This window comes from Salvelinus fontinalis, chromosome 15 (genome assembly GCF_029448725.1).
Source record: "Salvelinus fontinalis isolate EN_2023a chromosome 15, ASM2944872v1, whole genome shotgun sequence".
Taxonomy (NCBI): Eukaryota; Metazoa; Chordata; class Actinopteri; order Salmoniformes; family Salmonidae; genus Salvelinus; species Salvelinus fontinalis.
Genome location: NC_074679.1, coordinates 24,738,695 through 24,882,873, shown reverse-complemented (window position 1 = coordinate 24,882,873; position 144,179 = coordinate 24,738,695). Strand labels below are relative to the sequence as shown.

Here is a 144,179-nt window from a genome sequence, read left to right as displayed (position 1 = left end):
TGTGTAGAGTTGTTTTGTGTTGGGTTTGTTTATACGCGCCAGTCTGGGTTTTCACCCTGGTATTGCCTGTACCCTATTTGAGGTTATTGTTTGGTTAAGCCCTGAATCGACCTAGAAGGTATATTTGTCATGTTGATCATAGGAAATCATAGGAAGTAAGAATTTGGTGCAATGAGAGAGAAGTGGAACTTAACCTGTCTAGGATCAGCGTGGCGCTAGCGGCACACCCCCCCCCCCCCCCCCCCCCACTGAAAAACCAGTGCCGCGAAATTCAAAAAAAATATTTTTTTAAAATATTTAACTTTCACACATTAAAGTCCAATACAGCTAATGAAAGACACAGATCTTGTGAATCCAGTCAACATTTCCGATTTTTAAAATGTTTTACAGGGAAGACACAATATGTAAAGATGTACATCTATTACCTAAAAACACATTAGCATAATCCACCATCTTTTATTTGTCCACCAACACCAGTAGCCATCACCAATTCGGCTAAACTAAGATATTTATAGCCCCTAACCAACAAAAAAACTCATTAGATGACAGTCTGATAACATATTTATGGTATGGGATAGGTTTTGTTAGAAAAAAGTGCATATTTCAGGTAGATGGCATAGTTTACAATTGCACCCACCATCACAAATGGACTAGAATAATTACAATGAGCAACGTGTTTACCTAACTACTAATCATCAAACATTTCGTAAAAATACACAGCATACACGAATCGAAAGACACAGATCCTGTGAATACAGACAATATTTCAGATTTTCTAAGTGTCTTACAGCGAAAACACAATAAATCGTTATATTAGCTTAGCACATAGCAATTAGCAGCCCAGCATTGATTCTAGCCAAAGTGAGCGATAAAAGTCAACATCGCCAAAAGATATTAATTTTTTCACTAACCTTCTCAGAATTCTTCCGATGACACTCCTGTAACATCACATTACAACATGCATATACAGTTTGATCGAAAATGTTTATATTTAGCCACCAAAATCATGGTTAGACAATGTGAAATGTAGACAAGCTGGTAAAGAAAAAGTCCTTGCGCCACTTAGACAGTGATCTACTCTTATACATAAATACTCATAAACGTGACTAAAAAATATAGGGTGGACAGGGATTGATAGACAATTTAATTCTTAATACAATTGCGTTATTACATTTTTTAATTTATCCTTACTTTTCAATACAGTTTGCGCCAAGCGAAGCTACGTCAAAAAACATGGCGTCCTAAGCCACTAAAATGTTTCGACAGAAGCACGATTTATCATAATAAAAATGTCCTACCTTGAGCTGTTCTTCCATCAGTATCTTGGGCAAAGGATCCTTTCTTGGGAGAAATCGTCTTTTGGTGGAAAGCTGTCCTCTTGCCATGTGGAAATGTCAACTGCGTTCGGGATGAACTGAAAAGCGTGCCCAACTTTTCACATCGTTGCAAAAATAAATGTCCCAAAATCGCACTAAACGGATATAAATTGCTATAAAACGCTTTAAATTAACTACCTTATGATGTTTTTAACTCCTATAACGAGTGAAAAGATGACCGGAGAAATATAACAGGCTAAACTAACGCTTGGAACAGGTGCGCGCCGGTGTCCTCTAGGCTCATGACGCAGCTCCCAAAGAATGACTAGCTTCAGGGTTTTTTCATTTGTAGGGCCTGTGAACGCGCAATCGACCCCGTTGGAATCGTCATCACGTAAAGGCATCCAGGGGAAGACGTAAGAAGTGTCCGTATAGTCATAGCAACGACAGTGCCCTTTTAACTGACTTCAGAAGAGTGGCCAACATTTCTCAAATCTGACTCCATGTCAGGGAAATTGCTGTAGAATGGGCTCTGTTCCACTTAGAGACAAAATTTCAACTCCTATAGAAACTATAGACTGTTTTCTATCCAATAATAATAATAATATGCATATTGTACGATCAAGGATTTTGTGGGAAGCCGTTTAAAAAATTAGCCAAATTAGCATAAATAGTCTAAACAGCGCCCCCATCCCCAACAGGTTAAAAGATTTTTTGAAAAACGTCCAAAATGACCAGGGCCACCCTCTATAGGTTGGGCATTGGTGTTTGGTGCTCCCTACCCGGCCATGGACCCCTTGTACCCCCCGGCATTAAAAAAAACATTTTTAAAATGTGCTACTAGTAAACCGATCAGGTAACCAGGTGCACGGCTGTCCATTTGCAATGTCTTACAATGGGCATTTACCATCACGAATTTGACGTGCTCTAATTTACTCAGAAATCCCCAATTGACTGGCCCTTTGAACTCGGGATGGCCGGTCAGTGATAGTGGTTCCTCTCCATCACTCATTGGTATTGATTTCAGCATGTCCATTTGGTGATGGTAAATCCCTCATTAAAAACATGGGAAATGTACTGTCCATTTGCAATGTCTTACAATAGGCATTTACCATTACGAATTTGACATGCTCTAATATACTGCAGAAATCCAATTTATAAAACGGAAACCACATGTCCAAGATACTTTATTTGATGACTTCCCGGAAGATCTGATCCTGGGGCACGACCTGAGTCCGTCGGCCTATTTTTAAAATACTTGCGGACGTCTAGTAATGGACTGTACATTTGCAATATGGAGATCCTCATCAACCATACGGGTAATGCCATGTAGGTCAGTGGCAACGTCCATCGAGAGGTGAGACCAGGGACATTGTGGAACCGGGAAGGAGCTTTCCGGTGGGAGGTGTCTGGGTGTCTTAGACTGGGCACAGATGGAGCAGGAAGAGACATAAACCGGGACATCCCTAGCCACGGTGGGTCACCAGTACTTCTCAGTCAGGCAGGCGATGGTACGACCTATCCCAGGATGACCCGACATAGGCGCCGTGTGCGCCCAGATAAGGCGGCAGTCCCGCACACCCGTGGGCACGGGGGTGCGGTTCTCCGGGCATTGTGCAGGTGTGGGTTCCGTACACAGGGCCTGCCGTATGTCGGCGTCCACGTCCCACAACACTGGCACGATGATACGGAATGGAGGGATGATGGGGTTTCCTCTTCCTGCCTCTCCTCTGCATCATATAGGCGAGACAGGGCATCCACCTTCACGTTCTTTGATCCTGGCCTATAGGAAAGCGTGAATTGGAACCTGGCTAAGAATAGAGCCCATCTGGCCTGTCTTGGGTTTAGCCTCTTCGCTGCCCTGATGTACTCCAGGTTGCGGTGGTCTGTCCACACCAGGAAAGGGTGTTTGGACCCCACCAACCAGTGCCTCCACACGTTCAGAGCCTTCTTGGCCGCCAAGAGTTCCCAGTCCCCTAAGTCGTAGTTCCTCTGGGCGGGGCTCAGGTGCTTAGAGTAGGGCCACAGCTTTGGAGGGGTTCTGGTGCGTTGGGACAGCACTGTCCTGACACCTACTTCGGAGGCATCCACCTTGACGATGAAGGGGAGGTAGTGGTTGGGATGTGCCAGCACGGGAGCAGTGGTGAAGTGTGCCATCAGCGTCTCGAACGCCCTCCTCGCCTTCACCGTCCAACAAAGTCGCTGGGGATCTCCTCTCAGCAGGGAGGTAGGAGGCGCGACCACGTGCTGAAGCTCCAGATGAACCTCCGGAAATAGTTGGCGAACCCCAGGAATCGCTGGACTGCTTTGGGGATGGGTCGTGACCTGACTGCGCTGACGCGTTGCTCCCCATTTCCGCTCCCCATTTCCGCTCCCTCCGTGGATATGAGGTAGCCCAAAAAGGAGACGGACTGCTAGAAAAACAAATATTTTTCTTGTTTAACATATAGATAATTCTCCAACAGTCTTCCCAGCACAGACCTGAGCAACGAGACATGCTGGGCGCAGTCAGCAGAATAGACCAAAATGATGTCTATATAAACCTCAACGCCCGGCCCCAGCATGTCCCAAAACACTTCATTAACTTCTTTGGGCTGCAAGCCCGAAGCCGGGCACAATATGACAACAGCCACTTCAAGTGCAGGGCGCGAAATTCAAAATATATTTTTTAGAAATATTTAACTTTCACACATTAACAAGTCCAATACAGCATATGAAAGATAAACATCTTGTGAATCCAGCCAACATGTCCGATTTTTAAAATGTTTTACAGCGAAAACACCACATATATTTATGTTAGCTCACCACCAAATACAAAAAAGAACAGACATTTTTCACAGCACAGGTAGCATGCACAAAGCCAACCTAACTAACCAAGAACCAACCAAACTAACCAAGAAACAACTTCATCAGATGACAGTCTTATAACATGTTATACAATAAATCTATGTTTTGTTCGAAAAATGTGCATATTTGAGGTATAAATCAGTTTTACATTGCAGCTACCATCACAGCTACCGTCACAAATAGGACCGAAGCAGCCAGAGTAATTACAGACACCAACATCAAATACCTAAATACTCATCATAAAACATTTCTGAAAAATACATGGTGTACAGCAAATGAAAGACAGGCATCTTGTGATTCCAGCCAATATTTCCGATTTCTTAAGTGTTTTACAGCGAAAACACTATATAGCATTATATTAGCTTACCACAATAGCCAGAAACACAAGCCATTCCCCAGCAGCAAAAGTTAGCGATCGTTAAAAAACCAGCAAAAGATATATTATTTTTCACTAACCTTGATAAGCTTCATCAGATGACAGTCCTATAACATCAGGTTATACATACACTTATGTTTTGTTCGAAAATGTGCATATTTAGAGCTGAAATCAGTGGTTATACATTGTGCTAACGTAGCATCTTTTTTCCACAACGTCCGCATATTTTTCTGACACCCACATATTCTGACCAAATAACTATTCATAAACATTACTAAAAAATACATGTTGTATAGGAAATGATAGATACACTAGCTCTTAATGCAATCGCCGTGTTAGAATTCTAAAAATAACTTCATTACGACATCCAGCTTAGTTATAGCGAGAGAGTGCCCAAACTCTGGGCGCAAAATACTAGTACAACATGTTCGACAGATATATGAAATAGCATCATAAAATGGGTCCTACTTTTGACGATCTTCCATCAGAATGTTGTACAAGGGGTCCTTTGTCCAGAACAATCGTTGGTTGGATTTAGAATGTCCTCTTCTCCAGTCAATTAGCACGGAAAGCTAGCAAAGTGGCGCGGAGCTCTCCTTCCTGAACATACGCAGACAAAGCAACACGCCTAACGTCCCGAAAAATTTCAATAATCTAATAAAACTATATTGAAAAAACATACTTTACGATGATATTGTCACATGTATCAAATAAAATCAAAGCCGGAGATATTTGTCGTCTATAACGACAGCTTATCAGAAGGCAATACCAGGTCACTTCACGCGCTCTCCAGAAAACAGGAAAATGGTGGCACGTCATACAAAGAGCTTTCATTCGACCCCAGTTATACACTCCATTTCTTCTCTCACTGCCTGTCGACATCTAGTGGAAGACGTATGAAGTGCATGTATTCTAATAAATATCAAGGACATTTATAGGCAGGCCCTAGAACAGAGCATCGATTTCAGATTTTCCACGTCCTGTCAGGAAGTTTGCTGCAAAATGAGTTCTGTTTTACTCACAGATATAATTCAACCGGTTTTAGAAACTAGAGAGTGTTTTCTATCCAATAGTAATAATAATATGCATATTGTACGAGCAAGAATTGAGTACGAGGCCATTTGAAATGGGCACCTTTTATCCAGGCTACTCAATACTGCCCCTGCTTCCCAAAGAGGTTAATAAAGATCTGGATGATTGAAGGAGCATTAGACAGGCCAAAGGTGGTCGTGGAAAAGGCCGTTTTCCATTCTTCGCCTGCACGAATGTGCACCAGATTGTCGGCGCTCCTCAAATCAAGTTTCGGGATGTACTGTGCCCTGTGCATTTGTTCGATGATGGTTGGGATGAGGGGTAAAGGATAGCTGAACTTAACGGTGGCTTTATTCAGTGTTCGATAATCAATGCAGGGACGCAGTCCCCAATCTTTTTTCTAACAAACAATAAGCTTGAGGAGGCTGGTGACGTAGAGGGGCGGATAAAACACTGCTGGAGGCTCTTCTGTATGTAGTTCTCCATGCCCTCAGTCTCCACATTGGAAAGGGGGTAGACATGTCCTCTTGGGAGGGCTGCGTCAGACAGCAGGTCAATGGCACAGTCCCAGGGGCGATGAGGAGGCAGGCATGTAGCCTGGGTCTTAGAGAAAACCTGGGGCAGATCCTGACATTCCTCCAGGAAATCCACGTGAGGGGCATGGTCCGGACTTTCTACCATAGTGGTGTTGACAGACACCGCGAGACACCACCCCGGACACTCCTGCGATCAACCCAGAAGTCTCCTACCGGACCAGGAAATAACAGGGTTATGCCAACTCAACCAGGGGAGACCTAAAACAACGGCAGCTCCGGAATCAATCAGAGCTAACGGAGTAAGGGGCTAGGATATTCAGGGAATTTAACCTCTCTGGGATATGTGGGACGCTAGGGTCCCGCATGGCCAACATCCAGTGAAAATGCAGAGCGCCAAATTCAAATAAATTACTATAAAAATTTAACTTTCATGAAATCACACATGCAGTACACCAAATTAAAGCTACACTTGTTGTGAATCCAGCCAACGTGTCAGATTTCAAAAAAGCTTTAAAACGAAAGCACACCAAATGATTATGTTATGTCAGTACATAGCCACAGATAAACCCAGCCATTTTTCCTGCCAAAGAGAGGAGTCACAAAAAGCAGAAAAAGAGATCAAATTAATCACTAACCTTTGATGATCTTCATCAGATGACACTCATAGGACTTCATGTTACACAATATATGTATGTTTTGTTCAATAAAGTTCATATTTATATCCAAAAATCTCAATTTACATTGGCACGTTACGTTCAGTAATGTTTTGCTTCCAAAACATCCGGTGATTTTGCAGAGAGCCACATCAATTTACAGAAATACTCATTATAAATGTTGATGAAAATACATGTGTTATGCATGGTACTTTAGATAAACTTCTCCTTAATGCAACCGCTGTGTCAGATTTCAAAAAAGCTTTACCGGAAAAGCACACCATGCAATAATCTAAGTACAGCGCTCAGAGCCCAAACAAGCCAAAGAGATATCCGCCATGTTGTGGAGTCAACAAAGGCAGAAATAGCATTATAAATATTCACTTACCTTTGATGATCTTCATCAGAATGCACTCCCAGGAATCCCAGTTCCACAATAAATGTTAGATTTGTTCGATAAAGTCCATAATTTATGTCCAAACACCTCCTTTTGTTTGCGCGTTTAGTACACAATACAAACTGACGACACGCTGGCAGGTCCAGGCGAAAGTTCAGACGAAAAGTCATATTACAGTTCATAGAAACATGTCAAACTAAGTATAGAATCAATCTTTAGGATGTTTTTATCATAAATCTTCAATAATGTTCCAACCGGTGAATTCCTTTGTCTTCAGAAATGCAATGGAACGCAAGCTACCTCATGTGAATGCGCATGACCAGCTCGTGGCACTCTGCCAGACCTCTGACTCAATCCCCTCTCATTCCCCCCTCCTTTATAGTAGAAGCATCAAACAAGGTTCTAAAGACTGTTGGCATCTAGTGGAAGCCTCAGGAAGTGCAATATGACCCAATTTCCACTGTATCTTGGATAGGCAAAGAGTTGAAACACTACAAACCTCAGATTTCCCACTTCCTGGTTGGATTTCTTCTCAGGTTTTTGCCTGCCATATGAGTTATGTTATACTCACAGACATCATTCAAACAGTTTTAGACACTTCAGAGTGTTTCCTATCCAAATCTCATGATTATATATATATATGGCCTGCTCGCCTCCCTACCACTGAGGAAGTACAGTTCCCGCTCAGCCCAGTCAAAACTGTTCGCTGCTCTGGCACCCCAATGGTGGAACAAACTCCCTCACGACGCCAGGACAGCGGAGTCAATCACCACCTTCCGGAGACACCTGAAACCCCACCTCTTCAAGGAATACCTAGGATAGGATAAAGCAATCCTTCTGCCCCCCCCCCCCCCCTTAAAAGATTTAGATGCACTATTGTAAAGTGGCTGTTCCACTGGATGTCATAAGGTGAATGCACCAATTTGTAAGTCGCTCTGGATAAGAGCGTCTGCTAAATGACTTAAATGTAAATGTAAATTATATGCATATTCTAGCTTTTAGAACAGAGTAGCAGGCAGTTTACTCTGGGCACCTTTTTATCAAAGCTACTCAATACTGCCCCCCTGTCCCAAAGAAGTTAATGGGAAAGCACAGTGGTTGAGTTGACAGAAAAGAAGAGGAGATATTGCATCCTCCCTGGGTTGAAGCAGGGGAATTCCCTGGCTTGTCACCTGCTTGCCTATTAGTGGATAGAGTTAAGGTTGGGGAGAAATGTCCCTTTTCTCCACAATAGGCCCAGAATCCTCCTTCTCCTGCACGCTGCCTCATGTAAACGTGCAGAGCCCACCTCCATTGGCTATGGCCACTGAGCAGATGGAGCCATGGGCTCCGGATTCGAGCAGGTCTTCGTCTCAACCACAGGAGGATGTCCAACCGGATCGCCATGCTGATGAGCTGTTCGAGTGACAGGTTGTCATCACGGCAGGCTAACTACATTTGTACCTCCTCCCGCAGTCAACTGTGGAAAATGGTGACCAAAGCCGACTCATTCCATCCGGTGGAGGCCACGATGGTCTGGAACTCCAGGGCGAACTCAGAGGTGGTCCTAGATCCCTAGCATATTCGGAGTAGGCGCTCACCGTCAAAGCGATCCGGGTGGAATATTCAGGAATATTCCACGGACCGGCTCAGATGGGACGGAGGCAGGTAGTGGTGGTGTGGAGGCTGGTGCCGGAACCGGTGCTGGAGACTGGAGGGACTGCACAATCCCCTCCAAAGGCAGGATGGTTGCCAATACACTGTCCATGGCGCTGCAAAGTCTGGAGAGACAGTCCTCGTGATGCAGGACTGTCTCTACGATGGTCGCCAGCTCGACCTTTCCCGCTATCTCCATTAGATGGGTTGAGTATTCTGTCAAGTTGTATAATGACAGGAGATAGGTGCAGGAATATGAAATAGGGAGTTTTCTTTCTCTACCCAAAATAGACTACGTCATGAACATGACAGGGACGAAGCCCAAAACAAACACATATATATACAGGGCTGTAACCCAAACAAAGAGAGTGGTGTAAACCTCTAATAAATACACGGGACGAGACCCATAATAACAATACACGGGACAAGACCGGTATAACAAGTGCACACTAACACAGTAACACGAAAGCCGATACAACAGACCACAGGTACTCACAAGACCAATGGACATGGAACAATAATCAACAAGGACAATGGGGAACAGAGGGCACATATATACACATACTAATCAGGGGGAATGGGAACCAGGTGTGCGTAATGAGACAAGACAGTCTGGGGTTAAAGACCAAGTCCATATTATGGCAAGTACAGCTCAAATAAGCAAAAAGAAACAACAGTCCATCATTACTTTAAGACATGAATGTCAATCAATGCGGGAAATTTCAAGAACTTCTAAAGTTTCTTCAAGTGCAGTTGAAAAAAACATTTGAGTGCTATGATGAAACTGGTGACTACCTCATGAAGCTGGTTGAGAGAATGTCAAGAGTGTGCAAAGCTGTCATCAAGGCAAAAAGTGGCTACTTTGAAGATTTGTTATTAAAACTTGTTTGTTTACTACATGATTCCATATGTGTTATTTCATAGTTTTGATGTCTTCACGATTATTCTATAATGTAGAAAATAGTACAAATAAAGAACGTGCTGGCGTGCGTGCGTGCGTGTGTGTGTGTGGGTGGGTTTGTGTGTGTGTCCAAAGCCTTTTTTTTAAAGGTAAGTAAGTAATAATTTGTATTGAATGAATATACTGAATGAGACAATTTGATCGAACACATCATTCTAAGTTGACTGAATTTTTGCCTACGTTTTCTCACGTTGGAGCTAATTTTGGGCCAGCTAAAAATGTTGTATTAACGTAACACTTTGACCGAAAAATTGTGTAAACTTAAGAAAGGCTGTGAAACCAGTTACTTATTAATATTTAGTTGAAACAACTAGATTTTTTTACAGTGTGTACTGGCAGGCCTCCCTTGTAAAAGAGGCCTTGGTCTCAATGGGATTTCCCTGTTAATTAAGCCCTCACGCCTGTGGAAATTGGATAATTGAAATGTTTCTAACAGAAGAAATATAAAAAACATATGCATGACCATTGTAGCAATAATGATAGAGAACAATTTGGAGATTATGGGGAAATGTATCAGGCCAATAGTGAGAACAAAATAATTCCCATTACACACGACTGAATCCAAAAATTACACTGTTGATTTGATGTGCATTTTACATTTACTGTACTTTTCACAGCATTTGTCAACAACAAAATCTGAAAATACTCTGGATATAATTAGTACCTAATAATAATATTCATTGACATTTTGGAATAGGTGCAAGATAAGAATAAACTATTACAAGAGGTTTGAGTGAGATGTCTAACTGGTCTCTTTAAGTGCCGACACACCTCTCCAAACTGTGCACAGTTCCTAAGTCATTTCAATGCACTTTTCTGACTCAAGGAAAGAGCCTTCAACTATTAAGTGCTCTTTTGAGCTCTCCTAACTTTGCCATTCATGAACTGAAGCAAGCACACTTGTGGGGTTTTCTTAGGAACACAGCCCTGCGTACCCACCATCACACAATATCTGCTCTTGTTTACGCAATCCATGTAAATCGTAATCTAGTTCAGGTGGGCATAATTTGAAAGCTTATTCTATTGCCAACATGGCTAGCTAAGTTATAAAATGCGATCTTACAGTTTTTGTCTGAAGTGCCTTTTGAAAGCCTAACAGATTGTAAAATGATGGTGTCATGAGATGGAGTCATGATGGAGTCAGAAGCTTGCATTCAAGTACGTGTTCCGTGAAAACATTTCTTCACAATACAATTAACATATTCTCACTCTATTCAGGACAACGCAGGGTATAACACCTGTCATCCTTGTAACTGAGGTTTAAACATAGCGATCATAAACGTTGATATTGTAAATGACACGAATTTCCAAATATGGAAATGTGAAGTGCACATTTGGACGGTGTGTGGTTTGTTTGTATGACATCAAGCACACACATACAGGGGTTTCTAGGTGAAGATGTGACTGTGGAAGCTGAGGTAACAGTCTAGTCTCTGATTTGACAAAGTCCAGACTTCTCCCATGTGCGTGTCTCAATTGTTTCCCCCAGAACCATTGGACCTTCAGTCCTGCAGTTTTTTGGTGCTTCTAATGCTTCCTCCAGACTATTGCAGACATTCTTTACATCATAGAGGTCTGTCAAAAGAAAAGGCAGAAGTTCTGTCAGGATTTACTACATAGACCCTCCCCAGTGCATTTCCCCAGTAGGCAGACGGTGACGTGTGGCGCGGGCGGCTGTGAAGGTTAGGCCAGCACACCATAGAGGGACCATTCACACGAGATCATCACTACCCAGATGGCCAACCACTGACTATTTTATATGAATGACCATGCTGTTGTCATGGTCTTGTGCAAATGAACTCTAATGACAAATAAATTGTAGTTTCAAAAAGTTGTACAGTAGGGATAAAACTCAATAAACTGGAGAAAGTAAAGAGACTATTGCCAAGTTCAGTACAGAGTATTTTAACTGTTGTTTTCTGGACTGTGTTGTGTCATGATGAATGTGTGTCCCCATGTAACTTCTCAGGAAGAGGGAGAGCTGGGTAATTCATGCTGTAAGTCAGGCGGCCCCAGGAGACTATAAAACTTGTGTAGTGTCAGATATAGAAGCGTCAAGCAGTCTCACAGGACGTAACTGCTCAGACAAAACAATCCGCTGGCACCATTCTTAAGCACCCCAAATGGAAGTGTCTTTGAGAAGCAGACAGATCTGTTAGGTTTTTTAATGGGGAAATAAATTGTATTATTGCTGTGTATATTTTTTCAAGTAACAAGGGAAGGTTGGAAGCACAAGAGAGTGTGCTATCCCACATATGGGTAAGATATCAGAGGGAAAAAACAATAGCTTCTCAGATATCAAACGCACAGATCTTCAAATTGAATTAAAGGATTGCCTTTTACTGCAAAAACACAACTAAAAGGAATACAGGAGCATATTGCTTAGTTTTTAGGCGCTATAGCTCAATCTGTCGATAGCTGATACTGCGTTGCCCTTGACAAGACAGTGACAGTCACAAATGGAGGAGGAGATTCATCATAAGCACAGCTGCTTGGGAATAATATAATGTAATGTGACATACTGTAGCGTAATGTACCGCATTTGTGTGGATTGAAAATAACTATCCTCAGCCTACTCCATAACATTGAACCCTCCCTAAACTTCCAGCCCGGCCCTTGGTGCTATGGGAAGAGAGAAAAACAGAAAAGGAGATGGCACATGCTGTGGCAGACCTTGCCCAGCCATGCGCTCTTGGCAAGAGACACACTATGTTTAGCGTGGATGCACGCATGGCAGCTATTCATATAATTAGGCCCATTGAGCAAACTAGCCTGTTACTATGGTGATGTAAAGCCTCTGCGTCTGGTAGAAGCATGGGCTTAACTCCTCGGCTTGCATGGAAAATCATAACAACAATATAAACACAGGCAGATTAAGGATGTTCCTGGAATTAAAGGGAAAACCATCATTAGCTTGTTAGCATTATGCACTTTCCCAACTGAGCATGTCCTAATAAACCAGGCCACAAAGCCCTGGTCCACAGTTCTGCTGATTGATTGTGGCCTACAACTGAGGGGCATTGAGAGGTGCTTCCCAGCTAACAACAAACGTTCCCAAAACTTTAGAGAACGTTCCCTTAAGAGTCTCATTAGGTCATTAACTAACATTTTCATAGGAATTCTCCTGTGATGTGCAAGGAATGTTTCCAAGAATCAATTCCCTTAATGTCAAATAGAATTTACCCAGAATGTGGTTACCGTGTTCTCAAAACTTAAGATATGAATGTCCTAGACACGTTTCATGGGAACATGCAAAAACATTCATGTGTCCAGTTTTCTATTGGGTAGGATAATAGTCCCCAATTGTCCCACCAAACTTACAAAGAACATGGTTGCAATGTTCTCAGAACGTAAGATATGAATGTACTAGACACGTTAAATGAGAATGTTGCAAGAACATTCATGTGTCCAGTTTTCTGTGGGTTAGGAGAATATCTCTAACTGTCCCACCAAACTTACAAAGAACATGTTTGCAATGTTCTCAGAACTTAAGATATGAATGTACTAGACACATTAAATGAGAAGGTTGCAAGAACATTCATGTGTCTAGTTTTCTGTATGTTAGGAGAATATTCCATCAATGTCCCACCAAACATACACAGAACATGGTTTCCGTGTTCTCAGAACATAAGATATTAATGTTCTTGACACATTTCATGGGAACATGGCAAAAACATTTGTGTCCAGTTTTCTGTTGGTTATGAGAATATTCCGTCAACGTTCCACCAAATCACAGGAAGTTGCTGAGGGGAGGACGGCTCATAATATGGCCAGAACAGAGCGAATGGAATAGCATCAAACACATGGAAACTGTGTTTGATACCACATCACCAATTGTTTTTAACCATTATTTTACCAGGTAGGTTGACTGAGAACACATTCTCATTTACAACAACAACCTGGGGAATAGTTACAGTTGAGAGGAGATGAATGAGCCAATTGTAAGCTGGGGATGATTAGGTGACTGTGATGGGAATTTAGCCAGGACACCGGGGTTAACACCACTAACCTTACAATAAATGTGATCTTTAGTGACAACAGAGAGTCAGGACACCCTTTTAACATCCCATCCAAAAGGTAGCAACCTACAAAGAGAAATGTCCCCAATCACTGCTCTGGGGTATTGGGATGTTTATTTTTTTTTGACCAGAGGAAAGGGTGCCTCCTACTGGCCCTCCAACACCACTTCCAGCAGCATCTGGTCTCCCATTTAGGGACCAACGAGGACCAACCTTGCTTAGCTTCAGAAGCAGGCCAGCAGTGTGATGCAGGGTGGTATGCTGCCCCAACCATTACCCTGAGCCCGTCCTCCCTAATTAAGGTGCCACCAACCTCCTGTGCACCAAACATACACAGAACATGGTTGCCATGTTTTCAGAATATACAATATTAACGCGCTAGACACGTTAAATGGGAACTTTACAAGAACATTCAAGTGTCCAGTTCTGTGGAGAATAGGAGAATATTCCTGCCAAACATACAAAGAACATGGTTGCCATGTTCTCGGAACATAAGATATTAATGTTCTAGATGCTTTTCATGTTTCATTTGGTGTTTCTGGGCAAAGAGAACAATACTGCCTTTGCAGAGTTTGCACTTTGAGAGCTTGGACTATAAGGTTCTCTCTGCAAAAAGATGATTCTGATATAATTTACTTTAAAGCTCCGAAACCTCATTGGTTTGAATTGTTTAATTGTATCTAGTATTCTTATGAACTTAACAACACAAATTGGGATATTAAAAGTACAGTATAGTTAGAGAACATTAAACAGAATAAGGCTATGTCAATAACAACATTTTGACAAAAATGCAAATAAAACCTTATAGTCCCAAGCTCTCGATTTGACTAAATTGTTCATCTCTTTCTCGTCAAATAACTCAAAATAATGGGAGCATTTCCACAAGGAAAAGGTTAAGCGGGGTAACAACACAGTCAGGGGCATCATGCACCCCAAAAATCTGAGGGGGCACAACGTACATAAGGATGGTTGGGGGGTGGTCTGGAAGTTGGAGATTTTAGAATTTTTTACAGTTTTTTACAATTGCTTACACACTAAAATTTAACTTATTCCCACAATTAGCAAAACCTTACACTCAAGGAGCAAAACACAAGGCTAGATTTGCACAACTGTAAGCACATTGTCAGCTTCACACTATTTGCAAAACATTACACACAGTGATTTGCAAAACACTAAACACACTTGTATACATCAGACACAGAAGTATATCATGATGTCACTTCCTTGCAATTCCAAAGCACTGACTGTCAAATTACCACACCTATGAGCCAATCTGTTAAACACAGCCATCAGGTGCACAAACACATGATTGCTAAATTGTAGACACACCAATCAGGTTTAAGCACTATAAAAATGCAGCAGGTAGGTTCCTCTGCCTTCAACCAAAATGGAAGGAGTCAGAAGAAGAGTGAGGGTGAGAGGAGGAGTACACGAAGGAGGTAGAGGAAGAGGCAGAGGTTCAGCCAGAGGACGAGGAAGACCTGAAGCAGGAGGAGAACGTGCACAAAGAAGAAGAGGACCAAACTTATCAAATGACATTCGTGCAACACCAGTGGACCATGTTGTGAACCACGGATTGACGCTGAGGGAGGCTGGACTGAGAGTTCAGCCAAATCTTAGCAGATATACAGTGGCATCTGTCATAAGGACTTTTCAACAGGAAAACAGGTAAAAGATCTGTCTACAGTTACAGTAATCAGCCGCTTATTGTATGCACCATATCAGCACTTGTGATACCCCTTCCTGTGACAATGTACAGTAAGTTACATGTATTATTCTCTACATAGGATTGAGGGTCGGGAACGACAAGGAGGAAGGGAGCCCATATTCACGCAAGAACAAGAGAGAGATAATAGACATGGTTTTGGCCAATAATGCTATCAGGCTCAGAACTACAAGCCAACATTATTGGTGACCATGCCATTTTCAATAATGTCCATCAGGTCTCTCAGTCAACACTGGCACGCATCCTGAAAAGACATCAGGTTCAAATGAAACAACTTTATCGAGTGCCTTTTGAGCGGAATTCAGAGAGGGTCAAACGGCTGCGGCATGAGTATGTGGAGGTTTGTATTGTTCACTTTAGCACTGCATACTGCACACATGACTTTTTACATTGACTGTATACTAGACCTATCCTGAACTACACAATCTTGTCTTTCACTTTATTTCAGGGAGTTTTGCAGATGGATGCTGAGGAAATCCTGCATGAATTCATATACTGTATACTGATGAGGTAGGGTTCAACCTCACAAAAGCAAGAAGGCGAGGCAGAAATATCATTGGCCACAGGGCTATAATCAATGTCCCAGGGCAACGTGGGGATAACATCACCCTTTGCGCTGCCATTTCACAGCATGGGGTTGTCCTCCATCATGCCAAAATGGGCCCTTACAACACACCTCACATTCTCGCATTTTTGGACCGATTGCACCACATCGCCACAGTAGGTAATGAAATGCACCAGATGCAATACACGGTCTTCTGGGACAATGTGTCATTCCACCGCTCTGCTTTGGTCCAGAACTGGTTTCAACACCATCCACAGTTGACAGTACTATACCTTCCACCATACTCTCCATTTCTAAACCCTATCGAAGAGTTTTTCTCTGCATGGCGGTGGAAGGTTTACGATCTCCAGCCCCAGGCTCAGGTACCCCTCATTCAGGCCATGGAGGACGCCTGTGACCAAGTCGACGGTGCAGCTGTGCAAGGATGGATTCGACATTCAAGACGGTTCTTCCCGCGTTGTCTTGCTAATGACGATATTGCTTGTGATGATGAAATTCTCTGGCCAGATCCAGCTAGGCGAAGAGATAATGTATAGTATGTTTACTGTAGTATTTTCTGTACAATATTGCCAGTTTTTTTCAGATTATTTTTTATGTTTGTTGCTGTTATTTACTGTAATTGTAACCTGTACTGGATACAGTATTTTAAGTTTGTCTGTTTGCTGAGCTAACAGTGTTATGCACACTACTGTAGTAGCATGAAAACTGGGACATGTTTTGTTGTGATTCTCCATGTTGACTGATTTGGGTATATGGAGAGAAATAAATTATATTTTCCTCAGTCTGCAGCATTGGTCTTGTGTAGTGTTTGTATAGTTGCACTTTCTCTGTGTACTTCATTTACACTACTCTAATCACTGACAATTAGACTTGCTAAAAGTGTTTTAGGTTAGCAACAGCAGTGTGTAACTGGTTCAAAAAGATTGAAGTCATATGAAATGTGTGTTTCGTATGGTAATAAAATATTATTTTTATGAAGTCATGTATAGTTTTGACAAAATTGTTCCATTTTGCAAATGATCTGAAGTGTTGTGCTACTTTGGTGTAGGGTTGTGCTAATTGTGTGTAGTGTTTTGACAAACCGGGCCCTGTTTTCAAAATTGTACTTAACCAATTGAAAAAAACTAAACACCTGAAACAGTTTTTTCATGGAATTTAGAGCCATTATCCTTATGCTTAATTCTATGTAAAAAAAAATATATTTTTCTGCATATCTAAGCAGAGGTAGCATAGTAAATGTAAATACGGGACACTCCAATTAGTATGTTATGTTTCGTATTGTGTGGATGTCCACCATCTGTTTTGTATGACATGTTACAAAATGACAATTTGTACAACTTGTTACGAATTGCAATTTTTACAACATGTTACGAATTTGCTAAACGTATATGTTACAAATTCCAACATTAGCTAGGTGACTAGGTGGCTAATGCGAACGTTAGCTAGGCTAGGGGCTAGTGGTTAAGGTTAGGAGTCATGTTAAAGGGTTTTAAGGTTAGGGTTAGCTTTTTGAACCGTCTGGTGTTCATGTTTTTGTTATTCACCCAATGTTTGCGGGTCTTTGCGGGTCTTATGGACCCATAACATTATTGGGTTTTTAAATACAGCCATAACAATTTACATAAAAATACTTAATATTTAAGACTTAGTTGTTGACTTTTATCAATTACAAGCAATCTGGACAGCATACATGGTTAATATTTGCTATTTACCTCTGCTAGATCAGTTTAGTTTATTAGTTTATTTTTTATAAAATGTAATTAAGACATGGGTGGGGAAAAAATCATATTTATCTTGAACAAATATAAATTAAACAAGGTTTTCCTCACTATTGATGTTTATTGCTTCGAACTGAACAAATTGGCCGGACATATTTAACAGAATTTTATGTAAATGATATATGAACCCCATTGAACAGAAATGAAGGCCGGTCTACACACCATATGAGGGACAGAGTTGTACTGTGTGTGTTGCAAATGTATTTCTTGCACTTGATGCACTTGATGCATGTGTGCATGTGTATCACTCGCATTAACATCGGCTAACCATGTGTATGTGACCAATAACATTTTATTTTATTTTATTCGATTACTGTGTCTTCCTGTCCTTCGAAGAGGATAATCCTGTAAATAATGTTGAAGTTTTCCAGAGACATTGTTGCACGGAAAAGATCTCTACCAGTTTCTGCATCCCACTGGGATTCTGTGAATTCCCCATTGGATCTGAAAACAACAGCAAGGATGAGAACCCCAAAGTATGTATGTAAATTGGTTTGGTCCATCTCCTTCCATCTCTCCCCAAAAACACTCCTTCTCTCCAAATTAGTGCAGTGCAGAAGGATTTTCTGGATGGTGTCTGGGAGGAACACATTACTTTAGGAAGACTTTATGTCTTGGACATGAGTAATCGCCATCTTCGTCGGCCCTGGTTGCCTCCTTATCACATTGGCAGCCATGTGGGGTGGCTCATTCCTTGGACAAGAAGACGATTAAATTGGACAATTTTTTGACATCCATATTTCTTCTCCTGCAGGCTGTTGATGAGCTGGTTGCTGACGGGCTGGTTCTGGGGCTGGCTGATGGTCAATCTCATCCTCTTCTTCCAACTCTTCCGACTCCGAATTGACAGAGACATGATCGTTATATTCGGGAAATTCTTAATCTTCCAAAGTAGAAGACTCTCCTTCCACACAAGCTTCTCTCTCTGCAAAAATGATTTCTTAGACCCTCTGAGTAGAAATGATTTTTGACATACTGATTGATTGTGGTAAGGAGCCACACATGCAAAGAAATGTATTTGTTGTGCCCCTCCCCCAATTTGCACCTGGCTGGTGTAGAGTGTGGGAAAATACAGTATTTTTTCAATGTATTGAAATAATGTATCGAAATAATGTATTCTAATAACAATCCAATCACTAATAACAATCCGTCACTGCACAGCTATTTTCAAGTCTCTCCAGAGATGTTAGAGTGGGTTCAAGTCCGGGCTCTGGCTGGGCCACTCAAAGAGACTTGTGCCAAAGCCACTCCTGCGTTGTCTTGGCTGTGTGCTTAGGGTCATTGTACTGTTGGAAGAGGAACCTTCTCCCCAGTCTAACGTCCTGAGCACTCTGGAGCAGGTTTTCATCAAGGATCTCTCAGTACTTTGATCCGTTCACCTTTCCCTCCATCCTGACTAGTCTCCCAGTCCCTGCCGCTGAAAAACATCCCCACAGCATGATGCCGCCACCATTATGCTTCACCGTAGGGATGGTGCCAGGGTTCTTACAGACATGACGCTTGGTATTCAGGCCAAATAGTTCAATCTTGGTTTCATCAGACCAGAGAATCTTGTTTCTCATAGTCAGAGTCCTATAGGTGCCTTTTGGCACTACAAGCGGGCTGTCATATGCCTTTTAATGAGGAGTGGCTTCCGTCTGGCCACTCTACCATAAAGGCCTGATTGGTGGCGTGCTGCAGAGATGCTTGTTCTTGTGGAAGGTTCTCCCATCTCCACAGAGGAACTCTGGAGCAACAGTTGAAGTCGGAAGTTTACATACATTTATAGGCTGACCACACCGCTCGCATCGCATGCGCAAGCGTTGCAAAATAAATTTAGAAATCTATGTTATTCAATTATTGCACCCACACTGTTTGCGCACGTCTGCGTTGCCAAGGGCTAAAATAGAACTCCTTTCTATTTCTGACGCAGATTGCGCTGCAAGTCCTGCCTCTCCCATCTCCTCATTGATTTATAGAAGCAGGTACCCATTGAAAGATTGAAAGATGAACTGTCTTGCCGATCGGTGTAGTAATACTATGAAAGTTTAGATACCAATCACCATATATTTTCAAAGATGAAAAAGCCTGGAAGGAGTAGAGATGACTAGAAATGATTCGGTTGACCGTTTTATGAGGGGATTAATTGTCAGAGTAGAGGACCTTGTTTATTTCAGGTAAAATAACAACTCAATGTTAATATCCCAGGACAAATTAGCTAGCAAAAGCAAGCTAGCTAATTAGAGCAAATTAGCTAGCAAGTGCAAGCTAACTAGCTAAATTGCCAGAAATATTTAATGCTTTTTGACCTGTTCCCAAATTAATGTCATTGGTTCAGAGTTTGTTTTGATATTTTAACCTGCGTGTCATGATCACGTTTGGTGTAGGGGGGCAAAATACAATTATGCACGATGGCGCACGCGCGCAGCCGGTTTGGATTCCATGTTAACAAACTATAGTTTTGGCAAGTCGGTTAGGACATCTACTTGGTGCATGACACAAGTCAGTTTTCCAACAATTGTTTGCAGACAGATTATTTCACTTATAATTCACTGTATCACAATTCCAGTAGGTCAGAAGTTTACATATACTAAGTTGACTGTGCCTTTAAACAGCTTGGAAAATTCAAGAAAATTATGTCATGGCTTTAGAAGCATCTGATAGGCTAATTGACATCATTTGAGTCAATTGGAGGTGTACCTGTGGATGGATTTCAAGGCCCACCTTCAAACTCAGTGCCTCTTAGCTTGACATCATGGGAAAATCAAAAGAAATCAGCCAAGACCTCAGAAATAAAACTGTAGACCTCCACAAGTCTGGTTCATCCTCGGGAGCAATTTCCAAACGCCTGAAGGTACCACGTTCATCTGTACAAACAATAGTGCGCAAGTACAAACACCATGGGACCACGCAGCCGTCATACCGCTCAGGAAGGAGACGCGTTCTGTCTCCTAGAGAAGAACGTACTTTGGTGCAAAAAGTTCAAATCAATCCCAGAACATCAGCAAAGGACCTTGTGAAGATGCTGGAGGAAACAGGTACAAAAGTATCTATATCCACAGTAAAACGGGTCCTATATCAACATAACCTGAAAGGCTGCTCAGCAAGGAAGAAGCCACTGCTCCAAAACAGCCATAAAAAAGCCAGACTACGGTTTCAACTGCACCTGGGGACAAAGATCATACTTTTTGGGGAAATGTGCTCTGGTCTGATGAAACAAAAATAGAACTGTTTGACCACATTGACCATCGTTATGTTTGGAGGAAAAAGGGGGAGGCTTGCAAGCCGAAGAACACCATCCCAACCGTGAAGCACAGCGGTGGCAGCATCATGTTGTGGGGGTGCTTTGCTGCAGGAGGGACTGGTGCTCTTCACAAAATAGATGGCATCATGAGGGAGGAAAATTATGTGGATATATTGAAGCAACATCTCAAGACATCAGTCAGGAAGTTAAAGCTTGGTCACAAATGGGTCTTCCAAATGGACAATGATCCCAAGCATACTTCCAAAGTTGTGGGGAAATGGCTTAAGGACAACAAAGTCATGGTATTAGAGTGGCCATCACAAAGCCCTGACCTCAATCCCATAGGAAATTTGTGGGCAGAACTGAGAAAGCGCATGCAAGCAAGGAGGCCTACAAACCTGACCCAGTTACACCAGCTCTGTCAGGAGAAATGTGCCAAAATTCCCCCAATTTATTGTGGGAAGCTTGTGGAAGGCTAACCGAAACGTTTGACCCAAGTTAAACAATTTGAAGGCAATGTTACCAAATACTAATTGAGTGAATGTAAACTTCTGACCCACTGGGATGTGATGAAAGAAATAAAAGCTGAAATAAATAATTCTCTCTTCTATTATTCTGACATTTCACATTCTTAAAATAAACTGGTGATCCTAACTGACCTAAGACAGGGAATTCTTACTCTGATTAAATGTCAGGAATTGTGAAAAACTGATTTTAAATGTATTTGGCTAAGCTGTATGTAAACTTCTGACTTCAACTGTATGTCAGAGTGACCATCCTGTTCTTGATCAACCCCCTGACCAAGGACCTTCCTCCCGATTGCTCATTTTGGCTGGGCGCCCAGCTCTTGGTGGTTTCAAACTTCTTTAACTTTTTAGGGATAGGGGGCAGCATTTTCACTTTGGATGAATAGCATGCCCAGAGTGAACTGCCTCCTACTCTGTCCCAGATGCTAATATATGCATTTTATTACTACTATTGGATATAAAAGACTCTGACGTTTCTAAAACTGTTTGAATGATGTCTGTGAGTATAACAGAACTCATATGGCAGGCAAAAACCTGAGAAACAATCTAAACAGGAAGTGAGAATTCTGAGGCTGGTCGATTTTCAACTCATCGCCTATTGAAATCCCAGTGGGATATGGATCTGTTTGCATTTCCTACGCCTTCCACTAGATGTCAACAGTCTGTAGAACGTTGAATGAAGCTTTTACTGTGATGTTGAGTCGGATGGGAGCTGTTTGAGTCAGTGGTCTGGCAGAGTGCCAGGTCCTGGTCATGCGCATTCCACATGATATCGACTTGCGTTCCATTACTTCTATGGACACAAAGGAATTCTCCGGTTGGAACGTTATTGAATGTTTATGATAACAACATCGTAAAGATTGATTCTATAGTTAGTTTGACAAGTTTATTCGACCTGTAATATAACTTTTTGAAGTTTTCGTCCGAAATTCGCCTGGACTTGCACGAGCGTTTTGGATATGCGTACTAAACGTGCTAACAAAAGTAACTACTTGGACATAAATAATGGACATTATCGAACAAAACAACAATTTATTGTGGAACTAGGATTCCTGGGAGTGCATTCTGATGAAGATCATCAAAGGTAAGGGAATATTTATCATGTAATTTCGTATTTCTGTTGACTCCAACATGGCGGAGAACTGTTGTTTCTATCTGAGCGCCGTCTCAGATTATTGCATGGTTTGCTTTTTCCGTAAAGTTTTTTTGAAATCTGACACAGCGGTTGCATTAAGACCAAGTGTATCTTTAATTCTATGTAAAACATGTATCTTTCATCAAAGTTTATGATGAGTATTTCTGTTATTTGATGTGGCTCTCTGCAATTTCTCCGGGTATTTTGGAGGCATTTCTGAACATGGCGCCAATGTAAACTGAGATTTTTGGATATAAATATGCACATTATCGAACAAAACATACATGTATTGTGTAACATGATGTCCTATGAGTGTCATCAGATGAAGATCATCAACGGTTAGTGATTAACATCCATATATTACAGGGAATTGAATAGGCGATGACTTTCACATCGACCCTTCTCAGAATTCTCACTTCCTGTTTGGAAGTTTGCCAGCCATATGAGTTCTGTTATACTCACAGACATAATTCAAACCGTTTTAGAAACTTCAGAGTGTTTTCTATCTAATAGTAATAATAATATGCATATATTATCATCTGGGACAGAGTAGGAGGCAGTTCACTATGGGCACCAATTCATCCAAAAGTGAAAATGCTGCCCCCTATCCCAAATAAGTTACATTGTTTTCTACCTACACACAATACCCCATAATGACAAAGCAAAAACAAGTTTTTAGAAATGTTGCTAATTTATTACAAATAAAAAACTGAAACATCACATTTCCATAAGTATTCAGACCCTTTACGCAGTACTTTGTTGAAGCACCTTCGGCAGAAATTACAGCATCGAGTCTTCTGGGGTATGACGCTACGCTACATCTGTATTTGGGGAGTTTCTACCATTCATCTCTGCAGATCCTCTCAAGCTCTGTCAGCTTGGATGGGGAGTGTTGCTGCACAGCTATGTTCAGGTCTCTCCAGAGATGTTTGTTCGGGTTCAAGTGCGGGCTCTGGCTGGGCCACTCAAGGACCTTCAGAGACTTGTTCCGAAGCCACTCCTGCTTTGTCTTAGCTGTGTGCTTAGAGTCGTTGTCCTGTTGGAAGGTGAACCTTTGCCCCCAGTCTGTGGTCCTGAATGCTCTGGAGCAGGTTTTTCATCAAGGATCTCTCTGTACTTTGTGCCGTTCATCTTTGTGTCGATCCTGACTAGTCTCCCAATCCCAGCCACTGCCTCCACCGTAGGGATGGTGCCATGTTTCCTCCAGACATGGCGCTTGGCATTCAGGACAAAGAGTTCAATCTTGTTTCACATGGTCTGAGAGTCTTTAGGTGCCTTTTGGCAAACTCCAAGAGGGCTGTCATGTGCCTTTTACTGAGGAGTGGCTTCCATCTGGCCACTCTACCATGAAGGACTGATTGGTGGAGGGCTGCAGAGATGGTTGTCCTCCACAGACGAACTCTAGAGCTCTGTCAGAGCGACCATCAGGTTCTTGGTAACCTTCCTGACCAAGACCCTTCTCCCCGATTGCTCAGCTTGGCCGAGCGGACAGTTCTAGGAAGAGTCTTGGTGGTTCCAAACTTCTTCCATTTATTTTTAATATATTTGCAAACATTCTAAAAACTTGTTTTCACTTTGTCATTATGGGGTATTGTGTGTAGATTGTTGAGGATTTATTTATTTTTAATCCATTTTAGAATAAGGCTGTAAGATAACAAAATGTGTAAAAAGTCAAGTGGTCTGAATACTTTCTGAAGGCACTGTACTGTCTGCCTACCTACATGGGTACATTTGTACGGTCTGGTCACTGTGCAAAGGTTGAGGGTTATGTCATATTTGTCTGTATTAGGTTAGATATTGTTGTAAATGTAATCTCTGTGCCTGTGCACATGTATGCATGTTCAACAAGTCTACCCGAATGTTGATGTCATGCTGGCACAGTTCAACTGTCGTACAAACTACAATAGAGTATAATTTATTACATTTGTTTGTCTTACAGACAATACCGTAGTGCTTGGGCTTCTTCCTGGAGTGGATTCTAGATACAGAAACAGAGTTAATTTGCCTGTGTGTGTCATTGTAGCAGAACTGTATCCCGTGAACTGTTTCTCTCTCTCGAGGGATTAGACATTATGTTGGATTTCAAGCAGATGACTCATGAGGAGCTGAATGGCAGTTCGATCATGACATCACTCCTCCCACAGGTTTACAAGTATGCCCCAAACTTAACTACACAGATCACAGTCTATTTTCTTACTGTATGTTTCTTTGTGAATGGCAATTTCATTACCACCAGTTCTCTTAGCTACAGATTGTTACACCAGATAATGTGATTTAACCAACGATTTTTGGTATCCATTACTGGGAGTAACAGGATAGGTACAGAATATTTTTGCCAACCTTAGCGATGCCGTCTTCATCCTCGATTCAGGAAAACAGGAGTCTCATAAAATGTCTAAGTCCAGTTGCAGGGGGTCAGTTGCAGGGGGTCAGTTGCAGGGGGTCAGTTGCAGGGGGTCAGTTGCAGGGGGTCAGTTGCAGGGGGTCAGTTGCAGGTGGTCAGTTGCAGGTGGTCAGTTGCAGGGGGTCAGTTGCAGGTGGTCAGTTGCAGGTGGTCAGTTGCAGGGGGTCAGTTGCAGGGGGTCAGTTGCAGGTGGTCAGTTGCAGGTGGTCAGTTGCAGGTGGTCAGTTGCAGGGGGTCAGTTGCAGGTGATCAGTTGCAGGGGGTCAGTTGCAGGTGGTCAGTTGCAGGTGGTCAGTTGCAGGTGGTCAGTTGCAGGGGGTCAGTTGCAGGTGATCAGTTGCAGGGGGTCAGTTGCAGGTGGTCAGTTGCAGGTGGTCAGTTGCAGGGGGTCAGTTGCAGGTGGTCAGTTGCAGGGGGTCAGTTGCAGGTGGTCAGTTGCAGGGGGTCAGTTGCAGGGGGTCAGTTGCAGGTGGTCAGTTGCAGGGGGTCAGTTGCAGGTGGTCAGTTGCAGGGGGTCAGTTGCAGGGGGTCAGTTGCAGGTGGTCAGTTGCAGCGGGTCAGTTGCAGGTGATCAGTTGCAGGTGGTCAGTTTCAGGTGGTCAGTTGCAGGGGGTCAGTTGCAGGGGGTCAGTTGCAGGTGGTCAGTTGCAGGGGGTCAGTTTGAATTCAGAAAATGCTACGTTATTAAAATAAACACTTTTTCGGTCAATGAAGTAATCCAACAATGTGTACGCTGCCATCTTGTCTAATTCAAGTCTTCTCTCTGTCATCATGATATGCAGCACTTTGGGGTGGACACCCACCTGTCTCATTCAATGAGTGAAGAATTGAAATAGACAAGAAGTCTGCAAAAATCTTTGGCTAAATCACATTATCTGGTGTAACAATCTGTTGCTACAGTTATAAGTACTTGTGTGTATCTACACCTGAACTGTCCTTCCATATAATATTATTGTTGAATACCCAGTTCTCTTGAGTTAGCTTTAAATAGCGTACACTCCCCTGTCTCTGCAAGCAACTCTGACCCTCAACACTGACCCTCAACACTGTTCATTCATATATTTATATGTACATATTCTCATTCACCCCTTTAGATTTGTGTGTATTAGGTAGCTGTTGGGAAATTGTTAGATTACTTGTTAGATATTACTGCACTGTCGGGAAACTAGAAGCACAAGCATTTCGCTACACTCGCATTAACATCTGCTAACCATGTGTATGTGACCAATAAAATTTGATTTGATTTGAGCTGTGGAAATGCGTTCTCTGGAGTGATATTAAAGTATGTGGACACCTGCTTGTCGAACATCTATTTCCAAAATCATGGGCATTAATCTGGAGTTGGTCCCCCCTTGCTGCTATAACAGCCTCCACTCTTCTGGGAAGGCTTTCCACTTGATGTTGGAACATTGCTGCGGGGACCTGCTTCCATTCAACCACAAGAGCATTAGTGAGGTCAGGCACTGATTTTGAGCCTACAGCATGAAATCCGTTAGCATAAGACAACCAACTGGGCACAGACATCAGTTCAACGTCTAGTTTTGATTTACATTTGGTTGAGTTTTCAACTAACGTGAAATCAACAAAAAATGTCATCATGTCATTGGATTTAGGTACATTTATTTTGGTGAAAAACATACGAAATGAGCTTAAGTTAATGACTTTTTGCAACACTACCACCTGGGCCATGTTTCAGCAATACATTAGGAATGTTCCAGATACAAATGCAATGATCAGAGCTGATGTGATTGCTTATCAGAGACGTTTGTTCGACATGGTATATGTGGTGTGGATAACAAAAAGACCATAGCGAGTTCTCTCTGAAATGCTCAGCTATCTAGAATTCTACTGATTCCCATCGTTCAATGAGAAACTCATTTTAATTAGATCAGATAGGTGTGTTGTAACTGTTGCCAAATCATTGCATTAATATATATTGCTAAGAATATGAGAGTAGGGTGACTTCCCCACCGGGTCTCAAACCCAGGCCACCAGGACCAATTACCCTAACCACTGTCCCAATAAGGGATATCCCTAGGGCATGTGCTTATTAAGGCCAGTATAGCTAGGCACTGTCCAGAACAAACCCTAACCCCTTCTTCCCTAGGCATTTGTGTAGATCTGAAACAACTTGATAGCTGTAAGCAAAAGGGTGAATACAATTTGAAGTAAATCTCAGCTCTGTTAAAAGTACACAAAAGAAAAAACTTTTATTGGCCATAGTGATTCAGGAGTATACTTAAAAGAGGTTAATATGCCCCACCAACATTAGACAACTATACAGAATGCCCTTAAATTGTTGAAATAAGTAAATAAAATCACTATTGAGAGAATAGTCAAAATAACTGGTAACTGACACAGACATGTTGGCATAGCAGGAAGATCTGAATGCCGTGTACTATGAGGTTGTGAGCTCAAATCCCCTGTGAAGACATGTTGAATAAAAAATACTGTATAAATGAACATGCACAATGTACAGTATGTGAAATATGCAAGTTGGAAACACTGCATGTGAAAAGCACGGTGTGTGTGATGACCCTGATAAAAAGCTAGAGCACACCCAGAGAAAATGATTTTGTGTGGAGGTGCTGACTAACTACGAATAAACTGTAAGCTATAAACATAAATAAAGAGAGTTGCACACTCTATATATATAAACTCCCAGTAATTTATTGGGTAAAACACCAATATTTTGGCATCACTGTGTCTTCTTCAGGGTGTGATTATCCTAAAGAGCTGTGAATGGATTAGTGGTTCACAAATTAGGGCCTTGATGGGCTTGGCAACAGTAACAAGGCGTTATGTGTAATTACTTTTTTTAGGGGGGGAGAGGCGGGGGGGACCAGCAGGCAACAGCCTGACAACTGATGCACATAAATGTTCTTGCAACGTTCCCATAAAACGTGTCTAAAGCATGAGCATCTTACATTCTGAGAACGTGGCACCATGTCTGTCCTCTGTATGTTTGACTGATGGAAAATTCTCCTAACCCCTCAGAAAACTGGACACATGAATGTTCTTGCAACATCCCATAAAACACATCTGGAACATTAATGTTGTATATTCTGAGAACATTGTAACCACGTTCTAGATAAGTTCTGCTTGACATTAAGGGAATGTTCTTCTAACTTTAACACCAAAACACGCAAAAAAGATTCTTAGAAGGTTTTTGTTAACATAGATAGACTGTTCCCCTGACTAACAGAAAACTGGACACTCAAACATTAGGGGAACATTACGGGTAACATTACAAAAACGTTCTCTCTCCCTAGAATTGTTAGCTGGGTTAGTACCAGCTAGTCCTTCTGTACACATCACATCCAGAGAGGAAAGAATGACTTACAATATGTCACACCTCACAGCCGTGGGGAACATTGGAGCATATCAATGGTACCATGTTAGAAAAGCAGCATCAACAGGTAAGAGGTTATATTTAGGCTCCTTTAAATGTCGCTGATCCGTCTCAGTGAGTTTGAAGATAACACCTAAATCAAAGGGAGGTACTGTACATTGCCTCATCACATGCATCCAGTCACCTAACAAATAACCTATTTTCAGACTAACATGGCAGAGTCGCTGCCAGCGGTCAGTCTCCTGGAGTGTCCGTGGTGTTAGACAGGGCAATCACCTTAATCATTGGGAAGTACGTCATAGGTGTATGGTCAATGGTGAAGCCAGAAGCCAAGGAACATGTCACTGTTGTGAGAGAGAGAAGTTTAAATGTACCTTTTCAGAGGATGACCTCAAGTGGTTGCTTTTTAGGGTTAGGAGATTCATCAGAAAGACTGCTGATGACCACACAGTCTTCTGAAAGTGGGAATGATGTGAATGCAGTCTCATGCTTTTCTACACAGTAAAACACCGTGAATTGTAGTAAAGGGAAACTACAGAAACGTTGTTTTGTTGCATAACCATAGAATAGAATGTAGGGGAGACCAGGGTTGGTTGTCACACCTTTTACTTAGAAACAGTATATCTATCTTACAAGACTTTTCAATATTAGGAGAAATACCAAGGTATTGGATTGAATGGAGACCCTTTTTATCCTCATATCTTATTCCAACATGGAGTTATTAGCCATCAAACACACTCTGTCCACTTGTGACAACCAGCTCCATTGCGGGGTTGGTATTGGGTTGATGGTCACAATATTTGCTAGTAGTGCATTCCTTTTGTAACCGGAAGTGCAACAAATCGTAACAAAATTCCGCATTTTATGCCTTGTTAATATCGTATGACATTTTGAGTAAAGTTGTGCGTGTATGTGTTACGAGTCCCGCCGAGGATGGTGCCTCTTCCCGTTCGGGCGGCGCTCGGAGGTCGTTGTCTCCGGTCTACTAGCTGCCACCGATCCCCTTTTCTGTTTTCCTTTTAGTTTGTCTAATTTGTTTCACCTGTTGTGTGTTTAGATTAGGGGTTATTTAAACCCAGTTTGCCCGCTCCCTTTTGTGCGGGCTTGTTTTCTGTTTCGTGTTTGTGGTGTGTATTTTGTGGATTTTGTTATTCAATTGACTTTGGACATTTTCTCTTTACGCGCCCAGTGTTTAGTGTGGCGTCACCGGTTTGTAGGTGATTACATTAAGGAAATAAAATTCCACTTTTTGAAAGAGATTCCTGCTCTCTGCACCTGACTCTTGTTTTCACCACTGGAATTGTTACAGAAGCCCGCACCTGAAAAATGGAGTCAGCAGAAGCAGCAACCACCCCTCTTCCATCGATGGAGGAGCGTGTCCAGCATCACACCGCCGTTCTCCATCGGATAGGGACAGCAATGGACATGATGATGGAGAGGATGGAACGATGGGAGAGGAGTGGTATCCCGACTACAACCCCAGCTCCTTCCCAGACGGCGCAACCTTCCCCATCAACGTCAGCATCAGGTTCGGATGCATTGCGTCTTGCGCTCCCAAGGGAGTACGATGGAGCGGTGGCTGGGTGCCAGGGGTTTTTGCTCCAGTTGGAGCTCTACTTGGCCACTGTTCGTCCGACTCCCTCTGGAGAGGAGAGTGTTAGCCTCCTCATCTCCTGTCTGACGGGTAGAGCCCTGGAATGGGCTAATGCGGTCTGGAACGGCCCAGACTCGGTTCGAGACAACTACCCAGAGTTCACTCGCCGCTTTCGGGCCGTATTTGACCACCCTCAGGAGGGCCGAGCGGTGGGTGAGAGACTGTTCCACCTCAGACAGGAGACGAGGAGTGCGCAAGACTTCGCTTTGGAGTTCCGGACCTTGGCTGCTGGCGCGGGGTGGAATGACAGGGCCCTGATGGACCATTATCGATGTAGCCTTCGGGAGGACGTCCGTCGGGAGCTAGCTTGTCGAGACACTACGCTCTCTCTCGATGAGTTAATTGACATGTCTATACGACTGGACAACCTGCTAGCTGCCCGCGGGCGTTCAGAGGGGGTCCTGTCCGTTCCACCTCCCAGTCCTCCCGCTTCAACCCCGATGGAGTTGGGAGGGGCTGCATCTAGGGGGGCCAGAGGAGGTGGCTTCTCTTGCACCTATTGTGGCAGGAGAGGACACACTTCAGACCGGTGTTGGAGGAGCGCCTCTGGGAGTGGAGATGGCAGGCGGAATACTCCTCGATCACCCCAGGTGAGTAGGCACAAGACTCACCCAGAGCTTCCTGTCGGTCATATGTTTTTGGTTATTTTTTTTCCTGCGTTTTTCCCTTCTCACCAGCATAAGGCGCTCGTAGACTCAGGCGCAGCTGGGAGTTTTATGGATCGCGGTCTAGCCCGTAGGTTGGGTATTCCGTTGGTACAGATAGACCCTCCTTTCCCTGTGCACTCCTTAGATAGCCGACCGCTAGGGTCAGGGCTGATCAGGGAGGCCACGATTCCGCTGGACATGGTAACACAGGGGGATCATAGGGAGCAGATTAGTTTCTACCTTATTGATTCACCTGGGTTTCCAGTGGTGTTGGGGGTTCCTTGGCTAGCCATTCACAATCCCCTCATTTCCTGGAGACAGGGAGCTCTTCAGGGGTGGTCAGAGGAGTGTTCAGGTAGGTGTGTGGGAGTTTCCATCGGTGCCACCTCGGTGGAGAGTCCAGACCAGGTTTCCACTGTGCGCATTCCCCCAGAATATGCCAATTTGGCTATCGCTTTTAGTAAGAAGAAAGCGACTAAATTACCACCTCATCGACGGTGGGATTGTGTGATAAACCTCCAGGTGAACGCTGCACTTCCCAGGAGTCATGTGTACCCCTTGTCACAGGAGGAGACGTTGGCTATGGAGACATATGTCACGGAAGCTCTGAGACAGGGGTTCATTCGGCCCTCCATGTCACCCGTCTCCTCGAGTTTCTTTTTTGTGAGAAAGAAGGAGGGAGGTCTGCGTCCGTGCATTGATTATCGAGGTCTAAATTCAATCACAGTGGGATTTAGTTATCCGCTACCTCTCATCGCTACGGCGGTGGAATCATTCCACGGAGCACGTTTTTTCACAAAACTGGATCTTAGGAGCGCGTATAATTTGGTGCGTATTCGGGAGGGAGACGAGTGGAAAACAGCGTTTAGTACCACATCAGGCCACTATGAGTACCTCGTCATGCCGTATGGGTTAAAGAATGCTCCAGCCGTTTTCCAATCCTTTGTAGATGAGATTCTCAGGGACATGCACGGGCAGGGTGTGGTAGTGTATATTGATGACATCCTGATCTATTCTGCTACACGCGCCGCGCATGTTTCCCTGGTGCGCAGGGTTCTTGGGAGGCTGCTGGAGCATGACCTATACGTCAAGGCTGAGAAATGTGTGTTTTCCAAACAAGCCGTTTCCTTCCTGGGTTATCGCATTTCCACCTCAGGGGTGGTTATGGAGAGTGATCGCGTTAACGCCGTGCGTAATTGGCCGACTCCAACCACGGTAAAGGAGGTGCAGCGGTTTTTAGGGTTTGCCAATTACTACCGGAGGTTTATCCGGGGTTTTGGCCAAGTGGCGGCCCCCATTACCTCACTGCTAAAGGGAGGGCCGGTGCGTCTACAGTGGTCGGCCGAGGCTGAGAGAGCTTTTAACCAATTGAAGGCACGTTTCACTGAGGCTCCCGTGTTGGCGCATCCGGACCCTTCATTAGCGTTCATAGTGGAGGTGGATGCGTCCGAGGCTGGTGTTGGGGCCGTGCTATCACAGCGCTCGGGCACGCCACCGAAGCTCCGTCCCTGTGCTTTCTTTTCTAAGAAGTTGGGTCCGGCGGAGCGGAACTATGATGTGGGGGACAGGGAGTTACTAGCTATGGTAAAAGCCCTGAAGGTGTGGAGACACTGGCTTGAGGGGGCTAAGTACCCTTTTCTCATCTGGACTGACCATCGCAATCTGGAGTATATCCGAGAGGCGAGGAGATTGAATCCGCGTCAGGCGAGGTGGGCCATGTTTTTTACTCGTTTTAGATTTACGATCTCTTACCGACCAGGTTCCCTCAACACAAAGGCTGACGCGCTGTCTCGTCTCTATGACACGGATGACCGGCCCATCGATCCGACTCCCATCCTTCCCGCCTCATGTCTGGTGGCTCCGGTGGTATGGGAGGTGGACGCGGACATCGAGCGGGCGTTGAGGGTAGAACCTGCGCCGTCCCAGTGTCCGACTGGCCGTAGGTACGTACCGCTTGGTGTTCGTGATCGATTGATTCGGTGGGCTCACTCAATACCTGCTTCGGGTCATCCGGGGGTGGAGAGGACAGTGCGTGGTCTTAGAGGGAAATACTGGTGGCCCACCTTGGCTAAGGACGTGAGACTCTATGTCTCCTCCTGCTCGGTATGCGCTCAGAGTAAGGCTCCTAGGCACCTACCAAGGGGGAAGTTACAACCCCTTCCGGTTCCACAACGGCCATGGTCTCATCTATCAGTAGATTTTTTGACGGATCTTCCTCCGTCTCAGGGGAACACTACCATTTTGGTCATTGTGGATCGGTTCTCTAAGTCCTGTCGTCTCCTCCCATTGCCTGGTCTCCCTACGGCCCTACAGACTGCGGAGGCTCTATTTACCCACGTCTTCCGGCATTACGGGGTGCCGGAGGATATCGTATCTGATCGAGGTCCCCAGTTCACGTCCCGGGTATGGAGGGCGTTTATGGAGCGTCTGGGGGTCTCGGTCAGCCTCACCTCTGGGTATCACCCCGAAAGTAATGGGCAGGTGGAGAGAGTGAACCAGGAGGTGGGCAGGTTTCTGAGGTCGTATTGCCAGGACCGGCCAGGAGAATGGGCGAGGTACGTCCCGTGGGCGGAGTTGGCCCAGAACTCACTCCGCCACTCATCTACGAACATGTCGCCCTTCGAGTGTGTGGGGCCATTTAAAGTCCTGAGGATGATAAACGAGGTGTGTTATAGGTTACAACTTCCCTCTTACTATCGTATTAACCCCTCGTTTCATGTGTCTCTCCTCAGGCCGGTGGTAGCTGGTCCCCTGCAGGAAGGTGAGGTACCGGAGGTCCCTCCTCCCCCTCTCGACATCGAGGGGTCCCCGGTGTATAGGATCAGAGCCATTCTGGACTCCAGACGCCGGGTGAGGGGCCTGCAGTACCTCGTGGACTGGGAGGGGTACGGTCCGGAGGAGAGATGCTGGGTACCGGTGGGGGACATCTTGGATCCGTCCCTGTTGAGGGACTTTCACCGCCTCCATCCGGAGCGCCCTGCTCCTCGCCCTCCGGGTCGTCCTCGAGGCCGGAGTCGGCGCGCTGCGGGAGCCGCGCGTCGGGAGGGGGGTACTGTTACGAGTCCCGCCGAGGATGGTGCCTCTTCCCGTTCGGGCGGCGCTCAGCGGTTGTCGTCTCCGGTCTACTAGCTGCCACCGATCCCCTTTTCTGTTTTCCTTTTAGTTTGTCTAATTTGTTTCACCTGTTGTGTGTTTAGATTAGGGGTTATTTAAACCCAGTTTGCCCGCTCCCTTTTGTGCGGGCTTGTTTTTCTGTTTCGTTTTTGTGGTGTGTATTTTGTGGATTTTGTTATTCAATTGACTTTGGACATTTTCTCTTTACGCGCCCAGTGTTTAGTGTGGCGTCACCGGTTTGTAGGTGATTACGTTAAGGAAATAAAATTCCACTTTTTGAAAGAGATTCCTGCTCTCTGCACCTGACTCTTGTTTCCACCACTGGAATTGTTACAGTATGCGTGTGTAATATATGTGTGTGAGAGAGGCAACGAAGAGAGCTCTTTATAGCGCAAGAACAAAATAGCTTGGGATTTATTTTAATACTGGCAGTGGAAATGTTGATACTGACAACCAACCTCACATTCTATGTGACAACCATCTCTCTTTCCTCTTTTCAACAAACATATTTATTCATGGATACTCCCATAATTCAAACATTTACAAGAAAAATACCAATAATACATTTTTTACTTCCAACTATGAAAAACATATATTCCCCTCACCTCAATGATTTGTCATGCTAACATGAATTAACCAGGAGGATGAGTTCTTTCGAAGAACTCACACGTTTTAACCTTGAGAAAATGACATAGGGCCATTTAGATTGGGCGTAATTAGCACTGTGACAACCCACCCGTGAAACAACCAACCTCGGTCTACACTACAGAAACGGTTTCAAAAAGGTTCTACGGCTGTCCCCATAGGAGAACCCTTTTTTATTCCAGGTCGAACCCTTTTCGGTTCCATGTAGAACCCTCTGTAGAAAGGGTTCTGCATGGATCACAAAAGGGTTGTAACTGGAACCAAAAGGGTTCTTCAAAGGGTTCTCCTATGGGGACAGCCGAAGAACCCTTTAAGGTTCTAGATACTGTAGCACCTTTTTTTAAGAGTGTATATTTGTCTTCCAGACATTCATCCACAGACTTTCTGTACTGTACTTACATGTTTTGGCAGTCCTCTGCTCAGGATAGCAGGTCATTTTCTCAGTAACAATGACCAGTCACGTGTCTGATTGTAACAAGAGGCCAACGGTTTCATCTCTCCCCTGCACTGCCCCATGAACTGCACCACCCTCCCCTCCCCTCCCTCACCCCACCCTCCATCCCACTTCAAGCCATTTATTTTCTTGGCAATGGTAAAATTTAGCAATACATTTGTGTTCGCAGGGATTTGTGTTCACAGGGTCTCATTTTCAGTTGCTTTTACATTCTCTGTTTGTAGGTGGGTCTGATTGCTCCTGTCAGGGACTGACTCCCTCCTAGTTCTATTTAAACACAACTAACCCTAAGTCTTAGTCTCTTGAACTGATCACTAAACACTGCAAAATATTATTTTTGACATTCTATTTGGGGTTCTGAACATTCAAGTGTGTTGAGTGATTTTTTACAGACATGTACTTGGTCCATAGTCACTCCATCCCTGTGCTGTTGTGTACAGAGTCAAGCAATCTGTTTCACAGTAGAGCCCATGCTTTCAACCCTCTTTCTTCTTCAAGGTTCAGTCTAGGGTTTGTTTTGCAAACACAAACTCCCTGGTGAACATTGGCTACAGGTCAGATAAAAATTTCAGCAAGTCAACACTTTGTTAATTTGGCTGGGCCGGCAGCAGCAGATTCATATTTATGTCATGTCAGCCGGAGTCAGTGCAGTGTACAGTACCTGGTGTTTTCTTTTTGCTTCTTTTCAGGCAGCTCTGTCCCCATTTAGGGACACAATGTCCCCCATGCTTTATTCAACACTCATTAGCTTTATGACAGCACACTGTGTGCCAGCAGGGCCCACCGCTTAGCCTGACAACCAGGTGACATGGAACAGGTGGGGTCAACATCAACACAAGCTGTCTGTCAGTCGGTCAGTCACTCAGTGGGTGAATGTATATTTATGAGTGTGTAGTTGCTTACATGTCTGCTTGTACTAGTATAGTGTCGCTCTATGAGTATGTGCTACATTAGCAAGCTAGTGTAGTGTAGTGTGTTTTAGTGTAGTACAGTATAGTATAGCGTAGCATAGTGTAGTATAGTGTAATGCAGTATAGTATAGTGTAGTGTAGTATAGTGTAGTGTAGTATAGCGTGGTGTAGTATAGCGTAGTGCAGTATAGGACAGTGTGTTTGAGTGTAGTATAGTGTAGTATAGTATAATGTAGTGTAGTGTAGTGTAATATTGTGTAGTGTATTGTTTTAGTGTACAGTAAGTAAGGTAAGCCTACGTGCGGCGGACATCGAGGGGTGCTGCTGTAATAAAGGGTCTGAGTGAATCCAGGGGTCGCCTGGGGACAGAGAGGGGGGCCCTCGAAGGCAGGGTTGCCTGGGGACAGAGAGGTGTCCCCCGAAGACAGGCTGAGCCTTTGCGGAGGTGCAGATGGTAAAGAAGAACAGTGCGGGATGAAGGGTGCCTACGGGAACAGCCCTGGCTAACACAGGGTTCCGGAGACACAGTTTACTCAGCTTGCCGGCCTTAGGGGACTTGGACTGCAGTTCCTCTCCATGATAATACTGTAGGAGTCACTGTGTCATACAGGGAATGAGTGGGATGCAGAGGAGAAGTAGAAGCTGATCTGACACAGGAATGTCACGGATCCCTCTGGAACTTTCATTGCGCACTCCTGGCCCATATTCCCACTAATTGTATTTGTATATATGTGCACTTTGTTCACCATGGTGCTGTCAATTATTGTTACAATGTCTGTTGGTGAGTGTGAGTACCTGTGCTATGTGTTTTGGCTTTTGTGCCATTGTGGATTGCGCAGATGATTACGGGTCTCGTTCCCATGTGTTAATCATTGTGCGCTTGTGTTATTTATTCGAGGTACTCCTTTGTTACGTGTTTGTTTGGTCTTCATCCCCGTGATTTACGGCACGCGTAATTTGGGCTAAATAAAAAAAACTATTACACATTCCTGCGTCTATCTCCCGAATCCATTATGCAAACGTGACAGAATAATCGACCATTAACCTGTTTGGTCTGCAGGGGCAGTATTGAGTAGCCGGATAAAAGGTGCCCATTTCAAACGGCCTCGTACTCAATTCTTGCTCGTACAATATGCATATTATTATTACTATTGGATAGAAAACACTCTCTAGTTTCTAAAACCGTTTGAATTACATCTGTGAGTAAAACAGAACTCCTTTTGCAGCAAACTTCCTGACAGGAAGTGGAAAATCTGAAATCGATGCTCTCTTCTAGGGGCTGCCTATTAAAGTCCTTGATATTTATTTGTTTAGATGCACTTCATACGTCTTCCACTAGATGTCGACAAGGAGTGAGAGAAGAAATGGAGTGTGTAACTTGATCTGGGCTCGTATAATAGCTCTTTGTATGACGTGTCACCAGTTTCCTGTTTTCTGGAGAGCGCGTCAAGGGACCTGGATTTGCCTTCTGATAAGCTGTCGTTATGGACGACTAATATCTCCGGCTTTGATTTTATTTGATACATGTGACAATATCATCGTAAAGTATGTTTTTTCAATATAGTTTAATCAGATTATTGAATTTTTTTCGGGAGTTTTGCCGTGTTCCGTTCTCTTCCGTTTGTTGACATGGAGAGATTCGCGCCACTTGGCAAGTGTGCTTGCTAAATCGAGAGGGAAAAAGGCCGTTTTAAATCCAAACAACGATTGTTCCCGACAAAGGACCCCTTGTACAACATTCTGATGAAAGATCAGCATAAGTAGGACCCATTTTATGATGCTATTTCATATATCTGTCGAACATATTGTGCTAGTCGTTTGCGCCCAGCTTTTGGGTACTCTCTCGCTATACCTAAGCTGGATGTCGTAATGAAGTTATTTTTAGAATTCTAACACGGCGATTGCATTAAGAACTAGTGTATCTATCATTTCCTATACAACATGTATTTTTTAGTTATGTTTATGAATAGCTATTTGGTCAGAATATGTGTGTCAGAAAAAGTGTCAGAAAAATATCCGGACGTTGTGGGAAAAAGATGCTACGTTAGCACAATGTATAACCACTGATTTCAGCTCTAAATATGCAAATTTTCGAACAAAACATAATTGTATGTATAACCTGATGTTATAGGACTGTCATCTGATGAAGCTTATCAAGGTTAGTCAAAAATTATATATCTTTTGCTGGTTTGTTACGATCGCTAACTTTTGCTACTGGGGAATGGCTTGTGTTTCTGGCTATTGTGGTAAGCTAATATAACGCTATATTGTGTTTTCGCTGTAAAACACTTAAGAAATCGGAAATATTGGCTGGAATCACAAGATGCCTGTCTTTCATTTGCTGTACACTATGTATTTTTCAGAAATGTTTTATGATGAGTATTTAGGTATTTGACGTTGGTGTCTGTAATTATTCTGGCAGTTTTCGGTGCAATTTCTGATCGTAGCTGCAATGTAAACTATGATTTATACCTGAAATATGCACATTTTTCGAACAAAACATAGATTTATTGAATAACATGTTATAAGACTGTCATCTGATGAAGTTGTTTGTTGGTTAGTTTGGTTGGTTCTTGGTTAGTTAGGTTGGCTTTGTGCATGCTACCTGTGCTGTGAAAAATGTCTGTCCTTTTTTGTATTTGGTGGTGAGCTAACATAAATATACGTGCTGTTTTCGCTGTAAAACATTTTAAAAATCGGACATGTTGGCTGGATTCACAAGATGTGTACCTTTCATTTGCTGTATTGGACTTGTTAATGTGTGAAAGTTAAATATTTCAAAAATATATATTTTGAATTTCGCGCCCTGCACTTGAAGTGGCTGTTGTCATATTGTGGCCGGCCTCGGGCTTGCAGCCAGAAGAACTTAAGGGAGACAGCGGGAATGGCCCGTCTGACGACGCTGCGACTTGTCTGTCCGGCGCGGCCGCAACTTTGGCCGCTGCAACTGGGCCGTCTGATGTTGCCACAACGGGTCTGTCCGACCACGCCACTTCAGCAGCCACAACTGGCCCGTCCGACGCCTCCACAACCAGTTCGTCCGACGTCACTGCTACTGGTCCCTCCGACGGCGCCGCAACTTTGGCAGCGGCAAGTGGCCTGTTCGACGACGACACTACTTTGGCAGCTGCATCGTGTCCTGATCGACCCGCATTGCGTTCCGGTGATCGTCCTCGAGCCTGGTGTTGTTGCGCTGCTAATGCAGCACGTTGGGCGGAGGGGGGGGGGGGGTAACTGTCACAGATCCCTCTGGAACTTTCATTGGGCACACCTGGCCCATATTCCCACTGATTGTATTGTATATATGTGCCCTTTGTTCACCATGGTGCTGTCGATTATTGTTACAATGTCTGTTGGTGCGTGTGAGTACCTGTGCTCTGTGTTTTGGCTTGCGTGCCATTGTGGATTGCGCAGATGATTACGGGTCTCGTCCCATGTGTTAATCATTGTGCGCTTGTTAGGCAGAGAGGAATGGGTGAACCAAAGAGCAGACTCAGACATGGAGATAGGGATGAAGTAAGCAAGGTATTTATTGGAACACAAGACGAAGATGAAGTGCAGGTCAGGGGAAGCTCGAGCGGGTCGCGAGGCTGGAGCGAGAGGGGTTGAGACAGGAAAACAGCGTCAGGCAGGGAAACAGGCACAGCAGGGTAACAGGATCTGAATAGTACGCTAGCGTCCCACCTGGTGAGGTTAACTGCCAGGAGTTCTCGGTTACTGATGTCAAAATACCTCTCTGCAGGTGAGAGCTTATGGGAAAATAATGCACATGGGTGGACCTTCTGGTCAGAGGGGAAACGTTGAGACAGAACAGCACCTACCCCGGTGTCAGAGGCGTCCGCCTCCACGATGAACTGGAGTTCCTGGTTGGGCTGAGTAATGACCGGAGCGGAGGTGAAGGAAAGCTGCCAGGAAAGCTGCCTCTGCCTCAGGAGTACAGTAGAACGGGGTGGAGGTGAGAGTGGTGAGAGGTGCTGCTAGACAGCTGTAGCTGCGGATGAAACGTCTGTAAAAATGTGCAAACCCCAGGAAACGCTATAGTTGCTTCAGGTTGGAGGGCGCAGGCCACTCTGTGACTGCCATGACCTTGGCGGGGTCCATACGTAACTGTCCATGTGCAATAATATAACCCAGGAAAGACACTGTGCCAGCATGGAACTCACTTTAACAAAAAAGCTTATTCTCCAACAGCCGTTGAAGAACTTGGCGAACGTGTTGCTGGTGAGCCTCAGGGTCCTTGGAAAAAATTCAGGATCTCATCTAAATAGACAAAAATTAAGTGTCAAATCACATCCCTCAGCACGTCATTGACTAGGTTCTGGAAAACAGCAGGGGCTGTAAGACCAAAAGGCATGACCAAATACTCAAAGTGAAACAGAGGTGTGTTGAACGCAGTCTTCAACTCGTCCCCCTCTCTTATGCGGACAAGGTGGTAGGCATTCCTGAGGTTGAGTGGTAAACACCGTGTCACCAGGGAGGGGGATAAAAGTAGAGCTGATGAGTGGCAAGGTGTACTTGTTCTTAACAGTGATATTATTCAGCCCACGGAAGTCTATGCATGGCCTCAGTGACCCATCCTTCTTCTTCACATAGAAAAACCCAGCACCCACCGGGAAGGAAGATGGCTTGATAAGTCCTGCAGCCAGAGAATCCTGGATGTAACTCTCCATAGTCTCTTGCTCAGGACGGGAGAGGTTAAACAACCAGCTACTGGGGAAAGGAGCTCCGGGCTAGAGGTCAATGGCGCAGATGTACGGCCAATGAGGCGGCAACGACAGAGCGTGGTGCTTGCTGAACACAGGAGCTAGATCGTGATACTCGGGAGGAACAGATGACAGGTCCGGAGGTTCTGGAATGAACTGAGACACAGACAAGGGGAAGGGCAGAATGTAAACAATTAGAGTGACAAAATGAACTCCAAGTGGTTACCTTTCCGGCGGGCCAGTCAATCTGTGGGGTATATAGCTTTAACCATAGATGGCCAAGAACCAGCGGAGAGTAAGGACAGTCGATTAAGTGGAAACTGATCTTTTCCTGGTGATTTCCAGAGAGACGCAGGATGACAGGGACGGTTCTCTCACAGACACAGGCAAGGAGCATTCCATTGAGAGAGTTGGCATCAAGGAGTGAATGGAGTGGAACAGTTTCCAGGCATAACTGGGTAACGACACCTCAGTCCAGGAAGCTCTCGTCGGCGCCGAATTGATGAGAGCAGACAGAGGAAAAGTCTGGCTCTGCCACACAAGGTGGCCTTCAAGCAGGGGTCTGGGGGAAGATGGGCAGGCGGTTTGGCTCAAAAGTATGTCCCCCACTACTGCCGAGCCCCCTCTTTTGCTGGACGCAGGGAACAAGTGGAGACAAAGTGACCAACCTGGCCACAGTATAGGCAGCTCCTAGCGCAGATTCATCGTTGCCTCTCCTCTGGAGAGAGATGGGCCCAGCTGAGCTGCATGGGTTCAGGATCTGGACATGCCTAGGAATGGGATGCAGTCGGAGAAGGAGGGCAAGGCACTGAAGCAGATGTTATGGGACATGCAACCCTCTCCCTCTGACGCTCACGGAGATGGTTGTCAATGCGGATAGCGAGAGAGATGAATTCATCAAATCCATCAAGCTCATTCCTGGAAACCAACTCGTCCTTGAGGGTCTCAGTGAGTGCGTTCCGGAATGCTCCCTGAAGGGCCTCCTCATCCCAGCCGCTCTCAGCGGCAAGGGTGCGAAACTCACATGCCATCTCAGCAACACTATCGGGGCCTTGACGGTGGGACAGGAGTCGTTTAGCGGCATCCTTACCGCAGACCGGGTGGTCAAAGACCTTCTTCATCTCCTCCGTGAATCTGGAATAGGAGAAGCAGATGGGGGACTGTCTCTCCCACACCGCCGTGGCCCAGGAAAGCGCTGCTCCACGGAGGCAGCCAATCAGAAAATAAATCTTGGCCCGTTCGCTAGCATAAGAGTGGGGCTGTTGCTCAAATACTAGTGAACATTGTACCAAAAGGCTCCACAAGCTCCGAGGTTGCCATCGTAACGCTCGGGAGTCGGAACAAACGGCTCCCGGAGCGGAGGAGAAGGACTAGGAACTGGTTGTGAGCTCTGAGTGAGGGGTCGGCCCTGTAAGCCAGACAGGCTCTGTGAAAACTCATTGATGTGCTCCAGAAGGGTCTTCAGGGCTTGGTCATTTTGCTCGAGCAAGGTGCCTTGGCCGACGAGCGTTTGGTGGAGAGTAGCAGAGTCTGCTGGATTCATTTCTCGGGCCAGATCGTTCTGTTAGGCGGAGCAGAACGGGTGAACCCAAGAGCAGACTCAGACAAGGAGACAGGGATGAAGTAACCAAGGTATTTATTTTCACACACCTGGGGAAGATGGAGTGCAGGTAAGGGGAAGCTCTGTCGGGTTGCTGGAGACCAGGTGCGGAGGCTGAGGCTGGAGCGAGAGGGGTTGAGACAGGGTAAGCAGGTCCGTGGAGGAATCCAAGAGAGTAGTAGAGTGGGGAATCCAGGACAGAGACGTGGAACAGGAGACAGGGACCAGAGCGGACAGACTGTAGCGGAGAGGAAAACAGCGTCAGGTAGGGAAACAGGCACAGCAGGGTAACAGGATCTGAATAGTAACAAATAGCTAGAAGCATAGAGTGACTGAGCAGAGATTACAATCTGGCAGTGTGGAAATGGCAGGACTGAGTATTTGTAGAGGTATTTATTATGGAACAGGTTGCAGCTGGTGGGGATCTGCTCTGACTCCAGCACACCTGTTTCTGCCCACACAATCACACACACAGAGAGAGGGAAAGAGCACTGGGGGAAGCAGCAGGTCAAAGAGACACAGGATGAGCAGTAGAGGGCATTGTAGGAGCAGATGTGACAGCGCTTGTGTTATTTATTCTAGGGACTCCTCGCTCTTTTGTTTGGGTTTGTACCCTGTGTTTGTATAGTGTTTGTTTTGTCTTCGTCCCCTTTACACGGCACGCCGTAATTTGGGTAAGAAATAAAATAAAAATGTACGCATTCCTGCGCCTGTCTCCCAAATTGTTGATAACAGCGTGACAAGTAACTGGTCATACTCTGATATCTGACTCAGTAACTGGTCATACTGTGATACAAACACAGGTAAAAAAAATAATAATAATGTAATAGGAAAAAATCCATTGCATAACATCTTGTGTACAGCAATCCACGCAGGTTTGCAGAAGGGAAATTTTTCCACATTTTTTGGTAGGGCCCTCGTCAGCCTTGCTACTGTAAGTAAGCACAGTGAACGGTCAACATTTTCTGCAAGCTTTGCAATGCATCTGATGACAACAAACACCTATTTCAGCATTACTGTTTCTGAGTGATCTCATAGGTTTGCATAAGACAGTTATCCCTGTGCCAGACCTTAGCAAGAGTGCATGTGAGACAGCCAGGTGCATGCAAGTCCTCACGCAGCCCTCACTGCTATAAGATACTGGAGCTGGCTGCTTCTGAGTTTACCCTGATCAAACTAATAATAAACAGTGCATGCAGTGCATGTGTGTGTATGTGTGTGTATGTGTGTATGTACAGTTGAAGTCTGAAGTTTACATACACCTTAGCCAAAAACATTTACACTCAGTTTTTCACAATTCCTGAGATTTAATCCTAGTAAAAATTCCCTGTTTTAGGTCAGTTAGGATCACCACTTTATTTTAAGAATGTGAAATGTCAGAATAATAGTAGAGAGAATTATTTATTTCAGTTTTAATTTCATTCATCACATTCCCAGTGGGTCAGAAGTTTACATACACTCAATTAGTATTTGGTAGCATTGCCTTTTAAATTGTTTAACTTGGGTCAAACGTTTTGGGTAGCCTTCCACAAGCTTCCCACAATAAGTTGGGTGAATTTTGGCCCATTCCTCCTGACAGCTTGTGTAACTGAATCAGGTTTGTAGGCCTCCTTGCTCGCACACGGTTTTCCATTTCTGCCCACATATTTTCTATAGGATTGAGGTCAGGGCTTTGTGATGGCCACTCCAATACCTTGACTTTGCTGTCCTTAAGCCATTTTGCCACAAATTTGGAAGTATGCTTGGGGTCATTGTCCATTTGCAAGACCCATTTGTGACCAAGCTTTAACTTCCTGACTGATGTCTTGAGATGTTGCTTCAATATATCCACATAATTTCCCCCCCCCCATGATGCCATCTATTTTGTGAAGTTCACCAGTCCCTCCTGCAGCAAAGCACACCCACAACATGATGCTGCCACCCCCATGCTACATGGTTGGGATGGTGTTCTTTGGCTTGCAAGCCTCCCCCTTTTTCCTCCAAACATAACGATGGTCATTATGGCCAAACAGTTCTATTTTTGTTTCATCAGACCAGAGGACATTTCTCCAAAAAGTACGATCTTTGTCCCCATGTGCAGTTACAAACCGTAGTCTGGATTTTTTTATGGTGGTTTTGGAGCAGTGAATTCTTCCTTGCTGAGCGCCCTTTCGGGTTATGTCGATATAGGACTTGTTTTACTGTGAATATAGATACTTTTGTACCTGTTTCCTCCAGAATCTTCACCAGGTCCTTTGCTAATGTTCTGGGATTGATTTGCACTTATCGCACCAAAGTATGTTCAACTCTTGGAGACAGAACGCGTCTCCTTCCTGAGCAGTATGACGGCTGCGTGGTCCCATGGTGTTTATACTTGCGTATTATTGTGTGTATAGATTAACGTGGTACCTTCAGGCGTTTGGAAATTGCTCCCAAGGATGAACCAGACTTGTGGAGGTCTACAATTGTTTTTCTGAGGTCTTGGCTAACTTCTTTTTGATTTCCCATGATGAGGCACTGAGTTTGAAGGTAGGCCTTGAAATACATCCACAGGTACACTTCCAATTGACTCAAATTATGTTAATTAGCCTATCAGAAGCTTCTAACGCCATGACATCATTTTCTAGAATTTTCCAAGCTGTTTAAAGGCACAGTCAACTTAGTGTATGTAAACGTCTGACCTACTGGAATTGTGATACAGTGAATTATAAGTGAAATAATCTGTCTGTAAACAATTGTTGGAAAAAATAATTGTGTCATGCACCAAGTAGATGTCCTAACGGACTTGCTAAAACTACAGTTTGTTAACAAGAAATTTATGAAGTGGTTGAAAAACGAGTTATAATGACTCCAACCTAAGTGTATGTAAACTTCCGACTTCAACTGTATGTATGTACTGTATGTATGTACTGTGTGTGTGTGTGTGTGTGTGTGTGTGTGTGTGTGTGTGTGTGTGTGTGTGTGTGTGTGTGTGTGTGTGTGTGTGTGTGTGTGTGTGTGTGTGTGTGTGTGTGTGTGTGTGTGTGTGTGTGTGTGTGTGTGTGTGTGAGACACAAAAACAAATCAACATTTTGATGGCTGAAGAGCACCAACATTTTACATCAAAACCTGAAAATCTCATGGAAACAATATTGCTCATCAGCAGCACTTTTACTTGACTAGGTAATCACTCAGGACAGACAAGCAAAGAAGGGGTTAACAACTTATCTGTCTGCAGTTCAGTCTGCTACCTCTGTCTGAACCAGAGAGTAACTTGGGGGGGTCCAGAACCTCGTCAGCCCGGAGTGGAAACCATTTAAAGGACATTTTTTATAAAACAATTTACCATATTTCCACTTCCAGAAATTGCATGAACAGTTCTTTCTCTGACACGACTGATACTAAGTGTGTGACTTCAATCACACTGAAGAACCACTGGTGGCTGTGGTTTAGTCACCATCACCTTTCCTCACGTCGCAGGCACCAGAAGCCAAGGATGACTGTCGCCCCCTCTCTCACACACAGTCCAGCCCATCGCTCCATAGAGAGAGCAGGGAAGACAGGAGTCAGGGTGTCTACTCCAATTCTCTGAGCTGGGATCACATAGCAGTGGAGAACCCATTAAGGGAGGCCTGCACTTTGGCTGACTCTCCAGCAGAGTAGGCCCCTTTCCCTTCAGCATACCCCCCACTAACTCCACCACACCTCCCTCCTCTCTCACCGGTCTCCCCCTACACAGCACTGCATCCCCCGCAAGCTTGGCTGCCAGGATGTATAGGCCACTGCAGCCCACCACCTCCAAGGTAGAACTTCTCCTCTATGCCAGTATAAATAAACCCAGCTAGCCCCTTCCCTCTCTCTCTCTCTTCTACTAAAGCCGACCTGCATCATGGCCTGCCAGGGGCTACTGCCAACAGCTACACTCTGTTTTGTCCTCTCAGGCCAAGATTTACTTTACCCAAGAACATTTATGCCAGTTTTAGAGGAAATGTGTGCACACCAAGATAGGTTACTATGTACACACTGGAGCAGACCACTTGTTGCGTTTATTGTTCTTTTGTTGGAAATTTGGATTTAAATGGGCTCTGGGGTGTCCTTGCTCACCCCCCCCCCCCCCCCCCCCCCATATACACGCACAACACACCCTTGTGGCATGCTTTCATAGTAACATGATGGTTTTTGGATGGATGGTATCTGGAATCCTGCTACCCAACCAGTTTATCAGCATTACTAAGACTCTAACCATGAGCTCAATCACTGATCTATCATTACTTCAACATAATGTTTGGCTTTTTAAGGCCTGTAAACTTTATAGACTTTTATATCGACTGAGTAACTTTACTATTAAAAAGGGCAAAATCCACTTACAAATCTGGCATATGAAGTTGCATCATTGTAAAAGGCCTTTGATAGATGTTTGGTTGCATACAGACAGTTTACCTCCTAGTCTCTTGATGAGCCATGCTTCACTACTTTACTGTCTCTATGTGCCTGATTTGTGCAAGACACTGAAAATGAGGAGCGTGCTTAGAACAGTGTGTTTGCACACAGAGCACACTGTACGTGCTTTGATCTGGTTTAGAGGATTCGCTTGCATGTAAGCTAGTGTGTGTGTGTAGGTGTGCATGGATGTGTGTGTGTGCCTGTAGCAGGCTATGTGTATACCGCCAGTACTGTCTGTTTGGAAAGGCTTAGTGGCGTTCATGTGAAACCTGACCCATTATAGAGAACGTGCAGATCTCAGAGTGCAGAGAGAGCTAGCGGCATCCTCCTCCTGACTCAAACAGCTGAGAAAACACTCCTGACGCTCCACTGCGTGATGCGCATCCGTCTCCGAACAGCAGCATTTCCAAACATGGATGGAGCCCTAGAGCTCATATCCCACAGCACTCCTTCGGTTTGGCATGGCCTTAAGTTTACATCACACCTTCCTCACGCAACCCTCTGGGGGCTGTGTTTAAGTATTTAATATAGCATTGTATGATATATGACAAGTCATCGGCTTTAGTACTGTGGGCTATGGCTGATCTAGCATGGTTAACATGTGGTCAAACTGACCTTGAGAGGTCAATAGAAATGTGACGGACTGGGGAATACGTGCAGTGGTTTCACAGGAAGCAAACTATACCTGGTGTCGTGACTTTACTTTCATTAATCTGATGACTGTTATTTATCTAATCAACTTACTATGTGTAATTATTACCCGATTAAATGAATCATGTAACAATTAACTCATTAGGATTTGGGGCACCACAAGAGTGGTTCTTTAAAGAGTTACCATCTCCCGAATTAAACTCTAAAGGTCTTTACCTATCACATCTATAAACAGTCAACCCGCTTGACCCTATCCCCTCCTCTCTTCTCCAGACCATTTCCGGAGACCTTCTCCCTTACCTCACCTCGCTCATCAACTCATCCCTGACCACTGGCTACGTCCCTTCCGTCTTCAAGAGAGCGAGAGTTGCACCCCTTCTGAAAAAACCTACACTCGATCCTTCCGATGTCAACAACTACAGACCAGTATCCCTTCTTTCTTTTCTCTCCAAAACTCTTGAACGTGCCGTCCTTGGCCAGCTCTCCTGCTATCTCTCTCAGAATGACCTTCTTGATCCAAATCAGTCAGGTTTCAAGACTAGTCATTCAACTGAGACTGCTCTTCTCTGTATCACGGAGGCGCTCCGCACTGCTAAAGCTAACTCTCTCTCCTCTGCTCTCATCCTTCTAGACCTATCGGCTGCCTTCGACACTGTGAACCATCAGATCCTCCTCTCCACCCTCTCCGAGTTGGGCATCTCCGGCGCGGCCCACGCTTGGATTGCGTCCTACCTGACAGGTCGCTCCTACCAGGTGGCGTGGCGAGAATCTGTCTCCTCACCACGCGCTCTCACCACTGGTGTCCCCCAGGGCTCTGTTCTAGGCCCTCTCCTATTCTCGCTATACACCAAGTCACTTGGCTCTGTCATAACCTCACATGGTCTCTCCTATCATTGCTATGCAGACGACACACAATTAATCTTCTCCTTTCCCCCTTCTGATGACCAGGCGGCGAATCGCATCTCTGCATGTCTGGCAGACATATCAGTGTGGATGACGGATCACCACCTCAAGCTGAACCTCGGCAAGACGGAGCTGCTCTTCCTCCCGGGGAAGGACTGCCCGTTCCATGATCTCGCCATCACGGTTGACAACTCCATTGTGTCCTCCTCCCAGAGCGCTAAGAACCTTGGCGTGATCCTGGACAACACCCTGTCGTTCTCAACTAACATCAAGGCGGTGGCCCGTTCCTGTAGGTTCATGCTCTACAACATCCGCAGAGTACGACCCTGCCTCACACAGGAAGCGGCGCAGGTCCTAATCCAGGCACTTGTCATCTCCCGTCTGGATTACTGCAACTCGCTGTTGGCTGGGCTCCCTGCCTGTGCCATTAAACCCCTACAACTCATCCAGAATGCCGCAGCCCGCCTGGTGTTCAACCTTCCCAAGTTCTCTCACGTCACCCCGCTCCTCCGCTCTCTCCACTGGCTTCCAGTTGAAGCTCGCATCCGCTACAAGACCATGGTGCTTGCCTACGGAGCTGTGAGGGGAACGGCACCTCAGTACCTCCAGGCTCTGATCAGGCCCTACACCCAAACAAGGGCACTGCGTTCATCCACCTCTGGCCTGCTCGCCTCCCTACCACTGAGGAAGTACAGTTCCCGCTCAGCCCAGTCAAAACTGTTCGCTGCTCTGGCCCCCCAATGGTGGAACAAACTCCCTCACGACGCCAGTACAGCGGAGTCAATCACCACCTTCCGGAGACACCTGAAACCCCACCTCTTTAAGGAATACCTAGGATAGGATAAAGTAATCCTTCTGACCCCCCCCCCCGTTAAAAGATTTAGATGCACTGTTGTAAAGTGGCTGTTCCACTGGATGTCATAAGGTGAATGCACCAATTTGTAAGTCGCTCTGGATAAGAGCGTCTGCTAAATGACTTAAATGTAAATGTAAACTTATTAATCATAACCTCGTATCATATCATCATTCTGAACAGTCGTAACATTGCATCTGCAAAACCCGAAGCCTTACTCATGATTCAGTAAAATGAGTTTAATAATTTATTTCTTAGCTAACTAAATTGTAACACAGGATAAACATTCACACTTAATACATTAGAAACAGGCCCCTAGCGGATTGACAACAATATGGCTGCTTGTTACAAAAAGACATGGAGAGGGCGAGAAAGAGAGAGGGACAGAGACACTTAACGTTGGTACATTTAGAAACTACTCTCACTTATACTTTGCACACGAACCGCCACCCGCTTGGAGTAAGAAATCATTCATGTATTTACGTGAAAATCATAGGTTTCTCTCGGTAGACAGGACCTTCTTGGAAAGGGTGTTGGGCCTTTTCGCAGCACGCTTGTAAGACACTGATTGTCCAAAAGACACTGATTGTCCGTCTTCTACTGTTGTTCTCCTCTGCCGTCGTCCGGTATCCGGTGACTTGTCGTGTAGTCCTGAACAGAACTACAGAGTTTATTCTACTTCCATTTGCTCTGGAAGATGCTTCTTTGAAGACAGGCTAGCCAGCCGTGTCGATGGTTCCCAGGGGTGATGAGAGTAGCGGGATACAATGGTTTGAAAAGAGTAGTAGAATAGTTCCACGTGAATCACTGTGGGTGAGAGGGGGTCTGGTTGAAGTTATTTATTGCAAAGCTGATCTGACCTATTTGGATCCTCACAGGACAGTCATGACACTGGGGTGGAAGGTAATTCACACAGTAACACCGGTAGCATGTGGAGGATACCTGAACAAAGAGGAAAGAGAGATCTCTGTGACTATATAAGAAAACTGAACCATCTTCCTCTTGGTGGCTACTGTTATATCCAATCTACAGTAATCTAATGTCTTTAGTGAGATCAAGTTGTCTACGCATTCCTATCCCAAACTTTATCAATTAGAAGTGAAGCTCATACTGTAAATGTACACAAAATGAGGGGAAAAGATTTGAAGACAATAAAGATTAAAGAGTAAAAGTTACATTGGAGCCCTGGACCAACCTATTCACACACATAAATGCAGCTTATATGCGCCCACACACGCGCACATGCACACACACACACACACACACACACACACACACACACAGACACACAGACACACACACACACACACACCCGCCTGATTGTTGCTCCATGTCCAGAATTGCGGTAGAAATCCAAGGTTTGGACTGCAGGGAACATAGTTAGGGGGATTAGATGATAACGGAGGATAACGGAAAAGAAGAGGTAGATAAAAGACACAAAAGACCTCTGAGTGACCCTGACTGCATCGTGATCCCACGTGCATGGTAATGAGGGCATTAAGCCTGTAATGTTTCGCCTGCTGATCTTGTTCAAAGATATCTCCCCCGGAAGCCCAGTGATGTCACCCATCCACACTCACGGTCGCTTAAGAGCAAAGTGCAGCCAGCTGCTGTCCCTGGCCACAGAGAGAATAGAGATATGAGGAGAGAGAGAATACAAGATAAATGAGAGAAAAAGAGATGTAAGAGAGAAGAGTAGTAGAGATATGGATAAAAAGAGATGGTACAGTTTAGGGCCCCTACAAGAGAGAGAAGAGGAGGAGGAGAAAGAGTAAAAGACATGGTTAGATGGCAGTTTAGGGCCCCTACAAGGGAATATGAACACTTACTTAACCCATAATGGTGGGAGAGAGAGAGAGAGAGAGAGAGAGAGAGAGAGAGAGAGAGAGAGAGAGAGAGAGAGAGAGAGCACAATCCACAGCTGGGCCTGCATCCAGAAATGACACACCCTCACTAGGGAGGGCTGTGATTGACCCTAGTTTATAACAAAGCCTCTGGGTGCTAATTTGAAGTAAGGAGAGCTATCTGTCAGCTGTGCCAGCCCCCGTGGTAAATGGTACACCCAGATTGAGGAAATGGCCCTGTTATTGATGGTCATCCATGTGTGCTAAGGACATTTACTATTGGAGGTGACCAGGCTGAATACAAGGTAAGTTCGCTGCCAAAACAGGAGTGTGGTGCCAAAACTAGTAATTGGCTAGGCAGCGAATTGTGGCATAGGGCATGGGAGGAACGCTCGCTTGCAAGGGGGAAAATAAAGAAACTTGAAGCACACATGTTGGCAGATCTTCATATTGGTAATGTAGGAATGTTCAAAAAGCAGCAGAAATATGCAGTGATCTTCAGTAGCTGGCAGTTAAGTCAACAATTGCACAGCAAATTCCAGGAGGTTTTGCTGGTCTGCTGTTGTGTTTGGATCAAAATCCAAAATACCTTGAATACAGCCATATACTTACTTTCAAGTTTTTAGTAAAAAATGCTATAATTTTGATATAGTCATACAAATGTAGAGGAAAATATGCTTGCCTTTTTTCTACTGAAACAGATACATAGATATGTGTCAGTTACTTGATAAGATTAAGTAATCTGGTTGGTTGTTGGACTGAAGTGCGATAAGTACAGGCCCATTTTACTGGTGGACCATGATGACATTGACTCTCTGACTGGAGCAGTAGGGTACAGGTCCTGGCCAGGGTAAGCAACAGGACAGCAGGATTAAGCAAATCTCTTGTTGTGGGATTCAGTTTCACATTTGCCTCCTCCATTAGGCGCAGCTGCCTGCCATAGACTACATTGAGACAGAGTTAGAAAAGTGGGCTGGGGGTTGTAAATGAGGGGTTCCAGAGCATCAACATACAACATGCATGAAAATAGTCCTAACAATTTACTGTGATGACTGGGACACAACTGCACAGATCAGGGCAGGCTGCCAAGCCAAACAGCCCAGAGAGGCAGAGGACAAGGCCCCTGTGAGGGACTGTGTGTGAGGAATCAATACATGGCTGTGGAGGGGAGTTAACATGGACAATAGGGAAACAGGGACCACTACAGCATTAATGAGAATCTGAGGAGGGAATCAGAATGTTCAGGAATATTCCCCAGCACTGGGAGTTAGAGCCTGCTTACACACTGATGTACAGCATACGGCCACCTGTGTCATGGAGCTGTGCTGTGGCGTGTAGCCATAGAAAGAGAAATTGGCGTGCTCAGCTCATAATATTTGAAGTCCCAAAAGATCTTTGGGTGCTGGGTTCAAAGGGCTTATACTGGAAGAAAGGAAAAACCCACACTCACTGAAATATTAATATGTTTTTATATCTTATTTTTTAGCAGCAGAAGTCAAAGAAAACGTACGCATTTCGGGGGCATCCTTTATAGCGTGTAGCCCCACCATCTCCCCCCCCCCCCCCCACCACCACCACCACTCACACACACACATGGTGACCTCCCGGGTGCTGTGTAATGTGCTGTGCTGTGGAGAGAGAGAGAGCTGCCAAGTCACACAGCTTGAGCAGCAGGGAGGTCCAGGAGCCCAGGGGGAGATGGTACGTGACAGAAAGCAGGCTGCTGCTGCTGCGCATGTGTGTGTGTGTGTGTGTTTGTGTGTGTGTGTGTGTGTGTGTGTGTGTGTGTGTGTGTGTGTGTGTGTGTGTGTGTGTGTGTGTGTGTGTGTGTGTGTGTGTGTGTGTGTGTGTGTGTGTGTGTGTGTGTGTGTGTGTGTGTGTGTGTGTGTGGGAGGGAGGGAGGGAGGGAGGGATGTGTGGAGGGTGCATGTGTGTTTGTTGGGGGAGGGGGTGGGGGGGGCACACCATTAGAGAGGACAGAAGGGAAAAAAATGACATTCACAATCGCATGCTCATTTGGTTTTTGAGTACCGTATTTAACAAGTTTGTCCCATCAAAGGGACAACACAGCACACGAATGGACATGAGATGACCTCCTCTGCTTTGTTGGAACTGTATTGCATCTCACCACATGATTAGCTGATTGACTAATCCTCACAGGAAGGCAAGGAGGAGGACAAGAGAGGAGAGCGCTACACGCTGAATCAGTCCCCTAACCGACAACTCTGAAAGTGATTTTCTCACCGTATGTTGGAGGAAATGATTCATTAGGCTGTGGCCTAGTTTGGATCGCCATTACTAAGAATCAGAACCAGCCGCTCACCCCAGGCTGGTGCATGTGGAGCGTGTGTTCTGTGACGAGTGGATGGGAAGTGAGGGATAGAGGAAAGGAGGGATGGAAAGGAGGGGAGGGGGCCACTATGGCGCTGAGTCAACTACATAACAGCTCTCTCCACGCTCAGGGACAGACTCGTCTTTCCTGGAAAACCACAGGAATACTCAGCATGCTGCATTAACACAGGAACAGGAGTTTTACCTCACCACATTATCTGATCAGGAAGAACTTCAGGCTCTATGGCCCATGGGCCCACAGTTGTTGCTGGTCAGGACAACAGATACTGTAGGCCAAAACAATTTCTGGCTTTAGGCTTTGTGGAGGCATGGTGGAGATATTTAATCAACCATAGGTTCCCGTTATAAAGGGTGTGGGCGTGTGTGAATACTTGTGTACTTGCTCACCTCAGACAGCATGCACTGAAATGGAGTAAGGGCAAGAAGTAGCATTTGAATGATGACACAATGGAATGCATTGCTGTCTGAAACAACAAGAGGACCATTATGTGTTAAAGACAAAGTGGTCTCTCCCATGAGTGAAATGTGGAAGATGATACCAGCGAGGAAAGAGAGGGTAAAGAGGAGGACAGGCTGAGATAAGAAATGGAGGTTAAATAGTGTGATCTTCATTACTCAACCTCCCCAGTCTCTACACATTACAATAGTGTGTCTGTGTGTGTGAGTGTGCGTGTGCGTGCGTGTGTGTGTTCTCCATGACCTTGCACCTCACTTAGAGCTTGTAAAATGGGAGCAAATTGTGAACTAGATAAGTGTCAGTAAGGTATAGGTCTTGGATCAGTTGGGACAGCGCAGTCCTCCCAACACTGTTATCTGAGAATGTGACTCTGGCCTCAACAGCATGCATCATTTTGTAAAATCCTGGAATGACAGTACTAACTCATGACAGTTATATACCTCCAGTGTCCCAACGTGTTAACCCATAACAGTCTAAACCTGTGTAAGCCGGGGAGGGGGGGTGGTGGATTCTAATAAGCTGTATGGAATTATTTTATACCAAGGATAATTTAGCTATTTGATTTATTTTTAAAAAGTAAATACAAAAAATGATTTAATTAAATAGCTTTATTGCTATTAGTCCAGACAAACACATTGAATAACATATTTTTTCTGCATGGAATAACAGACAATCCCCCCAAAAATCTAAAGGGCGTTTGTTCTGAAGTGTCTGTCCTTTATCTGAGAGATAAAAGAAAGATCAGAATTTTTTTGTTTGTTTTTTACATGTATTTAATCCCTTATTTTTGGCACTAAAGAGTCTCCATAAATACGTACTTCTCACCTTTCCACAGAGGGGTCATATTAGTGTGTAGATCAAACCGTTTGGACACTACATAGAATTTTGTGAGAAGACCGATTTTTGGGATGTCTCATGGTCTGACAAACACGGCTCTAGCTCTGTCACCTTGAGGGATGCGGTGGATTGAGACGCATCTAATGCAAAAAATATATATTCCTATCTTAAACTGACATATTTTTATGGGGATGTTTTAATTATGCTAATTAGATTTTCACAGGGGTGTGGACATTGACTCTAGGGTGTTTTAATGGTCAGATCGCAAATGTGTTTGACACAACAATATTGCAACAATAAATCATATCTACTGTCATGACGTTGGCTTGATGGGGGAGGTTTATGACCCCCCATAAATACCTTTCCCCTTTTTCCTCTCTCTACTCTACCGATGTGACTATTGAAAATCTCTTTGTTAACATGGAGAGTCTGGTGACATAAAAACATGGGAAACGGAACCATATTCCGGTAATCCAACCAGTTGAAAATATGCGTTGGTACTTAATGAATATGATCTTAGATCAGTTGTTGTCTGATACATTATTACTAATGACAGGATGACATAAACTGTATCTTGGAAAGTCGACACATTCTAGTCATCAGATTCACATGGAATTGTTGTGCAATTGAAATGTTTAAAAATGAAACCATTTGTGAAAAGATTAAATGTAATTTTAGATTCTTAATGAGAGAACGGTTTGTCAGAAGAACACCACTCTGCTCACTCAGAGGTGAACAGACACTGTGTGTACATGTGAACAGACACTGGGTGTAAACTATGAAACACGGCCCTCTCTCCCAATCCTACATAAGCCCCTTGATGAAAATGTAACTTTCTGTTCCAAGGACGTGAGGACTTACCATCCCCACGTTGAAAGGACAAAGACCACCTACAGAACTAAGCCAACCTCAGCAAGAACCTAACAAAAATGGCATCGAATGTCAATGTGAAGGTGCCGACCTACACGCCGGAAGGATATATTTCGACTATACCAGCCAGAATATAGCATGAGCTAAAAAGTATGGCAACTTGGTCTGAACTTTGAACTCTTATTCACTAAAGAAGTGCTACCCCCTCCGCCCACTAAACGTGGGCTAGGAGAGGACGGACAGAGTATCCATTCTACCACGCTCCAGTTCACCAAGAGACATTCTTCAAAAGACGAACCGGCCTTCCATCGACGACCAATCTACCGAAGCGCAGCTCAGAGTAAATATTTTTTGCATACTCCTCTTTCAAATGGGCGGTAATTTAGAATGCATAAGATACTGTATTTACGATAGCATAGCTTCTCCCTTTGTTCCTCAGTCTTCCCGCTCTTTCACTCAAACCCCTTTTCTTTGTGTAACCAGCCGCTATATCGGCTCCGTTCACCAGGTCCATCAATGCATGATTCATTCTGTGTATATGTAATTCTGTGTGATTAGTTAGGTATTTAGTAAATAAATAATGAAACCAAATGTTGTATTGCTGATTCAACTTGTTAGCCAGGGTTCATGAAGATAACCAAGAATTTACAACTTTCAGATGAGACCCCTAAATCCCTAAATTTACCGTGTGAAGGGATAAATTCCCAGTAAATGGTAAATTCTCTGCTTTTTGTAAATAAGGTAAGGATTAAATATTGACTGCGACTGACGTAAAAGATTACCAGGTCTTTAAGAGTTTATTCGGAAGATAACAGCTCTATAAACATTCTTTCGTGGTACCCCGACTTTCTAGTTAATTATTTACCTGAGTAGCTTAATCAGGTAATATTAATTACAGAGAAATGGTTTTATAGAATAGCATGTCATATCACTTAATCCGGCATAGCCAAAAACACGACACTACCCACCACAAAAATGTAATGAACCAGATTTCCAGATTGTCATTGTCGGTAATCCCAGCCTGCGGTATTGCGTAATGCAGAATGGAACCTCTATTCTGCACATTGTAGTAGCGCAATCTAAACATCTCACGTCTATGAAATTCTACCACCTGCATATTCTAACCTAATCTCATAAAGACATGTATCATGTTGAGAGGTCAGAGGTCAGAGGTTATGGTAATGTTCTGTTGGTTCTCTCCAGTTGTGCTGTGGTCACATTCTCTTGGCTCTCTCTAGATGGGGAAGAACATATGTTTTATTTGAAAGGTACCAGAGAGAACTAACTCCATGGGAACCCCCCAGACATATGGACTTCATTAAAGCCAGTAGTCCAATGACATCATTGTCATATAATTGAATCTCACCTCATCCTCTCTGCATCTAAGTGGAGAGCTGAAGTTAGAAAGCCTTTTTTCACCTCATAATACAGTCTGCTGCTGTGAGCTTCTCTCTCACTCTCTGTACAGATCTGATTTGTCACGCAGTGCAGGGCCACAGGTATCTAGGTTCACCAACCACCACTGTTTTCCCATGAGGTCACTTTTAGACTGAATGGTGTCTTTGTTAAGTGAAGATGAACCAGAGGCCAATTATTTAAATGGCCTCCAGATTGCAATGATTTATTAAAGGAAAATAAGGGCAGGCCATGTTGAGCAGAACCATTTTATGTCAGCCTCTGTAGCTGGCAGATCAGTTCAGGGTTTATCTGTCTTAATAAATCACAAACACTTACATGACTCTCGCAAGGGGAAGCTAGACTTTATCACAGACATAAGTAACTAGACTATTACACCATTTGGTCGGGTGACGTCCCCAGATCAAGAGGTTTCCCACAAAGATAGAATACTTTTTGTCCCCCTTTTGCCTCTTTAACCTCTATTTATTTGGTCCTCTGTTCAAACTACTGTTCCTCTTCTCACGCTGTGTTGGAGCAGAGCTGCTCCAGCTGTTGTCCAAAATGGCATCATGTAAAAACACCTCACATACTCTCAAGTGTTGGACATAGTGGCCAGCCAGCTATATTTTAGTGTAAACCATTGGACCTCTCCCTGCTTCCTGTGCTGTGGAAGGGCGGGTATCTGGACAACTATTTTGCTGTCTTGTTGTTGTTATACGTTTAACAAAATCAAGCTGTCGCTATGGGTTTTTCTACAGATTGTTGTTGTTTAAGAGTGTCTATTTTCTATCCAGAGACGATACACTGAACAGATTAACTCTGCAGGGTTGTTCATAAACAACAACCGAATGCTGCACCGTAATTAAAACCATGATGTTAACCCCAGCACTTTATGTGTCCAGGTTGACCGGCTTCCTCCTCTGTCCCTCTGTCTCATTTGCTCCTTGATGGAGGAGAAGCTAAACTAGAGCGCTACAGGGTCAGAACTTCACCAAGGGGCTGAGAGGCCTGGACCGTTTCCCGCTGTCAACACACACCTGTCAAACGGTCATGTGCTCCCTGGTATTTCCTGAATCAAAGGCTTCCTCTGAGAAGCAATTTTTTCCTCTCTTCAACAAACTGAAGCCCAAAGCCAATATCCTGTGGTGGCTAAGTAACTTTGAATAAAGACTTCACCACTTAGTGGCACTTGTTTTTTATCTCCTCTTGGGCCTGCTGAGGTGTTGAAGAGGTACTTGAGGCTAATCAGCTTGTTAAATGTATTATACTAACACCCATTCACAATCCTCAACTGTCAAATGTGGAGGACAGACTGAGTCCACTTCCTAGCCTTCAAGGAAACCAACTGTTCCTAATAAAGCCTTTAAATAAACATTTCCTGTGATTTTAAGGCAATTAAGGAAAGGGAAATGTGTACTTGTCCATAAATGCTTGGCCTATTTTTTGTTTCATTTCACCCTTTTTTCAAAATATCATTGCAAAAAATCTGTCTTGCTTTAAAATGTGTCCTTTCTGTTTAATAATTGCCTTCTGCGAAGCAACTCCCTCATTCTGTACTTTTGAGGGGAAATAAAAACTAATGAATTAGTAGGAAGTGGTTGCTCAGACTGTTGTGTTTAAATAATAAAGAGGATCTTAGCAGTGCTCTGTGCTCTCAGAAGCATCCAGAACCACCTCGGGCCAGCAGACTGTTGATAATTAATCCTGCTGAATGCAGACCAGACTCGTGGTCAGACATAGGCACAGAATACTGAGGGAACAGATTCTGAAGGAAGAGAATGATACTATACACCTTCACCAGTTCTCCAAATACAGTTGCTAAGCCAGCCATTATTTCCAATACCGTAACGGTATTCCAATGAAGGAGGATTGATTTTATGAAAACTGACATTATTTCCCTAAGCATATGCGACGTAATTGGTCCCATAGGGCCCCCGACCCCAAAAAATTTACATAAAAAAAGAATAGGTATAAATACTGTATATATTATTATTATTACATTTTTTTAGGAACTCAGTCAGGGTCTGAACTTACTGTTGAGGGTTATATAGTAGAAAAGTATTTTAACGTCTGCTTCCAACTCACACTCTCCAACACATAGATCCCCTGAATGCAGCTCACTCTCCAGATCCCATTCACCTGAATTTTGATCACCTGTTCACACATCTGTATGTCATTATCACACACTATTTAGTTCAGTTCTTTGCACCCCATCATTGTGAGGTATTGTTTGTTTTGTGACACACTTCTATTAGGAGCTCTGTTTTTCCCGTAATTTAATCCTCCTGTGTATGATAGTTTTTGCCTGCCTCACTAACGATGCCTTTTGCCTATTCCCTGCCTGTACCTTAGCCTATCAGATTTCCTGTTATCAACCTATTGCCTGATCTCCCGGACGACTTTACTAGCCTTTTCTCTGCCTGTAATGTTTCCTTTTAGGACCCCTGTGTATGACCTTCTACCTGCCCCTGGACCCAGCTACCTTCCTCCTCCTGTGGTCCTTTACAAATAAACACCTGCTGCGCTCTGTGCTTAAAACCAGCTCTGTCTCCCATCGTGTTCATTACAAGTATACTGTTTCTCTTGTTATGTCAGTCACTCAATTAGCCCACATCAGTAGCGGTTCACCTGCTGTGAGGGAGGTGTCTGCATGCCTCTGTGTCAGAAATCGTGGACCGATTCGCCATGTTTGGTGACATCACTGACATTGCAACCTGCATCAGAAATAGGTCCAGGGGCCACCCTCTATAGAGGGATCATCTTCCATGCCGTATGCCAGGTTTCTGAAATGTCTACACATTACAGCAAAGCAAAATAAGAACCATGAGAAAAAACATAATGACTTGGTGGTAGATTCAGTGCCAGAGAAAACCAGGGGTGTCACCACTCCAATTCTGTTGCAAAATGTTGAGTCTTTTCCAAAACATTTTGCAACAAACCATTTACTCCAAACAAAAAACGCAAACAATTGGACAAATTCAGGTAGCTCCTACCCCGATTATTTCTGTTTGGTTCTTTAACGGTAAACGGATTCCGTTTGGGACCACAACAAACAACATACTGAGGCAAGACTCTGCTATGGCTTCTTCGTGTCCAACATGTAGGATGCAGTGAAGGAGGGAAATGTTGAGGTTAAAGAGCAGGAGTAGGCTAAATCAACTAATGTTGTCACTGTAAATATTTGTCATTGATCTGTATTTATTAGTACAACTTTTATCTGCCTTTAACTTTCCATGTATTATTGTTCTGTTGTCTACTGTAATAATTTGTTACAATTTGTTGTCTACTGTGATTTATGCTTCTTGATCATTTCATCATTTGAAGAAAATCCATAATGTTAACAGTTGAAATAAAACACCACCGACAGTTTTGAGCAACAGTTTTGACCGTTTTAACCAGTTGCACTTGTACAAGTAACAACATACAGATAGTAACAAAGTGTCATTTCTGAGCAATCATTTAACTAACTGTCCACTGTTGTTCCTGTACCCAAGAAAGCAAAGAATGTAAGAATGCTGTTCATTGACTGTAGCTCAGCATTCAACACCATAGTACACTCCAAGCTCATCATTAAGCTCGAGGCTCTGGGTCTGAACCCCGCCCTGTGCAACTGGGTCCTGGACTTCCTGACGGGCCGTCCCCAAGGTGATGAAGGTAGGAAAAGCCACCTCCACTTTGCTGATCCTCAACACTGGGGCCCCACAAGGATGCGTGCTCAGCCCCCTCTTGTACTCCCTGTTTACCCATGACTGCGTGGCCACGCACGCCTCCAACTCAATCAAGTTTGCAGACTGATGTAGGCCTGATTACCAACAATGACGAGGCAGCCTACAGGGAGGAGGTGAGGGCCTAGGGAGTGTAGTGCCAAGAAAATAACCTCTCACCTAACGTCAACAAAACAAAGGAGCTGATCGTGGACTTGAGGAAACAGCAGAGGAAGCACCCCCTACCCACATCGACTGGACCTCAGTGGAGAAGGTGGATACACATCACTGCATACACATCACTGACAAACTGAAATGGTGCAGCGCCTCACCAACCTCAGAAGGCTGAAGAAATTTGGCTTGGCACCTAAAACCCACACAAACTTTTACAGATGCACAATTGAGAGCATCCTGTCTGGCTGTATCACTGCCTGGAACGGCAACTGCACTGCCCGCAACCGCAGGGCTCACCAGAGGGTGGTGCGGTCTGCCCAACGCATCACCGGGGGCAAACTACCTGTCCTCCAGGACACCTACAGCACCCGATGTCACAGGAAGGCCAAAACGATCATCAAGGACAACAACCACCCGAGCCACTGCATGTTCACTCCGCTATCATCCAGAAGGCGAGGTCAGTACAGATGCATCAAAGCTGGGACCGAGAGACTGAAAAACAGCTTCTATCTCTAGGCCATCAGACTGTTAAATAGCCATCACTATATACATAGACTTGAAATCATCACTGGCCACTTTAATAACGAAACACTAGCCACTTTAATAATGTTTACATATTTTGCATTAGTCATCTCATATGTATATACTGTATTCTATCCTATTCTACTGTATCTTAGTCTATGCCGCTCTGACATTGCTCGCCCAAGTATTTATATATTCTTAATCCCCCCCCCCCAACAATAAAATATTCCACTGATGATGTGCAGAAATTCCCTTGCATGTTGTAATCTGAAAACTGGAAGGTTGATGACAACACAAGCACTGATGTCAGCGCCAACACTGGTGTACCTGAATGACAAATACATGTACCAATTCATCGGTAATATTAGCCATTATAATAGCCTAAAGTTATCAAAGGAAAACCTGCGTCATTTCGGATGTTTTCTAAAAATATTATAGACACAATGCTGTGTTAACAGATGTCTTTACAGGGGTGTATGTGCGAGGCATATATACAAAATTGCTTCATCCATCATCTTAGCTAACACCATTCATATCAAAAGTGCACATAAATGTGTTCTTTCATATCCCTCACTGTGATGACCCTCCCACTCTGTCTGCCGAATTCTCTCTTTACTCTTGTTTTCCTTAAAACGATGTCGGTGGGTGGAGCCGGAAGGGTCGTCAGCGAAATGGGACACACCTGGGCTCGGGTGTGTCCCGGGGATAAATACACCTTTCCCCCCATACATTGAGGAGACACTCCCATGCAGACACACTGTTGATTTTTGTTGTTGCATTTTGGGGTTTGTGTTAATTTGTTTTGGCACCTCCCAACACCCCTCATTATCATAATCTACGCATGCATCGACTCACTTACACTAATGACTACACACACCATTGTTACTTGGATATAGTTTACTTTATTTCATAAATATGTTTGTCATTTCTTTATCTCCCTCTTTGTTACGGGCTATAAGCCAGTTTGTAACACTCACACAGACCTAGAGGCTCTCAACCCAGCATGACAAAGATATTGTCCTGTTTAATTATGGGAAATCAGCTGGTTAGGCTTCCTCTTGAATTTAAGTGCAACAGGATAGGGTTAGGAAGGAAGTGAAAATTACCATGGCCCATATTTAGGAAGTTACAAACAGGGGGGACCTGATCCTCGATCAGCACTACTCTAAGATGCTTTATGAATATAGGCCCAGGATATGAACTGACACTGGTTTTATTCGGTGACAAGACAATGTTTACTCACCCTCTTTGGCAATGGATTGGACTTCTCCCAACTTTGCAAAACTCTCTCTGACTTGCTCCCCTTCTGCCCCCTCTCCCCTCGTTGAAAGAAAATAAGATCCAATATAAGAGTCTAGATCAGAAAGTATACTGCAACAATAACATCCATAGTTATGGACTTGCAAACAGAAGTCACCATACTGTCCATTACTGTCCGTAACGTTGTAATGTTAGGCAGATTTTTTGTTATATTACCATGTGTATGTCACGTGAAACTCCATGACGGCGACCAACGGCGACACTAGATCCTTCCCATTTTTTTGACTACCAGCGGAGCCATCTGGTAAATCAGGCTCTTTGGCGAACCTCAGTCATGAAAAGAGCGAAAACATCTTCTCCTTTGAGAAAAGACAATGCAGTTATTTGCTGTTCTTTCAATAAAGTTATGCCCTCTAATAATATAACTGCTGCTAAATGTTTTACTTCTGCGCACAGTACATGCGCTTCTCGTTGTCATGATCAATTAAACCACCCCCACAGATTATAAGAGGACGCTGATTGGTCAGGCCATACGGTGGATGGAAGGGAGGAGCTCAAATGGTTTGAATCTGGTCGTGGCCAGACTGTATCTTTGTAGCGAAACTTTCAATTTCACTTAGCTACTGAATTCAGCTAGCTAGTCTAGCCTACTCAAACACCCAGCTCAAACAAAGAGGGATGTTATGTTAGCTAGCTGGCTATGGCCATCCAACACGTGGAACTCTTCAAAGTGAAGGTAAGCTTTTGGTTTTACTAACTTATTGCCACTGGCCTGCCGGTGTAACTGCTAAACTGCTTTCTGACTGTAAACTGTACTGCATGAGTTTACTAACATGTTAGTTCTAGTATTTTGATGAGGTAGGCTGTGTGTAGCGGTTAGTGGTCATGATATGAAGGTTTGGCTTGGAAAGGTTTTATCGCCTGGTCACAGACGGCTGATGTATTGTGCACTGAAGTCCACAAGTGAAGGGAAAACGAAGTGGGGATAAACATACTTGAATTTATCCAATAAAACTCTACTAAACTAATTTGCAACTGTTGGACTAATGATTACACCCTAGATCAGCTAGATGCAGGCAAGAGTTTGCAAGGCGGTATTGAATGTGTCACTGTCTGTCACCTTAACTACTCAAAATTCTCTTGACCTGTGCACCTACGTTGTAAACTTTCATTCAAAGGCCAGGTTGTAGCAACCTCATGATGGGTATAGGGATAATTAGAGTATCATGTAGTAGCCTAAACTTATCGATGTTACATTGAACTGGGTGAATGGAATATGAATGACAGTCATCCAATATGCTGTAATAGAAATAATACCATGTTCATTAAAAAAATTATCATCCTCCCTCATCTTAAACTACACCGACCGCCACTGATGTACACTACAAAATATTAAGGACACCTGCTATTTCCATGACATAAACTGACCAGGTGAATCTAGGTGAAAGCTATGATCCTTTATTGAGGTCACTTGTTAAATCCACTTCAATCAGTGTAGATGAAGGGGAGGAGACAGGTTAAAGAAGGATTTTTAAGCCTTGAGACAATTGAGACAGATTGTGTATATGTGGCATTCAGATGGTGAATGGGCAAGACAAAATACTTAAGTGCCTTTGAACGGGGTATGGTAGTAGGTGCCAGGCACACCGGTTTGTGTCAAGAACTGCAACGCTGCTGGGTTTTTCACGCCCAACAGTTTCCGATGTGTATCAAGAAAGGTCCACCACCCATCCAGCCAACTTGACACAACTGTGGGAAGCATTGGAGTCAACATGGGTCAGCATCCCTATGGAAAGCTTTCGACACTTTGTAGAGTCCATGCCCCGATGAATTGAGGCTGTTCTGATGGCAAAATGGTGGTGTGCAACTCAATATTGGGAAGGTGTTCTTAATGTTTTGTACACTCAGTGTATGTGCATATTATGTGTGTATGAGCAGAAATAAGGTCACGGATTAATCTCCTCTCAGAGTCGCTCCACATGCCGGGTAGGAGGAACCACTGGACAGCACATGGATTGTGGCGCAGGCCTGAAGGGAACCACACACACACAGGCACACACACTTATACACACACTGGTTATTGGTCAGATTTCTTTAAAGCAATGCTGTCACTGTACAGTATAAAGTTCACCACTCTTTCTCATCTCTCCACTTCAGTGTGGTTCAAATTAAAGCAGTTGGACACTCACTCTGAGGCTTTGCAAAGTAAGCAGAAGCAATCTCAATAAACTGATTTTCCCATGCCATCAAGTAACAATTCATTTATATCACAGCTACAATGAGCTTACTTTTAGTTCTGAATTATAACAACCAGTGAATCAAGCAGACACTAACGCAATGTGGGCTTTAAGGAAAGACAGTAGCGTGAAACAAGGTTGTTCACTATAAGCATATCTATTTATCATGGCCATCGAATTGTTAGGTTTGGAAATCAGATTCAACAATAACAGCAAGGGGCTAGAAATCCGGGGCTTAAAATCAAAGGTGTCATTGTACGCTGACGACTCATGTTCTGTTAAATCCACAATTTGGATCCCTGCACAACCTCATAGAGGATCTAAGTAATTTCTCTAACCTCTTTGAATTACAACCAAACTATGATATTACCTAACGGATCACAAAAAAATACTTTTACATTACCGTGTATTTTACCAATGAAATGGTCTGACGGTGAAGTGCACATACTCAGTATTCATATCCCGAAAGAAAGAAACTCTCAGTACAATACATTTCAATAAATAAGATCTTGCTACCATGGAAAGGTAAATACCTGCCTATTTGTGTCAAAATCACCCTGATTTATTCTTTAGTCATATCCCAGTTGATCTATTTACTTATGGCCCTGCCTACACCGAATGACTTGTTTGTAAAAAGAAATATGAGCAAAAAATATTCCTCTTTATTTGGAACAACATTAAACTGACCTATTTATATAATGAATATGAATTCGTAGGGCTGACATGGTTAAATATTAAAGCATTGAACCTCTCACTAAAGGCTTCAGTCATACAAAAATGTAAATCCGAAATTGGTGTTCCAACATATTAGTAAAAATGTCTTACCCCATGTTCAAAGATGTCCTTTTCCCATTTATTCAGATCACAACCCCTCACGTTCGGTTATTTGAAAATGAAATAATCTCCAATCTCTCTCGCTATTTTTTTTTAACAAACTATTGAAAGCTGGTTGCAAATTCAGTTTAATTCACCAGAAAAGACAGAACACATATTACAACAAATTTTTATTTTTATTTATTTTCTATTTCTGGTTTATTTTTTATTTCATATTTCTCAAAAAAAAAATGTCTATATACATTGTGTGCGAAAGGCATGAGGAGGTAGGCAATAAATAGGCCATAGGAGCGAATAATTACAATTTAGCCGATTAACACAGGAGTGATAAATCATCAGATGATCATGTGCAAGTAGAGATACTGGTGTGCAAAAGAGCAGAAAAGTAAATAAATAAAAACAGTAAGGGGATGAGGTAGGTAAATTGGGTGGGCTGTTTACAGATGGACTATGTACAGCTGCAGCGATCGTTTAGCTGCTCAGATAGCAGATGTTTAAAGTTGGTGAGGGAAATAAGAGTCTCCAGCTTCAGCGATTTTTGCAATTCGTTCCAGTCACAGGCAGCAGAGAACTGGAAGGAAAGGCGGCCAAATGAGATGTTGGCTTTTGGGATGATCAGTGAGATATACCTGCTGGAGCGCGTGCTACGGGTGGGTGTTGTTATCGTGACCAGTGAACTGAGATAAGGCGGAGCTTTCCCTAGCATGGACTTATAGATGACCTGGAGCCAATGGGTCTGGCGACGAATATGTAGCGAGGGCCAGCCAACTAGAGCATACAGGTCGCAGTGGTGGGTGGTATAAGGTGTTTTAGTTACAAAACGGATGGCACTATGATAAACTGCATCTAGTTTGTTGAGTAGAGTTTTGGAAGCTATTTTGTAGATGACATCGCAGAAGTCGAGGATCGGTAGGATAGTCAGTTTTACTAGGGTAAGTTTGGCGGCGTGAGTGAAGGAGGCTTTGTTGCGAAATAGAAAGCCGATTCTTGATTTGATTTTGGATTGGAGATGTTTAATATGAGTCTGGAAGGAGAGTTTACAGTCTAGCCAGACACCTAGGTATTTATAGATGTCCACATATTCTAGGTCGGAGCCGTCCAGGGTGGTGATGCTAGTCGGGCAGGCGGGTGCAGTCAGCGAACGGTTGAAAAGCATGCATTTTGTTTTACTAGCGTTTAAGAGCAGTTGGAGGCCAAGGAAGGAGTGTTGTATGCCATTGAAGCTCGTTTGGAGGTTAGATAGCACAGTATCCAAGGAAGGGCCAGAAGTATACAGAATGGTGTCGTCTGCGTAGAGGTGGATCAGGGAATCGCCCGCAGCAAGAGCAACATCATTGATATATACAGAGAAAAGAGTCGGCCTGAGAATTGAACCCTGTGGTACCCCCATAGAGACTGCCAGAGTACCAGACAACATGCCCTCCGATTTCACACACTGAACTCTGTCTGCAAAGTAGTTGGTGAACCAGGCAAGGCAGTCATCAGAAAAACCGAGGCTACTGAGTCTGCCGATAAGAATATGGTGATTGACAGAGTCGAAAGCCTTGGCCAGGTCGATGAAGACAGCTGCACAGTACTGTCTTTTATCGATGGCGGTTATGATATCGTTTAGTACCTTGAGGGGGGGAGCTGTTAGCCGAGGTTGGAGTAGCCAGGTGGAAGGCATGGCCAGCCATTGAGAAATGCTTGTTGAAGTTTTCGATTATCATGGATTTATCGGTGGTGACCATGTTACCTAGCCTCAGTGCAGTGGGCAGCTTGGAGGAGGTGTTCTTGTTCTCCATGGACTTTACAGTGTCCCAGAACTTTTTGGAGTTAGAGCTACAGGATGCAAATGTCTGCTTGAAAAAGCTAGTCTTTGCTTTCCTGACTGACTGTGTGTATTGGTTCCGGAATTCCCTGAACAGTTGCATATCACGGGGACTATTCGATGCTATTGCAGTACGCCACAGGATGTTATTGTGCTGGTCGCGGGCAGTCAGGTCTGGAGTGAACCAAGGGCTATATCTGTTCTTAGTTCTGCATTTTTTGAACGGGGCATGATTATCTAAGATGGTGAGAAAGTTACTTTTAAAGAATGACCAGGCATCCTCAACTGACGGGATGAGGTCAATATCCTTCCAGGATACCCGGGCCAGGTCAATTAGAAAGGCCTGCTCGCAGAAGTGTTTTAGGGAGCGTTTGACAGTGATGAGGGGTGGTCGTTTGACCGCGGACCAGTAGCGGATACAGGCAATGAGGCAGTGATTGCTGAGATCCTGATTGAAGACAGCAGAGGTGTATTTGGAGGGCAAGTTGGTCAGGATAATGTCTATGAGGGTGCCCATGTTTCCAGATTTAGGGTTATACCTGGTGGGTTCCTTGATGATTTGTGTGAGATTGAGGGCTTCTAGCTTAGATTGTAGGACTGCCGGGGTGTTAAGCATATCCCAGTTTAGGTCACCTAACAGAACAAACTCTGAAGCTAGATGGGGGGCGATCAATTCACAGATGGTGTCCAGGGCACAGCTGGGAGCTGAGGGGGGTCGGTAGCAGGCGGCAACAGTGAGAGACTTATTTCTGGAGAGATTCATTTTTAAAATTAGAAGTTCGAACTGTTTGGGTATGGACCTGGAAAGTATGACATTACTTTGCAGGCTATCTCTGCAGTAGATTGCAACTCCTCCCCCTTTGGCAGTTCTATCTTGACGGAAAATGTTATAGTTGGGTATGGAAATCTCCGAATTTTTGGTGGCATTCCTAAGCCAGGATTCAGACACGGCAAGGACATCAGGGTTGGCAGAGTGTGCTAAAGCAGTGAGTAAAACAAACTTAGGGAGGAGGCTTCGGATGTTGACATGCATGAAACCAAGGCTTTTTCGATCACAGAAATCAACAAATGAGGGTACCTGGGGACATGCAGTGCCTGGGTTTACCTCCACATCACCCGAGGAACAGAGGAGTAGGATGAGGGTGCGGCTAAAGGCTATCAAAACTGGTCGCCTAGAGCGTTGGGGACAAAGAATAAAAGGAGCAGATTTCTGGGCGTGGTAGAATAGATTCAGGGCATAATGTGCAGACAGGGGTATGGTGGGATGCGGGTACAGCTGAGGTAAGCCCAGGCACCGGGTGATGATAAGAGAGATTGTATCTCTGGACATGCTGGTTATAATGGGTGAGGTCACTGCATGTGTGGGAGGTGGGACAAAGGAGGTGTCAGAGGTATGAAGAGTGGATCTAGGGGCTCCCTTGTAAACTAAAACAATGATAACTAACCTGAACAACAGTATACAAGGCATATTGACATTTGAGAGAGACATACAGCGAGGCATAAAGTAATCGCAGGTATTGATTGGGAGAGCTAGCTAAGACAACAGGTGAGACAACAACAGCTAATCAGCTAACACAACAACAGCAGGTAAAATGGTGATGACTCGGCAGAGAGGGTCGGATTAACTACACCCAGAGCTGGGGCCGCGAACTCAAATGTTATGGTTAAACTCAAATATACTAATTCATTAAAAATATATTATTTTTATGGTTTAAGCTTTGTTAATTATTGATATCATAAGTATGACTGGCGGAGTTATGTCACACATGCAGCTAACAAAAATATATGGAAATGCCTCCTCTATCCAAAATTACAACCAACTGATGGCAGCATTACGACAAAAATGGAAGAGGCAAGTGGAAGTGGAAGAAGGTAAGGAACTTGCCTGTTGGCCCTATATTAAAGACCAAAATTGGTTAAAGAAAATTATGATAAATTAAAAAGTATATCAGTTTAATTTAAGGTCAAAAAAATTGACAGCTGCGCCATATGGGTTGCAAAATAGTTTGGAAGAGATTTCCCATGTGCCGATTCTGTCACGGTTGTTCTCCTCCTCGTCTGAGGAGGAGCAGGGATCGGACCAAAACGCAGCGAGGTATGAAGACATGTTGATTTATTGAAACAAGACGAACACGTAACACACTTGAGAAATTACAAAATAACAAAACGACGTAGACCGACCTGAACATGAGAACTTACAAAAAACGAAGAACGCATGAACAGGTACAGACTAGACAAACGAAACAGTCCCGTGTGGTACAAACACTGACGCGGAAGACAATCACCCACAAACAAGCAGTGTGAACAGCCTACCTTAATATGGTTCTCAATCAGAGGAAACGTCAAACACCTGCCCCTAATTGAGAACCATATCAGGCAACACATTGAACCCAACATAGAAACACATAACATAGACTAACCACCCAGCTCACGTCCTGACCAACTAAACAAAGTTAAACAAAGGAAAATAAGGTCAGGAACGTGACAGATTCCATGGCACATGGAACTGATACACAAAACAACGCCGGATTCAAAATGTAGTTTTTCCATTTAAATTATTATACAAAATTATTGCAACCAATAGAATGTTACAGTGCCTTCGGAAAGTATTCAGACCCCTTGACTTTTTCCACATTTTGTTATGTTACAGCCTTATTCTAAAATGGATTAAATTGTATTTTTTTCCTCATCAATCTGCACACAATACCCCATAATGACAAAACAAAAACAGGTTTTTAGACATTTTTGCTAATAAATATTCAGACCCTTTTCTCAGTACTTTGTTGAAACACCTTTGACAGCGACTACAGACTTGAGTCTTCTTGGGTATGGCACACCTGTATTTGGGTACTTTCTCCCATTCTTCTCAGCAGATTCTCTCAAGCTCTGTCAGGTATAAATTAGCAAAAATTCAAAAAAACTGTTTTCACTTTGTCATTATGGGGTATTGTACATAGTTTGCTGAGGATTCTTTTTTAAATATATTTTTAGAATAAGGCTATAATGTAACAAAAAGTCAAGGGGTCTAAATACTTTCTGAAGGCACTGCATGTATATGGGGGATACAACATCCACATTTGCTGCAAAGAGACAGAATCATTAGATCACTTGTTTTGGTACTGTCCATATGCAGCTTGTTTTTGGCTGCATATGGAATGTTCAAGAATTGCAACATTTACCTGGAGCTAACTCTGCAAAAAGAACTGCTGGGTGACTTGAAAAGCCATAGTCAATCTATCAATAATTTAATAATACTTCTAGTAAAAATATTAATCTTTAATTTACAATCTGTAGAAACTATGAGAATAGAAAGGTTCAGAACTTTTGTGAAACATTAGAGCACAGTTGAAAGATATATGCTATTATACAACGGGTATAATCCCTAATGTCGATTGGAATGTGGTTTTAACCAAACGGTGTATATTCCACAAGTTACCACCAGCTAAATCTTAAATATATTATGTTAAAATGCCTATTTACTCTGTTCCATCTGACTGCGCAATCCACTGTTTCATCAGCTCAGCCAGGCACTTTATAATATTGATCTCCACTATAAAAAGCATATAGACATTATCTCACATTTCTTTTAGACTAACATTTTGTTTTCAACAGCAGAGATTTGGAAGAACCTTGCTGTCTGTCTCTCCAACATTGTTTCAATATTCAAATTCGATCTCCAGCTGTCTCATGGTAATGAACATGTCGGGAATCGGAAGGAGACAGACAGGCAGCGTTTCTCAGAAATCATGAATCAGCTGCCATCATTTTTATGGATATATACAAAGAAATCTCAATTGCAAAGAGGTAAAACTAAACAAAGTGCAGCAAGTTTGCTGTCTTTCCAGCTTCAGTTTTAGGGGATTGTGTTAGCTGTGTTGTTGGCTAGCTCCTCTGAACAACAGTGTCCTGACGAGTGAGCACATTTTCCATGCCAGGCGAAATCGTGCATCATTAGCTCATTGTTACGGATGTATCCAAATAAATGTCACGAGAAAACAGCTTAAACAAATGCAAATGCAGCTACTTTGATGTTATTAGTTGGCTAGATAACAAGCAAGGGATAAGAACGTTGCCAGCCAGTATGGTAATGGTACATTTAGAACTAACTACTAGGTCGCATCCATAGATACAGAACAAAAAGACTGAATGACTGGGTCGCATCTCTAGCAACCGAACCAATAGAACGAACGACCAGCCGACTTGGGTTGCAACCCTAGATTCATATCGGGACTATATACCTTGTGGAAGGATGAAATTGTAAAAATAATTCATCAAAATAAAGTTTTTAATTAAAATATATAAATCACTATTTGAATATGTTAGTAACCTGTTGTATAAAAGTGATAATGCCTTCAAAGCCAGTTTTTGGAGGATATATTGACTTCGTCTCGGGCTTGACAATATATCCTCCAAACACCGGCTTCTCGGGCATTATCACTTAATTAGAAATCAAAACTGGATGGTTTTCAGAAATAAATGGGAGTGGTTGAGGGTAGCTGTAGGGTGAGACTAAAAACAAATAAAATCAAAAAAACAAGAATAGAAAACTAATATAAAATGTATATACAGTTGAAGTCGGAAGTTTACATACACTTAGGTTGGAGTCATTAAAACTAATTTTTCTAATTTTGGCAAGTCGGTTAGGACATCTACTTTGTGCATGACACAAGTCATTTTTCCAACAATTGTTTACAGACAGATTATTTCACTTATAATTCACTGTATCACAATTCCAGTAGGTCAGAAGTTTACATACACTAAGTTGACTGTGCCTTTAAACAGGTTGGGAAATTCCAGAAAATGATTTCATGGCTTTTGAAAGGCTAATTGACATAATTTCAGTCAATTTGAGGTGTACCTCTGGATGAATTTCAAGGCCTACCTTCAAACTCAGTGCCACTTTGCTTGACATAATGGGAAAATCTAAAGAAATCAGCAAAGACCTCAGAAATAAAACTGTAGACCTCCACAAGTCTGGTTCTTCCTTGGAAGCAATTTCCATACACCTGAAGGGACCACGTTCATCTGTACAAACAATAGTGCGCAAGTATAAACACCATGGGACCACGCAGCCGTCATACTGCTCGGGAAGGAGACGCGTTCTGTCTCCTAGAGATGAACATACTTTGGTGCGAAAAGTGCAAATCAATCCCAGAACATCAGCAAAGGACCTTGTGAAGATTCTGGAGGAAACGGGTACAAAAGTATCTATATTCACAGTAAAACGAGTCCTATATCGACATAACCTGAAAGGGCGCTCAGCAAGGAAGAATCCACTGCTCCAAAACCGCCATAAAAAAATCCAGACTACGGTTTGCAACTGCACATGGGTACAAAGATCGTACTTTTTGGAGAAATGTCCTCTGGTCTGATGAAACAAAAATAGAACTGTTTGGCCATAATGACCATCGTTATGTTTGGAGGAAAAAGGGGGAGGCTTGCAAGCCAAAGAACACCATCCCAACCATGTAGCATGGGGGTGGCAGCATCATGTTGTGGGTGTGCTTTGCTGCAGGAGGGACTGGTGAACTTCACAAAATAGATGGCATCATGAGGGGGGGAAATTATGTGGATATATTGAAGCAACATCTCAAGACATCAGTCAGGAAGTTAAAGCTTGGTCACAAATGGGTCTTCCAAATGGACAATGACCCCAAGCATACGTCCAAATTTGTGGCAAAATGGCTTAAGAACAACAAAGTCAAGGTATTGGAGTGGCCATCACAAAGCCCTGACCTCAATCCTATAGAAAATATGTGGGCAGAAATGGAAAAGCGTGTGCGAGCAAGGAGGCCTACAAACCTGACTCGGTTACACAAGCTGTCAGGAGGAATGGGCCAAAATTCACCCAACTTATTGTGGGAAGCTTGTGGAAGGCTACCCGAAACGTTTGACCCAAGTTAAACAAATTAAAAGGCAATGCTACCAAATACTAATTGAGTGTATGTAAACTTCTGACCCACTGGGAATGTGATGAAAGAAATAAAAGCTCTCTACTATTATTCTGACATTTCACATTCTTAAAATAAAGTGGTGATCCTAACTGACCTAAGACAGGGCATTTTTACTAGGATTAAATGTCAGGAATTGTAAAAAAAAAAAAAAAAAACTGAGTTTAAATGTATTTGGCTAAGGTGTATGTAAACTTCCGACTTCAACTGTAGTATGTATTAGCTGTCAATATAAGCCTAAGTATTGTTGTCCATTATTTTACTCCAATTACGGGAGTATCACCATACATCTGGAGGTTTGCCTGCTTATATACTCTCCCCACTGGGCACAGATGTCAATTAAACATTTCATTTTGATTAAGACTTGGCTGGGTTGTCAACTAACGTGAATTAAAAGTGAAATTAACAAAAAATGTAGGTTAAAAGTTGGGTGAAGTAAATATGAAATTCTCCTACGTTGATGACTTTTTGCAAACACAATGAGTTTTCCATGTTGATTCAACATCATCACATAGATATTTGTTGTTGAAATGACATGGTAACATAGTTGATTCAACCATAACTGAATATCTGATCTGGTAACTCGATACTTATTGCTTACTATTTGATTTCTCTTTCTGTAAGAACATAATTCATCCAGCCCACACCATACATCCATGATTTAAAGAGATTGCTTTAGCAGCGAATTTTAGTATGTTACCTTCGTCTCTGGTCCTCTCCCACTGATCCTCACAGCAAATAAATCCCTCAGCCATTGACTTCATGCATTGCTCAATACCTTGTGTGGGTTGCTGGGACCTCTGTCCAAAGGAAGATGCCAGGGTGAAGCAAATCAATTAAAGAGAACTGTTAAACTCATACAAAAGAGTACTATTCCTCCATGTCTCCTAGACTGGTGAACAATAATCAGTGAAGGCTTCTGAAAGAAACAACATTCCTTTGTGTTAGGTCTGTAGGGTAGGTTCGGAAACTTTAGAAGTGCTACCTATATCTAATCCTTCTGACTTTTCATTTGGAGACGTCTTATCGTCCAAGGCAAAGCAGGAATCTGAAGGAGCATTCTAATAGGCATTTATTACAATCATTTTACATAGCGATAACAATCTAATGATAAATTGGGTATGAGTGGCTGTTTAGCTAATTCAATACAATACTAATAACCGCACACTATAAAACGGCAGACAATCAACAATCAACCGATTATCATTGCAATGCCTTGTGTATAAATCACACTTCCGCAAAGGACAGAGGTGTATTTTTTGTGAGTGTGTGTGAGTGAGAATGTGAGTGTGTGAGTGTGTAGTATTCAAAGATTGACTGAGCTACTGCTGTTTTGATAAATTAAACTCCCTGTCGCTGAAGCCCGACAGGGTCAAGGGCAGCCTTGCATTTCCCATCATGTGGCAGTATGTGTTCTTACTGCTGTCTGTGGGGAAGTGCTCTTCAGACAGTAAATAGTATCTCTCCCCTCATCACTAATTCTCAGTGGTGAGGTGAAGGAGAGGCCCTTGTCACAGCAGCAAACTGCTTCCTGTGGCTGGGTAGGCTGCTCCAGGGATGAGCCCTGCTGTCCCTCCAGGTCACTGTAAAGGCAACCCGGGGCTCTAATAATGCACAGCAGATGAGCTAGATCAGGAAGTTCCTCAGAGGACCACGGGACATTCCGAGGGCCCCAGGAATACATTCTAAGAGAGTGTTTTTGGCAGAAGTTGTATTTCATTTGTTTTTGGAGTACAGCAGCGACAGCCCCACTGGTTTCCTGTTTTCCTTCCTGAATCAGGTCTCTTGTGCTCTTTGGGTGGCGATAAAAATACGAAAAAGACACTTTCTGGGAAACTACCCTTACGTTTTTTAATATTTTTTTAACTTCCTTTGTGCATATGAGTGGGTAAGAAGCCTACTGGTGACATTGGTCTACAAAGCCAGCAGGTGGCAATCTTCTCACCAAACCTCCCACCTGTGTCAATGGGAACGCATAGCCTGTACTTATCAGCTTGTTAGAGTTTGTATGACTGTGTAATGCAGCGTAGAAAACATTATTTGATAAAGACATAAATTACGCTTGAGAAAGGCAGTCGTTATTTAACAGCAAGGTTATAATTTGGGTTTGATGTTCCATACAAGTGACACATGCTAATAAAATGTAGTTCCAAGAATCACATAAAATCAGAAACCAAAATTAGTTATCTGATCAATTGAATGTATGTATGTGTTTCACAATAACAACTTCCAAAACACATAAACAAATTGTCTGCAACTCTGCTGTATCAAAGTGCATGGAATGGGTTGTGTGTACCATGAGTAAGGTCTGGTTTACTCCCATATCTCTTCCCATCAGAGCAATATCAAGCTGTGATCACACTATAAATTACCAGCCCCACTGAGCATGACATGCAAAGCCAAACTGATTGTCTGTCAAGTCCTCTTTGGCATCAAAAGGACATTACATTCATATTGCTGATTTAATCAATGTCCCCTCCATTGTTGTTAGGATATGGGTTATGTTCTTCATTTCCCCTACAGCCTCAAAAGACTAATCCAAATTAGTTTTTGCTGCACTGAAAGGGAAATTAATAAATCTCAGAAAAGGAAATCATAGTTCCAGACTGTAAAAATATGGTTGAGTTCTGTATGCATACAAAATTACAGTATATGCTATAGGACTGTGTATTAACAGGTGATGTAGATTGAATCTAAAATTAATTTGTAACAAAACTGGAAAGGCAACATAATAGCCCATATTTAGCACCTGGAAATACTGTCACCATTCATCAATACAGTGATGGGATACTGAAAGCAGCAAAGTCTATCTTTGAAGTAGGCTATCGCGATAATGAGTGTTTGACCATGGAATGTTTCCCAATATAACAAAGCAAATCATCACGGGAGACAGAGGGGGAAAAAACAAACAGAAGAACTCTGTCAACCGTTTACAAGTTTGACAGACAAGGTTTTTATTTTAGTTATTCGAGATAACTTACTTGTAGCCTAAAGAAGCTCTTCACATATGTAAGATTGTTACACATCCGTGTTTTGGCTGAAACCACAGTAGACATAATGTACCATTTCAAAGATAAACCTGAGCCGAACCGAGAAAACCATGAACATGGCAAATGTTCAGGCCACTATACGCAATGGAGAGCCTGGGTTCTCTGATTTCAACATCACCTAAATTCACTTCACAGATAACATCCGCATGAAATGTAAACCGACCTACACTCCCCACTATATGTGATTGCACAGTAAAGCATTTTCTTTACTTTTGGCTCTGTACTCCAACAGTTTACATTTGAGATGAAATTATGAATATGAGGCAAAACAACAGCATGTCAGCTTTTCTTTGAGGGTATTTATCATACATATGTTTGACTGTTCAGAAATGAAAGCAACCCCCCCCATGTATTTGGAGAAATTCACCTATAGTGTATTAAAGTAGCCAAAGTTTTTTGGGTTATGATTTGCCCAAATTTAATTGAATAGTGAATGATGACTGGAGTCATTTTCTTTCTAAGTGAGCAGATAAGACGTTTCTGAACACTTCTAAATTAATCCGGATAATGAGTGAGAAAATTACTCAAACAAAACATGCTAACCTCTCACCATTACCAATAACAGGGAAGGTTAGCATTTTGGGTGAGGTATGATCTTTGTGCCTCTAACTTTCTCATGATTCATTCATGATTATCCATAATCATGGTAGCATCCAGCTTAATGTAGAAGTGTTCAGAAACATCTTCTATTCTTACTTACAATAAAAGTGACTCCAAAATGACAATATATTATTCACCATTTAGTTCCTATCGGGCAAAACATCCTCTGAAACACAACCAAAAACTGCAAATGCATCCAACAAATTTGCAGTCACAAGCTTGATAATATAATTGTGTGCAAGGATTATGGGACCAAATACTAAACTTTTGACTACTTTACACTATAAGTGAACTAGTCCAAATACATATGACTTCTTAAAATGGGGGGACTATATGCATAAAGTGCTTTCTAAGCGGTAAAACAGATATGAAAATACCCTCAAATAAAGGTGACATTCTGTACTCTCGCCTCATTTGTAACATTTTATCCACAAAAGAATCTGGAGTATAGAGGCAAATTAAAAAGGTTAGTTTTACTGTCCAAATACATATAGAGGGGAGTGTATAATCTTTAAACAAATAGTGCTGCTACATTTATGAGTGGCCCTGATTTTAATAGGTCTGACAAAAAAGCCATACATGTGACATCAGATATGCCTTTAATATAAAACATGTTCACATTCTTTCCAGTTTGATGCGTAAAATAAGCAATATTGTGTGCCTAAATTAATAGCTTTTTCTTTTACTATAATATTGGACAAGCACGCGCACTGTGCATGCACCAGCATTGTTGACAAGTTGCTGAGAGAGCTATGATTGGTCCATTGCGATGGGTGTTTCCGCATTCTGTTGTGAGCTGTCAGTGCGAGTGAAACTTGGAACGGGCACTGTCGTGTCTGTTAAGTAACTGTCTTATCATCCATTCCCGGGGGACTACCCGTTAAACGGTTGAGATCCAGGATGCCCTATGTACTCGTTAGTACTCAGATCCGGCTGGTTAGTATTCCTCTTCCCGTCATAGCATACAGACTGCATCCTTGCGGTTGACGCGCGCGTCGAAATGTTATAGAAACTAAAGATTTTGTAAAGAAAGGTTCTGCAACAATGTCGCCGATTTTGACGTGTAGCTTATTACATAGCTGAAACCTATGTCCATGTTTGCAACATTGTAACATTTGCAAACATGGAAGCGATACAAATTCGAACTAGTGCAAAGCAACTCGCGTCTCGTTTTTTCTACAGTGCACCAAATTAAAAACATGTTCACTGCTCAGTCAAATAAAGTATGTAGGCCTATTTCTGTGCATAATTGGTCAATTGTTATCGAGATTGTGGATGGCATGGCATGCATATTTTCGGGGTTTGTTTATTTCAAGAATGCAACGGAGTGTACAAAACATTAAGAACAGATGCTCTTTCCATGACAAACTGACCAGGTGAATCCAGGTGAAAGCTATGATCCCTTATTGATGTCACTTGTTAATTCCACTTTAATCAGTGTAGATGAAGGGGAGGAGACAGGTTAAAGGATGATTTTTAAATATTGAGACATGGATTGTGTGTGTGTGCCATTCAGAGGGTGAATGGGCAAGACAAAAGATTTAAGTGACTTTGAGCGGGTATGGTAATAGGTACACAGGTTTGTGTCAAGAACTGCTACGCTGCTGGGTTTTTCACACTCAACAGTTTCCTGTGTGTATCAAGAAAGGTCCTTCCTAATATTGTGTATCAATATTAGTAATGTGTTAATGTTTTGTACACTCTGCGTATAGCATTTGTGCACACACCTGAATATCTGTTTTTCAGGAGACTGGGCCAACCATGGTAGGAGATGTATACTCTGACCCAGCAATAATGAACTACCTGGGAGCCAGGAAAACCACCATGCTGGGGAACAATTTGTGAGTGTTGAGCATATCTCATTGTATGTCTCCATCCTTACGGCCAAGATTATGACAAACCTCTGAGCCACAGAAGAATGGTGTAGTAGTGGTACAAAGGCTGTTGCTCTGTAGTTTGGGAGCAGACAAGCTGAGCTGATCGAACACAGAACAGGGAAGTGCTTTTGGGAAATGAACCAAGGTGTGCAGGGAATAATCACAAACACAATCCTGGCTCATTTAGCTGAGTTCTCCTGCGTGTGTTCGCACTCCTGACAGAGTTCACAGAATGAGTTTGACATTTTACATCTGAGAAAAAACTAAACTTTGTGCCCCTTGCAGCTCGGAGTACCACGTTGACGAACCTCCGCGGTTGGTGTTGGACAAGTTGGAGAAGATTGGCTTCCGCATGGTGACGATGACAGGCGTGGGACAAACGCTGGTGTGGTGCATGCACAAGGAGACTGAGTGACCTGACTGTGGATCAATGACACTGATAGTGTGTCTTGGGCCACAAGGTTGTGGTGGTAGTGTTCTGTCCAATGAGGAGCCAGAGCTAAAACCTATATTGTACATATTACATCACAAATCAAGGATGGATTCTATACATTCATTTTGCTACTGTTCTTTGTGATGTAATGGTCCTTTGTCTTCCATTCATTTTTTTTAGCAAGGGGTGCAGATTACTGAATTTTGAATGATCAATTCTCCAGCTCGTTTTTTGCCCCGTTAGCAAATGTGTGAATTTGTATAATGACACTACTTGTCCAAAATCTGTTGTACTCTTTCAAACTCACTCCAATGTGATGGAGCAGCTACCAAATGTGTGTAGTGGCTTGTTCATAATCTATCATAGCAATGGGTTTACAGACTTCAGGGAAATAGGACGATGTCAAGAAAAGTACATTCCAGAGAGGATTACAGCACAAATGACCAAATCCTCAAGATTAATTTTCCATGAGTATGGAATGTAGTTCACTTCATTACTAACTGAATCTGAATGTCAAGAGTATGATGATGAATCAGTTCCAAAGTTTTACATTGCCTTTAGGCCAAGCAAATATTACTTTTACTAGCATGCAAATATTCCTCTACCCTGAATCCTATTCCATTTTCTCACATGCTCTGTAAACAGGTGTAGATTTAAGTGACCTGCTTAATTATGAGCCATTCCCAACAATGCAGAGAGAAAGAAAATAACACGTAATAAATACACAATGAGTAATAATAACTTGGATATATACACAGGGTACCAGTACAGAGACAATGTACAGGGTTATGAGGTAGACATGTACATATAACTAAGAAATAAGTGACAGATAAAACTGTCAAAAGTTGGTGCAAAAGGGAGCTATCGATGTAGTGAGAATGTTAGTTTTCATATCATTGGTAATATAATTAGATGCATGTGAAGAAATTATAATAAAGGTGATTTGATGTAATTTGTTCCGTGGCATGTCCCAACTCTCAAGGAAGTAGAGTATACTTAAAAGGACAGGTTGGAAGTCTGATCTCCCTGTCTGCCATCTGTCAGTACAATATGGTAAGCATTACATTTGTTGGACAAATGAGCATCATGCTCTCTTAAAAAAAAGAAGCTCTAAACAAGCCATTGGAACTGTGCCTTCCCGCCTCAGGTTGAGGGGAAATATGGCATGTCTGCAGCATATAGGTGGTTTTTAAGACTCAAAATGGGCCAGTGAGACCTCAGTACATAGGGGGAAGTTAGTCGGGTCCTGTAAGTGTGACGAGTGTATTGCAGACATGCCTGGTGAAGACCATGTGAGCCAGCACTTCTGCTGCTACTGGGTGGTTTCATTAGTCTCTGGGCTGCCAGCGCCTGTCTGAGGCTAAGCCTTCGCCAGGCCTGCTGCCGTGGCTTGGCCACAATTTACACCTAAATATCAAAAGGCCCCTAATTTCTCCATGTGGGCGCAACTGTGGTCGGTTCCAGGTTATGCTGGCATCTGAGGAGCTTCCACACGGACAGAGGATCTGAGGAAGAGGAGGATGCTGTGAAGATGCCGCCGGAGGCTTCTCCTGTTGATTGGATGGCTTTTGTTGGGACGCCACGTCTTCCCGTTTCATTTGCATGCAGCACAATCCGCTGGCACAGGTCACGGTCAGGATGTGTTTCTGAACTGTAATTGTATTCCCTCATGTAATTTGGACTCAATGTTCAGCTTTTTTCTCTCAGGGGTATGACAGTCCGTCCACCAAATGCATAAACAGAACCATCTGATTAGTGTATATTGCAGTAGGAGTGTGGGGCGAGAAGTGTAGGGACAAGATGGCTCACACCACAGCTGGCCGTTGTGTAAGAGAGCTGCGGCAGGCTGGGAGTGCCGGGGAGATGGATCACTGGGTTGGACCAACCAGCTGGCTATGAGTCTCCAAAATAACACGATGACAGGAGGAAACTTCACACAGCCCCAGGAATAGAGACTACATTATACCATAGTCCCCTGAGGGACAACATACATCTATTTTGTTTTTGGATGTCCCACGGAGAGAGGACACTGTTACAAATGTTTGTTTCTCCGTCAGAGTGACTGTAGTCTAGCTCAGTGTGTCAGGTCCTAAATGGAAGTGGACCAGACATCCCAGCATTCGGCTGTGACATCAGGAGACCTCTTCCCCCATGAGCAACTCCTTTAACAGCCTCTATTGGGAAAAGTCATCAAACCACAACATTCAGGCAAGAGAGGAACGGTCATGATACTGTATGAATATATCTTTCATGAATGCCAACGACTTAAGGGACGTGTACATTTGATCTTCAGTTAAGTTGTTTTCACTGGGATGACCAACTAGTCATCAGATTATCTCTTCATGATACTTTCAAGGAACGGATGTATTTATTATAGCACAACCAGTAAACAGGATTTGACAAAGGAGACAAGGGTGAATCGCACTTAGAATAGGCATATTTTGAACGCTAACTACAATGTAAAAGTTCAGTGCAGGGTGGTACTAAAGTCTTCAGATCAAGTTACAGCCTTGAAGTTGTACAGTACATGGGGCCTCTGTAATTTGATGCAAAGCCTTAGATATACAAAACTCAATCATGATAACCACCACTGCTGTAATAAAGGGCCATTAGAGTATATTCCCTTTTCATCACGTGGGCCCACAAACATAACCTTAACATGCCTACAGTACTACCACTCCCATCCCAGGCTGATTGACAGTTAAAAATGTAATAGCCATGATTTACCCATCCTCTGATCACATGGTCTGTGGTTTACACTGTTGGAAGACAACTTCAAATTGCATTAAAGGGAAGTGACTCAGTCTCTTTGCTGCAAAGATAGGGTAATGAACAAACGTTTTACAGTTTGAGAAAGTGATACTGACAGATGCAAATGACATGATTGCATCATTTAGATGTTGGATGGCCCATCTCTTTGTGGTCTTTTGCAATATGTTATGATAACATCCCTTGTTAGTATAAACTTCTTGTTCCCCTGTTCGTTTTACAAGTGGTTTGGATGAAAAAGTACACTGGTTGAGTTTACATTACAATAGTAGCAGGTAGTAATTCAGTAAATGACAAACCAGAAACCCGTTCTTTAAAAAAATATGTTTATTCAACAGAAAATTGTTTTTTATTTAACACAGACGATGTGCTTTATGAAACTAAAGCATCAGGTGTATAGCAAAGTGTAGTTGGGTTGTGGCTGGGAAGAGCCTGACGGTCTGGGGCCAGGATTCATTCAAAGGCACATTGAAGCGCAGAGATCGCATTCACGGTATAGGGTGCAGATGTCAGCTCAAACGGAAATTACCTTCAAATGTCAAGCACCGCACGCTTACAGAAAACACACCTTGGATTGAATCCTGGCCCGGGTCAGACTGGATCTGGGCTGGTACTATGCTGCATCCTCCTCGTCCTCTCTCTTCATCTCCTCTATGAGTCTCTGTCTCTCTGATGCCTGTCTCATATTCATCAGCACCACGCTTTCATAGTCCCGTTCACTGCTCAGGGCGCCCTGTAGGGGTAGACAAACAGTCAGATCAACAGGGACAGGCAGGCAGACAAAGGACAGGTACAAAGCATTTACAACCTGTGATTTTTACCATAGTAATTTCACCACCTTTACCTTAGTTACCAGTGTAAAACGGTCCATATGAAGAAGCAAACCATGCTAAGCCATTGCATTAATAATGAGATAACACAGTGCAAATACAAAAACAAGCTCTACATGTGACATAAGTGTGCAACAGTGCATGGACCAAATGATAACTGTCCGTCACTGCTGTCTGTTTTTTCCGGACAGGACCAGAGAGAGGAGAGGACGGGTGAGGGGGAGGAGAGGAGAGGGGAGAGGAAGGGAGGAGAGGACAGGAGGGGAAGGGAGCACAGGACAGGTGAGGGGAAAGGAGGAGAGGACATGACAGGTAGGGGTAAGGGAGGAGTGGACAGGACGGGTGAGGGTAAGGGAGGAGAGGACAGGTGAGGGTAAGGGAGGAGAGGACAGGTGAGGGTAAGGGAGGAGAGGACAGGTGAGGGTAAGGGAGGAGAAGACAGGTGAGGGTAAGGGAGGAGAAGACAGGTGAGGGTAAGGGAGGAGAAGACAGGTGAGGGTAAGGGAGGAGAGGACAGGTGGGGTAAGGGAGGAGGGGAAGGGAGGAGAGGACAGGTGAGGGTAAGGGAGGAGAAGACAGGTGAGGGTAAGGGAGGAAAGGACAGGTGGGGTAAGGGAGGAGAGGAAGGGAGGAGAGGACAGGTGAGGGTAAGGGAGGAGAGGACAGGTTAGGGTAAGGGAGGAGAGGACAGGTGAGGGTAAGGGAGGAGAAGACAGGTGAGGGTAAGGGAGGAAAGGACAGGTGGGGTAAGGGAGGAGAGGAAGGGAGGAGAGGACAGGTGAGGGGAAGGGAGGAGAGGACAGGACAGGTGAGAGGAGGACAGGATGGGTGAGGGGAAGGGAGGAGAGGACAGGTGAGGGGAAGGGAGGAGAGGACAGGTGAGGGTAAGGGAGGAAAGGACAGGTGGGGTAAGGGAGGAGGGGAAGGGAGGAGAGGACAGGTGTGGGGAAGGGAGGAGAGGACAGGTGAGGGAAAGGGAGGAGAGGACAGGTGGGGTAAGGGAGGAGGGGAAGGGAGGAGAGGACAGGTGAGGGGAAGGGAGGAGAGGACAGGACAGGTGAGAGGAGGACAGGATGGGTGAGGGGAAGGGAGGAGAGGACAGGTGAGGGGAAGAGAGGGAGGACAGGACAGGTGAGGGGAAGAGAGGAGAGTACAGGCATACAGTCCTAAAAAGTTTGACCCCTCTCTGATCTCTATTTTTGATACTGAATGTTATCAGATCTTCAACCAAAACCTGAGTTTACCCCCAAAAAGATACTTATTTTATTTATTTAATAAATTATGCAACATCCAGTTCCCCTGTGTGAAAAAAGTATTTGTCCCCTTACACTCAATAACTGGTTCTGCCACCTTTAGCTGCAATGACTCCAACCAAATGCTTCCTGTAGTTGTTGATCAGTCTCTCACAGACAGACAGACAGACACACACACACAGTAAGCACTAGGCTGCACGGTAAGCACTAGGCTGCACGGTAAGCACTAGGCTGCATGGTAAGCACTAGGGGCTGACACACACACAAGTATGCAAAGACACACGCTTACCAGTGGTGTTTGGCGGATGTGACAAATACAATTTGATACATGTGCACACACACAGTCAGTCAGACACACACACTGCCCCTAATCCTGAATGGAGGGGGGAGGCGGAGTGTCCACAGAATAAACCTGTTTTATAGGATTAGATGGAGGAAGTCTGCTCTGCCAAGGAAGTGTCTCCCTAACAAGACAGTGAGCGGAGAGAAGTGAGTGTGTGAGAGACAGAGTGGGTCACAGAAGAGAAAGGGGGAGAGAGAGAAAGTGAAGAGAATGACGGAGGGTTAGAGAGTGGCTCGGTGAGGTAAACCATCTGGAAGAGATCACTGGGACTCCAGCATCCACCCATGTGTACGAGAGAGAGGGGAAGGAAGAGAGGAGGAGAAAAAAAGAGGGATGGCATGGGGAGGCAGGCTCCCTCTCCATGCTGTTGGATAGACAGCTGTGATTATCATTCCAGTAATGTGAGATCAAGTCCTTGTCTAAGATGTAACCATGAAATATCACGCAAGCTCACTTTAGTAAATAAACAACTGTTGCATCTTCAATTAAACAAAACAAAGGGTGTAACTGTGAGCCGGAGGGAATGTAGTCCCCCCCTTCCACCCACCATACACCTTCACTCCACACAGACCTCTACTGGCCATTCTCTGAAATGCTTATATGGACAGTGATACTGTATGTCTCTATTTATTTCCCATGTAAGGTCAATAGAGATTCTATTGGTTCACTTCCCATGTAGGAGTGAGCTCTGAACACAAACAGAGGTCTAAGGAGAATGACACAGTTCTCCCTAGCTGAGAGCCGTTTCCTTGTCTGGTGGGCTCACACTCAACGTACGCGCTTAGCCTGTGCATCCCTGACTAACTAAACACTTGGGGAGGTGTGTTTGTGTGTGTGTGTGTTGCTCCATAAACACACCAGGGGCTGGAGAGAGACTAGGGAAACCACATAAGATAAACAATGGGGCCCACAACAAAGAGGACCAGGCCAGCACAGAGGCAGGATGACATAAACACACACACACACACTGCTCCATTCCATGTTCGCTCGCTCAGGGCTGACTAACAGCACTGATATCCCTCACGGCCCGGGGCCTCCCAACAGCATGCTACAACCTGACACCAGGCCAGCCGTAACATCATCACCATACGCCAGGCAGGGCGGTGAGTCAGGGTGCTCCACAGGAGACGGCAGGCTATGCTACAGGTGGCCAGGCACAGTATTTCCCCCCACAGACAGATGGGATCAGGAGATCTGCTCTACATTAGCCCCACCTGTCACTGTGTGTGTGTGTGTCTTGAGTTACACACAGTTCTCTCACTTTTGTTGAAAAGTGGTATCTGATCTGGCAAATGATCATACAAGGACTGTATTCCTTCCTTAAAGGGTTAGTTCAAGATTTTGGCAATGAGGCCCTTTATCTACATCCCCAGTCAGATGGCCAATGCACAGCTAGCATGTGGGTGATAAGAGAGAGAGAGAGACTTCCAGCTCCCCCTCATAAAATCGCTCTCTCCCCAGCTCATGACAGAAGTATGTCTCCCGGGGGTTATGAGGACCTGATGATGTCAAGAAGGCCTATTATGTGTCATGAACCTGAGACGGAGCTGGTCTGCACAGTGTCTGCTCCAAGGTGCCTGAGACAAATAGTGCACACGTAGCGTTTAAACCTATCTTCTTTACAACAGCTCCTCCTATAGACTACGGCACTTCTACCAAACCATAGTGGTTGTCCAGGTAAATTACTGCTAGGTCTAGATGTGGATTTTTTATTTTTTTTAAAAGAGAGAGAAAAAAAGGGTACAATAATACAGATGGTACTGCAGTCTGTTGAAACTAATCAAGGGGCCATTTCTCTGCAGTGTGTGTGCATGTGTGTGCGTGTGTCAGTGGGTTATGGAGCCGGTGATTTATAGGAGCCAAACACTTATTTAGAGATCATTAGGGGTGATATGTGCGAGTGTATGCCCAGACGCTCCCGCTAACTCAAACAAACACACACTGGGCAGGAGGATCGCATATGCCACAGCCAAACTAAGATTCCTCACAAGAGTAAATTCAGGCTTTATAAATGGGAGAAGATCAATAATTTTTTTGAGGACAGACAAAACGAACCAAAAGGAAAATCCTGGTCTACAGACAGACTCTTTGTTATGATGCAATAAACACTAACTCATAATACTGCAATAACAGCTATTGAAATAGGCTCCAAGTCTACTTCCTGTGTTGTTCAGTAATTTCCAGAATTAGTCCTGAACACCTGGTTTATGGATGCCATTCACAGACAAAGGCCCCTTTTCCCTGAGAAGGAAAGCTAACCTATAGAAACAGGAACATACTGTATTTATGTAATAGGTCCCTAACTTCTCTGAATGAGGTTTAACAGCTTTGACAGGGCCAAACCACGCAATAACTACTAAAACCTACTCTAGCAGCATGTGACAACTGACTGAGTAAGCTGTGTACAGGTGGTCATACAGGGAAAGCTACATGAAGAGGTACTGGTGAAAGCTCTGGTCCGTGAGTAGTGTAAAATGTGAAGGAAGAGCTAGTCAGCACTGGATTCTGGGGGGGGGGGGGGGGGGGGGGGGGGGGCTGTATAGGGCTGGATTTGAGCCTGCTGGATAGAGAGGGTGCATTTGGAAACCCGTAAAGGAAATAAACAAAATGAAAGAGAAATGGGAGTTGAGACGTGAACTCCCTGTGCTCTGGCATTTCCCTGTATGATGGATGTGTTGGGGGTTTCTATGACAGAGAGATGGGGGAGAGGGCTGTTCAGCTATGTAATATCCAACAATACATCTTTGTAATACCAAAATTATGTCTTTCACATCAGGGCCTTCCAGGAATAGCCCTCTGATTGCAACAGATTTGATTTTAAAACACTGGGGCCACTGAATCAGCAAGAATGTAGAATTGAAACCCTCAATATCCCAAAAGAGACATGACAAAAACATTAAGTGAAACGAAGGTTAAAGTACAAATACACATAAAACATTTCTACTGTGTGTGTGCGTGAGTCTGAACAAGCTGGTGGTTTGTGTATGTCTGGTGTGCCGCCTGATGAGAGGTCTGTACTGCTGCTTTGAGCATGTGTTATGGTTCCTTATCTGCTTAATGTGCTGAACAAACAGCAACTGGAATGCAGCAGTCCACAAACTGTTGACTTCCGAGCCCAGACGTTCAAAGAACCCTAAATATCAAACCCTTCATTTCATAATTACAAATAATTCAGTGCCAGGAGACACAAGCAGGTAAACATTCTCAGACTTCCCTGACCTCCCACGGAGAACAGCACGCACGCACGCACGCACGCACGCACACACACACGCGCGCGCGCACGCACACGTCCGGTCTGCTAGTCTGCAAACACGGCAATGAAGCATTACTTCTACAAATCTCACAGTGGGGAAGAAGTCAGTGTGTGTTCCAATCATAACAATACACAAGGATTTGAAATGGAACTCACAGACTGTTTTATTAGAGGACATCATGTAATTCACATCACTTATCTGTTAAGATTGCCTAGGTAAAATGTATGGGATGGTATAAGACCACCCCTGGAATTTGGTCCACAACTATACATGAAGACAAGAGAACTTTGTCATGTTAAACAATTAAACTTCTTCAAATGCAACTAAACTGCCTATCCTGAGGGACAGAGGTCAATCCATTCAGTCAGGTGAGTTTCAGTTGGAGCTCTGCCACAAAGCTCATCACTGTCTATCTGACTCACTCATCATTGTAGAGCGACAGTTACGACACAGGCTCTCTCAACGTCTAGTGATCGATTTCACTGGTTTGCATCCATTGTTTCAATCCTGTACAGATCTTCATCATACACTATCAGGGCCACAACTGGACTGCTGTGTATTCCATGTGAGAGGAAACATCTTAACACAGTGAAACACTGCTCTGTCTGTGTTTCACAAGACAAGAACACACAACAAAAGGCCCAAATGAATATCCACAAAAGCCTCAATTTGGCTTTATAGAGCCAGTCAAAGCAGTATCTGTAAGCACTTTTTCCTATTACAAAAACAAGCAGCATCCTAGGTTTGAGGGAGAACATAGTCGTCCCAGAAAGACCACAGTACCAACACTGCTCTGAGAAGGGAGATATGGAGAAGAAGGCAGTCAGACACCCATGCTGCTCTTATGGTCAGGGTCAAGGGACAATGTAATCACCCCAGTCTGGACAATGTACTAACACAAACATGAGAGTAAACACACCTCAAACCCCTGGTCTAATGTTGAGCTCTGTGTAGGGTTGCAAAATTCCTGTAACTTTCAATAAATTCCCAGGTATTCACAAAATCTTGGTTGGTTGATCACAGAATCAGGAGGGAACAAGCAGAAAATCTGTAAACCTCCAACCAGGTTTCCTGGAACCCCAGGGAATTTATTGAAAGTTCCCAGAATTATGCAACCCTAGCCCTGTGTGACCACATCACCACAGATAAAGCACGCTATCCTCTCCCTTGACGGTCTGCTAGCATGAAACCATGGCTTCCCAACAAAACAAAATAGTGGATGGGGTAGGGGTGGAGAAAAAAAATACTGAATTGGGAGTTATTGAAATGCTCAGTTCCAGTCTTGGATAAATGTTATGATAAGGCAGTTAGTACGTTTGCGTGAGTAATTGCATCTGTTAAAAGGTCTGTTCTGGCATTAGGGAGTGAATGGGGAAGGAAGGGTGGCAGGAATTTGTTTATTGGAGCCATTTTAAAAGATCTGATCAGTAAAGTAATCTTAGAGACCAAATTCAGTATATACAGTACGAGTCAAAAGTTTGGACACACATAATCATTCAAGGGTTTTTCTTCCTTTGACTATTTTCTACATTGTAGAATAATAGCGAAGACATCAAAACTATGAAATAGCACATATGGAATCATGTAGTAACCAATAAAGTAAATATATTTTATATTTGAGATTCTTCAAAGTAGCCACCCTTTGCCTTGATGACAGCTTTGCACATTATTGCCATTCTCTCGACCAGCTTCATGAGGTAGTCACCTGGAATGCATTTCAATTAACAGATGTGCCTTCTTAAAAGTTCATTTGTGGAATTGATTTCCTTCTTAATGCGTTTGAGCCTATCAGTTGTGTTGTGACAAGGTAGAGGTGGTATACAGAAGATAGCCCTATTTGGTAAAAGACCAAGTCCATATTATGGCAAGAACAGCTCAAATAAGCAAAGAGAAACAACAGTCCATAATTACTTTAAGACATAAAGGTCAGTCAACCAAGAAAATGTCAAGAACTTTGAAAGTTTCTTCAAGTGCGTGCAGTCACAAAAACCATCAAGTGCTACGATGAAACAGGCTCTCATGAGGACCGCCACAGGAAAGGAATACCCAGAGTTACCTCTGCTGGAGAGGATACGTTCATTAGAGTTACCAGCCTTAGATTGCAGCCCAAATAAATGCTTCAGAGTTCAAGTAACAGACACATCTCAACATCAACTGTTCAGACGAGACTGCGTAAATCAGGCCTTCATGGTCGAATTGCTGCAAAGAAACCACTATTAAAGGACACCAATAATAAGAAGAGACTTGCTTGGACCAACACACACTAGCAATGGACATTAGAACGGTGGAAATCTGTTCTTTGGTCTGATGAGTCCAAATTGGAGATTTTTGGTTCCAACCACCGTGTCTTTATGAGATGCAGAGTAGGATGAACGGATGATCTCCGCATGTGTGGTTCCCACCGTGAAGCATGGAGGAGGTGTGATGGTGTCGGGGTTCTTTGCTGGTGACACTGTCAGTGATTTATTTAGAATTCAAGGCACACTTAACCAGCATGGCTACCACAGCATTCTGCAGTGATACGCCATCCCATCTGGTTTGCGCTATCATTTGTTGTTCAACAGGCCAATGACCCAACACCTCCAGGCTGGGTAAGTGCTATTTGACCAAAAAGGAGAGTGATGGTGCTGCATCAGATGACCTGGCCTCCACAATCACACAAACTCAACCCAATTGAAATGGTTTGGGATGAGTTGTACAGTTTTCGCTTTGTCATTATGGGGTATTGTGTGTAGATTGCTGAGGATTTGTTTGTTTGTTTTATCCATTTTAGATTAAGGCTATAACGTAACAAAATGTGGAAAAAGTCAAGGGGTGTGAATACTTTACGAAGGCACTGTATATATCCATCTATCTATATATAATTATTTTTGTCACATACACTGGATAAGTGCAGTGAAATGTGTTGTTTTACAGGATGTTTCATCTCAGAGACCCTGGAGCAGAGTAGAAGCTGAGCAGAGTGGGATGTAGGCCTCTGGCCACTGCTAAAGCTTTATCTCTGAAGGGAAAAGTAAGTCTGTCAATAGCATAAACACACAGCATACAAACAGTGATTATCAATAAGCCTAATGGTTAAATTACAGAACACTACAGTAGACATCTAAGGAGGCCAAAAATACACAGACACGACAAGACATTTACATTTGGGCCTATAGTGGCATTGACTGGAGGCTAGCAATACTGAGAAGCCAATTCATATTCTACTATGACTACAGTATTCCTACAACATTCCAATAACAAAAACAAGCATGCAACTGGAGGCGTGAGAATTGGAACTGCAACAAGTTATCTTGTGCAACTCAGCCATTCTACACATAGATATCTGTATGCTAGTCAGTGGCTTCCTCCGATATCACTGCCTATTGGCCTCCACTCAGCCAGAATGGCCTACGTTGGCCCCGGGGCTTTACACAAGCTAACAGAGCACAGGAAATCAGTAGAGTAGAGACAATGCCATGGAGATTAGTGATCGGTTAACCCCATCGGAGTGTGAGTAACCCCCCTCTATCTCACACACACACACACACACACACACACACACACACACACACACACACACACACACACACACACACACACACACACACACACACACACACACACACACACACACACACACACACACACACACACACACACACACACACACACACACACGTCACTGTGGCCCTGTCTGTGTGAGGAATGTGCTGTGCTCTTTCCCTAGTTCAATTCCATCCGTGTTACAAGCAGTAAATCAGTGGGGAATCCGACAGCTCCTGTTCTGCCCTCTCCCTCAGGTAGTGGGTGCAGCCAGCGGGATTTACGCCCATGATTCAGACTCACACAGCAGGAAGAGTTACATCACCAGAGGGCAAACACTCTCTCTGCCGTTAGGTAGGGAGAAAAAACACAAAACCCCACCTGCCTGTCTTAACCCTCTTCTACACTCAACTCACCTGGGTTACTTACAGAGGACACTTTCTCAACCAACAAACCTGACAGGGTCTCTACTGATAAGGATTATAAGACTCAGGTAAGAGACAAGAGTGGCTAGGCTGTTAAATCCGGGATTTAGAGAATATTCTGGGGAAGTGCACCAGTTTGCTCTCTCAAGGTTATTCACTGTGCTTCTCCCGCTGCAGTTGAACAAGCCCCATCATGTCAGGAGAAACAGTGTCACGGTCTACAGGTATCAGCCCTAGCCTGGCTTCCTGATAGAGACAGACGTGTGGGATACAGATGCCCTGTGTACACAGCAGTACAGGTAAGAGCTAACAGATCTATCATACATGTTGTTACAAACTCTATCGATCAACATATCAAAAGTATTAGTTTTAAGAGACTTAACCAACACCTGCTCTTGAGAATATATTTTAGGCATTTCCATTTTGACAGGTGGCCAACTCATTTGACAGTCTCCATCAAACGTGTTCGGCTAAAGGCAGTTTGACGAGGAAGATTATTTAGTAACTGTAAATGGTCTTGACAAAGCAGATTTTACTTCTTTAATTTGGACTTGGAAGATAAGTGTTTCCTTAGTGTGATCCTGACCGCTACAATTCTAACACGCCCTCGTCCAACTGACATGTTTGGAAAGGAATGCTGTTGTGTCCACACTCTCCCCATCTCCCGCTGCTACTAAAGTGCCAGTAAAACCTTTATGGGCCAACAAAACATGTTTGCTGTAGTGCCTTACAAATTTACAGAGTGAGTGTTTCAAGTCACGAACACAGATATTATCTGGGCAAAGCTGTTAGGAGCCCGTAAAATCACAGAGACCACTGAGATTGTCCATTTGACAAGCCAGAGATGATGAACTGCATTCTGTGTTACTCAATAAAATGACTAAGTTACTGGAACCATACTCAACTAGATTAGAATAAGGAGCATTTTATTTTGCGCTTTGGGCCTAGAGCTTACATGGACTATAATGGACAAAATCTTTTCAGAGCCTCTTTCCTCAGTGTGTTCAGTTGTCTTATGTAAAAGGTTTTATGCCCTTGCTTTCTAAATGGGTGGTAGCTGTTCAAGGCTCAACATTTACAGCTAACTGAGATTGAAACGGTACAGATTAACTTCTAAATGACCAAAACCAATACCAGTTTGACACCAGTTACAGTATATGAAAGTCATATTCCAGTTAAATTCTACATAACAAATCATGTCAGGTATTGCCACATCTCTCTCAAATAAGAGTTGTGGAATGTGATCTCTTCTGGATCCAGCATGTTAAACAGGAAAGGCTGACTAACTGTCTGTGACCAGTAAACCAGCTCAACAGATCCACAGTTAAAGACAAATAAAACAAGATGAATTTGCATACTGTGTCTGAAAGAATCTGGGTTTTGTCTCAACATGTAGCAAATTCCACCCCATTCGTAAAATAACTCTTGATTAAAAGTAAGAGTGAAGCCTGTAGTTGTGGTTGCCTGAAGGCTATTCCATGCGAGAAATTGCCAAGAAACTGAAGATGTCGTACAACTCTGTGTACTACTCCCTTTACAGAACAGCGCAAACTGGCTCTAACCAGAATAGAAGAGGAGTGGGAGGCCCTGGTGCACAACTGAGCAAGAGGACAAGTACATTAGAGTGTTTAGAGTGTCGCCTCACAAGTCCTCAACTTGTAGCTTCATTAAATAGTACCCGCAAAACACCAGTCTCAACGTCAACAGTGAAGAGGCGACTCCGGGATGCTTGCCTTCTAGGCAGAGTTCTTTTGTCCAGTGTCTGTGTTCCTTTGCCCATCTTAATCTATTATTTTTATTGGCCAGTCTGAAATATGGCCTTTTCTTTGCAACTCTGCCAAGAAGGCCAGCATCCCGGAGTTGCCTCTTCACACAAAACACGTTAAAAGGTTAATAATTCATAAAGGTGGTGTTAACTGAATGATATTATCTCATAGAACAAAACGTATCAGATCTCCTAAGCCTGTGCTAACCTCAGACCTTAATTTGGACGTTTATCCAAAAACTCTACGAAAAAAAAACACATTAATTTCCACATAGGCTTTGACCAACGAGCCATGGCTAACTCATTTCCGTTTCTTAGGACTACAAGCTGGCGAGTTCTATACAGGATGTTGGGTCTGCTCTAAAATGTGCATATTTGGTGCACAGTTACTGAAAGTCAGAATCAGGCTAAGACATTCCTTTAGTGCATTCAGCAGATCACACCTGCATTTATGGGAATAAACTGGATTTGAAAAGTAAACATTTAAAATCAAACACTTCAAAGCACATGTTGGACTATTTCCCAGGAGCCAAATGTTGAAGAATTGTATTAATACAAAACAAGCAGAGCAGGTGCATTCTCTAAATAATAGCTGCTGCTTTTTCACATCAAACTTGACATAATCCAAAGGTTACATCCGTTGTTGGAAAGCAGAGGGAAACAAATAGTACACATCCTGTATGCTGCAGAATGATGAAAGTAAACCTGGACATTTAGATCAGAGATGTATGATATGTTCTTGATGGGAAACCACTTGATCTGACATGAACCTAACCTCAAAGTGAAATTATTTAAATAAATGATTGTGTTTATCTTTTTTTCTTATCTTTTCCAAAACAGAGCATTTTTTCTAAGATGGTAGACTGCATTTAGACTTAATCTCAGAAGTGAACCAAAGGACATCAACAGGACCAGGTAAGATGCCACTGAAGACGTCTCTGTGCCGTAAGCCAGCCTCGGCCCGCTGGTCTAGGACCCAGAAGCGCAGGGAGGTGCTCTCTGTCAACATGATCAGCCTCCCATTGGCCGACTTCTGCCACGTTGCCCACATCGGGAACAATGCCAGCAGTGACAGCTTTGGGGACCTGTCCTTTCTGAAGGGGGGCCACAGCCTTATACTGCACAGCTCTCAGAGCGAACATAACCTCTTCCTGGCCTGCTACCCTCCACCTAAACCCCCACGACTTAACCTGGGTGAGGCCGAGGCCCTAAAGATCCCAGAGTGGACCAGGGCCCACTTGAGCCACAGCGCCTCTGAGAGGAAGAAGGAGTACAGCTCCTTGCCCATGCTGGACAGTGAGGAGGGCGAGGGGTCGATCGAGGCCAGTGTTAGCCCCAGCCACGGGGTTATGGTCAGTAGCTACAGTCCTGGCCAAGGCAGTCTGAGCTCTGGCAGGGATGGAGATTCCACTCAGACCTGCCATGAGGACACACTGCAGCTGGATGAGGTGGACAACAGCTTCTCCTTCAGCCTGGACCTGGGCCCCTCCATCCTGGACGACGTGCTGCAGGTCATGGACAGGCTCCATTAGAGGAACAGCCAGACAAACATGGGTCCTCAGCAAGAGACTTCACTGACATAAGTATATGTGACTGGCATTAGAACACTCAAAACTGTCCTATAATATGAACAGCTGACATTAAAAAAAAAACTCTTGACTGAAAGAAACAATGTCAGAACATTTGAAACACCATGGGGATATAATCTCAATCTTTGGATTAGCTGACTGTGGCTAAATTATATCAGATGCAATGGACTCAAAAAGTAATGGATGAGATGTGGACAGAACTGTAACTACAAAGATATCCTCCTCCATTTCATGTGAGGTAATCTAACACAGTGGTTCCCAACCTGGGGTATGTAGTGCTTTCGGAAAGTATTCAGACCCCTTGACTCTTCCCACATTTTATTCTAACATGGATTAAATCGTGTTCCCCCTTCAATTTACACACAATACCCCACAATACCCCAACACACAATGCCTTTTACTGTGGCCAGCTCTGTCTTGGTGGTTCCAAACTTCTTCCATTTAAGAATGATGGAGGCCACTGTGTTCTTGGGGACCTTCAAAGCTGCAGAATTTTTGTTGTAGCCTTCCCCAGATCTGTACCTCGATACCACCCTGTCTCTGAGCTCTACGCATAATTCCTTCAACCTCATGGATGCACCGGAGCTCAATTTCGAGTGTCATAGCAAAGGGCCTGAATACTTGTGAATAAGATAGGTTTTTCATTTTTTATAAATTTGCCATCCCCAAAAAATCTATAAAACTGTTTTCGCTTTGTCATTATGGGGTATTGTGTGTAGACTGATGAGGACATTTAAAAAAAAAAATGTAATCCATTTTAGAATAAGGGTGTAACGGAACAAAATGTGGAAAAAGTCAAGGGGTCTGAATACTTTGAATGCACAGTATACCCCTCGGGGTACTTGGGCTATCCACAGGGGGTACGTGGGGAAGACTGAAAAGACCATTGGCCTACTGGTAAAATGCACGAGGGGGTACTTTGTGGATTCTCCAGTCAGATCAAAATGTGATTTGGGGTACAGTAACCAAAAAAGGTTAGGAAACACTGATCTAAACCATGGACAATAAGAGGCAGTACGTGGACTTCTGTTTCAACTTATCCCTTCTCTCATTTACAGTAGATTATCATTTCAGAACGTCATGTTTGAGTTATATGCTAATTTGTCGAACATTTTTTGATCATATCCATCTGTTGTTTCTATTAAACAGCAATAGAATCAGTATGAGTGTATATTATCTATTGTGATGTTTAAGAGTTAACGTTGGAATTCTTCCCTCTGAAGGGTTAAACTGCATACGCTTTAAAAGGGCAAAGTTCATGTTCTTCTAGCATTACCCGTTGCAGCATTAGATAAAATGTTACATAGTCTAGTTAATAATTTAGCACTTTTTTTATCTCAAGCTGTTCAAAGTGGGCATTTTCTGTTGGCTGCTATTTCACCTTAGTTTAAACCCAGTTCCTTCCTACAGAGCTCTCGAGGGGATTGTTAGATTTAAGAATGTTATGTTAAAGAAAGAAAAAAGAACGAGGGCTTAGTTTTCCAAGGTCCTGAAGCTGTGACGACTTGGCGTCTTTGCCATTCCGTTGTGTGGGGAGGGCAATCTCTCTTCCGCACGCATCTCAGAGGCCCCACTTGAAGGTGCACGAAGGCAGCCTCTCTCTTTTCCAACAACACAATGAAAACAAACACTTAGCTCTGCTTCCAATAAAGCCAGTGGTTGGTGGGCTGCAACTCAGGCCACAGGTCCGTGCCCCAAAACCCCAGCGCCGTTTTCTTAAATGTTAATCGGAGTCCCTCGCTCTGGTGAGTGGCGCGAGAGGGGAAGGTGGCGAGGGGTAATGTGATCCTTCCACGTGCTGCTGGAGCCAAGAAAGCTGAGGACCACAGCCATCCATTACCAGCAAGGCTCCTGATGAGGGTTTAAACACTACCTGCTGAACAAACAGGGCCTGATGCGCCGCCCACCACCCCCAGTCCTGGGCCCACTTACCCATCTGCAAGGGGAGCTGGAAGAGAGTCACAGCCAGCACAACAGCAGGGGGCTGTCAGGAAAGGAAAGCGGTGGGGCAAAGCTAAAAGCTGTTACATTCCAGGGATCCTTGAGGCGTTACAGAGAACTTCACTAGCCATGAGTGTCCTGCTGCTAACAAACAGTTAAACAGCGTTAGCAATAGCATGTTAACAATCTAATGGAGTCACTGATGTTTGTGGGTACATCTGTACTGCATATGTTTTGTGCATCTTTCAGTAAAACGAATTATGGCTTTCAGTATATTGTACGTTTTATGAGAATAATGACACATAGTGTACACACTGATCTAAAAGAGTGTTTCACAAACTTCTTTTACTCTCGTCAAATTCCAAGATCAGTGGTTCGCATCAACATTTTAGATGGCTTGTATAATACTGCTTACACACTTTGATGGACTGACGTATGTTTGGTTTTCTAATAGTCATGAGATGCCATAGAGGCCATATTAAAGCCCCGTCTGTCACACTTTACACTTACTGTTTGAAGAGAAATTACACCCTGACATTACATGAGACAGCTGGAGGTAAAGTAGTCCATGTCAGATACTTACACAAGGGCACGTACAGACAGACAGACATTCCAAGCCAATTCAACCATCTACTCATTCACAGGTTTCACTTTGAAAGTTACTGTTATTACAATGAACTGGAGCTTAAGGGAAGTACTGAATGGTTATGATGCACAGTGTTGACCACACCTGCATCACAGCAAGGTTATTGAATAGATGAAGTTGGGCTTGATGAAGTCAACCTTTATTCCTCACTTATCCTGAACCAGCAGAACAAGTAATCCATTCATAAGGAACGTTATAACGGACAGTTTTCCTGGGCCTTATCAGATTGACATCTTGGCTTTCTAAGTTAACGAGTCTTGATATAATTTGCTCAGGACAGGAAAGAGGACCATACATTATGGTTTCTTATTCTTGTCAAACCTCAGATAAGATGGCTCTTCCTTTCCCACCTTTCACCTAATCCTATGAAAGGCCACCTTGTATGCTTCATCCGCATCCATAACTTCATTATCAAACCTGGAGACTAAATCTACATTACCTCTTACCCAGACTTACCCGGACTAATGTCCCACTGTCCCAGACAGAGCTCAGAGATAGAACTACAGAGCACCCACACACACACACGCAGACTGTCCTTGGACCGTACGACACCCCATCGTCTGCACTGGGCTCCTCCACACGAGAAGTCACATAAATTTATTCTCAACAAGCGCCCAAACTCACAAGGCTGATGTGAGAAGAGTAATTGGAAGACAAATTATCTTGGCACAGTGCCAACTGGCAAAACATTTTAAACTGAGGTACCGCATCATATCTGGTACCACTTTTCCCTCAAATTCCAAACTCACCATCATACAGAATACCACAAAAGCCATCTTACAAAAGACAGAGGCTTTTATAAAAAATAAAAATAAATCTGACATTTTTGGGGGGTGGAAATATTGTTTTGCCAACCGAGACATTCCGTTTCTGAAACTGATATTGTTTATGGAACTCTACATTGTGTCAGGACACATTACAGAGCCACCGGTTCACACATTTCTCCCCCATTTAAAAACACATTTAGGGCCAAGGTAGCTCACAATAGTACTGCTTCGCATGATATCCATGATACACTTGGGCATCGTAAAACCTTGAGAAGAGGTTTTTTTCTTTTGAGATCAAAAGATCTCAAAAGTTTAACATCCGCTGATTAAAACTAGCAAGCTATTTGATCAAGTTCATATGCAATGTGTTACAGTAGATCGAAGAGGAGCACAAAAGTCTGAGGAGATTCAATTCAACTTTAGTCCACAGAGGAAAAACACTGAGTCAGCAATGTAATAACAGTCTCCCATGGCCTTTTGCTCCTTCTAACTGTCCCATGAAGAATTGCTCCTTCTAACTGTCCCATGAAGAAAAATGCAGTGGTCTCCATTGCTCCCAGACCTCGTGTTAAGGTAGTCCAGTTATCTCGCCACTTTCTCTATTCCCCGTCTAAGCTAAAGCCCAGTTAAATGAATTGATGCCGATAACAGCTGGCAACAGCTGTAAATTAACCAATCTGTTACATTAGTACTTTTGTTCTCTAAACGGACTCTTCCAGGAAGTCAGAACACTAGAAGTTGTTATCTCCATCCAGAAAGAGTACAGTGCTGCAGCCAGCTGCCAACTGTAGCAGGACTATGCGCAGCATCCCAGGACCCAGACAGACTCTGGGGCTATTTTAGGTGAGCGTGCTCTTTCTTTAGCAGAAGGAAGCTAGCCGGTCCGATATGATGGAAAAAACATCCCAGAACAGATGACAAGCTACATCTGGTTCATGTTATGACAGGCTCCAAGTCTAAGTTTCCTCAAAGATTAAATAAACAAAGTCGTATCAAGTATTGAGATACATCTTTATCAGAATAAATACTCTAAAAAGACAATATGCTAAACGATTGTTTTAAATTGGGGATGCAATGATTTATGACTTCCAAAGACATGATTATGGTACAGGTTCTTCTGATAGAGAGGATACAGATGGTTGGATGTGGACCCCAAACTCAAGAGATTCTGGGAGGTAAGGGCTTAACAACTATGAGTCATATTGACACTGTGTGAATCCCTGTAGTCTGGCAGCAATGTGAAGAGTTCTGGGGGACAGCTTGAACACCTCATCCACCATAATTGAACTATGTACTTCGCATTGTCATGCAAACCACCATTCCATCTATGTAGGGACAGTATAGTCTGTTCTTAACAGATTACGTAATCCACTCAGTATTTCAGGAACAGATACACAGCTGACTGTGTACATCACACTGACGTTCAATAAAACTTGACATCAAACGTCAACAGAGACCGACTGTTTGAAAAACAGCACAAGCACAGAATGATTTACCATACATATTTTACAGCCTCTCATTATGACAATGTATTATGGCACAGTGCAGTGATACAAAACATAGCACACTCAGGAGGTGAAACTAGATCCTATCGAAATACAAGGGAGTTTAGTCTGGAGCATGGGTAGCAAATCTCTGCACCATGGCCTGGCTGGGACATGCTTGGTTATTTATGTTTAGAAGAACGTTGTGAATGGACCACCACCCCTACAGTATTGTCTCTGCATGGTGTCCCTACTGGTGAAACGCCTGACCCAACACACCCATGTCTGACAGAGGGCCTGTATCATCAAAAAGTTCTACAGCTGCACTGTCGAGAGTATCCTGACTGGTTGCATCACCGCCTGGTATGGCAACTGCTCGGCATCTGACCATAAGATGATACAGAGAGTAGTGCGTACGGCCCAGTACATCACTGGGGCCAGGCTTCCTGCCATCCAGGACCTATATAATAGGCGGTGTCAGAGGAAAGCCCATAAAATTATCAGAGACTCCAGTCACCCAAGTCATAGACTGTTTTCTCTGCCACCGCATGGCAAGCGGTACCGGAGCGCCAAGTCTAGGACCAAAAGGCTCCTTAACAGCTTCTACCCCCAAGCCTGAAGACTGCTGAACAATTAATCAAATGGCCACCGGATTATTTACATTAACCCCCCCCCCCCCATTTGTTCAGCTACTCGCTGATTATTATCTATTTCATCGTCACTTCACCCCTACCTACATATACAAATTACCTCAACTAACCTGTACCCCCGCACACTGACTCGGTACCCCCTGTATAAAGCCTCGTTATTGTTATACTTTTGTTTGGTAAATATTTTCTTAACTCTTCTCTGCACTGTTGGTTAAGGGCTTGTAAGTAAGCATTTCACGGTAAGGTCTACACCTCTTGTATTCGGCACATGACAAATGGTTTGATTTGATTCACAAACTTAGAGAATCACTCAGCACGGGAGTACAACAGGGCCCATCCATGTCTCTCCAACTTTGCTACAGTGTGTGATACTAGAGGCCTCCATGGGCCCGTGGGGACTTGGGGGCCCAGGTGCAGCAGCAGGTCCCAGACCAGTGTAAGCAGATTCTCTTATTAAACAGAGTGGCGCATAGTGTGAAGTCAGGCGTGTGCATCCCTGGGTTCCCTGCTTTGCTGGGACTGGATTGATGGAGGTTAAAGAAGCAGGTATCAGCACTGCTGCTCCTCTGTGATCGCAGCAGGTCACACTGGGGGAGAGGGAAAAGGAGAAAATGAGGGGGAGGGTGAAAAAGGCAGCAGAGGGAGAAAGACAGGGAGAGGAAGCAGAGTGAAAAAGAGAGGGAGAAAGACAGGGAGAGGAAGCAGAGTGAAAAAGAGAGGGAGAAAGACAGGGAGAGGAAGCAGAGTGAAAAAGAGAGGGAGAAAGACAGGGAGAGGAAGCAGAGTGAAAAAGAGAGGGAGAAAGACAGGGAGAGGAAGCAGAGTGAAAAAGAGAGGGAGAAAGACAGGGAGAGGAAGCAGAGTGAAAAAGAGAGGGAGAAAGACAGGGAGAGGAAGCAGAGTGAAAAAGAGAGGGAGAAAGACAGGGAGAGGAAGCAGAGTGAAAAAGAGAGGGAGAAAGACAGGGAGAGGAAGCAGAGTGAAAAAGAGAGGGAGAAAGACAGGGAGAGGAAGCAGAGTGAAAAAGAGAGGGAGAAAGACAGGGAGAGGAAGCAGAGTGAAAAGGAGAGGGAGAAAGACAGGGAGAGGAAGCAGAGTGAAAAAGAGAGGGAGAAAGACAGGGAGAGGAAGCAGAGTGAAAAAGAGAGGGAGAAAGACAGGGAGAGGAAGCAGAGTGAAAAAGAGAGGGAGAAAGACAGGGAGAGGAAGCAGAGTGAAAAAGAGAGGGAGAAAGACAGGGAGAGGAAGCAGAGTGAAAAAGAGAGGGAGAAAGACAGGGAGAGGAAGCAGAGTGAAAAAGAGAGGGAGAAAGACAGGGAGAGGAAGCAGAGTGAAAAAGAGAGGGAGAAAGACAGGGAGAGGAAGCAGAGTGAAAAAGAGAGGGAGAAAGACAGGGAGAGGAAGCAGAGTGAAAAAGAGAGGGAGAAAGACAGGGAGAGGAAGCAGAGTGAAAAAGAGAGGGAGAAAGAGGGAGAAGCAGTGTTCTGGATCCCAGACAGTCTCCCCAGGACCTCCATGGTTCTCCCCAATCAATCAAATGTATTTATAAAGCCCTTCTTACATCAGCTGATGTCACAAAGTGGTATACAGAAACCTAGCCTAAAACCCCAAACAGCAAGCAATGCAGATGTAGAAGCACGGTGGCTAGGAAAAAGTCCCTAGAAAGGCAGGAACCTAAGAAGAAACCTAGAGAGGTACCAGGCTCTGAGGGGTGGGCAGGCCTCTTCTGGCTGTGCCGGGTGGAGATTATAACAGTACATGGCCTGGGGTATTCACTGATCCCAGGCCAGACAGTCTGCCCAGGACCTCCATGGTTCTCCCCAGTATCCACTGACCCCAGGCCAGATATGGGACAATATTACCAATATTCACTGGATCCCCATTATGTCATATGGGCGTCTTTAGTGAGAAGCGTTCTCACTGAGGGCTAATGTGAAAATTACACTGCCATAAATGTTGTTTTCGTTCTCTGCCCTGAAAAGCTCTGCGAGAGATGAAGCAATGTGTCAGATAGCTTTAACCGGTAAAACCGGTTACCATAATAACATTACTCTGACAAGTCCCGATGCGCGGGCCGGGCTGTGAACCCTGCGTGGCGTGCTAACCCTGACGAGGGGCCTGAGTTACTGTGCTGAGGTGAAACAGTCTATCCTCATCTCTGGGGAGGGAGAGTCTGCTGGTCTATAACCATGTAGACCCGAGCCCAAATGTATGGAAAAGCTCTTTATAAACAAAGTCAGCGTTATTATTATTATTAGGCCTAAATGACCACAGCAGTGAAACTAAGTAATGGAGATTATGGACACAGACAGACCGAGTCATGTCTAGCTCATGACCAGAGAGAAGCTGAAACTTCCTGTACTCCTCAAACTGACTCAGATCACCTTCATCGTCCACCTACATTTCCCAACTGTGCTACAACCTTACTCTGATTGGAAAAGGCCTCCAAACTGCCAGTATGCGTGTTATGAAAGCCGACCAGGAGGTTAGCAAAAAGGTGGGCAGACTGGGGTGAGTACCACTCTGGGTAGAGAGAAAGCCCTCTCGTGCCAGCCTGCACGCTGGTCGTGTTGGGTTACCGTGTGATTCTCATGGAGTGAGGCATTCCATTGGTCTCCCGGGTGGGTCAGGCCTTAATGAGAGGCGGGACAGGCCAGAGGATCGGGCCAGCGCCGGGCCAACACACTGCTTCTCCAAGCCAAACAAACCTAAGACCATTTAACCAAACACATTTTTCTGGGCCAGACAAGGAGAGTGCAAGTGCATGGGCAATATTTTCTCGCTGATACAAAAATAAAACCGCAGAAGTTTACATACCTCTTTACGGGATGGTGTTTAGGAAATGTTATTTGGATTGGAAGCCAACAACGTGGAGATATTTGGCAACATAGGGCTTACATTATCGTTGATGGGAGTGAAGGAGAATTAGGACTAAGCACATTGGGGAGAGGTTGCCTTGCTTGTGGTGGCGGTTGCCCCTGGTTACATACCTGTTTAGGTGGGAAGTACTGTCCAGATGTTTGCTGAACCTGCGACACCACTGGGGTGATGACTTCAGGTCGTCCCTCAAGCCAAGAGATCTTCAGTGGGTTTGCTGTAAGGCCACTCTCGTTCTTATATGCCAATTCCTGGAGAGAAACAACGGAGTAACGTCAGACCCTAGTGTGACATGATCTGCTGACAGGCCATTCTTTCCCCCAGCACCACTAATGGAGCTACATCAACCTCTACTCCTCTCAGCTCTATAGAGTTAGTTGTGTCTTCCACCCCAGCCATTGTGTGGGGTTTTGCCTTGTGCATTTGAAACACACATGTGGGGTGAACTTTAGATACCCCAACCCTCCCAAGCAGCGTAGGGACCCCGAGATCTCCAGACAGCGAGAAGGCGACTGCAGGCCCAGAGTCTGGCTCCCCAGGGGACAGCAGAAATGTTCTGTTGAGGGGAACCACACATCGCACCAGAGCCCACAACAAAACAGCATGTGACAGCAAAGAGGCAGAGGACTCAGGTGGTCTGAACAATGAGGCGGCTCAGCCCTTCTATCCTCCTGGTTCCCATCAGAACACTCTGTTCTGTCAACTCCTCTGTTCTGTTACAGACACACACTACAAGATGATGAGAATGTCATCCTGTGTGTGGAAAACTAGGGGCCTTGGGCTGGGAAGTTGTTGAGACGCATAATGCTCAGTGCAAACCAAATGGTAAAAAAATGGCCAATCAGTAAAAGCTGGTGGGTATTGATTGATTTCAGTGACTTTTCAATAGGAAATGAGATGTGTGTATAATTTATGAACCAGAATACTTACAGCTGCTTTTACGGTTTCAAATTCTACCACAGCACTTCCTCTCTTCTTCCTTGATATGAGAACATTTAAAACGTTGCCATACTGAAAGAGCCACAGAAACAGAGACAGTTAGTACCCAATGTATTCTCAAAGTAGAACACAGAACCAGAAAAATGGGCATCATTAAATCAGCAAGAAAAACCCAACAGATGACCAGACAGGACTCTAAAGCTTAAATTCCACAGTGTATCACATCAGTTTATGGACCACCACCTCCAATGACAATGTTAGAGTATACACTTGTAATGGCTGAGTTTTCCAGTTACACAATAACAACTATACGTAGGACATCCTGCGATTTGGTCCCTTGAGAGATAGTGGGAGGGACCCATACTGTTAGAGAGAATGAGAAACATATCATCCCTAAATGTGTTTTTTTTTTTAAATGTAATGATTAATTTCCAGAAAAATATCAACCTCAACATTTCTAACAGAAATGTCTGGGACACGTCAACATAAACGACTTTTAGCATGTTCCAAGTATCAAGACAGTATCCTGGACTTCTTCAGTAAGTCTACTCTATGTGTGGTGAGAAAACTCTATAAAACATGTTTTGGTATAAACTGAAATTAGCCAAGGCCCTTGTCCAGCTGCCTGCCAGTACGTCAGATGCAGGGGAGTACAGGGGAGGAACAGTCTAGCCTGGGTCAACCACTGACCTCTGACACACACACGGAGAGACAGACAGAGACAGAGAGAGGAGCTGGAGAGTGGAGACAGGACTTGGACAAGGTCTCTGACAGCAGTAAAAGCTGATCTCTCTCAGCTGCACTTATAATTACAGAGGCTCTTGGCTGATTGAGGTTGATGGCGGCTGGGCTCCTCTGGGTAAAGGCCTGCAGAAGAGACAGGGCCCACGACTGATACAGTATGTCACCTGAAATACAGGGCCTCTCTCATTAAGCCCACTTCTAGAGAGCAGTCTCAGCAAGGAGGCCTCTGAGAATCCCATTACCAGGAATCTGCTTCTCTGGGAAAAGGACAGGCCAGGAATGCTAATGGACGTGGACACTCTACAGCGTGCCAACAGTGACAAACGGGAGTCTCTGTAGACCCCTATTTCATAAATCCAAATATTTTAATATGTATTTTTTCTCCCCTCCAGAGCAGACGTAAGGTTGTGTGAGTCCAAAACACACACACAGTCCCCTTTCCCACACATGGGCGGCTACTCCTACTCAAGAATTACCTGCCACTCATCGGAAAAGCTCGCCATTGCAAATAGCGTTAAGTTGTTTTTTTAAATGTCACTCTTTACTTTAGCAAAAACAACAACACTCCTTTTCCCACAATCCTCTGACCCAGCCTCCCATGCCTGGCTGTACATTGAGTGCGTGCAGAGGAGAAATTCAAAGTTTGACATTTTTTTCCTTCCGTTTGACGTCAGTGACACTTGGACTTGACCTATCCTCATTCCTGCACTACCTACGCCCCACCAAAACTCCCATTAGCTGGTTGCAGTTCGAGGTGGTACACGGTTGCATGAGAAGAGCACATTTCCTAGCGACTCCCCTGGCACTGCTAAAACCGCCCAGTAGCAGGGACACTAACAATGGCGTGCACCACTTTAAGAGGGCACTGCATTGCCCTAAGCCCTTTCACTGCTACAAAACTTAATGGGGCTTGTATAAAGGGAAAAATAAAAACATATAAAACACTGATGTCATGCAGAGCTCAAAAGTGAGCTGGACACCAGGCAGTTCTCATCACAGGCGAGTTGGAGACAGATACAGGTCTGTGATGCAGCAGGGGACAAGCCCTCACAGACAGATACAGGTCTGTGATGCAGCAGGGGACAAGCCCTCACAGACAGATACATGTCTGTGATGCAGCAGGGGACAAGCCCTCACAGACAGATACAGGTCTGTGATGCAGCAGGGGACAAGCCCTCACAGACAGATACAGGTCTGTGATGCAGCAGGGGACAAGCCCTCACAGACAGATACAGGTCTGTGATGCAGCAGGGGACAAGCCCTCACAGACAGATACAGGTCTGTGATGCAGCAGGGGACAAGCCCTCAGACAGATACAGGTCTGTAATGCAGCAGAAGACAAGCCCTCACAGACAGATACAGGTCTGTAATGCAGCAGAAGACAAGCCCTCACAGACAGATACATGTCTGTGATGCAGCAGGGGACAAGCCCTCACAGACAGATACAGGTCTGTGATGCAGCAGGGGACAAGCCCTCACAGACAGATACAGGTCTGTAATGCAGCAGAAGACAAGCCCTCACAGACAGATACAGGTCTGTGATGCAGCAGGGGACAAGCCATCACAGACAGATACAGGTATGTGATGCAGCAGAAGACAAGCCATCACAGACAGTCTTACACGACATAGCTTGAGAGCTATATTCTACAAGTATGATTACATAACCAGTGTCTCTTCTGCAACATTACACATTCAAATAAGAACATTTGATAGGAGACACACAGTAGGAGTCTTAGCTCCTTCCAAGAGATGCAGGTGTGAGAAACTGTTGCTCTCAGAAATAACTGTGTGCCAACTTAATGGCGATGGCCTTTTGAATCATAGCCGTATGGTGATACTTGGTGATTCACGTTCAAGGCACCCACCTTTGATAGAAGGCTAAAAATAAAGTCTTGAGAGTAGCCGCCGTTGGTGTCATCCTCTTTTTTACACTTCCACTTCAACTGAAAAGAGAGAAGAAAAAAAAGTTAGGAAAGAAAAACCGAGAGAGACAGATAACCCACCTTTGGTTATGATCTTACTTACATGGGGTCTGTACTAATGTTTTCCAAAGCTGCCAGTCTTGGGTTATGGATCCTACCTACATGGGGTCTGTACTAATGTTTTCCAAAGCTGCCAGTCTTGGGTTATGGCTCACGATATATCTTAGATTTCTTACAGTTATACTTAATTTATAGTCAGTGGTGTAGCACACACTCCTGCAGCCCCCAGGAGAAATGTTTTTTAAATGTTCTGATGACAAGCGTAGATTAAGCAGGACTGAGCCCGTGCCAGGCCGAGGAGCAGAGCAGAGCTCCAGGGGGACATTGTTCAGCTCTTGGATCATACCCACCACCACCACCTGGGAGACCTGCAGTCAATTTCCAGTCAGCTTTACGTGCTTAGGGGAGGGCTAAAATTAAGACAGGTCAGACTGGGATCTGGACCGAAGACACCAGACTGACTCACCTGCTGCTAGACATATATGTGTGGCACGCAGCTAACGGGAGGGTCACTCAATCACACAGAAATATGTGAGAGTTATTCTGAGCAAACTCCTGGTTAGCTTTGGTCATTATTAGCCAATACCATGTAATAAAGCCATGATCTCTAATGTTGGCTGACAGCTGAAAGTTAACTCTACAGCATTTAAATTGTAAATGGTTCTTCTTCCCAGCGTCTAGCTCTCTGAGTAAGATGTTACATAACAGGTTAATTCCATTCTCAGCAGTGTCAAAACCGTATCTCGCTAACTAATGGAGCAGAATTATAAATGGCAAGCAGCGAGTGACCGGACCAGGTCCAGAGCAGAACTCTGTTCACTGTCAGGGAGAGCCTTTCTGGGAATCCCCCCCCCACACACACACCTTTTTTTAACAATTATTTCCAAAATGTGCTTTCTCCTTCCAAGGCAAATCTCCTCTACCCAACGATAACCTGGTACCACATTAATCTTCTAACAAGGCAGAGCAGATCTTGGGTGATACCCAAATGTTCAGGCTGCTCCAGCAAGTTGCTACGGTGTACGTTACTGGCATTCTAAACCACTTTTAAGAGATTGGAGTTCCCTGGCAGTACCCAACTGCTCTGGTACATTTAATACCCACGCTTGCAAGCCGCAAATAACTAAAGATGTAAGAACAAAAACAAATACCATCACACAAAAAACAACAATGCATAATCAGAGATCATATTTCACTCTCCCCACACTGGGGAGGACAAGAATGGTGTATGGTCAACTTCCAAATAGCACTGTTGAAATCTACTCTTTGAGGACCGTTAGAAACGTAAAAGTCAATGTCCCCCAGTAGTTTTGGACTTTATTCTACCCCAAAATAAAATACAAAAATATTAGTGAAAATTATTACATTTTCTAAATATGAAGCAATTTTTTTTCTCTCTCAGATTGAAAGATAAAGGACTGATAACATCGGCAGAATTGAGCCTGTTGTATTAGAATACCGAGGGAAAGAAAAACGCTCTAGGGCCAGGAACAATACCGCTTGAATGTTGTAGCTTAAAAAAGACACAGATGTCATTCATTTACATCTATCAATATTGTTCTTTAACAAAATTACTAACTGAAGTCTGACTTTGATATTGACATTATTGCGCCTTACCAGCTAACAGATACAACTGCCCCTCAGAGTAATGTATGGAATAATATTCACATGCACAGTACGTGAATACAATTTGTTTAATACCGTAGCCAGACTCAACACTCAGCCCTGACGTTTGTTTTCCTAACTGAACACACAAACTTCTTTGGGGGATACACTGCTCTTGATGGGTATCAGAGGTTTTAACAATATTAAATGCAGAAACACATTAGCTAACATCCCCAGTTTCCTTTAATAGATGGGGATTGAATAGTTTCCAGAGGAAATATAATAACCCTCTTTTTACATAGTTACAGCACTCCTGACGATGGCCTACAGTACAGGAGAGGAACAGGGCGGAGGAGGAGGAGTGTATGTACTCTCCATTAGATCTCAAATGTTTTGGTTTCCATCATAAACCACTTACAAATTAAATACCTTAAGAGATTCGAGCCACTCACTTCAGAGATTCCTCAGGAGGAAACCAGTATGAAGACTCTTCTCCCTCTCCTCCCCCCACTCTTCTTCCTTCGCCAAGAATCTCAACCCTAAATACTGACCCCTCTTCCAATCCCCTGACTAAAAGCAATATTAGAACTTACTTTTAATTTGGGGGTCACATTGCTCTTGGAATGGCTTCCAACTGCTGCGTCTGGAAGACAGCAAAGGAAAGGGAGAGAGAGAAAGACAAAGAAAAAATTATTCATTCAAGCAGACGAAAAATCTCAAAAGACGAATGAGACGTGCAGTTGGTCGAGGACGAGGAGGGCTCTGTCACAGTGGTCAAGACATTGTTGTCTCTCCGTTGGGAGACGGACAGGATCGGTTGTCTCGCATCACCGCAGGTCATACATGATCAGTCTTGGGTTGTTCATCTCTCCACAGTACTGTACTCGCCCCGACCCCAAGCCTGCAGACCTGCCGGGTGCCTCCAGAGCTGTAACAGGGCGTTGTTCCAGGAAGGCCTCGCCGCAGAGGCCTGGAGAGGCCCAATAGCGTGTGAGCAGAGAAGATCTCAGTGACAACGTGCTGAACTTGCCTGACTTAATGTGCAGCAACAATGGGGGGCCAGGCCAAGACCCCATCTCCCACAACGCTGACTCCCATCACCCTTTATTAGACCATCCATGGTTTCTCATGGCTCCAGCCCAGAACAAGCATCTTTTTCCCCCAAATGCATATGATATTAAGATGTAAAAGGATACCTTGTGGACCAGATGATGAAGCGCTATATGCGTCAGTCAGATCTGTATTATGCAGCCAGGTTATTTCTTTGCTAATGAACAAAAATAGGCCTTTCCTACAAATAGTCCAAACAGTTGTGTTCCTAAGCAACATAACATATTAAAAGTCAAAGAACATGCCATTGTTGTTCTGTCCAGACGAGCTGTGTACTGTGTAATATCCGGCCAACTGGCCGCTCACTGCCCTGTTGACTGGCCTAGTTCAGTAGGCAGACTTAGCAGTGGGTCTGATTGACAGCACCATGTGCAACAGCATATAATTAGAGGTAGTAGATAGGGCGGTGATAGTCATGGAATTTAACAGTAATTGGCCAGCCAAATGACCTTGGTCTCTGTAATAGCCGTTCAAGGGGTTGATGGCAGGTAGCTTAGTGGTGAGAGAGTTGGACTAGTAACCAAATGGTTTCTAGATCGAATCCCCGAGCTGACAAGGTAAAAATATATATCGTTCTGCACTTGAACACGGCAGTTTCCCCACTGTTCCTAGGCCATCATTGCAAATAAGAATTTGTTCTTAAACTGACTTGCCTAGTTAAATAATTGTATATATATATATATTTTTTTTTTACCCCGTTCAAATAGCAAAAACATTTTGAAAAAAGTTGCTTGAAAGGCATGAGCTCTGCTTAGTTTTTTTGCGCAGGCTGTACACATTCCAATAGTCTCTTATTCAATTTGACAAACACTTGATCATACCTCGAATTTCACGGCGGCATCCCCTTTGTGGCCGTAATGCACCCTAAAAAAATCCATGCCTTTTGCGGCCCAGGGTGCTGCATTTTGCCCTTTTCCCTGAGAGTGCTGCACAATCAGAAACGTCTCTCACTCACATGGCTCTCTGTCATGTGATCGGGTCTTTCTCACAGACTACAAGTGAGGACCGACACATCCGGGATGCAACTGCACACGTCTTTATCCAATTCTGAGGTGCATATTGAAGATATTGGAAGAACTGTCCACATTTACTTTTTGTTAGTCAACAAGATGAGTAGGCCTAAAGAACACCAAAAGCACTAGCCTATGTCAATCTACTATCCCCCATAGTACAAACGTTGATCTATTCTATTTTGTGCGATAAATAAATATTCCAAACATAGTCTGGGACAGTTGTGGGATGTGATAGATCCCAAATTAATACAACCACTAGCATCAACAAAAACGTTTTTATGCAATGTGGTTGATGAAACAGATCAGAACATTTAGCATAAAATGTTGATAAACTATTCGGCTATTTCATCACAATATAAGCGCAGTAGGCTAGAAACGGGAATGTTCCATTAGCGGAACACACCATTATCAAAAGTGACCACAAATGCAATTATGCATGTAATGTTTTTATTATAAAAGGAACATTTATGGTGAAAATGATCTTCCCCAAACTTCAGTTAGGCTCTACACCCTTTATAAAGCGGATTCATTTGCTTAAGTTATTTGGCCACTTTAGTTGTGATACAAACCTTATTAAAAAATATAGGCCTATGTGCTAGGCTCCAGGAGATGACTACTATTCGGGGAGAGAAAAGGGAAAAAAAGGCATTGTTTCTTATGCTGGGCATCATTCACAAGTGATAATATATCATTCACAAGTAATAGGCTAATATTGTCACCCATCAGACTATTCTTGATTTAATCTAGTCTTTACATATACAGTACTAAACAATATATATGTGTGACATTTGTTTTGATTGAGAATTTACCATTATCATGCACCTGTATCGAAACAGGGTCAGCGGGGAAAAAATACATGTCATCTATGCAATTAAATAGCAAATGGAGGAAGCTTTTCCCCATGGTTTATTTTCATGTTAGCCAGGTAGGCTATACTCCTGTTGTTAATATAAGCAATGTGCTTAATATTAGGAAAGTTGAGAAATAAATATAGTAGGTCTAGCCTATAGAAAGCTGATGGGATCCTTGTTTATTTATTAGCAGCCATCACGCTGTTTTCTCCCACAATTACATAGCCTATAGAAATGTTGTGCAACATGAGCTCATGGGCTCTCATGAAGTGTTTGATTAGATTTCATATTACATTTGGGTTGATGTCAGAGTGATTAGAGGGACAATAGAGTGCTGAGTACCAAGCGGTTAGCAAGTTTGGTAGGCTACCAATGACCAGCAGCAGCATCAGAGCTTGGAGAAGCCTAATTACCGTGACTAAACAGTCATGTGGAATTTGACTGCCTTCATGACTTGTGACCTCCGGTGTGGCGGTATTACAGTCACCGAAACAGCCCTAGTCACGGAATGCCTTTTTTGGTGGGTGGCCCTTGCCAGGGTGAGAGGTTCCAAGCCCATTCTATTAATCATTTGCTACAACACCTTGCTTGTTTCAGCAAGGAGCAACAAAGTTTCATCATGTTGATAAGAGTCCATGTTATTCCAGAAACGGACTCAACGGCACGAATGCTCGGCCGTCCCGTCTTCAGTAAGCTATTCATTCCAAAAATATAGATTTTATCATTTTTTCCCCGGTTATGATGGTTATTTTATTTTCATGACAGTCTTCATCCATAACCATCGGTTACAAGGTTATATGGTAAGTGTGCCAGCCATAGAAGTAGAATGAACATTGTAATCCAGACTCTGTGGGTAACAAGGTAGTAAAATGTACTGCGATGTTGAGTCACTGGTGTGGTTGAGTAGTGTACCTGTAGCTGTGTAGTCTGCTGTGCCTGTGTGGTGGAGCTGTGCTTCTCTCTCCCTCTGGATCTGTTCTTTGACCAGCCTCTGTTCCTCCCGCAGCTGCCTGGAGCCCTCCTCTCGCAGACGGGCAATCTGACAGGACAATTACCTCATGGTTAACAACAAGGAACATCCTTCTCTCAAGGATAGGTTCTGGGCCAATATTCACAAAGTGTCTCAGAGTAGGCGTAGTGATCTAGGATCAGTTTTGTCCTTTAAAATCATAATGAATCAGCGCTTTTACTATGCCTATTAAGGATCGTGGTCTTTTACTTGGTTGGACATTAATCCACGACCATATGAACTGCAGTAACACCAGCCAATGTGCAGTGCCACTAGCTCATTACTATACTGAGAATAGAATACTGCCACCCACTGGTGATCACTCCCAGTCAGCCAGTCACAACACATGGTCCATAATTGCATGCATTTAACAGGTTGAGTGCAAGTCATCATGACTCAAATGAAAAGCATCCCAAACCTTTTATTTATCATTGACTTCACGAGCAAAGTGTATCAATAATGATATGGCAATGAATTTAGAACCAAAAAAAGTTGATCATATTACTAAAGTGCTAGCCTCTACACTGGCTTCCTGTTAAGGCAAGGGCTGATTTCAAGGTTTTACTGCTAACCTACAAAGCATTACATGGGCTTGCGCCTACCTATCTTTCCGATTTGGTCCTGCCGTACATACCTACACGTACGCTACGGTCAGAAGACGCAGGCCTCCTAAGCAGGGCTTAGGCAGGGCTTTCTCCTATCGAGCTCCATTGTTATGGAATGGTCTGCCTACCAATGTGAGTCTGTCTGTCTGTCTGTCTGTCTGTCTGTCTGTCTGTCTGTCTGTCTGTCTGTGTCTGTCTGTGTCTGTCTGTGTCTGTCTGTCTGTGTCTGTCTGTGTCTGTCTGTCTGTGTCTGTCTGTGTCTGTCTGTCTGTGTCTGTCTGTGTCTGTCTGTCTGTGTCTGTCTGTGTCTGTCTGTCTGTGTCTGTCTGTGTCTGTCTGTCTGTGTCTGTCTGTGTCTGTCTGTCTGTGTCTGTCTGTGTCTGTCTGTCTGTGTCTGTCTGTGTCTGTCTGTCTGTGTCTGTCTGTGTCTGTCTGTGTGTGTGTCTGTGTCTGTGTCTGTGTCTGTCTGTGTGTGTGTCTGTGTCTGTGTCTGTCTGTCTGTCTGTCTGTCTGTCTGTCTGTCTGTCTGTGTCTGTCTGTCTGTCTGTCTGTCTGTGTCTGTCTGTGTCTGTCTGTCTGTCTGTGTCTGTCTGTGTCTGTCTGTCTGTGTCTGTCTGTCTGTGTCTGTCTGTCTGTGTCTGTCTGTCTGTGTCTGTCTGTCTGTGTCTGTCTGTCTGTGTCTGTCTGTCTGTCTGTCTGTCTGTCTGTCTGTCTGTCTGTCTGTCTGTCTGTCTGTCTGTCTGTCTGTCTGTCTGTCTGTCTGTCTGTCTGTCTGTCTGTCTGTCTGTCTGTCTGTCTGTCTGTCTGTCTGTCTGTCTGTCTGTCTGTCTGTCTGTCTGTGCAGGGGTGGATGTGCATGTCTTACCTTCACTGAGACAGTGATTGGAACAGCTGTACTCTAGGGCTGACTGTGTGTGGTGCAGCATTCCAGAGTTAGGGTTCTACTTTATTCATTCTCCAGGATGCCTGGAATGGTTTTATCCACCTCACTGCTCTAGGCCCATGTGTGTGGTTGAGTTATTGACATTGAAAGTGAACCGTGCCTGTATGATCTGTTCTAGGGTCAGAATAGGAAACTAGGATGCTGTGAAGTTGCGTCTTTCTTACCTCCTCCTCTAGTGTTCTGGTGTTTTGGAACTGCTCTGCACTATGTGCCTCCGCCTGGCGTTCCCTGGCCTCCAAGTCTGTGGAAATCGTACACACACAGTAACACACACGCACACACACACAGTTAGCATCATCCAGATAGCCAGTCTTGTGTTTTTAGGGGAAGGGTTGATCACCTAGCTTGATCTTCTTCCTCTTAGCATCTAGCTTGTTGTTTCTCTCCTCTGCTTGTTTCTTGGCAGCGCAGATCTTATCGTAAGCAGCCTGACACAGAGGAGAGGAGGACAGTTTGATGTGATAAACAGTTGGAGAGAAGAGAGAAAGAGGGTCTGGTGGTGGTATGGAGAGTGTGTGTGTGTGTGTGTGTGTGTGTGTGTGTGTGTGTGTCAGACAGAAAGGACAGAAGTCTTACCCTGGCAGCAGCATCAGTCAGCACCTCTAGGGCCTGGGACAGCTGGTGGAAGAGATCAGCTGGGGAGGAAACACCAAGGACACTGTCATAAATCACTTTCGAAAAGCCACCTTTTTATAAGTGATTGTTTGCTTTCTATGTTCATTTATACATACTGCACTGTACTTACAGATAACTACCAAAATAAATTAAACACTTGAGTAAATGAGTAAAAGCACGTGCTTCCACACAGGTGTGGTTTCTGAATGAATTAAGTAATTAACATCCCATCATGCTTAGGGTAATACACTGCTCAAAAAAATAAAGGGAACACTTAAACAACACAATGTAACTCCAAGTCAATCACACTTCTGTGAAATCAAACTGTCCACTTAGGAAGCAACACTGATTGACAATACATTTCACATGCTGTTGTGCAAATGGAATAGACAAAAGGTGGAAACTATAGGCAATTAGCAAGACACCCCCCAAAACAGGAGTGATTCTGCAGGTGGTGACCACAGACCACTTCTCAGTTCCTATGCTTCCTGGCTGATGTTTTGGTCACTTTTGAATGCTGGCGGTGCTCTCACTCTAGTGGTAGCATGAGACGGAGTCTACAACCCACACAAGTGGCTCAGGTAGTGCAGTTCATCCAGGATGGCACATCAATGCGAACTGTGGCAAAAAGGTTTGCTGTGTCTGTCAGCGTAGTGTCCAGAGCATGCAGGCGCTACCAGGAGACAGGCCAGTACATCAGGAGACGTGGAGGAGGCCGTAGGAGGGCAACAACCCAGCAGCAGGACCGGTACCTCCGCCTTAGTGCAAGGAGGTGCACTGCCAGAGCCCTGCAAAATGACCTCCAGCAGGCCACAAATGTGCATGTGTCAGCATGAAAAAATGGTGTCGCATCCCTCCAATAGAGTTCCAGACACTTGTAGAATCTACGCCAAGGCACAATGAATGTGGTCTGGCAGCTTGTGGCGGCACAACACCCTATATAAACAATTTGTTGGTGTTTCCTTTATTTTGTCAGTTACCAGTACATAGAAACATATACAATCTCAAATTCCTGCTCAGTGAGGACGTAATGGTAAGATGTGAGCGAGGGGACCATAGTGTATGTGTAGAATGTTAGCTTTAAAAACAACAACCAAATGGAACAAAGGCTAACAATACAATCTTAGTGAGCTGCTAACACGCAGGGGGAGGTCAGGAGGGAAGAGACTTGGTGGAGTGTGGAGGAAAGGACGGAAACGAGGCAGGGTTGCCGGCGTGTGCTCTGTGTGGTGTCTCTGTGCCAACGCGGGACCCGGGGCTGAGATAAACGGAGACATTTCCTGCATTAAAAGGTGCCTGGAGTCTCACGAAATCGGCTTCCTCTAATGATCCACCCGCACTTTTCCCACAAACCCACCCGGGCCTCTCAATCCATCTCCCATTAGGGAGCCCTAAGGGGACACAGGGCCAATCAAGAGTACCACGCAAACCTCCGGTGCTCGCCTCTATCCAACCTTCCAGCCCCAGAACCGCAAACCCCCAGCCCATAACCGGCCCCATTACCGCACTCAACTGCTCCAGCTTAATCATTCACTTATGGGAGTCTTTTTCTTCTTCTATCTAACGGACATATACTTTTACTCCCTGTGAGGAAAGCAGCATAAACAGCAGGCTCTAGAGAGCTGCAAGTGGATGGGTCAACTTACCTACGCACATGGAATAGAGCTTGCTGAATCATTGGCTTGTGCAGCTCAGACTGTCACAGCACAGAGGGTGCATATAGGGGTGGGATGGAAGATGACCCCCACTTCAACTCAACACCTGCCCATCAAACTTCGGGCTATAGTCTCAGGGCTCTTACCCTCTCCTGTGAGTGGATAAATCACTGCATGTGATGTGGAAGTGCATATTCCTCACCATCTACTTCTCATTTCAGAGCGATTTTATGCCACTCAGTCCCCTATTACCCCATTGTTTCCCGTTTCTTACTTAAATCAGGAAGAGTTAAAAGGAATCCAGCAACCGCACAAACCTCACTTGAAAACATGCCTCACAAATGGGCCTTGTTCCACTTGTCGCAGAATTATATAGAAATTTCCAAAACTGATTGTTGACATGTTTGTTGGTGACAGGCCGCGATGGGCCAGGGGGGCTGAAGGGGAAACGGTGGTCATTAGGGCCGGGACGATACCAGTATTGCGATACTTCTTCCATGGCATAAATGAAAAAGTTTTTGGTCCTTTAAAAACCTGCTGTATTTAAAATAGTGTACTATAGCTTGGAAAATAAATGTGACTTTGGATGACAACATAATGATGTATGTTTCCAAAATTAGAGCTGTTTTTCTAAAGAAGTTAAATCCGAAGTGTTTTGTTTCCTTGTCACAAAACTAACGAGTATCGCGATATTGGATATCGTCCCAAACATACTGGTCATACTGTCTGGCTGGGACTGGCCCAGGGGGCTGGAGGGCTTGTGGGAAGGCTCTGCTCTGCTTAGCCAGTCTGTAGAGGCCTGTGGCCAGCCTGTCTGGCAGCATGGCACAGAGGGGAGCAGACTGTAGAGGGGTTTTTTATTTTACTTTAACTAGTCAAGTAAGTTAAGAACAAATTCTTATTTTCAATGACCGCCTAGGAACAGTGGGTTAACTGCCTTGTTCAGGGGCAGAACGACAGAATTTTACCTTGTCAGCTCGGGGATTCGGTCTTGCAACCTTTCAGTTACAAGTCCAACGCTCTAACCTCTAGACTACCTGCCGCCCCAGGTAGTCTAGTCAAGGGATAAGGCGTCCGCATGCTTCCCAAATGAAACAGTTCGGAACAGTTTGTGCATAAAGTGCCTTCGGAAAGTATTCAGACCCTTGACTAACATTTTGTTACAGACATATTCTAAAATGGATACATTTTAAAATCCTCAGCAGTCTACACACAATGTCTCATACTGACATAGCATAAACAGGTTTTTAGAAAACACAAATAACTTATTTACATAAGTATTCAGACCCTTTGCTATGAGACACGAAATTGAGCTTAGATGCATCCTGTTTCCATTGATCATCTTTGAGATGTTTCTACAACTTGGAGTCCAACTGTGGTAAATTCAATTGAGTGGACATAATTTAGAAAAAGGCACACGCCTGCCTATATAAGGTCCCACATTTGACAGTGCATGTCAGAGCAAAAACCAAGCCATGAGGTCGAAGGAATTGTCCGTAGAGCTCAGAGACAGGATCGTGTCGAGGCACAGATCTGGGGAAGAGTACCAAAAAATGTCTGCAGCATTAAAGGTCCCCAAGAACACAGTGGCCACCATCATTCTTAAAATGGAAGAAGCTTGGAATCACCAACCACCCGGCCAAACTGAGCAATTGGGGGAGAAGGGCCTTGGTCAGGGAGGTGACCAAGTACCCGAGCTCCAGAGTTCCTCTGTGGAGATGGGGGAACCTTCCAGAAGGACAACCATCTCTGCAGCACTCCACCAATCAGGCCTTTATGTTAGAGTGGCCAGATGGAAGCTACTCCTCAGTAGAAGGCACATGACTGCCCGCTTGGGGTTTACCAAAAGTCACCTAAAGACACTCAGACCATGAGAAACAAGATTCTCTGGTCTGATGAAACCAAGATTTAACTATTGGCCTGAATGCCAAGCGTCACGTCTGGAGGAAATTTGACACCATCCCTATGGTAAAGATTGGTGGTGGCAGCATCATGTTTTGGGGACATTTTTCAGCAGCAGGGACTGGGAGACTAGTCAGGATCAAGGGAAAGATGAACGGAGCAAAGTACAGAGAGATCCGTGATGAAAACCTGCTCCGGAGTGCTCAGGACATCAGACTGGGGCGAAGGTTCACCTTCCAACAGGACAACGACCCTAAGCACACAGCCAAGACAAAGCAGGAGTGGCTTCGGGACAAGTCTGTGCATGTCCTTGAGTCCGGACTTGAACCCGATCGAACATCTCTGGAAAGACCAGAAAATAGCTGTGGAGCAAAGAATGGGTGAAACTCCCCAAATACAGATTGTAGTGTAATACCCAAGAAGACTCAAGGCTGTAATTGCTGCCAAAGGTGCTTCAAAGTACTGAGTAAAGGGTCTGAATAATTATGTAAATGTGATATTTCAGTTTTTCTTTTTTATATTATGGGATATTGTGTGTAGATTGATGAGGGGAAAACACAATTTAATCAATTTTAGAATAAGCTGTAACCTAACAAAATGTGGAAAAAGTCGAGGTCTGAATACTTTCTGAAGGCACTGCATATTATGACAACATTTTGTGGTTTTTGTTCATTTTGGACTTCGACAAAGGGTTTTTCAGCTGTTCGGGCACACTACATTTTTTATTGTGCTACCCCAAAGTCGGTAGCCAAAGTCTAAGCCCCCTTGTCGGCGATTAGTCAAAAGGTAGGGATTCGCCTCCCGGGTGGCGCAGTGGTCTAGGGCACTGCATCGCAGTCCTAGCTGCGCCACCAGAGTCTCTGGGTTTGCGCCCAGGCTCTTTTGCAGCCGGCCGCGACCCGGGAGGTCCGTGGGGCGACATACAATTGGCCTAGCGTCGTCCGGGTTAGGGAGGGTTTGGCCGGTAGGGATATTCTTGTCTCATCGCGCTCCAGCGACTCCTGTGGCGGGCCGGGCGCAGTGCGCGCTAACCAAGGGGGCCAGGTGCACGGTGTTTCCTCCGACACATTGGTGCGGCTGGCTTCCGGGTTGGAGGCGCGCTGTGTTAAGAAGCAGTGCGGCTTGGTTGGGTTGTGCTTCGGAGGACGCGTGGCTTTCGACCTTCGTCTCTCCCGAGCCCATACGGGAGTTGTAGCGATGAGACAAGATAGTAATTACTAGCGATTGGATACCACGAAAATTGGGGAGAAAAGGGGATAAAAAATAATCATAATAATAATATATTTTTTTAAATTAAATAAAAATATACAAATAAAAAGGTAGGGATTCTTCAATTAAGTCTTTGTTGTCATTCAATGAGAGACAACTCATCTTCATGCACATTTTTTCACTTGAGAAATATTGCACGAAACATCCTAGTCGGATACAAAATTGCGCGACCAAGATCTCCTCGGCAAAAAACGTCAAGATTAATAACAGATTTATTGAGTTATTAATTCTGACTATTTTGAGGAAGTGTATACTGGCTACGGCGTCTGAAGCTGGACAAACAGTATTATTTCCACTTTTTTCTCGTTTTTCAAGGCAAGGTCTTTTAAGGGAGTCTGCAAGGAAACAAGTCGTTCGGTTAGCTGAGCTTGGCTAGGCGCCAGCCGAACTGAAGCTTGCTGACACCTTGAGGGTGAGGCTTTAAAGAGGAGACTTCAGCATGGTCCCTGTTGATAGGGACACTGCACACAGGACATGAATGTCCACGTTAACCTCCTAGTAATACAAGACGCTGAACACACGCTATTCTCTCAATGTGCGTCTGGTCAGAATCATGGATGTGGCTGGTGGCGATGGTGTTCAGGTTTTACAATCATCTACAGAGGAAGAAAGCCGACATACAAGGTGAGGAGAAGTGGACATTGTACCGAGGCTTTACTTGTGCCATGTCTTTTTCACTAACCTGCTTTAGGGTTGTCTGGGTTCTTGTCTGGATGGCATGTCAAGGCTTTCTGTCGGTAGGCTTTCTTGATCTACAGGAGAAAACGGGAAAATGAAATCAGAGTTAGAGTATTTACTTTTTTAGTATGCATGGACTTAGGTCAGCACATTACTATTCTCATTGTTATGTCCCAGTCTACTATGTTCAGAAGTCTATTGAAACTATAAAAATGTTGATCTGTGGTGAATTTTCCAGCCAAAAAACAAGTCACCCTTGTCCAATAACCTCCAGCCAAAAAAAACTGTCCCTAGAGTGGATGAATATTTTTGTAGATGCATACAGTTAGTTCTTTATTTTTTTCAGCTTGGTTGGACTTTGTGGCAGCGACTGTATACTGTTGTTGTTTAAAAATAACGCCTACAGGGTTGTTTTTCCTGAATATTCTAAACCGCTGTATGCAGCTTGGCAATCTAGAATCGCTGAAATATATCTCCAACACCAATTACTCTTTTGCATGCCATCACTGGCACGAAACGTAAATGTGCATAAAAATGATGGTCCCCTGAAAACATAATAAAAATAGTAAAAGATTGATAAAACTACAGGGGGTGAAAAAGTGTTCAGTGGTTGATAGGGAGTTTAGGTTCAGTTTCACTGGGGGGGCCTAACAATATCTGCACCCATCCTTCGCTGTGCTTGTGATAATGTACTTTAAATAAAGATTGACTTGACTGATGTCACCTTTATGCTGACAATGCTTTTTCAAGAAGGATAAATGTGGACTGTGTCGGCAGGAGAAGATGAGATTAGCTTCATTGGGGCCAGAAAAAAAGTTACAATAACATGCAAACAGCGTGCCATTGTCATCACGAAATTGGGAAGGCAGCCATTCATATCTTGGGTCTCAAGCCAAAACATTTAAAAATATGAGCGACCAAATTAGGAAACAAAACAATACTTTGGAGCATTGCAATCTTAAGTGAGGTTTTAGTCCTTTTTTTTTTTTTTTACTCTGTTGTTCTCTGGAATTTTAACCGCGTTTCTTCGGCACGAGTTAATGACATGTTTTTCATTAGGCGAAGTCTACTCCACCAACGATGAAGCAGGGCACATTGAGAGAGAGCAGCTCTCTGAAGAGACAGGAAGTGCAGAGCGCCCAGCTTTTCAAACCACTTCTCTATCCTCAATACAGCCCCCAGTAGTAATCAGCCCTGCCAGCATTTGCATGCTTTCACCTCCTCCTCTCACCCTTGCTGCCAATCAATCAGATCCCGTCAATTGGAACTGGATAGATCAGGGACTGCTTTCTGTTCTGCACGCCTGGAACTTTTGCATTGGATGCCATCTACTCCGGCAAATGCAACGTTTCCCTGTGTGTCTATTGTTTTGCACTATTGTAACAGGAATGTGCCAGAACATACTGTGCAGACCGACCAACTGACTGACTGTTAGTGAACTGAATAGGATATGGTAATAAACTCAGCAAAAAAAGAAACGTCCTCTCCCTGTCAACTGCATTTATTTTCAGCAAACCTAACATGTGTAAATATTTGTTTGAACATGACAAGATTCAACAACAGACATAAACTGAACAAGTTCCACAGACATGTGAACAAAGGGGGGGGGGGGGTCAAAATCAAAAGTAACAGTCAGTATAAGGTGTGACCACCAGCTGCATTAAGTACTGCAGTGCATCTCCTCCTCATGAACTGCACCAGATTTGCCAGTTCTTGCTGTGAGATGTTACCCCACTCTTCCACCAAGACACCTGCAAGTTCCCGGACATTTCTGGGGGAAATGGCCCTAGCCCTCACCCTCCGATCCAACAGGTCCCGGACATGCTCAATGGGATTGAGATCCGGGCTCTTCGCTGGCCATGGCAGAATACTGACATTCCTGTCTTGCAGGAAATCACGCACAGAACGAGCAGTATGGCTGCAGAGTCATGCTTGTCATGCTGGAGGGTCATGTCAGGATGAGCCTACGGGAAGGGTACCACATGAGGGAAGAAGATGTCTTCCCTGTAACGCACAGCGTTGAGATTGCTTGCAATGACAACAAGCTCAGTCCAATGATGCTGTGACACACCGCCCCAGACCATGACGGACCCTCCACCTCCAAATCGACCTCACTCCAGAGTATAGGCCTCGTGTAATGTTCATTCCTTCGATGAAAAACGCGAATCCGACCATCACCCCTGGTGAGACAAAACCGCGACTCGTCAGTGAAGAGCACTTTTTGCCAGTCCTGTTTGGTCCAGCAACGGTGGGTTTGTGCCCATAGGCGTCGTTGTTGCCAGTGATGTCTGATGAGGACCTGCCTTACAACAGGCCTACAAGACCTCAGTCCAGGGGTGGATGGGGGCAGAGCTGTCAGAGTGAACAGCATACATGCATCTCTCTCCTAATGGTGACTTTTGAACCAGTTCAGTAGGATGGCGTTGTGAAGCTACACATTCTTACAGCCCTTCATTCAGGAGAGCGTACTACATACAGTAATATGCAGGTCCGTGGAACTATTTCAAGCAGCAACACTTCCCCCTCAGCCTCCTATACCCTCTCCTCTGACTCTGGACTTCCAGTGAAACTGGGATAAACTGAAAATTATCGACACCGACCACTTATCGCAGGCCTTTTGCTGATATCATTCATTACAATAAGTAGCCTATACTAGAGAAATGTGAAGTTTGAAATTAAGTAAGTTTGCTAATGTGGGTGATGTTAATGGGACAATTGATGGCTACAACCGTCAAACTAGTAGTAGTTTAAAGGATAATACAATTTAAAAAACAGATGCAAATTAATGTTTTTAAAGTTATTCTATCATCACTTTATCATTATCTCATCAATTTAGACAATTTATTGAGATACAGATTTTCGTCCATATCACCCAGCTCTAACTTCCAGTCTCAATTCCCTTTCCTTTCCTCTACTAATCAGTCAGTCACTTCCTGCTCTGCTGCCTTTTTTTGTCTCATCCCCTCTCCTGGACCACCCCCTCCTCTCATCATAATCTGTTTCACAGAGTTCAGCACATGGCCAGCACATTGCCTCAGCCGAGGAGTGAGTCAGCGGCAGATGTCGTGTTGAGCAGTGAGATGAGCGACATGAGGAGCTCCTGAGTTACACAGCACTGCCACTGCCCAAGAGAAACACCCGGCCAGCTGAAGAGGTCAGGTCGTGTCTTCAACTCACATAGCGGATTTTGCCATCATCAGACCAATTTAATAGGATTACGTGTCTCTGTCATTGTGTAAGGTCAAAGTAGGTTTCTCCAGCTGTCTCGACATCTAAAGAGCTCTTAAACAAGTGCAACCCGTCAACAAGGCCGCTGTGCTGAAAAGCATTCACGCTAGAAATTGTAACACTGCCAGTCAATCAAATCCTTCCGAGAGTGGCTACCTCACCTCCCTGGGGGAGGGGGAGGAAGAGATCCCCTCTGTGTTAATAACAGCCCATTTGGTGAATGCGTACCTCCCCCCGCCTCATCTCTCTATCCCTCATCTACTGCTGGCACATGAATACTTCTCCCCCAGCTCGGAATTTAGTTAAATAATACATGATTGCTCCCATCAATGCAGTAACACGCAAGCCCTAATTGAGGTAGAACCAGGATCCAAGTTTAGAGTCTGCTAATTCAGTGCTAAGTGAGAGTAGAAATCTCAGATTGAGTAACAGGTCCTCCCTGAATGAGGAGGGTCAATAACTGTGCCAACTACGAGCCTACCGCTCATTACAGTTTTTTCCAGTGCTGGATATCCTAAATCAATTATGAGAGAAAGACCTCTTAAAGGATCCAATGAACCATAAGACTAATGAGGCCCAAGCTAGAATCCAGCCCATCCCTCACTCCTAAGCAGTGGGCTACTGTTCTTTACTTGCAGTACCAGCAGGCACACCGTAGCCCAATGGTTGGTGCCTGATGAAATCAAGCACTCTCTGCCACCCGCTGCCTGCCACAGTCTTTACTGCATGCCCACACCTTGTCCTAATTACCCCAGTCTGTGGTGACTATTACAGCTGACAACTGGCCCCAGCAACCACAGCACTGCCCCAGCAGGGCCCCAACAGGACCCACATGGGTGGTTGATTAGGTAGCTGCCTGCTTTGCCATGGGGCCATCCTCCTTAATTACACTTATCTGGCCTTTATAGGAAATTATCAGCTAAAGAAAAAGATAGAGGGAGGGTAAGAAGGAGAAGGAGTACAAGGGAAAAACAAAACAAAACGATAAGAGCTACAGAGCATAGAGTGGAAATAGAGTGGAAACTGTGTGTGCGTGCGTGCGTCTGCCTAGTAAGATATAATTGTAGTTCAACTCCCAAAATGTGCACTGAACTATGCTCGCCTGACAGGAACATTTGTTTGGGACAGTGATACAATTAGCGTGAGTGGGGCCTGCCAAGGGCCAGCTGAGTTACCCACCCAAGGAAAGTGTCTTCTTCTACATGGATGCAGGCGGCAGAGCACAAGGGTAGGATAAGTGTCACTCTATTCCCCCTCACTCCTTCAGCTAGCTACGCTACAGTACCATGAGTTACAGCTGTTTGTGCCATGGAGCCCAAACGTTACTGCAGTCAGGGCGCCAGACACGAAGAGCAATAGGAATGAGAGGAATGAGCTCCACATGCAATCGCTGCGTGTCATGATAACGTCCACAAAGACTTCTGCTGGTGAATGTCTGAACAGAACTCAGACAGCTAGATTGTGTCCACATATAAAACAGTCACGCTATATTGTGCTTTATTAGCCAACAGAAATAGCACCAGCAAGCCACATACAGTTGCTAAATCTTATTGAATTTGATTGTGCCTAAACTGTGTACAGTCTTTTCCCTTCTTCTGCTCTTAGTAAGTAAACCAGCCACTTGTTTATCCCTGCTGATATGCATGACAATGTGGCTGAAAAGTGATAGCTAGCCTGTTTAACTGCGCAAAAGGAACTCCCAAGCTAACAACGAACATTCCCACAACTTTAGAGAATGTTCCCTTAAGAGTCACATTAGATTATTAATTAACAATTTCATAGGAATGTTCCAGTGATGTGCTAGGAATGTTTACGAGAGACCATTCCCTTAATGTCCAATTTAAATTACCCAGAACGTGGTTAACATGTTCTCAGAACTTAAGATATTAACTAGCTGTCGCCATTGGCGTCGGCTAACGGGGATCATAATAAATCTAGACACGTTTCATGGGAATATTGCAAGAACATTCATGTGTCCAGTTCTGTGGGTTAGGAGAATATTCCATCAATGTCCAACCAAACACACACAGAACATGGTTGCCATGTTCTCAAAACATAAGATATTAACATTCTAGACACGTTTCTTGGGAAAGTTGCAAAAGCATGTTTATAAAAAAGTATACACTACCGTTCAAAAGTTTGGGGTCACTTAGAAATTCTTGTTTTTGAAAGAAAATCTATTTTTTAACATCTATTAAAATAACATCAAACTGATCAGAAATACAGTGTAGACATTGTTAATGTTGTAAATGACTATTGAAGCTGGAAACGGCTGTTTTTTAATGGAATATCTACATAGGCGTACAGAGGCCCATTATCAGCAACCATCACTCCAGTGTTCCAATGGCATGTTGTGTTAGCTAATCCAAGTTTATGATTTTAAAAGGCTAATTGATCATTAGAAAACCCGCTTGCAATTATGTTAGCACAGCTGAAAACCTTCTTTAGACTAGTTGAGTATCTGGATCATCAGCATTTGTGGGTTTGATTACAGGCTCAAAATGGCAGCTTCATTAAATAGTACCCGCAAAACACTACTCTCAACGTCAACAGTGAAGAGGTGACTCCGGGAGGCTGGCCTTCTAGGCAGAGTTGCAAAGAAAAGGCTTTCTCTCAGACTGGCCAATAAAAATAAAAAAAGATTAAGATTAAGATGGGCAAAAGAACACAGACACTGGACAGAGGAACTCTGCCTAGAAGGCCAGCATCCCGGAGTCGCCTCTTCACTGTTGACGTTGAGACTGGTATTTTGCGGGTACTATTTAATGAAGCTGCAAGTTGAGGACTTGTGGGGCGTCTGTTTCTCAAACTAGACACTCTAATGTACTTGTCCTCTTGCTCAGTTGCGCACCGGGGCCTCGTACTCCTCTTTCTATTCTGGTTAGAGCCAGTTTGTGCTGTTCTAAGAAGGGAGTAGTACACTGCGTTGTACGAGATCTTCAGTTTCTTGGCAATTTCTCGCATGGAATAGCCTTCATTTCTCAGAACAAGAATAGACTGATGGGTTTCAGAAGAAAGTTATTTTGTTTCTGGTCCTTTTGAGCCTGTAATCAAACCCACAAATGCTGATGCTCAACTAGTCTAAAGAAGGCCAGTTTTATTGCTTCTTTAATCAGAAACAACAGTTTTCAGCTGTGCTAAAAAGGGTTTTCTAATGACCAATTAGCCTTTTAAAATTATAAACTTGGATTAGCTAACACAACGTGCCATTGGAACACAGGAGTGATGGTTGCCGATAATGGGCTTCTGTACACCTATGTAGATATTCCATTAAATATCAGCCGTTTCCAGCTACAATAGTAATTTACAACATAAACAATATCTACACTGTATTTCTGATCAATTTGATGTTATTTTAATGGACCAAAATTTCTAAGTGACCCCAAACTTTTGAACGGTAGTATGTATGTATACACACATCACGTCTTGTTACTGTTGCCGAGCCAATAAAAGCCCTGATTGGTGAACCAATGATCCATTCATAAGTCTTTTTCTGTTGGCAAGGTTTATTGATACTCACACACACAGTGCTTAATATACAGTGTTTTCAATTTACATACTTTACACATTTTGATATACATGATTGCATTTTGCATGTTAAATTAATCAATAATTATTATTCAACATGTCCTCGCCTGGGATGTGAACTCACAACCTCTTTGTTCATGGTACTCTGAACTTCCTGCTACGCCACCATGTCCGTGTAAGGTATCAGTTAAATCTGACTATTTTATTCACTTATTTCAGCAATTTAAGGGAATTCTGTATAGTTGTCCAATGTTTGTGGAGCATATTAACCTGTTTTAATAATACTCCTGAATCACTATTATAAATAAAATATTTCCCTAAGTAAATCTCAGCTCTGTTAAAAGTACACTTCAAAGTGCATTTTCCCTATTGCTTACACCTATCAAGTTGTTTCACATCTACACAAGTGCCTAAGGACTAGGGGTTAGGGTTTCTTCTGGACAGTGCCTAACTATACTGGCCTAATAAGCACATGCTCTAGAGATATCCCTTATTGGGAAAGTGGTTCGGGCGTTAGTCATTGGTGCTGGTGGCCTGGGTTCGAGACACGCTAGGGAAGTCTGTCACATTCTTAGCACTATACACACTCACCATACTGTTTATTAGGTACACCACCCCATTCACGAAAATGGATCGCTCTTAAAGACAGTGAGTCACGTGGCTGTGGCTTGTTATATAAAGCAGGCAGACAGGCGTCGAAGCATTCAGTTACTGTTCGATTGAATGCTAGAATGGGCAAAACGATCCAGTATCTCAGAAACGGCTGCCCTCCTGGGCTTTTCACGCACGATAATGTCTAGGGTTTACCAAGAATGGTGCGACAAACAAAAAACATCCAGTCAGTGGCAGTCCTGTGAGCGAAAACTATGGTGTCATTTCAGTCTCACAATTCAAAGATCGCATGGGGGCATGTCAAGAACGTGGAAAATAATGTTGAGCGCGGGTGGAGAGGGTTCTAAGTTCAGATAAAAATCTTAAGGGCGCAGAGGATCATGTTGAGGAACAGAGATAGTTGAGAGCTCGGACACAAATGTTGATTGGCCAGAAAGTGGCATTGAGAGCAAGAAATGAAGTGTAGAGCACAGCATCTCCCATTTCTCGGTATACTTGCCTGCACCCTCTCGAAATGTAGCTGTGCTTGCGTGAAATGATCTCTGTGTGCCTGCAAATCTACAATGCCATGTTACTCAAATATGATAGCCAGCCTTTTTGTTACAATGCCAGTGATTGGCTCGCTAATCGGAAGGCTGGATCAACATGTTTGCATCTCCAGGTAGCTAACCGTTAGCCACATTGCAACATGGAGGACTTCCCACAAGGCGCTTCTTCTTTAGGTAAGAAAGCTAGCTAGCTAATTCAGCCCAATGCTATATTTCAACGTGTTTTTAATGATCTAATTTATGTAAAGATTTTTTAGTGGATATCTGTACTTGTACAATCAGTAATTCCAGTTTAGCTATAAATATTTTCTGATGTGATGTCATATTTTCTACATTGTAGAATAATAGTGAAGACATCAAAATTATGAAAAAAAACACATATGGAATCATGTAGTAACCAAAAAAGTGTGTAACAAAATATATTTTAGATTCTACAAAGTAGCCACCCTTACACACTCTTGGCATCCTCTCAATCAGCTTCACCTGGACTGCTTTTCCGACAGAAAGAGTTCCCACATGCGCTGAGCACTTGTTGGCTGCTTTTCCTTCACTCTGCGGTACAACTCATCCCAAACCATCTCAATTCGGGTGAGGTCGGGTGATTGCCAGGTCATCTGACGCAGCACTCCATCACTCCCCTTGGTCAAATAGCCCTTACACAGCCTGGAGGTGTGTTGGGTCATTGTCCTGTTGAAAAACAAATGATAGTCCAAATAAGCGCAAACCAGATGGGATGGCGTATCACTGCAGAATGCTGTGGTAGCCATGCTGGTTAAGTGTGCCTTGAATTCTAAATAAATCAAAGACAGTGTCACCAGCAAAGCACCCCCACACCATCACACCTCTTCCCCCATGCTTCAAGGTGGGAACCACACATGCCGAGATCATCCGTTCACCTACTCTGCGTCTCACAAAGACATGGCAGTTGGAACCAAAAATCTAAAATTTGGACCACCGGTCTAATGTCCATTGCTCGTGTTTCTTGGCCCAAGCAAGTATCTTCTTCTTATTGGTGTCCTTTAGTAGTGGTTTCCTTGCAGCAATTCGACCACGAAGGCCTGATTCATGCAGTCTCCTCTGACTGAGATTGCAGCCCAAATAAATGCTTTACAGAGTTCAAGTAACAGACACATCTCAACATCAACTGTTCAGATTAGACTGGGTGAATGAATCATGGTCGAATTGCTGCATAGAAACCACTACTAAGGGACACCAATAAGAATAAGAGGCTTGCATTCTGCACCGATACGCCATCCCATCTGGTTTGCGCTTAGCGGGGCTATCATTTGTTTATCAACAGGACAATGACTCAAAACACACCTCCAGGCTGTGTAGGGCTATTTGACCAATAAGTAGTGATGGAGTGCTGCGTCAGATGACCTGGCCTCCACAATCACCCGACCTCAACCCAATTGAGATGGTTTGGGATGAGTTGGACTGCAGAGTGAAGGAAAAGCAGCCAACAAGTACTCAGCATATGTAGGAACTCCTTCAAGACTGTTGGAAAAGCATTACTCATGAAGCTGCTTGGGAGAATGCCAAGAGTGTGCAAAGCTGTCATCAAGGCAAAGGGTGGCTACTTTGAAGAATCTAAAATATGTTTTGATTAGTTTGATTCCATATGTGTTATTTCATTGTTTTGATGTCATCACTATCATTCTACAATGTAGAAAATAGTAAAAATAAAGAAAAACCCTTGAATGTGTAGGTGTGTCCAAACTTTTGACTGGTACTGTATATTGCTAAGAATGTGAAAGTATGGTGACTCCCCAAGCGGGTCTCGAACCCAGGCCACCAACACTGTATAAATTAACATGCACAACGTAATCATGCATGTCAAAGGGTCAAATATGTAAGTTGAAAAGACTATGTTGAAAAGACTATGTTAAAAGCACTGTTTGTGTGTGTGTGTGTGTGTGTGTGTGTGTATATCCCTAACCTTGCACAGTCAAAAAAAAAGCTTTGAATGGATCAGTGTTTCACCAACCAGGGTCTTGATGGGCTTGGGGGGGGGCGTGTCGTTGGGACCATCAGGCAACGTCCTGACAACTGATACACAGAAATGTTCTTGCATCATTCCCATGAAACGTGTCTAGAACATAAATATGTTACATTCTGAGAACATGGCAACCACGTTCTGTGTATGTTTGGTGGGACATTGATGGAATATTCTCCTAACACTCAGAAAACGGGACACTCAAACAGAAGAACATTATGGGTAATATACCAATTCTAGGGAGAACGGGTTTTTTTTTAAATCTGGGTCCAGATAACGAGTCACTCGGTGACGTGCATAAACAACAGGTTCCGAGCTACCAACTCCAGCTCCCTGGCTATAATATCAGCAACCCAAAATGAGAGGAATTTCGATACCAGAGATAACGACAGATCATTCAAACCAGGAGGAGTAACAGGAAGCCGGGATACGTCAGGGAATGGTTTACAAGTTGTGGTAAGCCCACATTAACATGTTCCTGGAGGGGTATTTCCTCTCTCAATGATAAACAGCAGTCCTGCTGGTGTAGCATTGGGCAAAAACAACTGCGACAAAGTAGCTGTATTCATAGATTTCACCACTTGTTTTTATGGCCTTCCAGTCTCCACACACTCACTTGTGTACACACTACAGCAAACTATCTATCCTGACCATCAGTAGACCTCACAGAACTTGACTCGCCATTTCGGGGACTCTTTCTGTCAAAGCCACAACCACCAACTTCCCCAACATTCTCCTCTGGGGCGGATGGGACTTTGAAATCCAATTAAGAAATTAAGTTCTTCCCTCAATTTGGCAGCAATGTTAATTTCCTTCTGGCCTGCGGATTTTGAGAGCTGGAAACTTAACAAGAAGGTGGTTGTGAAAATTACTGGATTTAGGGACACACATGTAGGCCTATCACCCATGGAGCATGAATCTGAGCAGGTAAAATGGGACAAGGGAAGGGGAATCTTCCCAGAGTAAACCCAATACCCATGTCTGCACATAAAATCAATCAGACTAACCTGTTACATTCTGTTTCAATTGGGTGGAGCAGCTTTTTGCTTGAGCAAGCAATCAAACATGATACTTGTTGAACATGCAGATTGCAGTACAATTTATGATCTGCAAACAAAAGATATTGAGGCAGATCATTTGTTTCTTGAATTGATCCAAATGCTGGCTCAACCAGTTCTGTTTTGAAATAACTTGAGAGAATAGTGCTGCCAGAGACAGTGGCAACATGATGTATTGGCTAGGTTTATAAGCATGATTTATTATTTCAAAAGACATCTGGTCCAGGTGGTGTTGCCCTGCATCTGCATGTTTCCTTCATATGCTATGCCAGGGGTGTATTCATTACGGAAACAGTTTACCATTTAAGAACCAAATGGAAGCAAACAGCAGAACAAGCGTTTCTATTGGACAAATTCAGGTAGGTCCCTTAGGCTGTTGCGGAGACCGTATTACCGCCACATCGGCAGTCATGACCGCAGTAAAATTGCACGTTACCATTGAGTCACGATAATCTCCTACTACGCACTCTGGACATGCTTTGGTAGTACCCAACTTGCTAACTAGCATCAGGTCCTAAGTCTGGTACTCAGGGCTCTATTGTCCCTCTAAGGAAGCACTCTGACATCAATGCAATGGAAATTCACATCAAACACATCAAAACAGTAGGCCTATCATACTTTTTAAACTCACCTCACTGTGATAATCAAGTTGAAGAAAGAAGTTCAACAACAGGTTGAAACAGTGTAAAACATGGTTATTGTGGATGTTGTTTCGAAGCCTAACACAACAGACAGTGCTTTCTAAGGTCATAATTAATCATAAAAAAACATCCATATGCATATTAGAGCTTATGCATATGCAAGACTTATGAGCCCAAGCACGAAAAAAAAATGAATTAAAACTATGATTGTGCCATTATACAATACATAGCCTACCGCACATTATACATGGAAGAAAAACATAAATCAAAATTGATTAAAGAAATGTCTGGTACATAATTGGTCTAGCCTATACTCCAAAATTAAACAAATTTGAGTCATCTCCTTTGAGTGAGGACTGTATTATTATGCATACTGAATGGACTGGTTACCTTGTGCACCAAAATGTATATCCATGATTCTGGTAGAGGACATAGCCCTAGGCGATGCTGTTGGTTTATTGATTATGCAGGGTGGCTTACTGTTAAGACTACAATTAGTGAATTTGTATTTGATTTAGAGTAGCCTAGTAATAGGGACTTTTATTTTCAGAATTAATTGAGTGACACATTATCTTCAGCTATACAGAATCTCACCACCATGCATTTCCATCTCCTCCTCTCGCTCCTTTATTCCCTTCTTCAGCGCGCAGACGGATTGTAAACAGTTTAGTGAAATATGTTTAGTTGCGAAAACTTGTTACTATTGATGTTCCCGAACAGACTTCACTTGGTTTCCCAAATTAAGCACTGGGTAGCTTCAGGAACAAGATTTGAAAGCCCATGACATACAGAGTTTGGGCGGAATATCAACAGTCGGGCAGCGAGACCATGCTCTTCAAACAGTGCTTGATACGTGGAGTGAAAGTGTTCTTATACACTATATACAGTGGGGCAAAAAAGTATTTAGTCAGCCACCAATTGTGCAAGTTCTCCCACTTAAAAGGATGAGAGAGGCCTGTAATTTTCATCAAAGGTACACTTCAACTATGACAGACAAAATGAGAAAAACAATTCCAGAAAATCACATTGTAGGATTTTTAATGAATTTATTTGCAAATTATGGTGGAAAATAAGTACTTGGTCACCTACAAACAAGGAAGATTTCTGGCTCTCACAGACCTGTAACTTCTTCTTTAAGAGGCTCCTCTGTCCTCCACTCTTTACCTGTATTACTGGCACCTGTTTGAACTTGTTATCAGTATAAAAGACGCCTGTCCACAAGCTCAAACAGTCACACTCCAAACTCTACTATGGCCAAGACCAAAGAGCTGTCAAAGGACACCAGAAACAAAATTGTAGACCTGCACCAGGCTGGGAAGACTGAATCTGCAATAGGTAAGCAGCTTGGTTTGAAGAAATCAACTGTGGGCGCAATTATTAGGAAATGGAAGACATACAAGACCACTGATAATCTCCCTCGATCTGGAGCTCCATGCAAGATCTCACCCCGTGGGGTCAAAATGATCACAAGGACGGTGAGCAAAAATCCCAGAACCACACGGGGGGACCTAGTGAATGACCTGCAGAGAGCTGGGACCAAAGTAACAAAGCCTACCATCAGTAACACACTACGCCGCCAGGGACTCAAATCCTGCAGTGCCAGACGTGTCCCCCTGCTTAAGCCAGTACATGTCCAGGCCCGTCTGAAGTTTGCTAGAGAGCATTTGGATGATCCAGAAGAAGATTGGGAGAATGTCATATGGTCAGATGAAACCAAAATAGAACTTTTTTGGTAAAAACTCAACACGTCGTGTTTCCACCATAATTTTCAAATAAATTCATTAAAAATCCTACAATGTGATTTTCTGGATTTTCTTTTCTCATTTTGTCTGTCATAGTTGAAGTGTACCTATGATGAAAATTACAGGCCTCTCATCTTTTTAAGTGGGAGAACTTGCACAATTGGTGGCTGACTAAATACTTTTTTGCCCCACTGTATAGAAAAGTATGTGGACACCCATTCAAATTAGTGGATTCGGCTATTTCTGCAACACCCGTTGCTGACAGGTGTATAAAAATCGAGCACACAGACATGAAATCTCCATAGACAAACTTTGAAGATGGCGCCAACGGAGATGGCAGCTTCGCGACTAGCTCTTAGAAAACTTTGCAGGAAACTTTGCCACGGCCGTTGACATCCCACCTCAACGGCCCTCAAAGGACTTCACTGGACTTTATGCAAACTGGAAACCACATATCCTGAGGATGCATTTATTGCAGCTGGGGATTTTAACAAAGCAAATCTGAGGACTAGGCTGCCGAAGCTCTATCAACATATCGACCGTACTACTCGCGCTGCTAAGACTCTCGACAATTGCTATTCAAACTTCCGGAATGCTTACAAGGCCCTCCCCCGACCTCCTTTCGGCAAATCTGACCACATCTCCATCTTGCTCCTCCCGTCATATAGGCAGAACCTCAAACAGGAAGTACCCGTGCTTCAAACTATTCAACACTGGTCTGACCAAACGGAATCCACGCTTCAGAATTGTTTTGATCAAGTGGACTGGGATATGTCCCATGTAGCTTGCGAAAATAATCTAGACGCATACACGGATACGGTGACTGAGTTTATAAGGAAGTGTATTGAAGATGTAGTACCCACTGTGAAAATTAAAACCTACCCTAACCAGAAACCGTGAATAGATGGTAGCATTCGCACGAAACGGAAATCATGAACCACTGCATTTAACCATGGCAAGGTGACTGGTAATAAGGCAGAATATAAACAGTGCAGTTATTCACTACGCAAGGCAATCAAACAAGCTAAACGTCAGTATAGAGATAAAGTGGAGTCGCAATTCAACGGCTCAGAAACGAGACGTATGTGGCAGGGACTACAGACAATCACGGACTACAAAAGGAAAACCAGCCACGTCGCCGACGTCTTGCTTCCGGACAGGCTAAACACATTCTTTGCACGCTTTGAGGATAGCACAGTGCCACCGACGCGGCCTGATACCAAGGACTGTGGGCTCTCCTTCTCCGTGGCAGACGTGAGTAAAACCCTCGCAAGGCTGCTGGCCCAGACGGCATCTCTAGCCGCGTCCTCAGAGCATGCGAGACCAGCTGGCTGGTGTGTTCACGGACATATTCAATCTCTCTCTATCCCAGTCTGTTGTCCCCACATGCTTCAAGATGGCCACCATTGTTGTTGTACCCAAGAAAGCTAAGGTAACTGAACTAAATGACTAGCACTCACTTCTGTCATCACAAAGTGCTTTGAGAGACTAGTCAAGGATCATATTACCTCTACCTTACCTGCCACCCTAGACCCACTTTGATTTTCTTACCACCCCAATAGATCCACAGATGATGCAATCGCCATCACCCTGCAAACTGCCCTATTCAATCTGCACAAGAGGAATACCTATGTAAGAATGTTGTTTATTGACTATAGCTCAGCATTCAACACCATAGTACCCTCCAAGCTCATCATTAAGCTTGAGGCCCTGGGTCTGAACCCGGCCCTGTGCAACTGGGTCTTGGACTTCCTGATGGGCCGACCCCCAGGTGGTGAAGGTAGGAAGCATCCCCTCCACTCCGCTGATCCTCAACACTGGGGCCCCACAAGGGTGCGTGCTCAGCCCCCTCCTGTACTCCCTGTTCAACCATGACTGCGTGGCCAAGCACACCTCTAACTCAGTCATCAAGTTAGCAGATGACACAACAGTAGTAGGCTTGATTACCAACAATGACGAGACAGCCTACAGGGAGGAGGTGAGGGCCCTGGGAGTGTGGTGCCAGGAAAATAACCTCTCACTCAACGTCAACAAAACAAAGGAGATGATTGTGGACTCAGGAAACAGCAGAGGGTGCACCCCCCTATCTACATCAACGGGACCGCAGTAGAGAAGGAAAGCTTCAAGTTCCTTGGCGTACACATCACTGACAAACTGAAATGGACCACCCACACAGACAGTGTGGTGAAGAAGGTGCAACAGAGCCTCTTCAACCTCAGGAGGCTGAAGAAATTTGGCTTGTCACCTAACACCCTCAAACTTTTACAGACGCACAATTGAAAGCATCCTGTCGGGCTGTATCACCGCCTGGTACGGCAACTGCCCCCCCCCCCCCCCGCAACCGCAAGGCTCTCCAGAGGGTTGTGTGGTCTGACCAACGCATTAGCAGAGGGAAACTACTCACCCTCCAGGAGACCTACAGCACCCGATGTCACAGGAAGGCCAAAAAGATCATCAAGGACATCAACCACCCGAGCCACTGCCTGTTCACCTGGCTATCATCTAAAAGGCAAGGTCAGTACAGGCGCATCAAAGCTGGGACCAGGAGACTGAAAAACAGCTTCTATCAAGGCCATCAGACTGTTAAACAGCCATCATTAGCACATTAGAGGCTGCTGCCTATTAGGCATACACTAGAAATCACTGGCCACTTTAAGGAATGGAACACTAGTCACTTTAATAATGTTTACATGTCTGGCATTACTCATCTCATATGTATATACTGTATTCTTTTCAACTGTATCTTAGTCCGGTTCCGCTCTGACATCGCTCGTCCATATGTATATAGTCTTAATTAATTCCTACTTAGATGTGTGTATAGGGTATATGTTGTGTAATTTGTTAGATATTACTTGTTAGATATTACTGCACTGTCGGAGCTAGAAGCACAAGCATTTCGCTACACCCACAATAACATCTGCTAATCACATGTAGGTGACCAATCAAATTTGTTTTGACAGCAGAATGACCTTACTGAAGAGCTCAGTGACTTTCAACATGGCACCGTCATATTATGCCACCTTTCCAACAAGTAAGTTCGTAAAATTTCTGCTGTACTAGAGCTGTCCCGGACAACTGTAGGTGCTGTGAAGTGAAGTGATAGGCCGGCCACACAAGCTCACAGAAAGGGACCACCAAGTGCTGAAGCACAGAGTGCGTAAAAATCATCTTTTCTCGGTTTCAACACTCACTACCTAGTTCCAAACTGCCTCGATGCAACGTCAACACAAGAACTTTGTCAGGAGCTTCATGAAATGGGTTTCTATGGCTGAGCAGCCGCACACAAGCGCCAAGATTACCATGTGCAATGCAGGCGTCGACTGGAGTGCTGTAAAGCTCACCGCCATTGAACTCTGGAGCAGTGGAAACGCGTTATCTGGAGTGATGAATCACGCGTCACCATCTGGCAGTCCGATGGACAAATCTGGGTTTGGCAGATGCCAGGAGAACGCTACCTGCCCGAAAACATAGTGCCAATGGTAAAGTTTGGTAGAGGAAGAATAATGGTCTGGGGCTGTTTTTCATGGTTTGGGATAGGCCCCCTTAGTTCCAATGAAGGGAAATCTTAATGCTACAGCATACAATGACATTCTAGACAATTCTGTGCTTCCAACTTTGTGGAAACAGTTTGGGATGGCCCTTTCCTGTTTCAGCATGCATAACAATGTCCCCATGCACAAAGCGAGGTCCATACAGAAATGGTTTGTCGAGATCAGTGTGGTAGAACTTGACTGGCCTGCACAGAGTCCTGACCTCAACCCCATCAAACTTATTTTACATATTAGTAAAGACAAGATTAAATTGAGAATAGTTTGATGGGTGAAAATATGATCACTTGATAAGAGAACAGTTGTCCGCCTGAGGCAAGCAGAGTGCAAGCTTTTGTTGCTACTTTCTCAAATCATCAATAGGCTATAGTCGCATTATGCAGCCCATATACGTTTTAATTTCTAAGGTTTGTATAATTCACAACTAAAGTTGCTAAATAACTCAAAATCCAGCATATAGGACCTGTGTCAAATTATCAACATAGCCACTTTATATGCGCACTCGCTCTGTAAAGGGAAAAATATTCTTTCTATTTTAATAAGCTAAATTTGTTTATATTCTTTTTATTATTTAATCTGACAAAATAATAGCACTCATAAGCATATCTTGTCAGCTAAATGAACAAGCCTACAGCCTATGGCATGGGAGCATAGCCAGATAACATAGGCCTACAGTAGGCAAACTCTTTCTGTTCTTCTGAAATACATTTTCTTTATATCATGTTTCTTTAGATCTGACTGAAATAAATAATGGATTTATATTAAATAGATTAGACTATTTTTAAATGCAGATGTTCCAAAGGTGGACATCAGCGGCTAGTATGTGGGGAGGCCTGAAGATGCTAAACGTGTTTTTGGGTCAAGGTCAATTACCGTGAGACCGGTAGTCTTTTGCATGACAATAACCTGCAGACAAAATTTTATGACCGCCGCAGCCCTATCAAAAGTCCCTCCCTGTTCCGTTTGCTTCCGTTTGAGAAACGTTTTGCAACAGAATCTGCGGGATGAATAGATCCCTGCAGCATCCCAATCAGTGGAGTAAAGTACTTAAGTAAAAATACTTTAAAGTACTACTTAAGTCGTTTTTTTGGGGTATATTTTTGACAAATTTTACTTGAATACATTCCTAAAGAAAATAATTTGCTTTTTACTCCATACATTTTCCCTGACAACCAAAATTACTTGTTACATAATTAATGCTCAGCAGGACAGGAAAATGGTCCAATTCACACACTCATCAAGAGAGCATCCCTGCCTCTGATCTGGCGAACTCACTAAACACAAAAGCTTCATTTGTAAATGATGTTGTTAGACTGTGCCCCTGGATATCCGTAAATCTATATAATAAAATAGTGCCGTCTGTTTTGCTTAATATAAAGGATTTGGGCCTCCCGGGTGGGGCAGTGGTCTAGGGCTGCGCCACCAGAGTCTCTGGGTTCGCGCCCAGGCTGGGCTGGGTTCGCGCCCAGGCTCTGTCGCAGCCGGCTGCAACCGGGAGGTCCGTGGGGCGACGCACAATTGGCATAGCGTCGTCCGGGTTAGGGAGGGTTTGGCCGGTAGGGATATCCTTGTCTCAGTATGTAAAATGTATGCACTCTACTGTAAGTCGCTCTGGATAAGAGCGTCTGCTAAATGACTAAAATGTAAATTTGTAATTTTACTTTTGATACTTAAGTATATTTTAGTCATTACATTTACTTGTGATACTTAAGTATATTTAAAACCAAATACTTTTAGACTTTTACTGAATTTGTATTTTACTGCGTTACTTTCACTTAGTCTTGAGTCACCTTAACAGAAAATATATCTTTACTTTTACTCAAGTATGACAATTGGGTACGTTTTCCACGACTGTTCTGAATCAAAAACGTCATCATTCATAGGACTACTAAATTACATAGAATTGTGAATGGTACTATGCTGCCACTTAGTGGCCATTTGAAGATATTTTACTCGTAGAACACACAGGGCAAGTTGTACCGATGCACCAAGTCTGGAACCAACAGGACTCTGAACAGCTTCTACCCCAAGCCATAAGACTGCTAAACAGTTAACCAAACAGCTACCCCAGACTATCTGCATTGACCTTTTTTGACTGCTGCTACTGTTCATTATCTGTCACTTTATTCCTAGTTTTATGACCATATATACCTCGTACATCGACTCGGTACTGGAACCCCGTGTATATAGCCATGTTATCGTTTTACTCATTGTGTATAATTATTAACGTGTAGTTACGTGTTTTACTTTCAATTATTTATCTATTTTATATCTCTGAAATGTTGGGAAGGGCCCGTAGGTAAGCATTTCACTGTAGTCTACACCTGTTTTTTACGAAGCATGTAACGAATACATTTTATTTGTACTGTACCAACTTCAAAGCAACTAGCTAGCTAAACTACTCATACGCTACAAGGCGTCAAAGTTTAAAAGCATTCTAACGTTGGCTAGCTAGCCTATTTAGAATCTTAGCAAGTTAGCTAGCTATCACTCACCTCTTTCGCCGTCGCAGTGCCTTCTATACCCAGTAGGCCATACAGGTCCATCTGCAAAAGGTCTTTCGCCTTATTTCCTGTCATTTTATCTTTATTTCTTACAATAAAATAACAAAACAAACGTAATATCAACGTCCTGAAGATGTTTGTTGTTGTAGCATTTGGGTTGGAAGTTTTGAACTTTCAACTTTGACGCATCCACTTCCTGAAAACAATGCATCATGGGAGGGGTAGTTAAAGTGCACTAAACAATTTATTACGGACTCGCATGATAATTGTGAAATAAAATTGTAGGTATTGACCTTTGCAAGCATTTTGAATATATGTTTTTTAGTTTGGTATATTCAAATAGTTTTCCTGACTTTAATGTGATCAGTTTCAGATATCATTGTTATATGAAAATTTAGAAAATAATGAAAAAATAAATACACTTTTTGGAGTCAATGTGTTATATGTAAACCGTACCAGACTGGCCATTGTAGTAATATTATATTGGCCAGTCTGGTACAGTATGGTAGTTGGTAGAAGATGGCTCTTGCAATGCCAGGATATTGGTTTCGATTCCAGGGACGACCTGAACGTGAAATGTTTGCCAAATGACTAAGTTGCATTAGATAAAAGTGTCTACTAAATGGCATATATTATATTAACATACATTTGAAACGTGAAATGTTTGCCAAATGACTGTAAGTTGCATTGGATAAAAGTGTCTACTAAATGGCATATATTATATTAATTAACATACATTTGAAAAAACTGTAAAACAAGGGTAACAGAATGATGGCGTCAGAAGAGATGGCTGACGTTTTACGGGCTCATAACCAATTGTGCTATTGTGTGTGTGTGTGTTTTTATTTTTTACATAAGTACAAATTAAGCCACCATTTCTTATGACCGAAAATAGCTTCTGGATATCAGGACAGTGATTACTCACCTCATACTGGACGCTGATTTTTTCTTTAATGAGTCGGACGTGAAGGATTTTCTTCAGACACCCGACAAGGCCCAAATCCCCGTCATTCGCATGAAGAAGAGACGGAGATATCAGGGACGTAGGTCGGGGTGCCTTGTATGGTCCAATTTGTAAGTCGCTCTGGATAAGAGCGTCTGCTAAATGACTTAAATGTAAATGTATGGATCCGACGGCGAGTGAGTAATCCCCCTCTACCATCAGTCCAATTAGCCAACGTGCAATAATTGGATAACACAATGGATGAGCTCCGATCAAGACTATCCTTCGAACAGAATATTAAAAACTGTAATATCTTATGTTTCACCGAGTCGTGGCTGAACAACGACATGGATAACATACAGCTGGCAGAGTTTATGATCCATCGGCAAGATAGAACAGCTGCCTCCGGTAAGACAAGGGGTGGCGGTCTGTGTCCATTTGAAAATAATAGCTGGTGCATGAAATCCAATATTAAGGAAGTCTCAAGGTTTTGCTCACCTGAAGTAGAGTTTCACATGATAAGCTGTAGACCATACTATTTACCAAGAGTTTTCATCTATATTTTTCGTGGCTGTATATTTATATACATTTATTTTTATATTTTTATTTCACCACAAACCGATGCTGGCACTAAGATGGCACTAACAAGCTGTATAAGGCCATAAGCAAACAAGAAAATGCTCATCCAGAGGCGGCGCTCCTAGTGGCCGGGGACTTTAATGCAGGAAAACTTGAATCCGTTTTACCTCATTTCTACCAGCATGTTAAATGTGCAACCAGAGGGGGGAAAAACTCTAGACAACCTTTACTCCACACACAGAGACGTGTACAAAGCTCTCCCTCGCCCTCCATTTGGTAAATCTGACCATAACTCTACCCTCCTGATTCCTGCTGACAAGCAAAAACTAAAGCAGGAAGTACCAGTGACTCGCTCAATAAGGAAGTGGTCAGATGACGCAGATGCTAAGCTACAGGACTGTTTTGCTAGCACAGACTGGAATAAGTTCTGGGATTCTTTCCGATGGCATTGAGGAGTACACCACATCAGTCACTGGCATCATTAATAAGTGCATTGATGACCTCGTCCCCACAGTGACCATACATACATACCACAACCAGAAGCCATGGATTACAGGCAACATCCGCACTGAGCTAAAGGGTAGAGCTGCCGCTTTCAGGGAGCAGGACTCTAACCTGGACGCTTATAAGAAATCCCGCTATGCCCTCCGATGAATCATCAAACAGGCAAAGCGTCAATACAGGACTAAGATTGAATTGTAGAACACCGACTCCGACGCTCGTCCAATGTGGCAGGGCTTGCAAACTATTACGGACCACAAAGGGAAGCACAGCCACGAGCTACCCAGTGACACAAGCCTACCAGACAAGCTAAATAACTTCTATGCTTGCTTCGAGGCAAGCAACACTGAAGCATGCCTGAGAGAATCCGCTGTTCCGGATGACTGTGTGATCACACTACATAGCCGATGTGAGTAAGACCTTTAAACAGGCCAACATTCACAGGGCCGCAGGGCCAGAAGGATTACAAGGACGTGTACTCCGAGCATGCGCTGACCAACTGGCAAGTGTCTTCACTGACATTTTCAACCTGTCCCTGACCGAGTCTGTAATACCAACATGTTTGGTATCGCATCTCCCAAAAACATTTTCAAAATACTGTACAGCTGTAAATGATAACCAAAGCTTTAGTTTCTAGGCTGTCTTCCTCTGAGGCTTCCTTGTCATCTCCCTGGACCTCCTCAATGTCCACCTCTTGAACATCAGACTCTGAGACCTCATCTTCACTGTCACTTTCCAACCTTGTTGAGAATGGCTCGTTGTCAGGCTCAAAGCCTCAAATTTTCCCGGATGGCCACCAATTTTTCAACCTTTGTATTGGTCAGCCTGTTGCATGCTTTGGTGTGTGTGTTCCTAAACAAGGACCAGTTGCGCTCTGAGGCTGATGTTGGTGGGATTTGGAAGATGGAAGCATGGCTGATGAGATATGTTGGCACCACTGCAATATTGCATCTCCATCCAAAAGCCCTTGCTTGGAAGTGTACTTTGCCAGACTGCCAAGAACCTGGCCCTCATCCAGGCCAAGGTGGCAAGACACGGTAGTGATGACACCATAGGCCTTACTGATCTCTGCACCAGTCAGGATGCTCTTGTCAGCATACTTGTGGTCCAACATGTGCCCTGCGGCGTGTATGGGCTTGAAGGCAGATGTCTTCACGCTTTTTGATGTATTTCAGAACTGCAGTTTCCTCTGCTTGGAGCAACAGTGAAGTGGGCAGGGCAGTACGGATTTCTTCTCTTATATCTGCAAGCAGAGTCTGAACATCAGACAGGATGGCATTGTCTCCCTGAATCCGTGCAATGGCTACTGCTGTAGGTTTCAGGAGTTTCATGCTGCTTACCACTCTCTCCCAAAATACCTCATCCAGGAGGATCCTCTTGATGGGGCTGTCCATATCAGCAGACTGTGATATGGCCATTTCTTGGAGTGACTCCTTCCCCTCCAGGAGACTGTCAAACATGATGACAACACCACCCCAACGGGTGTTGCTGGGCAGCTTCAATGTGGTGCTCTTATTCTTCTCACTTTGCTTGGTGAGGTAGATTGCTGCTATAACTTGATGACCCTTCACATACCTAACCATTTCCTTGCCTCTCTTGTAAAGTGTATCCATTGTTTTCAGTGTCATGATGTCCTTGAGGAACAGATTCAGTGCATGAGCAGCACAGCCAATGGGTGTGATGTGAGGGTATGACTCCTCCACTTGAGACCAAGCAGCCTTCATGCTCGCAGCATTGTCTGTCACCAGTGCAAATACCTTCTGTGGTCCAAGGTCATTGATGACTGCCTTCAGCTCATCTGCAATGTAGAGACCGGTGTGTCTGTTATCCCTTGTGTCTGTCCTCTTGTAGAATACTTGTTGAGGGGTGGAGATGATGTTGTTAATTATTCCTTGCCCACGAACATTCGACCACCCATCAGAGATGATTGCAATACAGTCTGCTTTATCTATGATTTGCCTGACCTTCACTTGAACTCTGTTGAACTCTGCATCCAGCAAATGAGTAGTTAAAGCATGTATGGTTGGAGGGGTGTATCCTGGGCAAAGAACATTCAGAAATCTCTTCCAATACACATTGCCTGTGCGCATCAGAGGTGAACCAGTTGCATACACAGCTCGGGCAAGACATTCATCAGCATTTCTATGACTATGTTCCTCCATTTAGTGAAAAAAAAACGTCTGATTCCAGGAGGACCATGAGCCAGATTCATAATTTTCACCTCGAAGAGAAGTAGAGGGACTTTTGTCAGACGTTGCTTGTTGTGAGCGCTGAGGTAACTTTATGCACTTGGCCAGATGATTCTGCATCTTTGTTGCATTCTTCACATATGATTTGGCACAGTATTTGCAAATGTACACAGCTTTTCCTTCTAAATTAGCTGCAGTGAAATGTTTCCACACATCAGATAGTGCCCGTGGCATTTTCCTGTAAAGATTAGAAAGAAATGTGTAAAAAAAAAACATACAATTCCATGTACAGATAA

The 144,179-nt window shown here is 43.8% G+C and overlaps 3 protein-coding genes across 6 annotated transcripts; 2 read left to right on the top strand and 1 right to left on the bottom strand.

Annotated features, from left to right (window-relative positions):
- Positions 1-77,690: 77,690 nt before the first annotated feature.
- On the top strand, positions 77,691-80,180 carry gchfr (GTP cyclohydrolase I feedback regulator). The gene is made up of 3 exons (XM_055863064.1): positions 77,691-77,854; positions 78,665-78,759; positions 79,081-80,180. Exons 1-3 carry the CDS (start codon positions 77,819-77,821, stop codon positions 79,208-79,210), a joined length of 261 nt encoding a protein of 86 aa, XP_055719039.1. The 5' UTR covers positions 77,691-77,818; the 3' UTR covers positions 79,211-80,180.
- A 2,126-nt stretch (positions 80,181-82,306) lies between these two features.
- On the bottom strand, positions 82,307-139,893 carry LOC129811614 (dnaJ homolog subfamily C member 17-like). Of its 4 annotated transcripts, none has more exons than XM_055863060.1 (11): positions 139,663-139,887; positions 120,271-120,340; positions 114,724-114,782; positions 114,488-114,575; positions 114,312-114,388; positions 112,503-112,629; positions 109,210-109,259; positions 106,895-106,972; positions 104,277-104,357; positions 103,460-103,597; positions 82,307-82,730 (listed from the first exon to the last, which is right to left on the bottom strand). In XM_055863060.1, the coding sequence occupies exons 1-11, from the start codon at positions 139,744-139,746 to the stop codon at positions 82,611-82,613; spliced, it is 972 nt and encodes a 323-aa protein (XP_055719035.1). In that variant the 5' UTR covers positions 139,747-139,887; the 3' UTR covers positions 82,307-82,610. The 4 variants fall into 4 exon arrangements, with proteins under 4 accessions (XP_055719035.1, XP_055719033.1, XP_055719034.1 ...); XM_055863058.1 differs by lacking the exon at positions 82,307-82,730 and adding an exon at positions 95,775-101,056 and having other exon boundaries at positions 139,663-139,893; XM_055863059.1 differs by lacking the exons at positions 82,307-82,730; positions 139,663-139,887 and adding exons at positions 95,775-101,056; positions 136,919-137,072.
- On the top strand, positions 91,567-95,759 carry LOC129811615 (cdc42 effector protein 3-like). The gene is made up of 3 exons (XM_055863063.1): positions 91,567-91,695; positions 91,805-91,926; positions 94,233-95,759. Exon 3 carries the CDS (start codon positions 94,313-94,315, stop codon positions 94,922-94,924), a length of 612 nt encoding a protein of 203 aa, XP_055719038.1. The 5' UTR covers positions 91,567-91,695; positions 91,805-91,926; positions 94,233-94,312; the 3' UTR covers positions 94,925-95,759.
- Positions 139,894-144,179: the final 4,286 nt, after the last annotated feature.

Excerpts from the sequence above, each read along its gene's own strand:
- LOC129811614 (XM_055863058.1), bottom strand. The coding sequence starts at position 139,746 with ATGACAGGAAATAAGGCGAAAGACCTTTTGCAGATGGACCTGTATGGC. Across the intron at positions 112,630-114,311 it reads CCAGAACACTAGAGGAGGAG|ATTGCCCGTCTGCGAGAGGA; the intron begins GTAAGAAAGACG and ends TTGTCCTGTCAG. Across the intron at positions 101,057-103,459 it reads AGTACTTCCCACCTAAACAG|TGTGACCTGCTGCGATCACA; the intron begins GTATGTAACCAG and ends CCTCTCCCCCAG.
- gchfr (XM_055863064.1), top strand. The coding sequence starts at position 77,819 with ATGCCCTATGTACTCGTTAGTACTCAGATCCGGCTG. Across the intron at positions 77,855-78,664 it reads TTAGTACTCAGATCCGGCTG|GAGACTGGGCCAACCATGGT; the intron begins GTTAGTATTCCT and ends TCTGTTTTTCAG. Across the intron at positions 78,760-79,080 it reads ACCATGCTGGGGAACAATTT|CTCGGAGTACCACGTTGACG; the intron begins GTGAGTGTTGAG and ends TGCCCCTTGCAG.
- LOC129811615 (XM_055863063.1), top strand. The coding sequence starts at position 94,313 with ATGCCACTGAAGACGTCTCTGTGCCGTAAGCCAGCCTCGGCCCGCTGG.